The sequence below is a fragment of the Colossoma macropomum genome, unplaced genomic scaffold, assembly GCF_904425465.1.
Source record: "Colossoma macropomum unplaced genomic scaffold, Colossoma_macropomum, whole genome shotgun sequence".
Lineage (NCBI taxonomy): Eukaryota > Metazoa > Chordata > Actinopteri > Characiformes > Serrasalmidae > Colossoma > Colossoma macropomum.
The window spans coordinates 30644065-30788243 of NW_023494801.1; the positions used below are offsets into that span (position 1 = coordinate 30644065).

The window sequence follows — 144179 nt, forward strand, 5'->3', positions numbered from 1 at the left end:
GCCATGCTACATTGGTGCCGAAACCCGGGACAAGGATGCCGACACACAGAGCAAGTCTGCATGCCAGAGGAGGTAGCCATCAAGACCCTCATCCACCTGCACCTGGCCAGCTGGCAGGAGCTACAGGCTGCTTTTCAGGAGGCTGAAAAACAATGAAGTTTGTGAATGCCTCTCGTGGCTGTCATCGGTGTCTTGCCCTCTTGCATGGGTGATGTGCTGTCAATCACGGCTCTTAGCATGTGAGGTTCAGGCATCACCCTCCCACCCTCTCTCGTGGCCATTGTCGGTGGCCATGGGTTGAGGAACTGCCACAATTGCGAATCAAAAGTTTGGAATTACTGTTTCTAATATATTAAAGAGACAAATTTTGCTGCAGATTTATTTACATACTGATCTTAATGTGATGCCGATAATGTCCAGCTTGATAGGTATTATAATAATTGAAAAATCTGTAGAATTCTGAGAATGACATTATAGTGAAAAGAATGTGCAGAATGTGTTGTGCTTGAAAAGTCATGATAAAATTTGTATTATTTCAGTCCACATTGTGTGATTTCTGAGTAAAATAATCAGAATCATTTTGAAAAGTGATTCCAGGCCTGAAGTAGTGTATAAGTAGGCATATGTGTTTCTTTTTTACTGAACATGTTTACATTGCCACAGGAAAGTGTGTATGTGTGTGTTACAGTAGTAGAAGGCCTGCTTATGAGTCCTTGAACCCAGAAAAAGGCATAACATTCTCTCAACTCTGACACTGTGCCTTTAATTCAACCTGTGTGTGTGTGCGTGTGTGTGTGTGTGTGTGTGTGTGTGTGTGTGTGCGTGTGTGTGTGTGTGTGTGTGTGTGTATGTGTTTGAGAGCTGAGCTCAAGTCACTTCCAATCTGAACAATTTGTCACTGCTGAAGTCTTTTGACTTTGTCAGCCTCTGAGCATTTCAGCTGATCCTTTCCCATCTGTTTATGCTCAAAATAAAATTATGAGTTGTCAACAATTTCTATTTTCCAATTCATTTTCTTACTGTTTACAGTACGTTTTCAGGCCACAGCAAAAGAACTGCTATTATCATGTATCAGTGACACAGACACTGATGTTTATTTCTATTCTTGTTTTTTTGTTCCTAACCAATGCCAAACATAGGTATTTGGAGCTGGGATCATATGGAGTAGAGTTGTAAAGTGTTTCAAAAAATGTAGAGAAAGTGGTTATATTTTTGTTAAGGATAATAACAATAACAATAATGATACTATGTTTATATTTTGCTTTCTTAAAGCAAATGTTGCTCTTTCTGTGAATCAAGAACTTGTTTGTCTCCATCAGGGTAACATGGCAGAAACTGAGTACTTGGTTTTGCACAAACAAAACTAGTCTTGGAATGAATAAACACTAATGTCCAATTGGAATGGCAATAATGTACCAGTCAATAATGAGTGAAAACAGGAAATGAGTCTAAAAAAGCTCACATTCCTTTATTTATTTCATTTATTTTGACACTTGTACATAATCAAGGGCTACTTGTTCAGCTAACATCTGCAGCTGATTGTCCCAAGTATTTGAGGAATCTTGATCCTTGTGGTCTGATGCACCCCAAGGCCCCTGGCAGTCAGAGGCCCCTGGGCAGTGGCCCCAGTAGCCGGGCCAGTAACCCGCCACTGACTACATTTGGGTTTAAGTGGAAATTGTGCATATTTTTGGTTGCACTATATAACAATGGACCTGTATCTCTACCTGAGCACTGCTGGAAAATGAAGCACTGATGTAAAAGTGCAGAAGTGTGGACTCAAGTCACATGACTTGAATTTGATGATAAAATCCATTCCACTTGAATTTGAACACCAGTGCCTTGGACTATGACTGGGCATTGAGACTTAAGAGTCAGAACAACTCAAGATTTGAAGTGGAAAAAGCATGAAGAGACATTTGGACTGCAGACAGGACTCTCTGTAGTCGGTTACTTTTTATGGGAATGGATCTGTTTCCTGGCATAGGCATGTCAGAACTGCATCAAATGTAAATTTGATATATAGCAACATTAATCAATGTCGATTACTACACTGTATGTCTGGCTCATTTTATTTTGGAAGACAAGTGAATCACAGGCATTCAAGTTTGCCTCCACAAGCTAGAAACTAGTCAGTAGCATCAATAAGTAATGAAGAAACCAATCAGACAGAAATAGAGCTCTCTCTATTTAAATTATTTTAATGGCTTCTGCCATTAAAACATATGTAACATTCACCACAAAGCTGGCTTCATATATGGATTATCTGTTCCATACATAATGTAAAATTTGAGGGTTTTAGGTATTTAAACGGTTTTAGGTATTTAAACCTCTATGTGCATAATATTACTAAAAGATTCTAAGAAAACCCAGGCCAAAAATACAGCTGAATGGCCAGCATGCCTTTCTGATGGATATCACCACAAAGGCTCGGAAATACTTTGCCAATAAAGACTGTCTGTCACTGCATCCACAAATGCAAGTTAAGACTGTACTATGCACAGTGGAAGCCATATGTCAATAACAACCAGAAACACTGCTGACTTCCCTGGGTCAAAGCTGATCTGAAATGGACTGATGCATGTAAAGATGTATTGTGGTCTGATGAGTCAACCTTTCATTGTTTATGGAAAAAAATGGACATCATGTTCTCCAGGCCAAAGAAGCAAAGGACCATCAAGATTGTTACCAGCATAAAGTTCAAAAGCCTGGGTCGGCAGTGTATGGGGTCTTAGTGGCCAAGGTATGGGTAACTTGCGCATCTTGCACATTTTGGAACAACATATGCTGCCTTTTAGACACCATCTTTTTCAAGGACATCCATGCTTGACAATGCCAAGAAACAATCTGCATGGATTACAACAGCATGGTGTAATTAGAAAGTGCACATGCTAGATTGGGTGGCCTGTTTCCTATTAAAAACGTGATGCATTTTGCAAAATATGATGATGAAATCTCTGTATGGTTGTGGAGCTGAAGACTTGTATAACTAAAGAACAGCAAAAAATATTCGCTTTTAAAACTGGATCAATTGGTGTCTTAAGTCCCCAAATGTTTACTAAGTACTGTTAAAATGAAAGGTGATGAATGAAATGAAAGGTAACCCAGTGGTAAACATGTTCCTGCTTTCTGTTTTTATTGGCATTTCACAGAGTGTACTAACTTTTTTGGAATTGGGTTTGTACTTTGAATATTCAAGTATAGTTGCACTATATTTGCGTATATCGTTATATATCTCTCATGATTATCCATGTACCATTTGTTTTGTGATTTATTTGTAAGGGCAATATATAACCATACACCACTTACATGCAGTCATCAAAAGGCTATATTGCCATTACCATCATTTTAAGTGTTCACTGTTAAAAACATCATTACTGACTTGTTTAGGATGAGACTCAACTTTAAACTTGCCTGTAATGGCTTGAGACTTAAATCAAGACTTGACTGTCTCAATTTGGAACTCGAATGTCAGGGCTTGAGACTTACTTGTTACTTAGTGACTTCTTCCCACCTCTTTGAAGGGTTATGCAAGGAAAAACATTCACCACCCAACTTAACTCCCCAACATGCTGGCTGCACTGTGAGATGAATGAGCTCTGACTGAATCTCCTTCAGATGTGGACGTGCTGAAGTGACTGTAACACTGAAGTGACTGTTTACAGCAAAGCCTCTCTGATCCCTCCTGGCTCGCCACGTCTACTGAAGGGTTACAGAAACACACTTGCAGCCTTTGAACGATCCACATTGATATTAAACACAGAGACACACAAACACACATGATGCCTGGATCTCAAACAAAGCTCTGTCTGTACTCTGAACTCTACTTCACCATTAATCTCTAAAGTCATCTCAGCCTGACCACATCCAACAGAGTCTGGAAACAGAGAGCACTTCTGCAGTGATACAGTCTGGCTCTCTCTCTCCTTCTCTCTCTCTCTCTCTCTCTCTCTCTCTCTTTCTCTTACTTCAGCTAGGCCTGTCACGACCATGAAATTTTAGTTGACAGTTAATTGCCACGTAAATAACTTAACATTTCACTGTCTTTTTTAATTTGTTGAATGTAACTATTAAAGGGCCCATATCCTACATTTGTCTAATTTTTTTCTTTCTCTGAGGTCCATTTATGACATCTGGGGGGTTTTAGGTACCAAAAACAGTCATTATTTATTTTTACATGACCATGTTCCAATCTCACTGTATCCCTTAGAATTAAACAGACTGTTTAAATGACCTGTTTTCTGATTGGCTGCCCTGTATTGTGTCTCATTCAAAAACCAGTTTCCTACAATCTCCTTCATTTGAAAAAATGTGATTTTCCATGATATGAGCCTTTTTAAAGTACCAGTTTGCCTTTTAAATGTTAAAATTGCCTGACTAGCTAGTTTGCTTAGCTCTGGAAACACTGAAAACCCTGAAAAACAGCCCAGGATCATTATTCCCTCTCCACCAATCTTTTCAGTTGGCACTGTGCATGCCTGTAGGTTGTGTTCTTCTGGCATCTGCCAAACCCAGATTTATCCATCAGACTGCAAGATAGTGATGATGTATTATTCCAGGGAAGATGTTTCCACTGCTCTAGTAATTCAACTGCTAACAATAACTGTGACTTCTAAGGGTTAAAGGCAATGTTTGCCATTTACTGAGGCCTTGAAGTTGTTAAGAGTTCAAAATACAGAAAACAAAATAAATAGTATGTTTTTCCTGGAAATGTCTGTGTTACTGTGTAAGATTCCCTTTGGTGTACTTGTAAAAGAAGCAGAACTATATAACAGTCCAATCACAACAAACTATGTTGGGTTTGTGAGATGTTCTTTAAACACAGAGCAGCAGCACTCAGGAAAGCTGGCTTCATTAACCTTACTAATACAAATGTAATGCCAGTATATGTTCATTTTAAAATGTTTGATACAGAATTTACTTTATTAGTACTGCCCAGGTTTTGGTAGCTGTCATAGGGATCTCCAACTAGCTCTTGATGGCATCCTCTCCTGGCTCATAGCTGGCTCTGTCCTGTACTTCATCAGTGGCTGTAATACCATCCATCAGAGAGCTCACCAGTAGTCGTTCTCCAAACAACACAAGTCTCACTTCCAAAAGCCCATAACACATCTATTCAGAAGCATTATTTTCCCATTACGGCATCTTTAGCTGGAACTCTGAGGCCTGACAGTAAACATCCTGTTCTCATTATCACTGTAAGATACTGTTAGAAAGTTTTAGAGCTTCAGAGACCAGATTTATGAAAGCTTTCCAAAGAAAAAATCTTACAAAGTATCTAAAAACAATCATCGAAAAGTTCAAAAGAATGTTTTGTTTATGGAAAACAAAGATCTCTAATTCGTCCAAATATGAATGTCTTAAAACGGTACTCTGTGCAAAATGAAAAATTGAACCATTACTAAATCTGTTGTAAATAAGCCTACTCACCTGGAGTGAGATTTTCTGGTTTAAAGACTAAGAAAACCTCCTTCTGATGATATATCTTGAAGATGGGAGAACTACAGGCACTGTACATGAATGCAGATAGAGGCCAGAGAGCTAACATTACTGCCAAAAGGCCCAATACCACACCTATATTAATTAGCATCAACGACAAGGCTAGCAATCAGCATTTCTTTATCACCATGAATGGAATTTTCAATGGTTGTAAGAGGTATTGTATGACTTATACATTAAAGATTCTGTTCTAATAATGTTATTAGAGTCATCAAACTTTCTGCAATTAACAAATTAAAGAAAAACATATCAAAGCTCCAATAATTTAATTCCTGTACCCCTAAAAAAGACCAGTTCCCCCAAACATAGTGTAGTGAGCAGAAAAATAAACCTTGCTTAACTCAATGTAAGGTCACTAAATAACAAAACACTTCTGATTTGAGATCTTATTAAACAGCATAAGCTTGATTTTATATTTCTGTCAGAAACGTGGCTATGTGAAAATGGCACAACACTACTTAAAGCTGCTTCTGAAAACTACAGATTTAAGCATACAGTAAGTTGGCAGATGAGTGGCATGCATTTATATCTACATCTATGTCATTTGGCAGATGCTCTTATCCAGAGCGACTTACAATTTATAATAGTGAACTGCAAAAATACCACTGTTGGTGAATTCATGTCTTTTGGCTATGTTGCAAGCAACTTTTTTAGTGCTACTTCTATGTTACTAATTGTAATATATAGATCTCCAATGTAAAATAGTATTTTTGGCAGAAATTGTGGAATTAATATCAATTGTATCCACAAGCTTTGATAAAATTCTCTCTGGAAACTTTAACTCACATATCAATAATCTATCAGACAGTAATGCATTAGAATTCATTAGACTTCTAGAGACATTTGATTTGAGGCAGCACATTGACAGCCGTACAACTTAGGTCACATCCTGGATTTGGTGGTCACAAATGTGTCCCTAATCTCTGAGATTTTCATATAAGATCACTATATGAGGAAGAAAGTGTTTTGAACCTTCCTTGTAAGGTAATGCCATAGAAAAAGTTGTTTTCAACCAATTAAATATTTTAATATTAAACAAGTTATATGAGAAGTTTCAATCAGGTTTTTCAGTGAAGTAGCAGTAGTGAAGCATCTGAATACATTGAGATAAATATCTGTTGATACATTACTTACACTAAGAAGATGTATTGATAATATGTTATGTGGAAGTAGACCTTATATGGTACTTCCATTAAGCAAAACCTAACCTTACCCTACCTTACTCAAAACTTGACCCTCACTCTGGCCCTAATCCTAAATCTAACCTTAACCTCAACCTAAAACCTAATCCTAACCCTCACCCTGGCCCTAATCCTAACCCTCACCCTGGTTCTAATCCTAACCTTAACCTCAATCCAAAAACCTAATCTTAACCCTCACCCTGGCCCTAGTCATAATCCGACCCTTAACCGAAACCTAATCTAGTTAAGATCCACTTACAGAATGGTGTCAGCAGCATGTCTATAACGGCCTGTTGAGGATGTTGAGATGGTCTGTATTATACTTTTTTTGTGTTCAGGTTAACATCTACAGATATGAACTTGGACACTAAAAGTGAAAAACAACTGAATTCAGCAGACTATAAACAACTTTTATTATTATACAGTTATATGAAAGTCTCTTGACAACCTATTGAATGTATTCACTGCTGCCACATCACTGATATGTTGTTGATGTTATACTGACAATCTATTGAGTGTTTATTTCATCTGAAAAGGACCGCTCAAAATAGTGTCACCCAAAATCCTTCTATTCTGGTCTTTTTGGATCTTAGTGCAGCTTTTGATCCCATTGCTCATAAGATTCTAATTCTTGAATACTGGCTAGGCCTCTCAGGTACAGTAGAATGGTTTTTAATCATATTTGGTTAACTGACAGTTCATGGTTTCACTGGGTAATCATTCATCAATAAATATTTTTTGTAGTGTCCCACAAGGTTCAGTTTTAGAGCCTTTGCTTTTTTCTTTGTATATTTTTTCTCTAGGTGATGTCATTAGGAAATGCTGACACACAATTATATATTTCCATTCCCTTTGATAATCAAGACGTTATTGATAGGCTTACCAGCTATGTGTCAGGTCCTTCTCAGTGGATGTCTACAAGTAAATCACAAAAGGAAATACTAATCCTTGGTACTAAAACTCAGAGAAAGCTGCTTTATGAAAAGCTTGGTTCTTTAGCTTCATATACCAAACCTGAAGTATAAGACCTGGGTGTAATCATTGTTTCTGTTTTAACCAGCATGTAAAGGCAGTCACTAAAGTAGCTTTTTATTATTTAAGATATATTTATCTTTTTAATTTGATCCTGATTTTAAATTAATACTCACAGTTTCGTCTATTACTGTTAAACTATCACCTGTCTGTAAAGCACTTTGAGCTGCCACCAGCATGGAAAGTGCTATATGAACACATATATACATACATCATCTGAACCGCTTATCCTTCTGGGTCGTGGTGGGGCCTATCCCAGCTGTCATTGGGCGGAAGGCAGGATACACCCTGGACAGGTCACCAGTCCATCGCAGGGCAGACAGACAGACATACACATTCACACCTAGGGGCAGTTTAGCGTGTCCAATTAGCTTAACTGCATGTTTTTGGACTGGTACCCACTGCACCACCGTGTTGCCCTATAAAAACACAGTTGTTTATTATTATTATTATTATCATTAATATTATTATCATCATCATCATCATCATCATCATCCTCGGCTAAAGCATACTGCCACGGCAGATATGAAAGTTATTTATGCCCCTTTACAGTTGTATACAAGTTTGGGCGGCTCTGGTCAAATAAGTTTCTTTGATTTTCTAAGAGAGAATAAATAAACTTCTATAGAGAACCAGAACAAAATTTGAATGTGCAGTAACTGTGTATTTGCTATTTTTTTAATGATTTTTTATTTTATTTGGGAAAAAGGGAAAAGTGTGGCCTGTGTAAAAGTTTTAGCACATTTTTATATTTTATATATTTCTTCAATATCTTAAACCTGGCAAACAGACAAATTGTGCACTGAAATGTGTAGAAAACTGCTGTTTTTTGCAGATCACTTGTACTTATTTTCACTTAGAAAATCAGCAAAACGTGTAATTTGACTGGTGGTGTTCAAACTTGTACATGCAACCATATGATTACCTTTAATGGCTCAATGCATTGAAGAAGATTTTTGCTTTGACTTTTTGGCATAGCCCATTTTAGATTTTGTAGTAAAAGAGCAATGTAAGTACCACATTCAAAGACCAGCGATGATAATGCCACTTTTTAATATTTGTTTTATGCTTTGGAAAATGACATACTCTATCAGAGGGGCCAGATCTCACTTTTATCACTCCCTCAGGTACCTCTCTTTACTGTAGCTTCAAATTCAGACACTGGCATGCTGATAAATAACAAGGCTTGAGGAAATGGAGAACAGAAGCGGCTGTTTAGCAGTGATTGGAGGGCTGAGAAAACAACACGGTTGACTTGACTATAACTCTTATATAGCATTATAATTTTGATTGGCCATAATACAGTGAGAGCACTCACAGAAAGCAAAGCAATTTCATTAGCTTAAAAATGCAGCTTGATAAATATTCTTTCTCTATTTCATTGTAAAGGGAAATTCCCCTTTAATACACTCACTTCTTATGAATCCAGCCAATAGTGCTGATTTCTGGAGCTCAGAGAAAAAGCTGGCAAAAATTGTTTTCCAAAGGCTTGATGTTTTTTTGGAGTCAAAGTACCTGAGCAATGACTTGAGTTAGCAAAAGAGCCAGCACAGCTGTGGAGAGACTGAAGACAGCTGAATGTGTTGTAACTATTTGATTAATGGTGAATAAATGCAGCAGAAGCCACCCTGCAAAACAGTTTGAGAATGATCTAGGCCAGACACGATTCTGCTGACCAGACCAGGTTTTTCCAGCATCATTTAAAAGGCCCATATTGTTGTTCTTTTTATTCAGTTTTGTGTACTTATGCACAATTTTGATAGATTTGTACTTTGGTAGATTTGCCAAATTCCATAATTTTCTGTCTTTGTAAAGTCAAAAGATGTAAACACAACCTCCAAAGTAAAAACAGAAAAAAAGTAAAATAGTAATTGTGGCATTGAATCAACATCAGCATTAAATAAGTAAATTCTGTTGTGTTGTTAGTAACTGGTTTACATAAAATAGACCAAAAACAAATGAAGTCCATTTCAGTGAATGAAAACTGCTCATGTTGATCCAAAGAGAATTCCATGGGAATCAAACTCAAATAAATGACACTAAAATGTTTCAATTTTTTTCCATCAACACTTAAGTATTATGTTGATATAACAAAATGTGTGTATACTGACTCTACTCTGGTTGACTGAATGGCAATGTGTGGAATAATTTAATTAAATTCATATAACAACTTGTTTATTTTGAGTATAAGTCAGTGGTTAGTAACACCACTTTGTCAGATATCACAGCTTGTAAATGCTTTTGTAGCCAGCTAGGAATCTTTCTATTCCTTTTTAGGAAATTTTACCCACTGTTTCTTGCCAAACACTTCTAGATAATCTTGGGCTGTCTTATATTGTCAGCATGTTTAATCTACCCACAGATTTTAAATGATGTTCAACTCTGACCCACATCACCAGTAACTCTGTTACAGACTCTCTGCAGTAACAACACTCCATATCACTTCAATGATGCTCAAGTCAGGGGACTGTAAGGACCATTCCAGAGGCTTTAACTTGTTTTCCTTTTGGTTCATGGTGGATTTGGCTCATTATCCTGATGTAGAAGCCAGCATCTTTTCAGCTTCAGTTTCCTGACTGACTGTGTCAAATTTGTATCTAGAACTTGTTGATATTCTTTGGTTTCTTATACTTTAACTTATCCAGTACTAAAAACAAACAAAAAAAAACTCTAGGACCAATGATCAAGGACTCTAGTACTGAATATCCGCAACAAAATAAATGAAAATGGAAGTATAATACATTGATGATTTTACATTAGTAATGGCTTTCAAAGACCAACAGAGAAGTATCTGCTATCTGTAAGGCTACAAATGGCTGTTAACACTTAACATCATGTATTAACATTCATTAACGTTACTTATTAAGAGACTGACGGTGGTGTTAAAATAGTGGCAGAACCCCTAGGCAAACAAGAGCTCTCACTGACCAAAGAGCTACTACTGGTGGCTAATCATATTTAGTTTGTTTAGTCTATGTTACTAGCTTGAACCTGAATGGGAGGGGCTTAACTGTTACAGGCTGAATGGGTGGTCATATGTAAATCAATCAAGTCACGTTTACAACTTCACAACCATGACGAATTCAAAATGGGCTGTTTTAGCAGCTTCTCTTCCATATATGAATTCTATAAACAAAGGAGTAAATGAAAGATTTTGAAACATACAAAGTATATCAAAGTTTTATTTTAAAAAAGGACAGGAAATTCAGTTTTTTCATAACATAATCCCGTTTATTAATAGAACATTAGCTACATCAGGTATAATATAGATTCATCAGAGGATAGAAGGAATGATATATAGAACTGTTCTGAAAGAAAGATCTCTCTGGTAAACAAACAAAAACAAACAAACTTGAGGTAAACAACACGCACTCCCAGAACAGTCGAGACTGTTGGCATTTCTCTAGAGAGAGTAAAGCGCTGCAGATGATAAGAATACGAATTCATAACTTTCGGCTCCTGAGATAGTGCTGCTTAGGGCTTATGAGAGTGACTACTGAGCAGGTACATGAAACATTATGCAACATAAAATATTATATATGCAGCACACACACACACACACACACACACACACAAGACCAAGGGGGTAATGCACGAACTAGGATAACTTAAGCCCAAAGATGATGACTGTCCAATAGGACAGTACCTCAGCTCTTTTCTCTTTGGACAGGCTTGACTTTGGGCTTAAATTATCTGATTTTAACTGGAAATCCTGCTTTGTGAAATAACCCAACAATACTTCAATTACTGGCAAAAATCTACTAATAGCAATAAACTGACTGAAGGATTTTCATGCAGAGCAAAACCACTGTTATAATCTTTGTTATCCTGCAAAAATTATTTTTCACATAACTCTGATATAAGATTTTTTAGTGGCTGTATTGAGCTGCCAGTGAGCGATGATGGGTGAAGTGGGAGAGATGGGGACACACTGCTATGTACATAATTCACAAAGTCAAACATGCGGAGAAAAAATGGACAGCAAATATTTTTTAGCAATTTGTACATCTGCCACAATTAGCATTTACACACAATAGTAACACTTCTATTAATGCCAACTTGCTTGCTCACCAACAAAACCGAAAATCTAGTCAGTAAGTCATAAATATTTCCATCAAAATGTATTACATCAAAGTTTATGGAAGAGAAAAATGCATTGTTCAATTCAGGAACCTCCTCCAAAACAGTGTATTGTATTAGTGATTATTTGTATTTATTCTTAAGTGTTTTTTTAATCTAGTGTTTTTCTAAGCAAATAACCACCTACTGCCATTTTTGGCTGGCAGTATTCCACGCAATTTAAAATTTATGACTGTATTACAAAATTGCAACAGTGTGAAATTTAAGCTTCCCACATATCTAATAAACTGCAAAGCAAATATAACTCATGTAAACAAAAGGCACAATTGCAATTTATCACTCAATGGGTTTTTATGCCATTAATTTCACAACAATTGCTAATTAGGACAAGAGAATGTAGCTGTTTTTTTGTGCTAGCACTGGCTTAGCTTGAAGGCTAGCAGCACCACACATGACAGTACAGATTTAATTCCAGCTAACTAACGCTAATGCACAAGCTGAGTGGATAAAGACTCAAATCTGAAGAAGTTGAATGATTGGTGTTAGTGAGTTAGGCAGAACAGAACCTGTCAAGTGCTGTGTGTAGCTGTTAGCTTACTAGATAAGCTAGTGCTAGCACCACAACCAGCACCACTCTGTTTGGTATGGAAAATGCTGAAAAGTCGATTCATGCAAGTCTTGCGAGTGTGAGTCTCAAGTCTTCAGTAGAGAGTTTTTTAAATCTTGTTATTAAGTGCAGTAAATGAGGTGTTTAAGGAAAGAGGCAAAACGACTTGAAGCAGCTGCTAGCCTGTAGATAGTAAGTATGCTAACTAGCTAGTGCTAATAACTACCTACTGAAAACCACAGCACAAACAACCTGGACTATGCTGGTTTATGATAGCTACCTATCTTGTCGTCACCCAACATGGTCAGGCTAATTGACTGGCATGACCTGTGCTGTTTTTTCCTAGTAGGGATGTGATTCTATGATGGACCATTTAGCCTACACAGAGCAGTGTGATAAGGAGTAGAACATGCTAACATGCTAGCTGCTGTCCTTACTTTCAAAGATGAATTGACAGAAATTTAAACTTTTTTCCAATGTATAAAATTTTTTTCCTATTTTATAAGCAATATTACTATACTCTAGAGTTTGTCTGCATAGATGGTCATGGCACCCACTGAAGTTCCGATAAAGCCTCAGTATTTGATGATGGTTTGTAGGTATTTATTTCTGCCCAGATAAGCAGCTTTACATATTATTTTCTCAGGCAGCTTAAGACTTTGGCACTGTAGATGAAGTACTGGGTTGAGATCCAGGTGTGTTAAATGGGTTTTGCTTAATGCAATTAAGCCCAATTTAAAGAAATCAGAAGAAGGTGTTTACATGTTACATATGTGGGGTAAAATCAGATTGTTGGTGTGCATGTGAACGCAAAAGCATCTCACTGGTATGTTTGTGGTAAATAATCAGGCATGCAGTAAGCGGGTTGTTTTGGATTTTCAGGGCTCAGTGTGGGACTGGCTGGCATTTAGCACATTTCCTGTGGAAAGTTTCTTTCAGCTGCTGGAATGCAGAAACACACAACAGAGTCTATTCGTGAGAGAACGCACCCCAAACCCAGCTCGGGCACACATACTTCGTCTGGAACAGGCTTTGTGTGTGTGCATGTCAGAGAGAGTGTGTTTAAGAGTGTGTTTGCGTATGTTTTTGGTTAAAAAACAAAAACTCTTTTCTTAGAGTTTGTTTTGCATGTCTGCTTTCACTCTTTTGAGTGTGTGTTTTTGTGTGTTAATTATACTGCATATGATTTTATTTATTTGTGTGAAGGTGTACAAATCCATTTATGTGCATATCATCATATATTTCTGTGAGTGTAAGTGATATCTCAAGCAATGTGGGTAATGCTTTCTTCTACTTTCCCCTACTGTCCCAGGTATTAACAAGGTAAGCGTGTCCAAAGTGCATGGTAATTATTTGTGGTAACATGACAGTTCCAAGACAGTCTAACTATATTACACTGAAATTTCCAACAGGTTTTAGTAATTAAGTGGGGACCTATGGCATAATTGATTTGGCTTAGTCAGGTTTTAAGGTGTTAAAGATATACAAACTAAAAACAAAGAGTTTTACATTGTATGTACTCGTCTATGACCTACAGTAATATGCAAAAGTTTGAACCCTGGCCAAATGACATGTTTTGTTGATTTTCTATGTGCAAATTCATTAACACATCCTTCACAGGGAAGAAAGTCCAATAAGACATTTTCCCGCAAACTGTAATCCCCAATTTCTATTTATTCGCTGATTTTAGCATATTGGAAAATAGAGAACATGAAATAAAATGCCATAACTATTGCACAGGCCATAATTTTATTTTTTCAATATGTTAAATTAAGCAAATAAACAGAAGGTGCATTCAAATGTGATGAGGACCCATGGATTTACTTTCCCTTGGAAAATGTAACTTGACTGGGGTGCCAAAATTTTTGCCTACAACTGCACAAACAAAACTGAATCTGGACTGAATCTATTACTGACTTCTTACCATTTACATAAAAAACTATCCTTATACTTCATGCCTTCACTTTATGCCACATAACTACTTGGTACTCTAAGGTGTTTCCAATTTGCTTTCCTGCTTAAACATGTGACGTTATGGAAAATGACGATGAGAATGTTTATGTTTACCACTTTGTTACTCCAAATAATCTTGAGACATTTTGCTGTGTCCTTTATCAGCTTAATAACTGAAACCTGTTAGTCATTTCAGTGTAATTTATTTATATTGACTTGATATTTACCATCATTTTACCCAAAAGAATTACACAGCACTTTGGAGTTTGTATCGCATTCAGTTTGTATCGGACACTTCAGTGCAATTTAGTTGAACCATCTTGGAACTCACTACCATATTACCCAAAATAATTCACTTGCTGCCTAAAACTCACAGCCTAAGTGACAATTTAAGTGACTGTAAAAGAAAGCATTACTGTGATCCGTTTAGGCATGCATGCGTGCATGTATGTGCATGTCTCAGCTGGTCTCCACGAGTAACTGCAGTCTGTCCTCAGTGTAGCGTGGGCTGCTGTAGCCTGTATCCAGAGCTTCACAGTCATGTGTTATATACACCAGGTCCTACAGACACACCAGAAACACAGCATTACTCACCATCACATGAACACACACAGAAAGACACACTGCCACTACCCCACCACCATACACATGAACACACAGAGAAAAAACATTATTCAAACCACATGGAGTTGTTTAGTCATCTCAAAGAGACTTGCTTATGTGGTTTGTTACACTGTATGACACAATTATATTTAAAAATTGTCCTGTAAGCCAGACTTTTGCCCGTATTGACCGTCTTTACAGATAACAGTGTGTCATGCAGTGTTAAAAAGCACACAAGCAAATTTGAGACTACTTAACATCTCAATGTGATCTGAAGCAACTGTGTGATGATTTAGGGGGGAAGTTTTCACAATGCTACTTGGTGGGTTGTATAAGCTTACTTGTTTGCTAACCTCAGCGTCTAATGCTGTGTTCGACTGAAGCTTGTATCTAGTAATTTCCCACCTCTGACTTGGAAATTTCAAAGAAGACGCCCTCTAGGTTAGTAGTGGGTGGTATGGGCAAAAATATATATCACAGTATAATTAAGATTACTGACGGTTTTGTCATATATCACAGAATAGTGTGTTTAGATTTTTTTTTTCAAATAAAACAATTTTGCATGATTACCTTTTTTGGAGACAATGGTGTATTGTTCTGTATGTTACCCCACTTTTAATAAGAACAATATTTATCATCCATATTAACCATATTTATTATTAAATTAGAAATTAATATTTTATAGACAGATGTTAATATTGCTTTCTAACCCTAATGGGATGATGGCGAGCATATGTAAAGCCCACGGTGCTGAATGCTATTTTACGTCCAAATGTCATTTGTCTCAAATGTGTGTCTCTTACAGTCAAGCTTTAATCTACAATCTACAGTCAGACACTTCTGTAATTTAGTCCATATTAAAAGCTGTTCACACTATCAGTTTTAGCAGAGAAGCTGCAGAGCCTCTTGGCTTGTAGGCCGAGACTGTGGCATAGTCTGAAGCAGCTGGCTGAATGAGGAGCACCACAGGCAGTCCACATGGAAAGCTGTTTATTCTCCATGCTAGGCTAATGGCTAACAGCTAACCCCAAGAGACTGGTTTTCCCTTCCACTCTCTTTCCCTCTGTTAACTCATTAACTCATTACAATCTGCTGTCAATTACAATTTTCTATGACAATAACTTGGACAATAAACCCGACAACTCCCTACATGAGAGGTGAGGGAATCAGAATGTTTTGCACAGTTTGTAGGTTGTGACATCTGCATTTATTTGCACACCAGTATAACAATAATGACAAAACTAATACCTTAAAAAGCATACCTGACGAACTAGTATATTGCTCACTACAACCCTCAGCTGAGAATTCCTACTCAGAAAGTCAGGATGGTGTGCTCAACTCCAAGCTTAGCATATGACATCAAATCAACATGACTGCTCACACGGTCAATGGTAATAACTATACCACTTAAAAATGATACTGTAATCACTAAATGATCACAAATGTTCTATGCTTTTCTCAATTTGTAGCTCAAACGCTCGGATACACCAAAATATGCTCAGATATCACAATTCCAAGCTTTGATATCTAACCTCTGAGCCAAGTCGAACGCAACATAACTTCTGATACCAAACATGTCTTTGCTGGTCGACAACACTTAGGGTAAAGGCCAAATTGTCTAAATTGGATTTTTCGTCAAATTATTGCTTTAAGTTCCCAATGAACACAGACTACACAGAATATACAGTGTGCTGTGCAGAGGTTCTGGTCATATGAAAAAATGTAATTTAAAAAAAAAAAATATCTGGGATGTATATGTGTATTTGCTCAAACATTCTGACCTTCTCTTCATGGCAGCCAAGTATTATTTGTAGAATATCATCCAATAACTGGTTTGGCAAATCAATCCTTCATTAAATGAAATTAAACGTGTTGGTGGTAGAACTTAAAATATCCATTTGATTGCTGGGAGCACTGAGAAGAAGTCTGTAACAAAATCTTGTTCTTTAAACAAGCTCACAAATGATACTACTTTTTGAAAATGAAAACTTTTTATTTTTTATTTTATGCACATTTATTCTAATGATGTTTTGATAAGAATTTCATAAGCAAATACACTTTTTGCAAAAATAAATGGCTTTAAATAATATGCTTAGGTGCCTAAGACTTTTGCACAATACTGTATATACTGTAAAACTGAGTGTCTTATTAAACTTCCAGCAAAGTTTAAATTGAAAAAAAAAATGCACTTTGATAAAACACTGCTTAAAAACCATTAATCAGGCAGCATGAGTGATGAGAAACAAGCTCTGCATATGCAGGTGGTGTTGTAGACTGACTAAAAACGTTATCCAGATTGTACGCCTGTAAGAAGGTAAGGCTCTTATTCACTTTACTACTGGATGTGCATCCAGCAAGTGTACACACATGGAATATCAGAATGGCTGGCTGGACAAACAAACCGAAAAACAGGCAGACAAACAGATGAGAGAGGTTTCTAGTCTCGCAGGGCCAGATGTGATCTGATAACAAAAACATCTGGAGACAACCATGAGAATTCTGGGCTAAATGTGGATGGGAAATTTTAAACCAATCCAGTGGCTTGTCAAGGCAGAGCTCAAAGCAGGGGGTGATGGTGTGCTTGTCAACATTGTCCAACAGACAACAAGTCTGCCATTAGGTTTAAGTTACGTACATCTAAAAAGACCAATAAATAAATAAAATAAAGACTCCAATTAAGCATGTAGATGTGTGTTGCATGTATGGAGAACACAGAACATGTCAAAAACTATGCAAGGGAAAAACAATTCCATTAGATAATGATAGCATTTCACTAACTGTCTTGCTTTGCTTGTGTCTTTGATTTTATTGAAAAGTTCATACATAAGAGGAATTTGGGCGTGGGTTTTACAAGTGGTGTACCCTTGTTAGCATCCGATTTCAATGCAATCTAGCACCAAAAGTTTAATATGTCCTCAGACAAGTCCTCAAAAGTTTAATGTCTTAAGATGTGTATTCTTGTTATGAGATTCCAGTTGTCCTCGTGAGACTGCTAGCGTGCTAGCTCTGTATGCTTGCTTGTTTAGCTTTAAATTGAGATAAGCTCAGTTTAAACCGAAGGGGGAGAATGTTGGAACAATACATATGTCATTATTGGACACTGGAACATTATTCATATGGCATACTTTGTACATGTATTTTGTGCACAAAAGCAAAACTAACAAATAGAAAGCATCACGCATTCCTCCAGTCCTGACTCTCTGATGGACAGATGGACATTAACTAGAATCATTAGGGAGATCACATGAGTGTAACATTAGATCAGCCCATGTATCAGAGATCCACCTCACCTGATTACTGATTTGCCGCACCTGTGTATCATATGATGTGACTAGGCCAGCTGGTATTTTAGCCTGGACTTTAGCTTAGCTCAGTGTGAGGTATTGCTTGTTTCTCTAATCTACTGAGTGTTGATTCCGTGTTTTCTTTCTGCGTATCTGATTGTATTTTTGTATCTTTCGACTTTGCTTTATGCCTGATCCCTGTTTGATATTGCTTGCCTGGACATTCTCTTGTCATGTCTTTCTACTGTTATATCTGGCTTATTTTGGCTCTGACCTCTGCCTGTTTTTTTTGAGCATGATTTTGGATTTTGGATCTTGTCATAGAAAAAAAATATGAATTTACATTCCATGGGGTTTTAAACCCAAAGTGGGAACTGCCCAATAGGAATGTCCCTTTAGCTGTCTTCCTATAAGACAGTCTTGATTATGGACTTAAGTTAACAAGCTAGAGACACCAGACAGCACATGACGTATTATCTGCATTAACACTATAACACATTAGATAGAATCATGTGTGGCTCTGGCAGTGAGGCTCACGCACCCGGTAGCACACGCGGTGTATGATCGCATAGAGGGCGCGGACTCTGCGCTTCAGGTAGATCATGCGTGGACGCTCCCAACAATATTCCAACGGCAGATTTTCAGCCACATACAGGAAGTCTCTCAGCTTGGCCATGATGCAGGAATTCTGGGTAAATTAGTGAACAGAGAGTGAATATTACCACCACAGAAGATGCAGGCCAGTCAACAATAGCCAAATGCTTTGGTTTTCTAAACGACAAGACCACAACAACTGCACAACAAGGTTTGGGGACACCTTGCCTTTTTGTGAAAACTGAATCTTCTCAACATTACTTCTCAATTAACTCTTTCAGGACGCTGTTGACTCTGCCTATGTTTTGTTACTTGGCGTGCTTAGCTCACTAAAACAAGCAGCTTTTGCCAAAATAATGGTATTCTAAATAATTATTATTAGCTACTGAAACTCTTTTAGCCCAAAAAGTGGTTTATCGTTCTGAAAGGTTTGAGTGCTGATGAGTGCTGACATAACAAGAACGTAAAATGTCTGAGCTTTGGTGTTAGTCACAAAGAGTAAAGTGGTACTGCTACAAATATTTACTTGTAAGATATTTATATATTTTTAGATATGATATCATTCCAAAGACCAAATTTTCCCTTATCTTTTGTCATTTTTGCCCACCTCTAGAATGTATTCTGATTTTTGATCACATTACATTTTTCACCTCCTCCTCCAAGCATCACCAAAATATCATCGAGCAAACACTCAGCTAGCTCACTTGGAAATACATGATGGAACATATGGAAGATGCATTTAGATGGATGGATGGATGGATGGATGGACATAGTATGTATAAACATGAACAGCTTTATTTCAAAATTCTGTATATTCTGTATAATGGTTTTGAAGAGAATAACACCTGTTATATATACCTGTTATATAATTTTATTTCTTTGACAAAGGTGGTATCATAATGTAGCATTTCTATTTATTCATACATGTAAAACCTACAATCAACAATGTATACCAAGGACAAAAAGAAAAATCCTGAAATGCATTTTGGTTTATAATGCATTTATGAAGCATTTTGCAACAAAACCCTTCATAGGTATATACATTACATATCGCTGTTGTCGGAACAAAACCTCGTATCTCCATTTTTGTTGTTTTTCAGTTTTTGACATAATTTGAAAATACCTGTTGCCCTTCACACTGTGTGTAAAATTTATGATCAATGAACCAAAAGAGGTGGCCCAAAATTACTTGGAAAAAGTCTGGTCCCATTGACTTTCATTAAAAGTACTTTTTTTTTCCTTCTCCTGTAAAGTTACAATTTTGGAGATATGAGGTTTTGTTCCGACAACAGCGATATATATATATGCGTGTGTATGTATATTCACATATTCACAATTTATTCATTCATGTGTAAATAATGTACAAATTTAAAGTGCGTAAATTCAATGCACTTCTTTATGTGCAGCCAAACTGCAGACTTTTCTTGTTATCCATGATTATGATAGGAAGTGTGTCTTCTTGCCTCAACCTGTAGTTTTAGTAGCAAGTATGCCAAATGGTCAAAAAGATTGTCTGTTTGTCTTTACTTCTTTTAGCAGGAACTGTGTTGATGTAACATGTTTTACTCATTTAGAACTGCCAAATTATCTGAATAACGTAAACTCCAATTGTTTTTTTGTATATGAAACTTACAGTTCAGCTGAGTTCAGAGTAGACAGGCAGAGCTACTGATTTCACACTGATAAAGCTTGCAAACTTTGTTATTCATGACTAAAAGCATGTTTTTGGATGGTGAAAGAGGTTTAAAGGGGAATTCTGCTGTTTGTTATTCCCAAGATTCTGTATAATTCAATCGTTTAGATGTAATCCAACTTCTGAGCTTTTATATGTTACAACGATTATGGCAAAATAATGGTAAATGAAACAATAACTTTTCTTTGGGTACTATTTGGCCTTTCAACGCCCTGCATGTACCTCTCTGCCACGAATGGACTAAAAAAATCTCAGAACTATTGCAAAACAATGTCTCAGACATCAGGCAGCATACTCATAAAGTTATTACATTTCATGTAATAACTTTCTTTGAAGGAGCTTTTAGAGGTTCTTTAGATGTCTGGTTCCTATCACCACCACTCTGAACAATTCTGGCTCTCTGCAGTGCTGCACTTCACATCAAATACAATTATGCAGACTTGATTATGTTCTCAAGAAGGTACCTGTTTGGTAGCACTTTGGTGGATATGAAGGTTAGAGGGGATTCTATGTTCAAGTATGAAACTTCGCTAATTGTTTAGCTGATATCTGAACTTAAACCTAGCTACTTTTTGGACATCAGATGTTATGTCCATCTAAATTAGCTCCCTCATGCAGGAGAGATATCACCAGATGTCTTACTGAGATCTAAGACGGTCTTAGAAATTGAAGTCAATGCTGGTGACCTGATCACCTAGTATTTGATGCGGTGAAGGAAGAGAAAGAGGAAACTGCAACACTTACGTGCACGTCGAGAAACATCTTCGGCAGAAACTGCGCGCACTCTGTCTGTAAGGTAAGGGAGAAAAAGCAGAGGTGTAGAGCAGCAGGACAGTGAAGCACAGCTGACCGCGACACTCAACAGACTCGTCCACTCACCGTGCGCGAGGATTTGTGCACTTTGTCCAGCGTCTCCATGATCTCCTTACTCAATCCCAGCACGCGCGAGTAGCAGGTCGGGGGCGCGCAGTGGGCCAGCACGCCGAAGCTGAGGAAGAGGATGAGTAAACGGACGGGCAGCGCTCTCATCTCGCCTTCTCGGACAGTCTCGGAAACAGAGGCCAGAGAGTGGAGCTTTAGACTGAAGTCCCACCACAAATAGCGCAGCTTTTCAACAAGGGGAGGAGTGGCGTCACAGCCCCGCCCCGTTCCTGCACTGAAAAAAGTAACGCAGTGATTTTACTCGACTGTGTCAACACACTTAAAAAGATGACTCTTTAAGGGTTCTTTAGTAAAAGCAATAACTTTCACGCTTAAATAGTTCTTGGCACACTGAAATGGTTCTTCAGATTGATAGACAATGTGGTATATGTGGTTTTTTATAGAACTTTTTTTGAAAAGGGTCCTATATAGCACGAAAAAGGGTTCTTCTATTGTTACAAGCTTGACATCGTACACATTATGGTTCTTGAAAGGTTCTTTAGTAAAGGTGTAATGGTTCTTCAGATTGATGGTGAATATGTCGTATGGTGACATGTAGAACCTTCTTTAAATGGTTCTATATGGCACCAAAAGAGCTCTGCTACTGTTACAAGCTTGACATCGTACACACTTAAGAAATATAGTTCTTTACAGGTGCTTTAGTAAAGGCAATCGTTCTATTTAGAAGCGTGAGTTTCATGCTAAAATGGTTCTTTGCATGGTGAAATTGTTCTTCACATTGCTGGAGAATGTGTTGTATGTGGTTCTATACGTATATGGAGGATATGTTATACAAGTCTCCAAAAAGGGAACTTTTATTGTTACAAGCTTGACACCATAACAACAGCAGAACCCTTTTGGTGTATATAGAACAATATATAGAACCATATTCAAAAAAGGCTCTGCATAGAACCTTATACAATGCATTCTCCAGCATTCTGAAGAACGATTTCACCATGCAAAGAACCATTTTATTATGAAATGGTTCTATATACAACTCATAGTTTTAAATAGAACCATTGCCTTTTCTAAAGAACTAAGTAAATACATTATAGAACATTTCAAAAGAGAGAAATTGAAAATATATCATTTTCTTTAGAAATGACTATCAGCTATATTTTTATATATGATTTGAAAACCAATGATACATATGCTAGCTAACTAACATAGTAAATACAGAGTTGTGCCCTGATGTGGGTGGGGTTTGTTTGCACGTTGATTATGGGGATGGTTGGCATGTGTCAGCCTGCCCAATTGTAGGACTATTGCCACAAACATATATCATAACCTTTGAGCTTTGTAAGCTTTATAAGAATTTGATGATCAGCGTGCTTAACTTTGAACCTATTTATTCATGTATTAAGTTTGATTTTTTTATTTGCCTGAATTTCATTTCAGTATTAACATTAACAAAAAAAGTGTAATTTACCTAATTAAAAAAATATTGTTTATAATGAATTGTGATGTTCTAATATAAGCTAATGTTGCCTAGTGTTTTTTCTTCTTGAAGTCTTATTCTTGTCCAGTATAAACCAATGCTAAAATAAATGAAACGTGATTCAAAAATATTTTGCCATTGATTGTTTATGTTTAATGTTTATGTACACACACACACATTTTATATATATATATATATATATATATATATATATATATATATATATATATATATATATATATATGTATGTATATATGTACACACACACACATTCATACATCACACACACAAACACACAAATATGTGTACATATATGCACACACACACACACACACACACACACACACAATGCATAAGCCCATTAGCACTTGTCATCTGGGTAAATCTGAGGGTGTTGAGTTGATTAGGGTTCAAAACCCAGCCCAAGAAGTTCAGAGGCAACGATTCCAACTTTTCAAATTAGGCTCCACTCACAGAAGTGTGGAAACATAGAAGATTACATAAGATTTAGCTGCCTCACAAAAGTCGGCTTTAGTCGGCTTATCCTGAATAGCTGTAAATCCTCAACACTTTGATGGATCCTTACTTCACACTCAGGTACGTTGTGGGTCTCTGAGCCAGTGTTCCACTTTTGACTGACTTTCAGGGACTGTTTAATAGATTTTTTCTCTTTTTTTTCTTTAAAATAAAAAGCTGAAGCTCCGAAGTCAGAGATGTGACCAGTCTCCAAGCAACACAGATGCAGTCACCAACAAAGCAGAATAATATTAAGCACAAAAAAGGAATTAGTAACTAAATATTAGTGACAGAAATAAAGTAAAACAGAAACTCCTTCACTTACTTATATACTAGAGCAGAAGTAAAGTGTTAGGATTTAAAAACAGAGTACAAATCCATCAATAATATACTTAAGTACATGAACTTGAGTAAATATAACTACATACTACCCACCTCTGGTATTAATCATAATGCAGCACTGATCTATCTTGTATGTGTGAAGCACACTCCCAACAACTTCTCATTCAGAAAAAAACTCTTGAAAATGGGGTGCTCAATCCTGGTCTTGGAGATTTGCCACCCTGGAGAGTTCAGATCCAACACACCTAGGTCTAATGGTTGAGTTTTCGTTTATTACCTGGATCAGGTCTGTTAAATTAGGTTTGGAGCTAAACTCTGCAGGGTGGTAGACCTTCAGGACCAGGACTGAGCACCCCTGGCCTAGAATGTGTTTAGTATCGAAACTCTTCATGTAGCTCCAGAACTAAAGTCAGGATGTAGAAATGGCCTCTAGTGGTCAGTCAGCGAACTCCACTCTTTAAACGAGCCCAGCAGTGTTCGCCACCCAACGGGGAGCGCTGTATCAGCTTAAAAGCTAATTTGCACATGACTGTGTCTGTTTCGGCTCCAACTGCCCCTTCTTCCCCACTAGAGGGCGCGCAAAGCAGTTTTAACAGCGCGGGGGAATCCAAATCAGTCGATAGTTGGATGGGCGGAGAGAAAAAAATAATTCCCAGAGGAGCATATCTCTCTCTCTCTCTCTCTCTCTCTCTCTCTGTCTCTCTCTCTCTCTCTCTCTCACATATGTAAAGATGCTGTCTCTCTCTCACACATGAAAGGATGCTGTAGCTCGTGTCTGCCTTAGTCATGATGTGAAACTCTCTCGCTCCTCTTCAGTAGCCTAACAGGTGTAGCTTATTTAGCAATGGAACTGCCTTCATGCTCACATTCTCTGGAGTAAGGGCCGTGTGTCCAGGGGAATATGGGCACCCATCAGTCCCACACACCACCCGTGTTTGAGGAGGGGGAAGACGGTAAGCAGATGTGACAGTGTGTGTGTGTGTGTGTGCGCGCAATTTAAACAGGCGTGCATTTGGGACTTTGTTCTGGTGGTGGTATCTTTAGAGCAGCGTGGAGAAGCAGCTGCATAGCTGTTACTACTACAGGCAGAAAGGTTTAGGGTGGGCTGGGCAATATGACAATATTTTACTGTCATCGGGATAAATTATCTGACAGTGTGCTTTTCTGAACATATTGTGGATATTGCATGTATGGGCCACTGTACAATATCACTGACCAGCTACATGTTTCATTGCAAAGAGAGTATAATTAGTTTTGTTTAATTGGATTTAGTTCAGTGCAGTTTGTGACGCACTCAATAAAATCATTGTAGTTGTAGGTTTATTATAATTATTATTACAGTGTTCTTTGTATGTGACTCTACAGGTTCTGTTTTGTCTGTTTCAGTGTATCATAATATAATATTTGTTGCAGTATTGTCCACCCCTAGTCATCGTAATAAATTATGCCACATTGTCACAATATGCTTTTGTAATCAAATTGTTGATATCGTCAGTACTTAGCGAACACCGAAGAACTGCATGTCTCATTGCAAAGAGAGCGTTAATTAGTACTGTTTAGTGCAGTGTTGCATGTGAAACATTATGTAAGTAGTATTTTTTAAATGTGACTTTGCTGTTGCTTTTTTGTTTTGCTCCAGTTTGTGAAATCTCAGAAAAACGAAATATCGTAATTAGCTTGATGTTTTCTAGTTAAAAAAATCATAAGATAATATAATCTTCTTTAGAAAAAATCACACGTTAAATTACAATTTAAAACTCAGTAACCCAACAGCTTCATCAGCTCCTTCTAGTGTAGGTTTATAGTGACTTGCACACTAATGGCACCCCTTGCTGGAGAAACTTCAGACTCCAGGCAATTTCCAAAGCCATTACCAAGTGCTTTAGACATTTAAAATGGGATGTTTTCCATTGTTATAGCAGAGTGACCCTAATCTAAACCAGGGAACAGTTTTTTAAGTAAATCACACTCTGGGAAACCCACAGCAGAGACAGTGGGGAATTGACTGTATAGTAGACTAATGGCTTTTAAAAGCATCATAATAACCCTGTGTTTTAACATTAAAGTGAATAAAACATTATATGCATATATTATTTAATATTATTTGTTACCTTTTTCTGTTCCTGTTTCCCGGCCATAGATGGGGATCAGAGGAGTTTTCTCGGCTTGTTAAAGTTCCATGGCTGGAGCTAACTTAGCTGCTCTAGGGAAATATCCATTTACTTTAGCTTTGTTGTTTTACTGTAGTGAGTCACACCTAAGCAAATGGAAGCAGGTTCCAAAGCATGTCAGCATTTATTTTCGGTTCCATACACCTAAGCTAAACGTAAAATAACATAAAATGTTAAAATAGTTAAATAAGTAGAAGGTGAAGAGCCGTGGATTAGGTAAAATTAGCATTTTTGAATGAGTGAAGGAGTGTTTGAGTGCATGCATTCAAACAACGTTGGATTGATTTAGACATTTCACACACAGGCAGAATCTTAAATGGCTCCCGACTAACTATGTTTCACTCTGTGTAAGTCATAAAATGATTGTTTCCATACCCAAATAGTGTATTATATGTCTAACATTAAGCCATTTAAATTCAGCCAAGCTGTCCAACTCTCTATCTAACATTTAGTGCACTTTTTTGGTGTAGAAAGTATAGTTTCATGACGTATTCTGTGCACTACATAGGCATAAGTGAGCCATTTGAGATTCAGCCTCATTTTGTTACCAGCCTAATAAGTCTGCATTCCAACCCACATTAAACACAAAATTGCTCATGGTTGTCCCCAAACTTTCTCATTACAGGAGCACATCTGACCAGGCCAGACTGGTACAACTACATTTAAAATCCAAACCCGATCTGAACTCGCTCACATGCATTAACATAGATAAATTATTGAAAACACGATTTACTCAGTGTGCTGATGCTCTGTTCACGCACTCTGCTCTTGTTGCTTTTCTTTTTCTTTCATATAGTGAAAGACCCTTACACGGCTTATGCTCCACCTTACTCCATCTTACTGCCTCTTACAAATTTCCTACTTGCCACTTACTTACAGATCCGCTGTCTCTTACCCAACTTTTGTTTCTTCTTACTTACTTTCTACTGCCTGTACTAGCCTTCTGCTTCCCCTCACTCACTTTCTACTACTGTTAATCTCTTTCTTCATCCCTTATTAACCTTCTACAGCCTCTTAGTTACCATGTACTGACCCTTACTTTCATTGTACTGCCCTTTACTCATTGTTACTGGCCCTTACTCACTTTATACTGCCTTTTCTCACCTTTTACTTCTCCTTACTCTTATTCTACTACCCTTTACTCCCTTTGTAATGTCTCTTACTCACCTTCTACAGCCCCTTACTCCTTTTCTAATGTCTCTTACTTACCTTCTACTGCCCCTTACTGACATCCTGCTGCTCCTCACACTCAGTCCACTGGCCCTTACTCCCTTTCTACTGTCTCTCACTCACCGTCTACTGCTCTTTACTCTCTTTCTGCTGCCCCTTACTGACCTTCTGCTGCTCGTTGCCCTCATTCTGCTGCCCCTTATTCACTTTCTACTGGCCTTTACTTACGTTCGGCTGCCCCTTACTAATCTTCTACTGCGTCTTAGTCATTTTCTACTGACCCTTACTCCCATTCTGACCTTTATTGACTTATCTGTTCTTATTTACCTTCTACTGCCCTATTATGACCGTCATTACATGCCATCTACTGCTCCCTTACTGCCCTTTTACTGCTCTGTATGCAATTTTTTACTGCCCCTTACTACGTTTTGATGCCTGTATCTTACCTTCTACTGACTCTTACTTAAATTTTACTCACTTTCTACTGCTCTTTACTCTATTTTCAGTGCCCCTTACTCATCTTTTACTCTTCCTTACTCATCTTCTTCTGCCTCTTATTCACTTTCTACTGGCCATTACCCATTTCTACTGCTAAGTTTCTACGACTTACCATCTACTGCCCATTATTTTGCTAATTACTTGCCATATACTGCCCGTTACTATATTTCTGCTCCTAAAATATCACATTCTCCTGCTCCTTGCTCAGTTTCTGCTGCCTCTTACTCACCTTCTACTGCTTCTCATTCAACTTCTACTTACCCCTACTCACCATTTACTGCCCCCTCTCTCATTCTACTGGCACTTATTCCCATTCTACTGCTCTGTAGTCCCATTCTACTGCCCTTGCTGGCCTTCTACTGCTGGTAAAGGTGGTTCGTCAAGGGTTCTTTAGTAAAGAAAATGGTTCTATATAGAACCATGAACATTCAAAGAACCCTTTACATGATTAAAGGGTTCTTTTCACCATGAACGAGTTCTTCAAATTGATTAAGAGAGTGTTTTCTATGGTTCTAAATAGAACCTTTTTGAAAAGGGTTCAATGTAGTGCCAAAAGTGTTCTTCTATTATTACAGGCTTGACATCATAACAATAGAACACTTTTTGGTGCTATATATAGAATCCTTTTCAAAGCTGTTTTATATAGAACCATCTACAACACATTGCCCATAAATCAGAAAAAAAAACATTTAATGATGCAGAGAACCTTTTAAGGGTTCTTTGAGTGCTCAGGGTTCTTCATAGAACCATTTTCTTTTTTACTATAGAAACTTTGAAGAACCTTCTTTTTTAAGAGTGTACTTACCTTTACTTCTATTCTACTTCCCCTTACTCACCTACTATTCACATTCTACTTACCCTCACTCATCTACTACTGCCTCTTACTTGCTTTCTTCTACCACTGTTCCCATTCTACTGGTCTACACTCACTTTCTACTACCCCAGCTCTGATTCTAGCCCTTATTCATCTTCTACTGCCAATTATTGACTCTCCACTGCACTTTACTCCCTTTCTGCTACCCCTGATCACTTTGTACTGCCTCTTTTGTACTGCACACATTTTGCTGCTTTTTGCTCATCTTCTACTGCCCCCTAATCACCTTGTACTGATTCTTACTCCCTTTCCTCTGCCCCTTACTCTCATTTTGTTGCTCTGTTATGTTGCTTCATGATAGAGTGGCATAAGGCTGGGTGTTGGGGAGGATGAGTGAGGATGGGTGTTGGGAGGATCAGCCTGTGGGGTTTAGGCTGAGCACAGATTATTGGTCAGAACAGAGAAGAGTTTCTTGTGTGTTTGCCATATGCCCCTTCCTTACCACACTGGAGCATTAGAGAAGGATGTCAAGTGGAAACATCGCTCTTCATCATTCATGGTAAAACGAGCAGACTGCACTCTCCTAACTGCTGCAGCACTTTATGGGGCTTAGCTAAATTCTTTAAAGCACTGAGGTGTGTGAGTGTTTGGGTGTGTGAGCGTTTGAGTGTGTGAACTGGGTTTACAGAAGCCCGGTGAAAGATTTACATAATTTCCCCCAAATGTAGCCAAATCATGTTTGGTGCCTTACACCAACACGCCTGTTCCTTACAGCTACAGCACACCTCTGTACCTTATGCTTAATAGTCCTGTAGAACTAGCAATAAACAGAAATGTATCATCTGCTGTGGAAAAGATGAAATACATAGAAAGCTAACAAATTAATTTTGATAATACTGTACTTAAGGGGGAAGAAGTATTAAAACACCTTTGTTTTAGTTATTTAGTATACTTCTAGTGCATATATCCAATTCATATTTATACATATAATCTCTTTAACTTACTTTGTACCTATAAATCCGATCAAAAAAGTATGTATTCATAAACGTAAACAAAGATATGTTAAAAAAAATAAAAGTGTTAGGAAAAATGCTCAGACGCAATATTAAAATTAGATATTTGTAAAGGTTACATACAGATAAATCAAGGCAGTATGATAGCATTGTTATACCCCTACATTTATTTTAAAACTGCTGGGTTGTTTTTGTTTTTTACCAAACTGGTTGGTTCAGTTGGTTGGTTGGGTCATTTTGTTGGGATATTTCCAAATTGCTGGGTTGTTTTTGAGTTTAGCCACTGGGTAAATGCAGGCTCAGATCATCAAGTTGTTAGCCCCTGGGCACAAATGTTAGGTCACAAAAATCTCTGACTACCTTTTTTGGGTGGTCAGTGATTGTAAGAGGCTGTAAAATTCTCTATTAAAGCTTTACTATGTAATCTTAAGTGAAACATAGAAATAATTTTTTATTTTGAGTAAAATCTGTAATATTTTTCTGGTTATCATGTGTGGCATTTGTGACAGAATTAGCGCTATATATCTCACTACAAGATTAACATTTTAGCTAACTCAGATGTTTGTTTCCTTTGTCTCACTAGAGAATTAGTGTTAGCTCACTAGCTAACTACTATTTGGACAGGATTAGTTTTACATGGGAAAGTGGGGTAATGCAAGTTTGCGACAGGACGTCCGTTATGTTTATGACAGATTCACATGGGACAAAAAAATGCTGAAGAAAGGGCTACTCGATTTACACAATAATTTTCTCCAGAAAAAAGCAGACAACACATCAAACATTTAATTTAGGTGTTATTCTGTCACTGCTAACCATCTTTCTCTGAAGTGAATGCAGTGTGCCAATGGCATTGTCATTAGCTTAGGAATTCACAGCTAACACGTTATTTCTGTAATTTTTACGTTTTAATGTCTAGAGAGGAACACTTGAGGTAGGAAAATACATATCGGCTTGATTTTAGCTGCAGAAAAATTAATTAAATGCTTCTTTCAGTGCCACAAAACTTCTTTTTCACAGACTATGATAGCATTTTAACGGCATGTCGATTCATGTGGGATTATTGTAACCTGGGGTTATTTTTACTGCTCATTTTATAGAAACTAAAAAGTGCCGGAATCTTTATCGAAGCGAGAGCACGCACAGCTCCAGGAGAGCTAATTTTGGTTCCCTAAAGAACCTTTCAGTGGACTTTTTTTAAAGAAGCTCACTCAAAAGCCCTCAACTGAAAGGTTCTTTAGGGAACCAAAAGTGTTCTTCTGTGGCATTATTCCAAAGAACTCTTTTTCTCATATTTACTTTCAAAAAGTGTTGAATGTGCTTTGCAGAGAAAAAAAAAACACCCAAAAAGTGTTAACTCTTTTAAAAAATGTGTTTTTGAGAGGAGAGGGTTGCCTTTAAATGTAATCTAGTCAAAAGCATCATCAGTGTCATCATTAGTAGTTGCTGAGGCAGAAATATCAGTCACCATTTCAGAAAAGGGTTTCTGAGGCCGTTTTGATGAATCAAGGTAATTAGGTACTCCAGCAAATATATTGGTCATAAAGTAGGCCAATCTTTAAAAGTGAATTCCACTGAATTGAAAAAATACTGCATAATTCAATTTTTAAGACAAAAACAAAATCATTCAGGGTTTTTTGATGTGGTGGTGCATTGTAGAGACATTTATCAGGTCAGACTTTTCTTGGTGGTGGTGGATGATAGTAGGAGGCCACAATGTCTACAACACAAGACATTTTATTTTCTATCCAAAACGACTGGTGAAACTACAAGTGTCTTCTGAGTTTTTGTATGTAATAATGATAGAAGTAAAATAGTTGTAAATCTGAAAAACTATGTTTTCCTTTGGTACTATTTTGCCATAGAACACTTTGTATGTACCTCATCACCATGAGTGGCTATTAGAAAAATACAATTTAGGCTATTGTAAAACAATGTCTCAGATATTAGGCAACATAACTATTTCATGCAGTAGCTTTATGAGACAGACACTTCAGACGTCTGGTTCCTATCACTACCACTGTGAAAAAATCCGACTCGGTAAGTTTCCAGAGAAAAGCTCATTCCACATCAAACCACTCTAAATGACTTTCTTCATATTTTAACCATTTAATTAGGCAGAAATATTAAGGAAAAAAAAGAAAAAAAAAACAGTGGAAAACTACCTTAACCATGTCACATTCACCAGTGCCTAAATTTAATACAGTTGTATGCAAAAGTTTAGGCACCACTAGCCAAATTACATGTTTCGTTGCTTTTTTGAACTGAAAAGAAGCAAACACAACCTCCACAGCAAACTATTAAAGAATACCATTTTTCTCCAAATAGTCATGCTACTTTATATTTGATCAACTTTAAAAAAATTGCAATTTTAGCATGTACAAGAGAACACTATACTATGTCAGTATTTAGTAACACCCTTTGGCAGATATCATAGCCTGCAAACGCCAGCTTTTAGGAATTTTTACCCACTGTTCCATGGAGAGTGTGTCTAGTTCTGCAGTATTCTTGGGCCACCTGTGTCTACTCACAGATTTGTAGTGTTGTTCAACAGGGAACTGTTTCAGGGGACTGTAAGGACTGTTCTAAAAGCTTAAGCTTGCATTTCTTAAAGCAGTTTATGATAGATTTTGAGGTATGTTTTGAATCATTGTCCTGTTGTATGTTTTCAGCATCAGTTTCTTGACTGACTCAGATTTGCTTCCAGAATTTGCTGATATTTTGTTGAATCCAGTTTTCCATTTAAACATGTGATATCTCCTGTGTCACTGACTGCCACACAACCTCAAAGCATAATAGATCCACCCCCATGTTTGAGAGTTGGCAAGGTAATCTTTTCATTTAATTCTACTCTTTTTTTCATCTGCTTTTTTTTCTCTAAACATACCTTTGGTAATAGTGGCCATATTTACTTCATCCGTCCAAGCATCTTTTTTCAAAATGCCATCAGACAATTCATGATGGAAATTCTTGATCTGCCAAAGTCCTAAGGTGTCAGTTAAGGCCTAATGAGTTGCATTATGTTTTCACTTCAAATACGTAAGTTGGCCAGACATGTCCAAACGTGTATACAGCTGTATATTACAAGGCATGTAGTAATCACAATATGTAACAATATCACAAAACTAGTATTTGTCTATGTTGTGCAGCAATACTGTGCACATCCTTGCAATCTGCCAATGTCTTTATGTGCCTCTGCTGAAGTCTGTGAGTGTGCATGTGTGTGTGTGGCTGCCTGGCGCTAAGGGACAGTCTTAGGTCCAAGTATGCGTGTGCGCGTGTGTGTGTGTGTGACTATGACAGGCTCAGGCTGAAGGTTGATGAACTCTGCTCTGGTTCTGTCAGACTGACTCTCACACTCTGACATTTACCTACTGCACATGACCACACACACACAGCAAGTGCACACACATGCACACAGAAATACACACATATGCATGTGCACACACATGCACACAGAAATACACACATATGCGTGTGCACACACAGTCAGAGGAAACAGATGGCACAATACCACTTTTTCTTTTCTAATAACGATATTGAAACTAGGGATGAGTCCAATTTTTCAAATATTCAAATACTTACAGAAGCTTTAACAAAGCAAGTGGCAAATTAGGATTTTTATATGATCACTGTGCAAAAAGTCTGAGTCTGTGCATGCAGCATCATCAGGAGGGTCAGTGGCATGCAGATGAGGTTTGCGCAGCGTTGTGCCTTAGGAAGAGTCACAGAAAAGCACCTATACACAAGTTCTTTTTATATATATTATATAAAGTTAATTTAAATTGAACTGTAGTGAGTTTATCACATTTGGTATCATGTTTGGTTTCATGTTTGGCAACTTTTTCCTAAACTTGTTTTTTTCCAGATGTGAATTATTATGTGACGAGGCTAGTATAGAGCAAATCAACATTACATCACAACAGCAAAGAACTTGCTACCAGGTGAATGATGCAGGTAGCACTACACTGGTACAACAGGATTTGTAGTAATCCTGAGACATATTAATCAGGATATTGATAAAAACAGAAAACATTTTAAAATTGGTCTTCCTAGGTGAACAACTCCACGATTTCATGTGCTTAATTTTTGTCATTTAGTAAAGAAGCACTGACTTTACAAGGGTGTTTTCCCACTGCATATTTAAACACAAGAACTGACCCAAACTTGAGCCAGTTGAACTTACAGTTCTAGTTCATTTCCTACCTGCTCAAGATACAGCTGGAACTAATTATAATAAAAGGTGATTAACAAATTATTGCCTTTTTGGTTGTTTTATGTCACTTGTCAAGAATCTTATTTGGCTAATTAGCTACCTTAATTACCAGTTAGCATACCTTGTTGGCTGATATGAAACATTGCACTGTTCTGTGCACGTACTTATACAATGTCTTCATTTACCCAGAATCATGTGTAGAAACAAACAAAGACTTTTTTTCTGTTGAGGATAAAAATATGAGCAAAAACATTCATTCTGAGGCCGCTAGCTTAAATGTTAATAGTGTAGTTTGTTAACTAGCTTATGCCACCTTATGTTGAAAAAAAAAACAGCACATCAACACACCATCCTAGTTTACAATCTGGTGGTCTTATTGGCCATGTAATAGTGCTTGGTAACTCTTCATCTTCATCTGGGAGAGTAAATGATTTGCTAAATTTTCGTAAGCTTCAGCTGAAAGTGTTACCAAACACAGGATCCCTCCGTGGGATTAATACTACTTAAAGCAGATCAACCTGATTTTGAACGCTGGAGAATGGGTAAATTGTTAGTACATCCATTACAAAATTACATACAATTAACCTTACAGCTTTAAACTCAACAATATTACTGTTATTACCAATGTTTTGTCAGTTATGCTTTGATTTGTACCATAATATGAGCTGCTTTCATGCTGGATGCACGTTATCATCCCAGAAATATAGCCAACAATTACTTTTACACACACATTAATTTCTTAGTGAAAACTGACAATTGGCATTTGTCTGTCAGCATGAATTGGAAATCATAATACATTTTCCTTCCGTATTGTGACATAAATTTGAGTGAAACACAGTATCAAGGAAGTGAGGGTGTTATTAGTGGGAGATGAAACATTGGTTAATGTTATGTTTCACCTCCCACTGGTGCACAGTGATGTAATCGAAACTCAAAACGATTACAGAAAACAGAGATTTTTTCTTTTAATTAATATGCTATGATGAATCAGAGACATGAACTAACAAAGTAAAAAAAAGGCTTTTTTTGATGTAAATTTTAAGCCATGTCATCTGTTGTGGATTGTTGAAGCGTGGACTTCATATAATACAGTAATAGTATGTTGCAAAGTGTGCAGGAGCTTGTAGTCTTACAGTTTATATATATAGTGCAGTAGGAAAAATGAAATTAAATAAAAATGATTTTCAATCCTTTCTGACCTGTATTCAATTAAAAACAGTGCAAACACAAAGATATTTAACAAGTTAGTTAACATTAAACTAATTAACCTTATTGTTTTTTGTATAGAAATGCTTATTTTAAATTTGATGCCAGCAACATGTTTCAAAAATGTTGGGACAGGGACATGTTTACCACTGTGTAACATCACCTTTCCTTTTAACAATGTTCAGTACTCGGTTGGAACTCAGAACACCCGTTGTTGTAGTTGTGAAAGTGCAATTTTCTCCCATTCGTGCTTGATATAATGTTTTAACAGTTCAACAGTCTGGGAAGGGACACAGGAAACATAGCACTTTAAGCAAATGCTCTTTTATTGAACAGCAGCAATGAAACCTACCACCAGTGCTAGTGAACTGCAGGGATAGCACGCAGGTAATTTCCAATCACACAAATCTACTTGACAATAGAGAGTAAATTCATTCCAACTACCCCACACTCCAGCACAACATAGCCTATGCAGCACATGTACACATCTTTTATGTAACAATAGCAACCTATTAACATATTTTAAGTCTCTCTTACTGCGAATCTGGTACTTTCCACGATGCACCGTGCATGGCCACGCCTCCCACACATCTGCAGCCAGTAGCAGGACGCTACAATATATTGCTTTCGCTTTGTGTAGCAGAGTCTTGACTTGCATTTATAGATGCAGTAATGAACTTACTGACAAGTATTTCTGAGCCTGTGTGGTCATATTTTATTGCACAAGCATGTCGGCTTTTAGTGCAGTGCCATCTGCGCGATCAAAGGTCACAGACATCCAGTATTGGTTTTCAGCCTTCCCCTTAACGCACAGGGATTTCTCCAGATCCTCTGAATCTTTGAACACTGTTACGGACTATAGATGGTAAAGTCCCTAAATTCTGTGCATCACCTGTTTACCTGAAAGTTACAAAACAAGTGTTTCTGATCATTCTGCAAACTTCCCAGTCCTAAATTGGTCCTGTCCCAACTTTTAAAATTTGGCATATATTTGCAAAAATCGATATTATTATTATTATTGTTCTTATTATTGTTATTATTATTATTATTATTATTATAAGAAATATTAAATATTTCTTCTTTGTGCTGTTTTCAGTTAAGTACATATAAAGGACAGTTTGTTTGCGTTTCACCTGCTCTCCCAACTTTTTTTCGGAATTGCTTGGTCAAAAACTTAGCTTAGCAAAATTACAATGTAATAAACAACTTTTTTATTCCAACCTATACATGATTTGTTTGAATTCATAATTAAAAAGAATACTGAGATCAGTATAAAAAAATATGATGTGAAATCTCTATTTCTATCTTTTTCCATCCCTCTTACTCCCTCCTACTGTCTCACTCATCTCCCTTATCTCCCTCCTTTTCTTTCTCTCTCTCCCCATGATTTCTCTGTCTTCTTTTTACCCTTACACTCTCTCACTTGCTCGCTCATCCTTGTCTCTCTCTCTCTTTCTCCATCTCTGCCTCCCTTTCTTTCTCTTTCCCTTACTCTCTCTCTGTCTCTGTCTCTTTCTCCCCTCTCTCTGTCTATCTCTCTTCCTTTTTCTCTCTCCTCTTTCTCTTTCTTCTTTCTCTCCCCCTCTCCTTTTCTCACTCACTTTCTGATGTTTTTTCTTACTTTCTCCCCCTCTTTGTCTCCCTCCCTCTGTCTCTGTCTCTGTCTCTGTCTCTGTCTCTCTCTCTCTCTCTCTCTCTCTCTCTCTCTCTCTCTCTCACCTGCTTTTTGTTGCAATCCTTTCATCCCGTCCCAGCGGGCGGAGCTTTTGTGCTGAAACTGCTCACGGAGCAGATCTAAGCTTAAAACACATCAATTATTCACACACATATACACCCTCACACACTCACACACATACAGGGAGGGGGAGGCTGTTTATCTTTCATAAATGTTAAATTTCCATTTCCATTGACCTTAACTCATCTAAACAAAATTATTTATTTATTTACATTTTTGCATGTATTATGTGTTGGTGACATCCCTACAATGCTGTTCCAAACACGCAGCTCACAGTGTCCAAATGCTCTTCCTGTGGGGTGTGTTCAGCAGGCTTTTATAGACATTGATGGACTAAAGGTGCTCCTGTAAGGTGGGCTGAAGAGACTGGGCCATGAGCCTAAAACAGCTGCAACTAGTCCGATCCCTGGCTACGCCTCCTTTAGGAACTCTCGATGCTCCGCCCACAACTGCGTTCTCTCATAGCTACTGTTGTGAGGTTGAACAGGCTTTCCCACAAAAGAGTGGGAAAAATCCTATCCAAGCTAATGAAATACTGCAGCACACAACTCAGTTCTTATCGCAATACATATTTTATAGTACTTATATTTAGCAAGCTAGCAGCACTAAAAAAGTTCCTACTTAGCATATAAGACCTTCATATCCATTTTTCCCTGAAAATCTGCAAAACTAAAAAATGGCCATACATACTGACCTTAGTGCAAAAATAAACAGAATGAGTATCAGTAAAGTCAAGCTGCTTGGTCACGGTATTCTCTGATGCTAAAATGTGTTAACTGTCAAATATTTATCAGCTAAAATCATCAAAATATCAAGAAAAATAGCATGTTTTTAAAGCTATAGAGGTGTATTGATGTAATAAAAACCAGTGCTACTTTTTTACCTGGTGCAAATAATCCATTCTGTTGGCAATAATTAGTCAAAAATCTCAGGATGATGTGACATAGTCAAAATCTTAAGAAAATAAGCCATTATTTCAACATAACTAGTCAAACTTTTGAGAAAGTAGGCAACTATTTCAATAAAATCTTGAGAGAATAAGCCATTATTTTGATGTGATAGGTCAAAATCTTGAGAGATTAAGTAATTATTTTGACATTATTCAATCCCAATCTTGAGATAATAAACCATTATTTTGAGATAGAAACTGTCAACATAGTGGGTCGCTGGCAGAAACAAAGGGGCGGAAGAAACAAGTATCAGAAATGGGCTTCCAAATGAATATCCTCTGTGCTGTGGCATGCCTTGTTCCTGCTTAAAAGTTGCAGCAACAAGAAAGCCATTTTCACTGATCTGAAGTTTCTTGGGAGGTTATAACTAAACTCATGTTCACACAGTTATTTACACTGAGAGTGTAATTTTTTGTTTGAATAAAAATGGGGGAGCCAAAGTATGTTTGCTTCTTATCTAATAAAACAGGTGATGCATGTGCAACAGTACTGGTTCTATACTGAGTCATTACAGCTCTAAACTGGGTTAATACAGCTATACACTGATTTCTTACAGCTTTATATTGAGTTATTGTAGCTCTATATTAGTACAGCTAGTACAGCTAACTTAGTTTACCAATTCATTTCAGCTTTATATTTACTTATTACAGCTCTGTACTGAGTTAATACAGTTGTATACTGGTTCATTACAGCTTTACACTGTGTTATCACTGCTTTCTACTGATTCACTACTATACAGTGCTGTACTGATTTCTGAGCAGAGTTACTGTATGTCTAATGACAACACTGTGCTTTTATTCTTCTCTTTCAGTTAATTTTGACCACTTTCAGATTCTCAGGGCTATCGGAAAGGGGAGCTTTGGAAAGGTGAGAAAGCACACACACGCAAATGAATGCCAGATGAGATTGCTGTGTGTGTGTGTATGTGCATGAGCGTGAGGCTCTGTTCTGAGAGATAATGCCTTTCTCTCAGATTCTGTCTGACATTTGATGGAAATGTCACCTTTAATTACAGAAAATAACCACCATTCTATTCTTCCTGCGCTCCTTAACCTCGTCCTTCCCTCGCCCCCTTCCTCACTCTCTCTCTTCCTCGTTACTTTGAAACACTCGCTGAAAGCACATAGATGTTATGACTACCTCAGTACATCAGAGCAAGACTGATGACAAACGCACAAATCAATCATAGCAAAGTGCTTGTCATGGAAGTGAGGAACGGCCAGAGAGGGAGAGAGGTGTGACAGTAACTGTATACTGCAGATGCCTGATAAACAGATGTGTTAAAAATAAGGGCTGTCAAATGGTTAAAATAATTATTCATGATTAATTACGCTATTTTGTCTAGTTAATCATTAGTAATTACATTTGTGAAATGGAAAAAAAGGAAAAAAAAGCTGTATGTTTTGTTATAGCTGCAAGCTACAAAATAAGCCTCATCAGAATGTACACTATATGACCAACACCTGACCATGTGATGAACACCTGACCATCACACCTATATAAGCTTGTTGGACATCCCATTCCAAAAGCATAGGTATTAATATGGAGTTGCCCACCCCCCCTTTTGTGGCTATAACAGCCTCCACTCTTCTGGGCAGGCTTTCCACAAGATTTTGTGTGCCTGTGGGAGTTTGGGCATAGTGATCTTAGGCTTGTGTGCTGCTGCTTGGACTTGGAAACCCATTTAATGTAGCTCTTGACATACCGTTGATTTGTTGATGTTGCTTTCAGAGGCAGGTTGGAACTCTGTAGTAAGTGATTATATACAAAGTATATACAATTTTTACGTGCTTCACCGCTCTGTGTGTTTGTGTGGTCTACCGCTCCATGGCTGAGATGATGTTGTTCCTAGATGCTTCCGTTTCACAGCAATAACACTTACAGTTGACCAGGGCAGATCTAGCAGGGCAGAAATTTTGACTAGTGGCAAAGGTGGCATCCTATGACACATTTGTGTCACATTTAAAGTCATTTAGCCCCTTAGTACCACCCATTCTACTGCCAATGTTTGTCTATTGAGATTGCATTTTTGCTTGATTTTTTACACCTGTTAGCAATGAGTGGGGCTGAAACACCTGAACTCCACAAACTTTTGGACGTACATATATGGTTGGACGAGGCAGCATTATTTTTATTTAAGCAACAAATGTGATTAATTGTAGTTAACTACACAAAATAAAATAATTAATTTTGGTCATATATGGAGAAATCCATAATTTCAAACAATCATGCTCTGTATTGTCTACAGTTATATGCAAAAGTTTTGGCACACGGTCAAATGACATGTTTTGTTGATTTTCTTAGAGGAAAATAGTTCACACGTGTTCTACAGAGAACACACTTCCATACATTTTAGTACACAATTAGTAATATTTTCTACATTTAACATATTAAGTGGAAAAAATAACATATAAAATGTGGCATGTACAAAAATTATGGCACCTTTTATATGTTAAGCTTAGCAAAATTAGAAATTGTGTACTAAAATTGCATGTCATGTTTAAGTTTCTTCCTTGTAGAGGATGTGTTAACTTATTTTCACTTTGAAAATCAATCTGACCAGGGTTGTTCAAACTTTTGCATATGACTATATGTCTCTGTCTGTCTGTCTGTCTGTCTGCCTGTGTATCCCCTCCTACTCTCTCCCTCTCTCTGGTGGTCTGCTCTGTCTGAGGAAGCTCTCTGTTCCTGGCTGTGAGCGGATGGGACTGATGCGGAGATGTGTGTGTTATTTTTAGTGTTTTCTGCTGGGGGGTGTTTATGTGGGGGCAGCTTTGTTCCGTCAGCAGGAGAATCAAACCCACTCACGTTTTACAGAGAAAAATCATTCCAAACCCTCTGCTCTCTGCTCAAGCAGTTCTATATCCACTCTCTGTCCCTTAAACTCAAATGCAGTAAAACAAAACAAAACAAAAATGCACAATATATCATTTGTTAATTGAGCCCTCTAACCAATCACAATGGCTGTGTTTGAAATAGCCTACAAGATACTGCTCACATACTGATTGTGCACAAAAGTAGTAAGTATTATACAGTATGTGACCTAAAGTTAGATTACAAAGTTAGATTTTTCATGTAATATAAAGAACATCCTGTAAAACAACCATTATCTCAAAAATATAAGGCTACGTTCAGACAGCAGAGCGTATTCAGGACGAAACGCCATTATTTCCTACAGCGGGATGTGGATTTTATAGGCTTCACTTGTTCCTCGATTGAGCACATTTTTTCGCAGATCAAGTTGAAAAATGTTCAGCTTCAGCAGAAAACCTTCGCTCATCATTTGTCACTGTTTGACAAGATAACCAATCAAAAAAAGGGCAGATAAAATTGAACTGGAGAGTGAACGAGGAGCTTGAACAGAAGGATGGGTGTATGTATTAGTGTATGTACCATCCTGTACATTGTTATTGCTTCGGTTTCCTAAAAAACGCTAAGATGATGAGTTCCCCTCACCACTGTAGCATGGCGAAGAGTCTACTTTAATGTAGAAATACAATGTTGGCACTTATTTGTGGTTCAAGGTAGTTGCTAATGTTGCTAATGTTCACATGGGCTGATAAGGAAGAATGAAACCTGGTGGATATTTTCTTTTTCTTCCAAAAAATTGTTTTTTTAGTCTATCCGGGATGTGTGATGTGATGTTGAACTTTCGACCCATAACGATCCTCTCCGCTTCCTTTCCGCTTTGCAAAAGCTGTAACAGGCTGATTCAGATAGATTTTTTGAGTGAAGCACCATCAGCTTTCACTACTGGTCTTGAGGTGGGTTTGCTTATTTCATCCATTTAATAAAGATAACTTACTACAACTTTCTAAAATCTGAACAGCATCAGCTCTTCACACTCTCGTGTGACATCACACTGCTTATTATTCAGTCAAACTAACTCGTACTACAAACTATGAATGTCATAAAAATGAATTGACTGACCTTTTAGCAAACCTAGGTAAACATCTGGTAACCACATAGGTTTACCATACAGATGAATCCAAAGCTGACTCTATATATATACATATATATATATATATATATATATATATATATATATATATATATATATATATATATAATATATATATAATATTTCACATCAGAGATAGGAAGTTAGAGATAGAAAACCCTGTGTCACACAGGAACATCATTTGACCAAAATATATCCATACACTAAAGAGCTAAAATATGGCTAGCAGTGGTTGCTAAGCAGTGATTGGAGGGCTAAGAAAATGGGACGAGTCTTGACATGGGTCTGGCTCAGTCCATAATGTTGGCAGTCTAGTTGATTTCCTGCCCTGTAGTATGGTGCACAGATTTTGTCTCATACTGGATACTATACTGTATACTACTGGTGAAGAGTAACATGCAGTATACAGAGTATACTGGCACAGTATGTAGTTTACTGTATATATGCTATTTCAAACACAGCCAATGTTTTTTTTTTCACTGTGTGACATGAACAACAGGTCCAGCTGAGTGCTTCTGTGAGTGTTTTCATTAATAAAGGTAGTGCTGGGTAATATATTTTCTTGACTCGTATAGTTTAGTGATACATTTTATAGATAGTGTCCATGATAATGCCCATAAATAGCACTGTAACTGTTTTATTTTCAGCTTTTTAATTTTATTTTGTGCACTTTACTTTTGATATTCAAGACCTAAAGGTTACCTGCAATTCAGATGTAATTGGCTGGGTGCTCTAGATTGGAACAATCATTTAAATACATAAAAATAAAATAAACAGTAAGTTTCCTTTTAGGAAATCTGTTTTTAGCTGGTGAACATTTATAATAATGTGTACGTTTTTCTTTGAAATTTTAATACTAGCAAAATAGAACAAAACAGTCCAAAAAAACATGCATGTAAGACATTCTCTTAGTATAAAGGAAGCTGAGGTTCATTAATTTCTTCAACTCCGAAGAGTTTGTATGTGCACCCATACTTCATTTCCTTACTCTCATAACTGCATAACTTACAGATAAGTTTCATAATAGATACTGAATAATTCATAGTACCTACTGGATAAAAGCTCTTAAGATTAATAACTAAATAATAAGTATAGGGTTCAAAAGGTTAGGTTGTTGATGGTAACTTAAATATTATCTAATACTGCGAAATATTTAAAGAGGTCATGCAATGACGTTGGATGAGGAGGCCTGGCTCGCAATTCACATTCCAGTTCATTCCAAAGGTGTTCAGTGGGTTGAGGTCAGGGCTCTTGTGCAGGCCAAATCAAACTCATCAAACCATGTCACCTCACTTTTTGCACCGGGGCACAGTCATGCTGGAACAGGGAAAGGCCTTCCCCAAGCTGTTGCCACAAAGCTGGAAGCATATAACCCTGAAAAACAGCCCCAGATTATTATCCCACCTCCTCCAAACTTTACTGTTGGCACTGTGCATTCCGGTAGGTAGAGTTCTCCTGACATCTGCCAAAACCATATCTGTCCATTAGATTGCCAGATAGTGAAACAAAATTCATCACTCTAGAGAACACATTTGCACTGCTTCAGAGTCCATTGAGGGCATGCTTTACACCATTCCAGCCGAAGCTTGTATTGCGCATAGTGATCTTAGGCTTGTGTGCAGCTGCTTGGTCATGGAAATCCATTTTATGAAGTTGCTGCTCCTAGATGCTTCCATTTCACAATAATAGCACGTACAGCTGACTATCAAGGCAAATCAAGCAGGACAGAAATTTCACAAAGTGACTTGTAGCAAAGGTGGCTATGACAGTGTCTATGACACTATGACAATGTTACATTAAAAGTCACTGAGCTCTTCCGTGTGGCCCATTCTACTGCCAGTGTTTGTCAGTGGAGATTGTATGGCCATGTGCTTGATTTCACACCTGTCAACAGTGTGTAGCTGAAACTCCTGAACTCAGTATTAGGAGCAGTGCCCACACACTTGGTCATATAGTGTATATTAAAAACCAGCATTGGCAAAAGTATTGTAGCGCCACATACAGAGTGGCCAAACGCACTGGCTCTTGGGAGTTGTAGTTGTAGTTGGGATGTGGCTGTGTTACTGTGTGATATTGTGCTGGGTGGTGGAATTGGTTGGTATGGTTGTGTGGCTACCATGGACTGGAGTTGTTTGGCTATTGATGACCTGCCTTGCTTTCTCAGCCATTCAGTAGCACTTAGCAGCAGTTTTCCCTTTCTGCCTGTTCACTAATAGAGAATTTGCTTAAAGCACTGTGTTTCCCAAGTCTTCTTCTTCATTGATGCCACAGTATAAAAAGAAGTCTAAAGATATTTCTTGAACACATGCAAGAAGAGTCCAAAAGTCTAATTTTCAGGGAAAGAGTGTCCCAGTGTTTGGGAACATACACAGCAAATATACAGTCTCCTTTGGATTTTAATGTTGTTATGAGAACAGCTTAAAGCCCTTTCTAGATGATAAGCATTTTCGCCTTTCTTTAGGGCAACAACAGTTCAGAAGTATACTCAGGGACCTCATTATGCAACTCCTTAGTGAACTCTAGAATTTTTGTCTAAATTCAAAAACTCTCTAGAAGCCAGTGAAGAGAGGCTAACTCTGGATTAATATGTTTACAGTGTTTCATCTTAGTCAGAAGATGAGCTGCAGTGTTTTTTGCAAATTGAAGGTGAGCATTGTCTCTCTGTGTCAGTGAGTAAACACGTGAATGTGTTATAGTTGTCTAGACACGATGACACAAAAGCATGATTGATTTTCTCTGTGTCCAGAAAAGACAGGCCATTTCTGACTTCTGACTTGTTTTGTAAATGGAAAAAGAAAAGCAGGACTGTACAAATTTCTTAAAATTATGATGTCAAAAATAGATTTATTAGAAACATCATCCAGGCTGACAGTAAGGATTTCTGTGTGGTCTTCATTCAACTTAAAAAAAAAAAAAGTAAGATGTCCTTATTCACTGCCAGACATCACCAGCTGTGTGTTATCTATGTAAAAACAACAAGAAATATTAACACATTACATTAAGCAGCCCAGGGGAAACATATAGAGTGAAAATAATATTGGGCCCAAGATGGATCCCTGAGCCACTCCACAGCTAAGAGCAGCAGTAGAAGACATCATGCTATCAGTAAACACTGCGAATCTCCTAAGTGTTAAATAAGAAATAAATTAGAAGACATCATACTATCAGTAAACAAACATAACAGCTCTTTACTAAACATTAGTTAATATTAGTGTGGACATACAACACACAAAATGAAATTCCATTGCAAGCTACTTAAGACTGCACTAAATTACAAGCTTTTAAGCCAGACCTCGTAGGTTTAGAGAACCACAATAGAAAAGGGCCATTTGACTGACATGCAAAACACCTAATCATAGACTGTGCTATGTGTACAAAAAAAACCTGGAGTACATTTATTTGTCAGCAAATGTGAAAGCAAACCAATTTACTTGTTACCCAAAGCTTCTGACACAATTCAGGAATAATGCTTCAAATGGGACATCATGAATGTTTCCTGGTTCAGCAGCGAGGCCTGTAGAACTCACTCTGAATGGCTTACTTTTGAGTAGATGCAGCTGCTTGCTACTAGCATTTAGCTTAATGAACAATCATTTGTTTCTCATCAGACAGTGTGCAGTCCAGAGCCAGTTTAAATTCTCTGTGAGCGATGAGTTTCTGAGAGTTGTGGTGATTTTAGAGTGCAGTTTACATCAGACAGTCTTTACATCAGACTGTGTACTTCTGTGGGCAGAGTGTTTGAGACAGACACTGAAATGCAGCAAAAAATCCAGAGCACTGACAACTAGTGGACTGTTCCAGTGGCTCCCCACCCTGGTCCTAGAGTACCCCCTGCCCTGCACATCTGATCCAACAAGGCAATTAGCTTTTCCTGAGTTAAAGTGGGTGTTTTACAGCAGGAAAACACTAAATATGCAATACAAATGGGAACCTGTGAACTACTCGACTACTTTTTTGAATGACCAGGCAGCCCCATATTTACTTTTGCTTAAAACAATCCCTCTATTAATACTTTTACTTGTACTTCTCCTGGGAATTATCATCACATTATCATTAAAAATGTGATGCATTCAATTGACTTGATTCAAATGTGTTCATCATTTCAGCATAAAATATATGGTAACACTTTATTTGGATGGCCCACTGTAGATGCTCAGTCTGTCTTTAAGTAACATTCAACTAAATATCTATTAAATGTAACTGAACTTCAAGTTCAGTATGAAGGATTTTATTAAATCTATTCCTAACTCTAAACCTAACCCTAACTGTAACCTCAAGGCAAAACCTACACATGCTCCTAACCCTAACCATAACCATACTGTTGTTGATAAGCAACTGAATATCACCAGAAAGTTTGTTAGTGATTTAGGTATCTGTAGAGTATCTATAAGGGAAACATCCAAATAAAGTGTGACCGAATATATCAACGTATTTATTGCCAAAACTAAGACCAAATTGATGATGTATACCTTCTGTGTTTATGTTTTTAATGTTAAACTGCATTTTTAACTGCTCTGGGTGTCTGTTGCAGGTGTGTATTGTGCAGAAGCGAGACACTAAGAAAATGTACGCAATGAAATACATGAATAAGCACAAGTGTATTGAGAGAGACGAAGTCCGAAATGTGTTCCGAGAGCTGCAGATCATGCAGGGGCTTGAGCACCCCTTCCTCGTCAACCTGTGGTGAGTTATAGTGCACGTGCACACACACACACACACACGCACACAAAGGAGCTTTGAGTGTGGCAGTATCTGTCCAATATGGTAGTGCTTGAGGGCATTGTGCTTGTTTTGCAGGAGACTATAAAGCCCATGCGCACACACACACACACACACACACACACCCATGCACACACACACAGTCTCCACTGGACCTGAAAATGGGACAGCATATTAGAGCAAATTCATTATGCCCTCACAACCCTTATATAAGAACAGCCACATCCTAGTGTTCATACAGCAGTGCAGTATGTGTGTGTGTGTTGTAGCTGTTTTGTGTGTTGAGCCCTCCAGGACTAACTGGATCTGTTAATATATTTTCAGACCAAAACAGAATAACAAAATTAAACATAGCGGGAGAGTTTAGAGGGGTGTTGGGTGTGTTTAGTCAGCTTTCTGCATGTGTGGAATTGGATAGAATTGTGTGTGATTGGTAAAATTAAGCAGTGTTGGGTTTGGCTTTTTGTTCAAAGGCCTTCACATGGTCAATGTCATAAATTTGCTTAATTTTGAAAAGTGACCTAGAAATACTGCAGAATCTGCTTCTTTTTCTTCTGTTTCTTCTGTTTACATTCTGAATCTGTTTCTTCATTTTACATAACTTTTCTTTGTTTTAAATTTTTTAAAAATTCTAAAGGTTTTGTTTTTTTTCCAGGAATAAATAGAAAAATTGCTAGATTTTCAATAGTGTCTCGGACTTTTGGACCCACACACACACATCCTTCTGGGTCGCAGGGGGAGCTGGACTTTTGGACCCCATTATATAAATTTGTTTTAAAGGATGTGAAGTCTTGTTTGAAATATATTGGGTTCTTTAAAGGCATGTTAACACACATTAAAGTGTATTCAGGTTTGTTAGTGATAAACCAATGTTAATGTAAATTACTTGATTAATATTTTTACTGTCCAAAAATGTACGTATTTGTTTGTTGTTTGCTATCCATGATAAAATTTGATTTGATTTGGATTTGATTGTTTAATGGATGTCTCACAGAACACAACATTGCTATTTGACATTTTTAAATTGTTCCTTAAGCAACAACTCTTAGCTAGTACTTGAGAAATCCACTGTGGTTAAAACATTAAACAGGATTTAAAGAAAGGAGTTGTGAGGGTCCATGGCTGTCTGAGGGGTGGCTGCAAATGTGATGCTGGTTTTTACGTAGGTTACATGACCACACCAGGCTTTGAGCAAGAACATGATGACTCACTGCATTGACATTCAGATAATCAAGTTTTCTCCATTCAGATAAGGCTGTCTAAAAGTCTGAATTTATCTGAAGCTTCTAAAACGCACAGCAAAAAGCACTTTAAACAGTGTGAGCAATTTTCACGTTTAAATTGGGGAAGTTTTTGTAAAGGCCACACAATAAAAAATGAACTGAAGAATAACAAAGCATGAACGGCCTTTCAGAGATTCCAGATGCATTTATTGCAAGAAGATATACAAGGAATCCTTTTAAAAAGATTTAGAATGTAATTAACAATATACAAAAGTCAAAATGCATAAAGTGCATTGTCCATTAAGCTCTTTGAGTCCATTAGGCTGTCTGTGTCCGTTAGTCTCTGTGTGTCCATTGTGTGTCCCTTAGGCTCTGTAGAATTTAAAATACATATTATTATCACATGAACTGACAACTACGCACTGCAGGCCAATTTTATTTGATAATTTAAAAGTTATCAAGGTTAATTGAGTAATTATGGCAGGTCTAATTTCACAATAGCAATAAAATGGCATTTCTGCCTATTTGGAGGTCCCACAATTTAATTATGCATTTTTGCTCAAACCATTGATGGAATGTATTTTGAAGGTATTTTGAAGTAAACTGGACTGGAGAGTTATTATTATGTTTAAATTCTGTCTTTTACTGTGGCAGTTGTACATAATTGTTCAATATCAAGTGCTGTTCATTTTTTCTTGGTAGGGCCGTCTTTGTGGGGAGTTGTGAATTGTTTTCATAGGAGGGGGTTTCCACCCTTTCACTTTCACCATGAATCGCTCAACCCAGAATTATGGAGAAAAAATGTTTTATTTGATTATATTAATTAAAAATATCCGATTTTTATTCTGGTGTCAGAATGGCCATTAGGTTGCCAGCTGAAAGAGTTAACAGTGGATACTTGCTTTTTGCGTCGTATCTGTTTATTTGCAAACTGTTCTAAAGATGGATGAAATGGAGTTTTCAGAATGAGTTTCCAAGAAGAAAAAGTCCATTTCCTTCTCACCAGAGAGAGAGAGAGACCAGACACACATCCATTACAGCAGTGCAGAGAACCTTCATGTCACTGTAACCTCCAACTGTTTTTTTCTTATCCTAATGCACACACACAGACATACACACACACACACACACACACACACAAACACATTGTGTGTCCATTAAGGAAGCAGACCCTTCATGCTCTCTGGCGGAGTGTTTCGGTCAAGTGTTGCTATGGCAGCGTCCCCAAGGGTCCTGCCAAGAGCATCAGTACAGATGATCCAGCCCGTCTGAACTATGTTATTTAGAGGATGTGGGGATGTGCTGATGAAGGAGTGATAAGATGAGTGGATGAAGTGATGAGAGAATGAGGGTTGAGAGAATGAGATGGTGAAGGAATGAAAGGGAACAAGATGACGGGATGGGATGAGAGGACGAGGATGAAAGGGTGAGAGGACGAAAGGATGAATTGCTGTGAGGATGAGAGGATGAATAGGTGAGAAGATGATGGGTTGAAGGGGTGAGAGGATGATGGGATGAGGGGAAGAGGATGAATGGTGAGTGAATGAAAGGATGAATGGGCGTGAGGATAAAAGGATGAACTTCATGTTTTTTTGTTCTGTAATGCATCCCGTCATCCTCTGAACCTCACATGTTACCACTCCTTCATCCTATCATCCTCTCACCTCTTTATCCTCTTACCCCTTCATCCTTCTGTTTGCTTTATCAAAAGCAGATGTTTATGTAAGTTTTCTGTAGTTTTGTGAGATATTTACACAACAGGAACAGGAAAACATAAAGCCCAAGGGGTTATTCAATAGAAATGTCCCTTAACACGTTTATTGTAGAGGTGTCAGTTTTGGCAAACTGAGGTGTTGAGGTGGGAATAGGATATTGGGTGTGGTACTGTGTTGTGTTGTGTTGTGTTGTTTGGTAGTTGTGCTGATTGTGTTATTGATCAGACTATAGTTTTTCCTGCTCAGTATGAGTGTTTTATTTTGCTGTTGTTTTTTTGTGTTGATTTTATGATCCAGAGCAGACCTCCATCCTCCTCCCCATCCTGAGGGGGATAGCATGCTGCATTAGCGTGTGTGTGTTCCTGGATCCTGTAGTGGAAACTGTAATTCACTTAAGTCTAGCAGATGGAAACACTCACAGCAACGAACAAGACATAAACTATATAGATCCCCCTGTCTGTTTATCCACCCATGCTATAGACTCACAAATAATTAAGTCCATCCATACTACTCACTCTATCCATCCATACTGCACACTTTATCCATCCATACTGCACACTTTATCCATCAATTCTGCTCAATTTATCCATCCATTCTGCTCAGCTAATCTATCTGTACTGCTCAGTTTATCCATCCATACTACTCAATTTATTCATCCATTCTACTGACTTTATCCATCCATTCTGCTCACCAAATCTATCTGTACTGCTCACTTCATCCATTCATACTGCTGATTTTATCCATCCATTCCGCATGCTTTATTTATCCATTCTGCTCAGCTATTTTATCTTTACTGCTCACTTCATCCATCCATTCTGCTCATTTTATCCATCCATTCTGCATGCTTTATTCATACATTCTGCTCAGCTATTCTATCTATACTGCTCACTTCATCCATCCATTCTGCTCATTTTAATCTGTTCTTCTCGCTTTGTCCATGCATACTGCTCACTCTATCCATCCATACTGCAAACTTTATACATCCATACTGCTCACTTTGCCTATTCTTACTGCACACTTTATCCATCTATGCTATACTATTTATCTATAAATACTGCACAGTACTGACGTTAATAATCCAGCCTAAGCGAATACAGTTTTTCTCTAACAGATGGATTATCTAAACATGCACACACACACACACACACACACACATATCACACACACACAGTTCATTAGTGATTAAAAGCAGCGCAGATTCATCAGCTAATTCAAAGTGACACCACAGACTGCAGTGAAGGAGGGACTCCCAGCTTACCAGTGAAAGACTCCAAAATACAAAGTGACAGACAGCCTATGTCCCTGCTTTACTCAGGACTCATTCACCACCACAACAGCAACAAAAACAACAACAGCAATAACAATAATTATAAATGACGCTTTCTTCCTCATAATGATTTTATTTTCAGGCTGTATTTGTGCCAGAACAAGCAGGATCAAGCATCTACCACATTGTAATCAGGCCTGTATTTGTGGATTCTACACCTTATTCATAGTTAAAATATGTATATATATATATATATATATATATATATATATATATATATATATATATATAATTTGTTATTTTTTTGAAAATTGTGTCAACTGGTGCCGCTTTTTACCTGGATTAACAGAGAAAGTTGGTAGCTGCTTTCTTAAATTGAGTTAGCTGGGCCCCCGAGTGGTGCAACCATCTAAGCGTTGACCCTATCGTCAGGAAATCACGACTTCGATCTCTGGTGATGCTACAGCCATCCGTAGCCGGGAGTCCAAGAGAGCACAATTGGCCTCACTCTCTGGGTGGGTAGGATGGCACCTCCTTCTCCCCCCATCACTTAACGCGATGCTAGTCAGCGCAGGCGTCTGTTAGCTGACGTAACAGATCTGGCAGTTAGTGCTTTCCTCCGAGCACGTTCAGCTGTCCAGTGACGTTGCCTGAGCGACAGTTCGAAAAGATGACGCTTCACTGGTCTCGGAGAAAGCCTGTGTTAGCCTTCAACCTCCTAGCGTTGATGGTATGGTGTGATTGGGGGAGTCCTAACTAGCGGGTGGAATTGAAGACGACTAAATTTGGGTAAAAATCCAAAAAAGAAAAAAAAAAAACGAGTTAGCCAATATTCCATTTGTTAGATTTTGACAAAGCTGAACATGCTTTGTGAGATAGGGCCAGAACAAAACAGTCCAATTAAAACAAGCTGTGTCATGTTTGTTTAATATCGAGTAGTAATACTGAGGAAGCATGGGTTTCACTAAATAAAAGCAAACTTAAATATCATCCGATATTGTGATATATTTGGAAAATGTCATGATACTTAATTTTATCAATACTTACCAGCACAAAATGTTACAAAATTGATCATCAAAAAAAATAATAATAATTCACATGTACATCCTGTATCTCCATTGACCAGCCAGATCTGCCATTATTAAGTGTTCCAGAACCTCATAATAACCTCATAATTTACAAATTAGGCACATTCTACAATTCTACAAATTTCTCTTCCCCTCTCTTTGTCTCTTTCCTGCTCTCCATCTTTTTGCAGCCACCTTTTTGTACATTTTGCACAAAAATTTTCCTTTTTGCTGTAATTTTCAATCCTATACTAATTTGTAATTTTTTTAAGCACTATTTTTTTCAACGTTGCTAGGCGAGGTCACTTAGAAGCGCCTGCCGTGCAGAAAGAGCTTCTGGATGACCAGACATCAAAAGACCAAACCGCTGCCATTCAAACCATTCCAACACAAGCTATTACCAGAACCATAGGTTAGCCAGTGTAGAGATGGATTTCTGTCAAGAAAATGGATAGCTGTCAAGACTCATGGGTTACCTCACTGTCATGGGCATTTTTCTGCCTTTGTGAATTCACAGCCATCAATGTTAATCTTCCAGTTTTCACACTTCTGAAACAAAATAAAAACATTTGTTTCATAAAATGCTGGGAGCATCATTGTAGCAACAACTAGTACTGGGCTCAGCCGCACTGCTCAGTGTCATTAATTTAATTTAAAGCACAGTGCCAGGGCGTAACCATTGGTAGGCATGGATAGGCCTGGACCTACCCAGATTGATCACACCTACCTAGTAAACTATGGAAAGAGTATTTATAAAGCTGCATTTTTAAAATAATGAAATTCCATTTGTTTCCTGTGATTGCTGTTATTGTATTTTAGCCAACCAAAATCATTACACCCTCTGCATCATTCCTGAATATGCAAGCTATAGTCCAGTTGCCAGTCCACCAGTGTTTGAATTTAAAACTCCGGCTACAGTCAACATATGTAACTAGGGCAGCTATAAAAGTGAGATTCCATCACTGTTAGAGTGATGTATGTCATTTTCTACATTTAATGTCCAAAGCTGAAATCTCATATAAAAAACATCATCAGTAGACTGCGAATATACTCTTTTACAGCAAAAGCTGAAATGGACTGTGTCAAAATGTCTACTTCAATCACTGAGTCATCAGAGGCAAGACTCAAAAGGTGCATAAACATCTTTCGTGCCCGCTGTGGCAGTATGATTTAGCCTAATATAATTATGTTTAGGTTTTTAAGTTTGCTGTGTTGTTTTCCTTCCCTTTGAACATCTCAGCGGTCTGATTTTAACTCTGTTATATCGTCTTCATTTGGTGTGGGTGGAATAGGTAGACTGATGACTGCGCTGCTGTCAGCAATAAGCTATAGCTTAATGTTATGACATTGGCTACAGAAATTATGTAAAAAAGCATGCAAGGAGGCAGCATGCAGTTGTTAGATGATCAATGAACTGGGGGGCAGAAACAAGTGGGTATATCCATGAAAACCAGAAAACTGGGAAACCAAAAGAAAAACGAAAGACCAAAGCAAACACTCTGTTAGACACAGCTCAGAAACAGTGCCATAGCTACTTGGGGGGCAGGAGAGCAATTGCACTGGGGTCTATGGCACAGGGGGCCCCACAGCAAACAGGACCCCTAGAATTTATAATCGGCCCCCCGTATAGATACTGACAACTGTACACCCTCACAGACATATCCTATTTCTTAACAACATAACTCACCAGTTAATTTACATCAACACTACTCAGATAGTACTGATATCTCCCTCTAATTCATGGGGTGACCAACACAGAGTAACACGTTACAGTAATTTTTAAACATTTTTCGAAGCACCTTTTATAGGCTGATGAGCCATTCATAATTTGAATTAAGCTAATTTGGCTGTGTTGTATTTAACATGTAATTAAGCATTGTTTTGTTTACATGTTTGTTTCACATGCATAATTTTTTAGAATATTCTGGGTACTGACAAGCAACGCGGCTGCAGCATGAAAGAAGGTCAAGTATAGTGGCAATAGAAGTGGCACTGTTAGCTAGCTGGATAACAGGTAGCTAGCTAGATGGTTTGAATGAAAGCAGTTATATACAAGTAAGCATGTTTTCTGCAAGCAGTGGAAGCTATTACATATGAAACTTTTTGGTGTGTTAATGTAGTAATCCCTTCCAAATAGTATCTAAAAAATATGTAGTTGAGTATAGCACTAATAAATACTGTATGTGGCGGATATTTATAGTCATTTTGAAGTATTTTGCATTTCTTTTTATCAAGAAACAGTAAATAATTCTCTCTCTCTTTCTCTCTCACTCTCTCTCTCTCTCACTCTCTTTCTTCAGGTATTCATTTCAGGATGAAGAGGACATGTTTATGGTGGTGGATCTCTTGTTAGGGGGAGACCTTCGCTACCACCTGCATCAGAACGTTCATTTTAAAGAGGAAACAGTGAAGCTGTATATCTGTGAGCTTGCTCTAGCTCTTGATTACTTACAATCATGCCACATCATACACCGGTGAGTTCAACATCATCCACTATAGAGTTACACTGCATTCTGATGTACAGTAGTTCTTCACTGTGTTTAGATGGTTAATACATACTTCAGTCTATTAACACGAAAATACAGTAGTTACTGCTCTCACTCCAACATGATCTAATGAATAGGACGATAAGGACAGTTTTACAACTAAATCAAATTATCCTGCATTTTATCTTTTTTGAAGCACTAAAAAATTATTATTATGAATTACATATAAATAGGAATTACAACTCAAATACTCCCCTTTTCCCCTTACCCCAAATAAAACCAACAGGTACACAATACTGTAAAATCTTAAACAGCCATTGGAATTGTTTAAAATTGTCTGGGCAGAAAATACATTTAGCCAGTAAAAACATTATACAACATTATAAGTCATGCAAGTAAACCTAAATATAGTAAAACATTACATCATGTTTTTAAAAAATGTATTAAAATCTTAGTTTGTGAGTTCGGGCCATACCTTCCATGTATAAGCGTAATATGAGGGGGAATTATTCTAGGCAGCTTCTGCTTGGAGCTAGTAGGCTGGACCATCTTTTGGATGGTGGTTGGACTGAGAGACCAAACTAAGAAACAGGGAGGAGGTGGGGTGGTGGTGAGGATTGCGAAAACTTTATCACGGAAACAGAAAGTAAAGATGGAAATTTATAGTACATTACATTGGAAGGGGGATGGGTTTTAGGCATGGCCCAAACTTCAGTTAAGTCATAACACTTTTGCAACAATAGAGTTGTTTAGTTCTTGACTTCTTGGTGTACTCCAGACATTGCATGTTAAATTCCATCAGTAGGACACCTGATTTAAGGTAATGAAGGACTGATTTGATTAATAAGGTATTGGGTGTTAACTGTAAATACTGGGCTTCCTTAGTGAAAGCTTTGGAAATGATTAAGCTGACACACTCAGTCACAATGTATTGTTCACTTTTATTTATTGTAATCTTAGTGTTTTTTTAATAAATAATAAATTTTTGCCTCTCAGAACCTTTACCTCTCAGAAAATATGGAGGTAAGGGATAAAATGTACCCTAGTTCAGAACACTGGCATAAATTATAAAGATAAAGATTTTATATTTACTCTCTACCAGTGTATACTTTAAAGTAAGTATAAAGTACTACTTTAATGCTGTGATGTCAGACTGAGCAAAAATAGTTAATCCTCTCCATACATGTTCATGTTTAACACTATATGTCATTTTAACTCTGGAAAAAGTGAAGACTCTCTCCTGAGCTCCGTAACATGCTAATCAAATCTGCCGAGTGGAGTTTTAGTCCAGCAGGTGGAGCTGTCTGAAGAAAGGCTGTAACTTAATATATTTTCTTTTAATTTTCAAAGCTGAAGGTAGGACAGAAGGCCATTTTCTGGCCAGTGATCAAGCCATTGGTCACACATTACTCACAGACCCACTGTAGTTTGAACCCAACTTAAAGAAAACAAAGTGAAAAAGTGAAGAATGATGTTATAAGGTAATGCTGCTTTAAAGTCGGATGGGAAATGACTGCTTGTTAGTCATTCTCGATTTGCCCTAGATAGACTGTTCTCTCAACTGAGACACGTACACACAGCAGATTGAATGAGGAAATGACAAAGAAACAGAGACAATGAGGCACACAATTACTCTTACAAAAGCCAATAAACCTGTATACTCCTGAATTATTCATGTAATTAATTGATGAAAAAAAGAGCAGTTCTTTAAGATGTTTTTTGGAAATTGTTTTCATTAACCATTGAAATACACATGAAAACATTTTTATAACGTTTCTTATTGCAGTGGCATAAGCAGTAAAAATCTAAAAATATGTTTGAGGGTACTTTGCATTTTGTTGTCATATGGCAACAGCATATGATAATGGAACTGTAATTGTGTGTACATGGTGGAATAAAGAAATACGCTGCCATTAAACACCACTCACTTTCATGATCCAGCCTTGACAAAGGAAGATGAAACATGAAAAAAAAAACATGAAATTTGAATGTGAAAAGGTTTGAAGATGGAAGTGTATTCATTACCCCCACTGTTTACACTGCAGATTACACTTCTACAGTCGCAAGGTGTTGCCATATGGCCACAATTATATTACTCATTTTATACAAAACCTATAACATCTGAACTGGCTTCATTTGTGAAAAAGAAATTGTAACATCCCACAGATTATTTGATGTGATTTGTGTGTGACAAAAAAGTAAACAGGCTGCAACAGGAAGGCATGCAATCTGAAAAAGTGTATATACTGTTTTATACATGAAGCCTTCAGATTCTCAAAAGAATATAAAATCAGATTTTTTAGATTGTAGTTACGCAGAAAATAAAAAAATAAGTATCGCAAGTTCGATCCCTGGTGATGCTACAGCCATCCGTAGCCGGGAGTCCAAGAGAGCACAATTGGCCTTGCTCTCTCTGGGTGGGTAGGTCTAGGAGGAAGCCTGTGTTAGCCTTCACCCTCCTAGCGTTGGTAGTATCGTGTGACTGGGGGAGTCCTAACTAAATAAGTCCTAAATAAAAATCAGCATTGTCATTGCAACACTATGCAGTAAGGGGTAAAAAAATACCAGCTGGGATAAAGATGTGAAAGATTTCCATAAGGTTCTGGAATTGTTTATTAAAAAAATAAGTTGTATTCCAAAATATTTTGGTAATATATACTTACTATATAGTCATCCAAAAAGTTGTAATTTTCTATATTTGCAGTATCTTTATCGTCCCATAAGTTTCTCACCTGTCATTTATATTCCTATATATTATCTATATCTATATTTCTGTCATTTATCTAAGGTTCTTTACTATTTATTTGCCTTTTACATCTGCTCTGTTCTATAGGTTACACTTTTGAAAATGAAGGTTTAAGTCGCCATTTCAGTTACTGTAATCTGAGGTGGTTGCTAGGGTGTTACTAGGTGATTGCTGTAGTGCAGTGGCACCAAACCTCGTCCTTGAGAACTCCCTACCTGCAGGTTTTACCTCCAGTCCAAATCCAACACTTCATTTAGCTTATCTAGGACTTTGGAAGGCAGTAATTAAATGGATCAGTGGGACTGATTTTGGAGTTAAAGTTTGTAGAAGGGTAGATCTCCAGGAGCAGAGTTGTGACCAGTGCTGTGGTGTTTCAGGTGTTTGCTAAGGTGTTGCTATGTGGTTGCTATGGTACCCAAAGTGGGTACTAAGGTGTTGTTAGGCAGTTGCTATGGTGTCTTAGATAATTGCTAGGGTGTTGCTAGGTGTTTGCAGTGGTATTCCAGGTAGTTGCTATGGCGTTGCAGTGCAGGTGCTGTGGTATTCCAGCTGATTGCTAAGCATTGCTAGATAGTGGTTATGTGTTTGCTAGGTCATTGCTGTGGTATTAATAGGTGACTGTCATGGTATTCTAGGTGGTTGCTAGGGTGTTGCAAAGTGGTTGCCTTCTAGCTATCTAAAGTGGTTGCTAGGGTATGTTTAGGTGGTTTCTATGGTATTTCAGGTGGTTGCTAGGGTAATGCTATATGGTTGCTTTTGTATCTCTGTTGGTTGTATTGTGTATTTAGTGTATTACTTCGTAATTACGGTATAACTGCTGTGTACTCCCCCAATGTCAGGATTGAGAACAACTACACTAGATGCTAGTACATTGTATCTACAGTGATTAGGGTATGTAGTACCTTAGTCACTCCAACTCATCCCAAAGGTGTTCTATAGATCTTAATTACCCCAACTTTTCTCAGATGTGTTCAGTGGTGCTTCATCACTCCAACTCATCCCAAAAGTGTCCAATCAACCTTTATCAATTCAACTAATCCCAAAAGTGTTCATTGGAGCTTCATCACTTCAACTCATCCCAAAGATGTTCAGTGGAGCGTCATCACTCCAACTCATCAGTGTTCAGTAGTGGTCAGTAGAGCTTAAACACTCTACTGCTTCATGGCTGAGTTGTTGTTGTGCCTAGATGTTTCCATTTCACAATAATAGCACTTGCAATTGACCGGAGAAGATCCAGCAGGACAGAAATTTCACAAACTGACTTTGAAAGAAGACTGCATGGCTATGTGCTTGATTTTATACACCTGTTAGCAGTGGGTGTGGCTGAAACAACTGAACTCAGTGAGTAAGTGTGGTGTCCATATACATTCATATGATATACACAGTCATTGGTTGGAACTGGACATCAGTGATAAAAAATTTGAATCTATGTTCACTCTGTGGAAATCACATGATTTTCATAAACAGGTTAATGTACACACTACATTCACACAATGAATGTACAAAATAACAAAATAATGTTCTTGAAATATTTCAAGTAATAAATCTATTCTGATGAAGCTTATTTTGTTTATTCATATAATTAAATCCATCTAGCAAAATCCAGTGACAGCCCTACAGCCAACTACAAAGCTTTAGACTACAACTTAACGTAAAAAAAATTACATCAGCACTACACATCAGCATGCTGAGCACACTACTCACTACATCACTTTTAAAAATAGAGCGCTTTTAGATCAATGTCAAGGGAGAAGCACACACGCATGTGAACACCTGCATAGTGATTACACTCATCACATTTAGATAACAGAGATACTCAACGTCAAATGTGCACAGTGCAGACACATCCCCTCTAATGAGCAATCAGCTTCAATCATTTTTCCTCTGCATGTCTTCTCCATTAAAATCAACTCTCACACACATACACACACATGCACAAATGCACACTCCTGAACCTTAAGAAGAGGCTTTAGCTCCTCTCCCAGAGTGATGTCTCATCAGCTTCCCTTTAATCAGCTGCAGAAGCTAATTAAAGCAGCACACCATTTATATTAAATTCTCTTCTGCTTATTTGTCATGCTTATAAGTTCTATATTCTGTGCTGATACTAAAGGTATGCACTGAATTGAGACAGAAACAATTTTAAGTCAATATGGAATTTATGTTTATAATAGTTAACCCCTTGCTGTGATTGATACAGATACCAATTATATCCATAAATTTGCTTTTTCACATTTTAAAACAAGTTTACAAGTTTGATACATAGATGAAGTACAATACACATAGCCAAGCTAAATCGACTGGAAAATTATTTTAAACATATTAATATCTAGCAGCTACACTTATCTAGAGTGATTTCCATTGGTAAGTAAATGTAGCACAAGAAGTAGATCAGGGACAACATATCTGGGAAGAGTTGGACTGATGAAGCTCCAGTAAACACCTTTTGGATGAGTTGAAGTAAAGAAGCTTTACTGATAAGTTTGGGTGACTTGGAGTGTTATACCCCTGGGATGAGTTGGAGTGAACAAGGTCTATCTTTGGTATAAGTTGGAATGATTAAAGTTTAGGATGAGCTGGAGTGATGAAGCTTGATTAAACACCTTTAGGATGATGCTTGGATTGTTGAAGCTCCATTGAACACTTTTTAGATAAGACAGAGAGTTGAAGCTCTGCTGAACATCTTGGGGATGAGTGATGAAGTTCCAATAAACATCTTTGGGATGAGTTGAAGTGATAAAGCTCCACTGAACACCTTTGGGATGAGTTGGAGTGTTGAAGCTCCACTGTCCACTGTACACTGGACACTGGAAGACTTTGTGATTAAGGTCTATTAAGAATCTTTGGGATGAGTTAGAATGAGTAAGGTTTGGAATGAGTTTGAATAGTGACGCTCCAGTGAACACTCCTGGGATGAGTTGGAATGATTATGGTTTGGGATGAGCTGGAGTGATGGAGCTTGATTGAACACCTTTGGGATGAATTGGATTGTTGAAGCTCTGTTGAACATCTTTGGGGTGAGCTGGAGTGTTCACTGCCAGTTGAAGATCTAAGTGATTATTTTAATGTTGGCTTAGCTGGGTATTATTTGTTGAGGTTCATTGTTTCCAAAATTCTGAAATCCCTTGAGGGCAGATTGGAATGTTTTTATTACTTTGTTTTCATGTAACAATGAAAATGGACATATGTTGTTTGGTTTAAAACATCAAAAGTTCACTTTTGCACCATCATTTGCTTTCAAAAGTTGCAGTGCCAAGTTGGACTAGGACTATAATATACTAATAATTAGTTGTATATTTAGATAATAAATTATATAATGTTATGTTACAATGAATTATAAATGGATTTCATTTTTCCCCTTTCTTCTTTCTATTTTTATATTCTGAAAAAATCTTAATCTGTCTTAACTCACATTTGATGTGTCCAGGTCCAGTCTAGACAGCACCACTAGTACTGACTTTCTTCTCATGCTTCAGCAGACAAAAATGCATGTACATCTAAAGACATCAAGTAACAATCATAAAGTGGCAACAGACTGTCTTATCAAGCTGGTAACAGGATAAAGCTTTGAGTGTAAACATAGCCCTGTGACATTTTAAAGTGTGCTTTGTCCTGATTATGAGAATGTGTTTTAATGGGAATGCTCTGTTCTGTCGTTTCAGAGACATAAAACCAGATAATATCCTGCTGGATGAGCATGGTAAGGCCGTAACGAGATTTTACTTCTACATCTAATCTCAGGTCTTAATACCTAAATTGCACACAAGCAGCTGGACTAAAGAGTGAATAAATAGGCATATGGATGAGTATAAAGTGGATGGGTGGATGGATGGATGGATGGATTGGAGTTACTCAATTTATTTTAAGCAAAATAATACATATATTGATCAATATTATTTATTAATGAGACACACAAATAATAATCTGATATTTTAGTATGTCCTGATTTGATAGGTTAGCCTGATCTGTTAATTTAGTGTAATCTTTTAGGTTAGCCTGATCGCCCTTGGTTTCTCAAAAGCATTTTAGCACAAAATGATTCTTAAATGGCAGAGCGAGTATCACACTGAACACTCTCTCTAGTTAAAGTGATCTTAAAACTAAGATGAACCTGATCTGTAAGGTTGGCCTCATGTGTGAGTTGTAACTCAGCAGATAATTACCCCGTTTAGTCATGTGTTAAGAGCAGAAAAATCACCAAACTGTGCTGGACACCAGACCTCCAAGACTGCCACCCTTGGTCTAAACTTTCCCGTTGGCCACATTTTAGAAATTTAGCCTGAGCGGCAAAAACATGATTATTCTTAGCCTTTATTATGCTCTGTTTATTTAGAGCCATCTATGGGTTTATTAGTCTGGCAGAGCAGAACCATGTTACTCTGTATTCACTGCACTTCCTCTGTGTGTATCACAGGTCATGTCCACATTACAGACTTCAACGTCGCTACAGTACTAAAGGACTCTGAGAAAGCCACATCTATGGCAGGAACTAAACCATACATGGGTAAATATCACAACACTAATATGAATATTTAAAAACAAAGCTAGTTTTCATTGTTTCTCTAAATTCCATTATTATAGCCTGAGTTGCCAGTTTATTAGGTGCATGTCTTGTACCCTACATTCATTGCCCATTTTATGAGGTACTCCTACCATATAGGTGCATGTTGTAGGTTTACAGTTACCAACTGAAGCCCGCCAGTGGCTGCACAATTTATTACCCCTCTCAATTTATTACCCCACTCATCAACAGAAAGGGTCCACCTTAATACCAACACTAGCCAAATATTATTTGAGTGGTAGAGAGTTCTCAGCACAGCAGTAACACCAACACAGTAATTTGTACATAGAAAAAGATGAGCTATAGTCTCTAAATCTTTAATTATTGGTCAGTGTCTGGCCATAAGGCTGCTATTGCCTGAATATTTTTGGTGGACAGACTATGCTCAACCTAGCAGTGACACTGTGTGACAACTTTTAAAACCCCAACAATGCACTGTTCTGCTTCAGCATCCGCGCATGTGCTACTTTGCACAGATTAAATACAGTCAGTATTTGTATAACCACACCGTGCAACTTTATGGTAGGTATACCTGATAAAATGGCCATTAAGCTACAAGGTGGGTGTACCTAATAACAACTAGCAGATCATATGTTAAATATCAACTGTTACACTGAAAATGTTTGTTGTTGTTGTTAAGCATATCAGTTTGTAGTTGATTCTGAGGAAAATCAGTTCATTTGATGGTAAGTGCATGTAATTTGGAGGCAAAAAATAAATTTGAGAAGAGATAGCATAGTGTAACATACAGTGTTTGGTTGTGTAGGAGAGATTTACTGCATTTTGTGCTTTGTGTTTAAACTTTGGACTAAGCTGTATGTTCAGCTCATCCAGTCAGACAGGCTTAACAAGGAAGAGCTGAGTTGACTTGGTGTGTATATAACTTTCTGAGTAATGCTATAAAGAATCCTGTAGAAACTTTGCATGCCAGAAAGAGCCTCCTCTCTTACAGCCCCAGAGATGTTCCAGTCCTTTGTGGATGGTGGTCCGGGTTATTCCTACCCTGTAGATTGGTGGGCCCTGGGCATCACAGCATATGAGATTTTACGAGGATGGGTAGGTTCTCACACAATATATACAGCGTCAAAGGCAAAGGAATGACTGACAGGGATGCCCTATGTCCCCAGTATGTTTTGCATTAAATATTGAACCCTTCCACTCAAGCAGAGGGGCAACAGAGAGAACATTCTGGCTATTAATCTGAGGTTACACTTACTTGGTTACATCTACCAAGTACCTACACTCATTGGCCACCAAGTCCACCTGCCTTATAGGTTTACAGTTTACATGTGGCAGTCTGGCAGTCCTGAAACAACTTTGCCAACACTTTTGAAGCAGATTCATCATTTATGCTCGAATCTCCAAATGATTCAATGACATGCGAAAGTTTCACAAATTAGATGCTGAGTAGTTTGTATGCCATTAAAGGCAGTCTAATCTGCTCAACTTTGATGAATAAGGACCAAAATTAATTGTCCAGAATATTAACTTTACTGAGATAAATGTCTGGAACAAAGCTAGTAATTAAAAAGTAAATGTATAATAAATGATTCTTGATCATCCACTTCAAGTATAGCCATTAACTGAGAGTGGCTGTAGTGATGGTAGTTTAGTTCAAGTTCATTGGATTTTTCCACAAGAAAAAAGGACATCTTTCTAATTCACAAAATTCTTTCTGGTGAAAGGTGAGTGGCACCTTCTCTCATTTATATTTTTACTGATTTAACTAAGAATCAAATTTTCTCAAATTTTCTCTAAAAATTAATAATGTATCTGCGGCATTACCCTCATAGATGTCTTTAAAGAACTGGTAGTTTCTTATATTTGGTTTTCAGCCTAACATATTGTTGCCTGCTAAACAATCTCTGTCATGTTAAAGTTGTTTTTGAGAGATCTACATACAAATATTTCATTTCTAATTAATAGAGACTCAACTTCCTTACTTGACTGTTTTAGATAAATTTGTGCAGGGGATAAAAATTCAGACTGTCTCTTTAAATGGAGAAGTTTAAATGAAAGAACCTCTCCTGTGATTTTGCAGAAGCTCTTTAAACATTGAACATTGTAAGGAGTCATTTGACACCAAAGATTGTAAGTTTGTCTAAAACTTGTTAATTTAGCTACGCAATCTGCTAATGTTGAGCTTTTTACCTGAATATAATGAATATGTGTTTCATACCTGTAGCTACAGATTAAGCAGTCAGATAAAAATTTGGGCTAATGGAGCGATTCGAACGCTCAACCTCTGCCATACATGTTCACATGGGCAGTGCTCTACTGCTGAGCTACATTAGACACTGGCATGACCAGCCAATAAATGGCTTCTCTCTGAGACTCAACAATTATGAAGAAAACAATACAAAGTACTGTCAAAGTACTTAAAGAATCAGACATTTTACAATTGTCTGTGGCTAATGGGTTCAACTGCTTATCATAGATGTATTATTAGTGTTATTTGTAGTTAGTAAATATGCTGTTCATACCTGTAGCTACAGATTGAGCAGTCAGATAAAAAAAAGAGCCAGTGGAGCGAATCGAACGCTCAACCTCTGCCATGCATCATCAACATGGGTGGCACTCTACCGCTGAGCTACATAGGCACTGGTGTGACTTAAACAGAAATAGCTTTTCTTTGAGATGCAAAGATTATGAAAGTAATTGTTATGAAAAATTAGATGTATACATGTACATAGGTGCAACTTCAGTGATCCTGCCTGTTCACCACTGCCAGAACTTCACATAAAAAATGAGTTACAGTAAACTAATTATGATGAACCTGTTGGTTGGGTCTAACAGAGAACAACAAGTGTTTGGTTTCACTTTTACTCATGCTGTTTCCATATTTTCTAAAACAACAGTGCTTCTAATGTACGGAAAATTATATCAGTACTGGTATCATAGACCTAAAATCAGAAATAGAAGGTATTGCAGTGTATTTACCATTGTTGTCTGTCAACATGAACTGCTCGAAGGAGCTGTGAAGCACACCTCCTTCCGACAGTTCAGTGCAGTGACTGTCAAAGTACTTAAAGAATCAAACATTTTACAATTGCCTAATATATATGGGTTCAACTACCTATAATAGTTGTATTATTAATGTTGCTTGTACTTAGTAAATATGTTGTTCATACCTGTAGCTACAGATTAAGCAGTCAGATAAAAAAAGTGCCAATGGAGTGAATCAAACGTGCGACCTCTGCCATGCATCATCAACATAGGCAGCACTCTACTGCTGAGCTACCTAGGCACTGGTGTGACTAACCCATAAATAGCTTTTCCTTGAGATGCAATGATTATGAAAGTAATTGTTATGCCCATTCACCACTGGTTGAACTAAACACAAAAAATTATAATGAACCTGTTGGTTGGGTTTGTCAGAGAACAATGAGTGTTTGGTTTCACTTTTACCTGTACTATTTCCATATTTTTTAACGACAGTGCTTCTGATGTACTGTAAATTCTAGTGTATTAATTACACAAACTACAAACAAAAAATACATAACCAGCTAATTGTGATCAATCAGTTGGTTGGGTTTATCCAAGAATGATTGATTGTATATTATATGTAATGTCTGATTGCACTATCCCTGTACTGTTAGGTTGGTTCCATTCATTTGCATGTGAAAACAATTTATTTCATCCTTGATTTTCCATTTTGGATAATGTATTGCCTTCATTTACTTGGTTCTTTGAGGAAATACTCTCGATTACTACAGGATAGGGAAAAAGGAACAGCAGTGGTAGGCGGTATTGATAACATTTAAAATCGCAATATTTTCCAAATACATCACAGATAATTTTTAAGTTTGCATTAATAATGTTAACTATACCATGCTTTCTGAGTGCTACTATGCTAAAATAACATCTTACAAACCTGGCATATCTTGTTGCTTGTTTTGATTAGACTGTTCTGTTGTTTGTTTGTTTGTTTGTTTTTAAATAGAAATTCCACAGAATTTTCTGAATTCAATTATATAAACAAAGCCATTTAGAAAGGTTAAGCTTCTTTGTAGAGAAGCTTACTGTGTCCTGTCAGTTGTAGGAACCATATGTCTGAAGCATTTAATGCCACTCAAAAGCTGTTAAAAAAAGTTATTGCAAAAAATGATTATTAATACTTTACCTAATGTCTGAGACATCGTTATATATAGTTCTGAGATAAGCTGCCCTATTTTTTTTTATTTTTAAAGTTCTTTAAATCACAAGATGCATAGGGTCATTGGTGTGATAGTAAATGAATTATGTTGTGAAAAGTATGAATAACTTTGTCAACTGTTGAATTAAACAGATAACACAGTCCAACACAGCATTGTAGATATGGACCAGTCACGAACTTGAAATATATGGTAAGACATTAAACAACAGTGTTTAAAAACCAAAACATTCATGCTGGTACAATCATAAACTAACAAACTAACAAAAAAACAAACAAAAAATAAACAAATAAAAATCGATACCAAATCAATGCTGATATTTTTTGTAGCCTTGACCCATGATAGTAGGACTAATATTTCATCTATGAGGACCAAAAATAATGGATGATGTCCACTGACAATGTGTTTCTGAAATGGCCTGGCAATGTTATATCCAACCCCAAAACATTTGGAACAACTCTGAACAGCTGGTGAATGGATCAGTGGACTATTCATTGCAGTTCCTGGAACCACAATGACCTGCAAAAAACTATTTGAGTTTGTTTACACTTCACAGGTTTGGTTTGATTAAAGTGTACCTTGGCACAATTGCTCTGACATTCAAACCCTAGTGTTGAAATGAAATAAGTCAACTGAGACCCCCTGAGGAGGTCGGTCTTGGTCTGCTTTCATAGAAGCTCTGCTTATTTGAAGTATGAATGCAAAACAGACCAAAGAGAAACAAAATGTTGATGGTATCTGGCATCATGTCTGAGATTCTAGAGAATTGCAAGGATTTGTATGTAACACAACATTGTCTGGCATCATGTCTGAGATTCAAGAGAATTGCAAGGATTTACATGTAAGTAAGTCTTAATAATATAGTTTAAAAGTTTACGTATTTCCGAACAAATTTATATTTTACTCAAAGAGTAAAAGTTTTTAAAAGGGAGATTTATAGACTTAACATACAATGAGTTTGTTAATTTACTTAGTAAAAGTGACACAACCAGTTCCCTTAACTTTTTTAAGTAAATTTAAAAGAAGCTCCATGGTGCCTTTATTGTTGGCTGTGCCGCAATAGTTTTTGAGTGACACCAATGAAAACATAATTCATATCACTAAGGACTTATTGTTGATTTGTTTGATCTAACATAAAAAGCAACTAAAAATAATTTTGACGCTAAATAGAATTTTTTGTCTTTATGAGATCATGTTTAAAACATTCACTAGCCCAAATGTTACAACATACTTTTTCGCAATCCAGGCTATTAGCATAAAACTCACTAAGCTGATGCATCGGATAAAGAAAAATAAGAAAAATATCAGCACAGCTGCACACAAGAGAATTCTGAATGCAAGTGTTGTTGCCCAAATTTAAACCACAGTAAATGCCAGCATTCAGTATTTACAATGTTTACCATGCTTCTATAGCAGCAATACAAAACCCCACACTTATAATGAAAAAGAAAATGAGAAACCAGTTTTGAAAGCCAGCATGACAATAAATGTCCACCAACACAGTTTAGTTTGAAGTCTGACACAGGGGCACAGTGATCCCCAATTAAACAATTCGCACTCTCACCTTTGGTGGCTTTTCAGTGAACGAACAGCTCGGCCATAGTTGCCCAAGTTAATGTTCTTGCAGGGTTCCACCACAAAAAAGTTCATCTGTGTTTGTTTTGAGTATCAGTGTGATGCCATTCGTCTCCCCAATCTGAAAATTTCCCTCCTCTTAAGTCCCACTTCTGCCATATTCCAGGTGGGGCAGGACAAAATAAAAGTTTCATTACACCAGTGTGTAGGTCCTGACTTGAGTTAAAAATAAAAGATACCACCAGTAGATAATAACTTTATTCAGAACATTTCATATTCTTTGTCGTTAATCAGGACATGTATAGCTAAGTTTGTTACACCATAAAACTAAATGCAACAACAGAATTGAGAAATTATGTTAGTAATACTGAGCAGTAAATTGAACATCAGAAATAGACCCTTTTTTTAATGTATGTAAATACATATATATGGACATTGTGTTATATTGGTCCCCTGAGCCAAGCTGGATGTTTATGGTGATGCTTTTCTTTTGTGGCAATAACCGCATTTTCCCTCTCTCTCTTTCACGTTCTCAGCGGCCGTATGACATCCACTCCAGCACAGCAGTGGATGATGTCCTCAACATATTCCGTGGTGACCGCGTGCGGTACTCGTCCACCTGGTCCAAGGGCATGGTTGCTCTGCTCCGCAGGGTGAGTGGCATAATGTGAATAGTAAATTATTGATACACGGACTGAAGTTTGCATCTAATTTAGATTTTTGCTAACTGATAAAGCTTTTAACAGGAAATAACATACATTTTACCTTGCATGTTGCAGTTTTACAATGACTTTGTAAATAGTCCTAGCATAGAGCTGCAACTGTTTTCCATTTCTAACAACTGACTGGAACCTGGTTAGGGTATGTGTCATATTCACAATCAGTTGTGTATCAAGGATTTCTGGAAGGCATAGAGTGAGTTGTTCACCTAAAATTGTCTCATTGTAAATCAAAACGTGGTTTTCTAATTCCATTGTCAGTTTCTAAGTATACTGGAGATTAATCTAACATGTAAGGCCTTCTGTCCAGCTCCTGAGGGCATAACCAATGGGAGAGCTCACTTGGCCGTATCGCCTTAGATACCACATGAAAAAGCCTGATTGTAAAATTTTCCTTTGGGTGTTTCCAGATTTTAACCCCTTTGCTTCCAGCCAGTCTTACTACAATACTCACACAGTTTAAATAGAGCAAACATGATGATTTTATTAAATAAAAATTAACTAAGAATTACAGACATACATTGTTTACTCTCCACAAACAGTACGACCTTCTCTCAAGGCCTAAAATGTCCTGAGGGTTCTTCACTGATAAAGTGAAACTGAAACAAATACATTTTTCAAGTCACAACCACACAATTAACTGTTATGTTTTGTTTTGTGTGTGTGTGTGTGTCTGTGTGTAGTTGCTCACTAAAGACCCAGAGAGTCGTCTGTCATCTATTTCGGACACCCAGAATCTTCCATACCTGGCGGATGTGAACTGGGACGCCGTGTTGGAGAAAGCAGTTCCACCAGGTTTCACTCCCAATGTCAGTAACAATTCACAAACCTCTCTCTAAGCTGCACAAGTAACACAACAATGGCCTGAGCTAATCTGCCTTTTATAGTAAAATATAGTTAAATGACATAAACAAATGTACAAAGTGTTATTTGTTTTATACTCCTCACAGTTAGATTTTAAAGAACACAAGGAGCTATAATAACATGAAAAAAGATTAATGTATGTCTCCTTTACTTATGATTCAACATTCAGTAATGTGGGAGGAATTATGATTGTCCCACTGAAATGTTGACAACAGTTTGAGCCAAACTGAATGGAAGGATACAATTTATTTTGGGGAAAAAAGCACAAATTTGTGCCTGTTGTCCACCATGTTTGTTTTGATCTAAGTCACGTTTCAGAAAATCTGCAAAATCCCAGAGAGACAATCCCATTAGTCTGGTTTGTGAGCAGCTGAAAATGAGTGGAATTTTGTTCTGGTTGTGTGGGGCATTGATAACTGAGGAACAACAAAGGACAAAAAATCTGAAAATGTTTTGGGTCTCTCACAATTTCAGCACTGATTAAAATAAAATATAGGTGAGGATTACTAAAGAACTTATTTACTATATTATTTGTCCTTGTGGTATCTGGCACCAAGACGTTAGCAGCAGATCCTTTAAATCCTGCAAGCTGTGAGATGGAGCGCCTCAGATCGGACTTGTTGTTCCAGCGCATCGCACAGGTGCTCAATTGGGTTGAGATCCGGAGAATTTGGATGTTTTATGTTTTTCAAACCATTCCGAAACAGTGTGTGCAGTGTAGCATGATGTATTTTCCTGTTGAAAGAGGCCACTGCAGTCAGAGAATCCCATTGCCATAAAGGGATGTACCTGGTCCACAATGATGTTTAGGTAGGTGGCATGTGTCAAATTGACATTCAGATGAATGCCTGGACACAGAGTTTCCCAGCAGGATATTCCTCAGAGCATCACACTACCTCCACCAGCTTGTCTTCTTCCCATAGTGCATCCTGGTGCCATCATGTCCCCAGGTAAATGGCACACACGTAGCCGACCGTCCATGTGATGTAAAAAAAAAAAACAGGACCAGGTGAACCTTCTTCCAGTGCTCCAAGGTCCAGTTATGAGCAATATATAAAATTGAATTGACGCATGTGGCCACATGTTTATATTTAAATAATAGAACACAAGAGCGGGAATTTGTTATCACAAATAGCACTAGAGCTGTGATTTGGTTGCATATGCTATTCATGATAACGCATGATCTTGTTCTATTGTGTTTGTACAACAATTTTGCAAAATAAATAAAAAGTAAAGCAAATAAACCCTGCACATTGTTGCAAATGTGCTTTAATGTTGTCAATTCCTTCAGTCAAAAAGCTGTAGTGTTTGCAGAGCCGTAAAACCGATGCAATATCAGGTTCAGCTCAGCTTTTTAAATTTTTGCCAGATCAACCTGACTGCCATTTTGTTTTAGCCAGTGTGTAAAGCATTTCCCAGCCTGTCTTGTTTGCTAAATCATATTCAATTTTTCAGGTAAATTCCAGTTTTCCTTAGTTGTTCTGCCATCACAGCTACTGACTGAAAAGCTGACTGAAAAAGCTACAACAGGTTTGGAATTTGATAAACCTGTTGCATTTTTGTTCTTCAGAATCTGACCAAATGGGCAGCAGGTCAAACATTATCTTTTCCTGTACCCTTGTTTTTTTGAGGTTATGGCTGAAATGTCCGGTTAGGGAATGTAAGTGTGGTTTGTTACTGTTTTTAGCATAGATATTGAAAGTGTGCTTTTTTAAGTTGTCATTTTATCGCATTAAATGTCTATGAGGCATACTCTCTCAATGTGGAGTTTGCATCTGTGACTACAGCTGAGTGAAATGTAGTACGTCAAGAACAGCAATGTTATGAGAATGTAACGCACCAAGCTTCAGCACAACATGTGAAAGTGGCTTCATAATGACTCTTTGAAAAAGCCCAGTTGTTAGTTGTAAAAAAAACAATCAGTGCCCATAAAATCCAACAGGATGATGAACTGCCAATGAATACATCCAATAACTGGATATATTCTGTCTGAGTAGCCCGAACAGGTCAGCAGAAAGCTAACAGGTTAACACTCCAATAATAAAATACAGACTTTATGTTCAAGCATTTAATGAAGGAGTTACTTGAAAACTGACACATGAATGTTACTTGCTTGCGTTATGAGCTGTGTCTGTATTGGACCAAGAGCTGACCCTGCTAGCTTGATGGTAACATACCATGGTGAACATACAAGGAGCATTATTGAAACGCTGGTTTAAAGACAGATTTCAACATTAGACTTTGCTATAAAATGGCTTTGTTTTACGGTTTTCCGTCTGTAACAGTGTAACTCTCAGTGTAAATGCAGTGTAAACATAAAAAAAGACAATTTTTTTTTTTGTGTGAGTAACTGGTGTAGGCTATAGAAAGGATCCTCTGATGAAAGAATTCTCTCATGCAGGTTCAGGTTTCTGTTGAAAATTCCATCATGTTAAGATGTTATAAGCATTTCACACATTGTTAGTTTATGCTTCTCCAAACATTCCAGCCATAAGCCACTCCAGAGGCCTATCTAGAACTTTTAGAATGGGGTGTCCAGATGAGACCCAGAGATTTTATTGGGGTGGCACTAGAGCTATTTGAATGCTTAAATGGTTCTTTGCATGGTGAAATGGTTCTTTAGATTCATGGAGAATGTGCTATATATAGCACCAACAAGCAATCTTCTGTTGTTATGATGTCAAGCTTGTTACAATAGAACACAACACATATCTTATTATTTTCCAGTTTTTGAATGTGCTAAAGAAGAATCTAAGTAACAGTTAGCTGTAGCATAAAGTGAGTCATTACTTAGTTACCGGTGCTCAGTGGAATAATACAGTTAAAAAAAAAAAAGTAGAACGCTTCTCAACCAATCAGTGCTGTACTGTTGGAACTTCTACGTTTTTTACCATGTGTTTGAATGTGGCTCAGCCAGTCAGATGCAATTTCAGAACAGAATATTTTTACAGTTTTCTCATCAAGGAGCCAATAGAAGTCTTGATAGGACTGAAAAAGGCCTACTGAGCTAAACGAAGTGGAAACGTGCAGATGTGTGTATGTGTGTGTGTGTGTGTGTGTGTGCAGCGTTGTTATGGAGAACGGACTGCTGCAGAGGGAGAGTTTGGAGTTATTCTGAGGATTATGACCCATATACAACCTTTATTTTGATGCCAGACAGCAGTGGGGAGGCAAAAGGGGGGTTTAATGCTTAAAATACCAACAGGAGGAATTAGCTACATGACAGCAGTGGAGTGTGTGTTTGTGTGTATGTGTGTGTGTCATCAGGATGTATTAGCTACATGACAGAAGACAGGAATGACCTTTACTCATGAAGAACTATACCCCCCCCCCGTCTCTCTATCTATCTATCTATCTATCTATCTATCTATATATCTGTCTCTCTTTATCAGTGCTGCCAAAGCATTATTAAAAAAGTCTTAATTTTTTGCATTTTTATTTTTCTGCATCATTTGATCACAGCAGCTTTCTTTTATATCATATCAGAATTTCATGATGAATGGACTAATAGAAATGATCCAAAATGCCCGGAATGAAATCTCATTACACTGACTTATGTAAAAAGTTAGGAACCTTTTTTCCCGCTCCTGTAAAGTTATCGTTTTGGAGATACTTGTCTTTTTTTCAGTGATTTAACTTCAAATTTAAATAGTATGGCTCAGCAAGAGATCGGCTGACTGAAAACATCAGGGACCTGCAGTGTTATCTTTATCAGCTGGTAACATTGCCGATAATTAGGTCCTTTTTTGTTTACGCCACTGCCTTGATTCAAACTCACAGTGGTGGTACAGGACTTTGGACAGCTGTGCCATTGGGCAGTTCAACAAACCACCATCAGAGTAAATATTACAAAAAAACATATTGTCACTGTCAGAACAAAATCTTGCATCTTCAAAATGAAAGCTTTACAGCAAAAAGAAAAAAACTTGTCTTAACCTGTAATGGAAATTAATGTAACCATTCATTTCTATTGAAACATTCTCCAGTCTACCAATTTTGACACAAATATGCAAAAAAATGAAAATTGACAAAAATGTGAGTTTCTGTTGTTTAAATGGGTTAAGAGGGGAGGCTGAGAAGTGACAATCATATCTGTCAGTAAGAGACTGTTTCACTAAATCTTTTGGAATCTGTTTTATTTTTGAACGTATTAAATATAATAAATAGAGTCAGTTATCATTATTTATTTATTATTATTTTTTTTGGCTAATTAAAATAATCATGGCCATAAAATCTACACTCACTGAGAACTTTATTAGATAACTCTCCATGTTTCTGCACTCGTTGTTCATTTCATCAGCTCCACTTACCATATAGGAACACTTAGTAGTTCTACAATTACAGACGGTAGTCCATCTGCTTTTCTGCAAACTTTGTTAGCCCCCTTTTCACCCTGTTCTTGAAAGGTCAGGACCACCACAGACCAAGTATTATTTAGGTGGTGGATCATTCTCAGCACTGCAGCAATACTGACGTGGTGGTGCTGTGTTAGTGTCTGTTGCGCTGGTTCACTTTGTAGATGTAAAATCAGTAATGATGGCTCATCAGGTGACTGCACAGTTTGTGTTGGCCACCCTCTAGTCCTTCATCAGTGGTCACAGGATGCTGCTCGCAAGACACTGTTGGCTAGATGTTTTTGGTTGGTGGACTATTCTCAGTCCAGCAGTGACACTGAGGTGTTTAAAAAATTCCAGCAATACTGCTGTGTCTGATCCACTCATACCAGCACAACATATTAATACACCACCACCACGTCAGTGTCACTGCAGTGCTGAGAATGATCCACCACCCAAATAATACCTGCTCTGTGGTGGACCTGTAGGGGTCCTGGCCATTGAAGAGTAGAATTACAAAGCACACCTGTATGGTAAGCGGAGCTGATAAATTGGACAGTGAGTGTAGAAACAAGGACATGCTCAGTAAGTGTATGTATTGGTATTGCAAACATGGCAGTACATTTCTTATAGATCTTGTGCGCTGTATTGTCCTGCCAAAGCTCCTTGTTTCTCTTCTCGTAATAGGATAGGCAGCGTGTCAGTATTCTCTATCCCTCTCTCTCTCAGAAAGGACGTCTGAACTGTGACCCCACTTTCGAGCTGGAGGAGATGATTCTAGAGTCGAAACCTCTGCATAAGAAGAAGAAGCGACTGGCCAAGAGTAAATCCAAAGATGCCAACAAAACCTCCAGCCCACTGGTGTGTTTATAACACATGTAAAAAACACTTGTTCATTTTTTATACACATGTAATAAAAACACCAAATATATAAATAGTAAACTCCAAATAGTAATCTGCTATAGCCTGCATGTGCTAAACCTCAGCTCCTTATTTGCATAACTTACATGTTACTTTCATAATAATAATTCATAGACATTCCTGATTCGCATTATTTTGTGTATTTAATTGCAGTTAATTGCATGTGTTTCTTTTGCTGAAGTTTGACCCTAATGAAAGATTTTTCCCATTTAAAAAGCAGCACAATTTGTTATAGCAATATAAGTGGACAAATAATTTTCATCACAGTTTATTACTTTCATCTTTCATTCTGACAGACCACAGTAACAGTGGAGAGAAACTAGAGCTTTCCACTGTTATTGGTTTTGTTAGCTTGCTGCTTGTTGATTTATCCATCTCCCACAAACACTGTCCAGCTTATTCTTATTAAAGGTGCTGAAAGTATTGCTTTAAAAGCCATTTAACAGATGTATTTGTATGAGGTTGCAATACATACAGGTTGCAAGCAGTTGTGCCTCAGCCTGCAGAAAAATACATAAATGACCTAAAGATAATTGTGGAGTTAATAATGTATCAGGTTACTGTGTTACTTTTGACAGACCATTATATTTGGTTATACAGTTTGTTTACACTGTTTATTTATTCTAATTGTTTGTACTGTTTGATATAATGTTTGGTTGAACTGTTCATTTATACAGTTTGTTTGTACTGTTCACTTATACTGTGAGGTTTAGCAGTAAACCCCTGCACGCACACACACACACAGTCAGAGAGCATGAAACATTCTTATTTTCACACTGATCCACCTGCTGTTCTGTGTGTGTGTTTTCAGCCCCCCCACCTGCAGCAGTGTCTAGACACCGTTACACAAGAGTTCATCATTTTCAACAGAGAAAAGTAAGTACTGCCCCTTTGCCCTTTCTCTTGCTCTCTGTACTTTTCCGCTCTTTCAGACTTTTCTCTTTTTCATGTTAATGTAAGAACATCATAAACAGTAGGCTGGTCATGATATCATGACATTTTAGCTGATGATTAATTACCATATAAATAATTGTGATTAACAATTTTGTCTTATTTGCAAGGAAAATAAATTGGGTGATTAGCTGTTTTTTTTCGCAGCTGTCAATACTTGGTTGCTCACAACTGTTGACAGATGCAACCCGAACTCAAATATAGACATTACTCACAGACACCCTTTATAGGTGTTATACCAGTCAGGAGGTATAAATGTTGTTTTCATATGACCTATGACATCTCTCAGCAAATGTGTTTTCTGCTTTCTTTTAAGTTGCTGAAACTCAACTGAAGAAATAGCACCCAGTTCATGTTTGTCGAAAACTCTGGGGCAAAAAATGACAAAATATCATCTACTGACATATTATGCAACTCTAGTACAACTCAAATCTGTGTGCCTAAACTGTTCTGCAGTGTAATAAGATAGAGAGAGCAAGAAATGAAGCTCCATCTGTGTATATGTGTGTGTTTTTGGGGGAGCATTTTTCTGCCCCTTTCCCTCCTGATACCCTTCTTTTTTGTTTGTTTGTTTGTTTGTTTGTTTGTTTCTTATTTATTTAAAAGCTTTGCTCATTGCTTTTACAAGTGAATGTTTTAATTACTTATTGTCAGTGAATTTCCATCTCCACCGCTCCACCCAGAGTGACTTCATTTAGCATGCACATAGCTGCAGTTCTAGAATGTGATATGTGTGCAGTGTCAGCTCCAGGTCTGCTGAATGGTGTGAGGAAACAAGCTACATGTGAACATGAACAAATTACATTTTCTTGTGGTAATTTTTAACATGATTTCAAGTGATTTTATTACACTTCAAGTCTCCCAAGCTAGATTTGGGTAAATCTGCTTTTAGCTATAGTGTAACAGTGAGCTGGAATACAGAACAGGACACTCTAAAGCTAGAATAGCTCGTTTTTAAACTTCCTCTCTCTACTTATTTTTCTCTGTTTGTAATTGTTTTAGTTGATGAAAACAGTCAATGGTTTCTTGATTTTTTATTTAATTCTTAATTAATTTTTCCAGAAATCCTGCTTCATTTTCTCATCCAGTCATTGCTTAGCAGCCGTTGCACTATCCACCATTTGAATGTATTTTGAATTTGAAGCTCCAAATGTTCCAGAAATATGCTTGGATCTGTAATATGCTTGGATCTGTAAAGGCAAGACCTGATACATAGGCAGAGTAGAAGATGGGCAGAGATCTCCAAAGCCAAATATAAAAAGTTTAGCCACCCGAGTTAAAGAAAAAAGTTGCATTGTCCTCATCAGCAGTGATCTGCGAACTGCCTTATTCTGCAAACAAAGTGATCAGAAGCAGGATATAAATAAAAAAAAATCTATGCCCACTGTAGCAGTCTGCTTTATCTCAGAATGCCTCCCAGTTTGGATGTTTTAAATTGGTGCTTTCTTCTGTCTTGATTGTGTACATTTCAGCTGTCCATTTTGTATTTTGTCCATTTTTTTATTCTGTCAATGTTTTGTTTACATCATCTTCATTGGGGTACTTTTATTTTGTCTTCATCTGGGTTTTGCTTGTCAAGAATGGAAGCATGCTTTATAGGAAAATGTTGCATTGGTTGTTGGGTTTATATGAAATTCTCCTACTGTTAATCTGTATGTAATCTTGCTGTAGTTTTGTATTGGTTGGAAAAAAATACTTGCTTATAGTGGTGACATGCCCAGCACCCTGATCAGTATACCAGCATCCTGTTGCTGCATAACTCTCGCTGACCTGCTGTGATATTGTAAAAAAAATCCCTGACTATCCAAAAAAGGTAGCCAGGTAGGGGCAAAAAAGGTAGCCAGATAGAGGCAAAAAAGTTTTTTTGCCCTCCAATTGCTGCTAAAAAACTATTGCTATCCAACATTTCCTCAAGCTTTCAGTCTTTTAGCAGCACACCAGAGTTTGTCATGAATATTTGTTGAATGTAAAGCTCCAGATGTGGTCATTAGGTGCTTGGGAGGACCTCAAAGGATGTTTTCTGCTCCTCTAAGGGTCTCTGTGCAGGCCTTGTATGTGTGTGTGTCTGTGTGTATGCGTGTATGAGTGTCTACAGCTGAGTTATGATTTTATTCTTGTAGAAAATGTGCTCTAATTTGAGTTTTAGAATCAGATTGTTAATGAAGTGGAGTGTGAGGGTTTTAGCCTCTGTGAGTGTGCATGTGTGTTTAACAGCTGAATGAGCAGAGTTTCCCTGCTTTAGTTTTCTCACATTAAGTCACTCTTATCTCATTCGTATGTGTGGGTATGTGTGTCCTAATGCTGCGCACAGTATGCAGACTGAGCTTTAGGCTGTTAGGCTGTGCTGATTATTATTCATGCTCTAATGAATATTCTGCTGCTCAAACAAAAACTTTACATCTATGAATATTAAATATAAGTCTAATCAGTTCACCCAGATCTCTTCATCCACAAACACTTTCAGCCTTTTTAAAGAGAGTTTTATTCATTGATTCATTTCTGCTGCTAGCAACTGAAAGACATAAATACCTCAAACACAGTAGATATGCAGGGATGAGGATGTGCATGCATACTCAAGTACTCAGTTAACCATTTAAGGGGCCACTTTTGAAATACTAAAGAAATGAATTCTAAAGAAAATAGACTGAGTTTTGCCCAGATTTGTGAGTACGTATGTAAAGTATTGTCCAAAAGTCAACCCTTAATTTATTGAATTCTCATTCAAAACAAGCATCAGAAGATGTTTCTGAGGAGATTAGACATAAAACAATCCACTTGCATTAGGAAGGGTGCAAGATCTAGTGAGCCACAAACATGGTCATCATTAGATAAACAGTACCTAAAGCTTTCATCTTTGAGAGAGAGGAGAAAATCAAGCTCCACTCTTGCTTCAGATCTGAAAAAATCCACAGGTATTTCTGTTTATCCTTCCTCTGAGAGAAGACAACGAAGTGCTATGGGTCAGAAAGGATGTGTAGCTGTCAAGAAGCTCTTACTGAGAAAAGGAAATACACTAATAGACATACATACATACATCATCTAAACCGCTTATCCTTCTGGGTCACGGTGGGGTGCTGAAGCCTATCCCAGCTGTCATTGGGCGGAAGGCAGGATACACCCTGGACAGGTCGCCAGTCCATCACAGGGCAGACAGACAGACATACACAGTCACACACACACTCACACCTAGGGGCAATTCAGCATGTCCAATCAGCCTGACTGCATGTCTTTTGGACTGTGGGAGGAAACCGGAGGAAACCCGGAGGAAACCCACACAGACACGGGGAGAACATGCAAACTCCACACAGAAATGACCCTGGTCGACCCGGCCGGGAATTGAACCCAGGCCATTCTTGCTGTGAGGCGACAGCTCTACCCACTGCGCCACCGTGCCACCCTGCACTAATAGACAACATTTGCAAATCAAACAGAGAAGCTGCGGGTGTTTTCAGATCAATGGACTGTCCACCCCAGAGTCCAATGTCACTAAATCTGTTTGTGATTACTTGGATAGTGAGAAATAGAAAATGCAACCAACTTCTAAGACTAAACTTTGCAAAGGTGTGAAATAAAATCCCTGCAGATTTCTTTCTCCTGAAAAGAGCAGAAGCTGTAAAGGTTAAGAGTGTATACACTAAATACAGAAAAAATATATATGTAGTTGGTGAGGCTTCTGTATAATTTATTTTTGTACTTTGCCACTTACATATAATATAAAATATATAATAATATATAATATATATTATTATTCTTTGCTACTACAAAACATGAGTGCATTGTCAAGGACACGTTGTTAAAGAAAGTGACTGATAAAGCAGAGCAAAGCTAACCGTGTAACTACTCTAGCTGGTGTTAGCTAGTTCCAGAAACAATGAAAATAGAAGACTGTTCTGACATTGATAACTGAAGTGTTAATGTTAGGAGCCTAGTTTCTCACAAAGCAGCCTTCTTTAAATCACTATTTCAGTGTTCAGTGTTTTAGGGGTCTTTTTTTTTGTCTAATTTTGAAAAAATTTTATTTTTTTAGACATCTACTGAAAACATCTGACATACAACTGGCGAGCCTTTGAACAACGTCTTGATTTTCAGAAGGAATGTAAATGTATAATTGTGTATAATCGGTATACCTATGAAAATACTACCTATGATCTCCTGTTACCTGATGGCATTACCTAGATATAACATGTACAAAAAGAGAAGCAAAGCCCTAAAATTGAACCTTGTGGGACTCCACAGTTAATGTTAACATTCTTTCTCTTGCTTTCTAATTTCTATCTCTCTCTCTCTCTCTCTCTCTCTCTCTCTCTCTCTCTATTCCTTTTCTTATTCTCTTTCCTACTCTAACTTGTCCTGTTGATTATCTGCATTCCCTCTCATCATTCTCTCTCTCTTTCTCTCTCTCATTTTCTCAGGTTAAAGAAGCAGGGTGACAGTGTGAATAAAACATCTTCACTGTCAGCACCAGACAAACTGCATGACGGACACAACGACAACAACAACAACAACAGCAGGATCTCTCAGAGAAATGGTGTGTGCTACAGCTAATACTGACCAACTACTAAAACTGACCAGCGGCTAATGCTGACCAACAGCTAAAACTAACCAATGATGGTCAAACTACCCTTGCTCTTCTGCCCTCCTGCTTTTCTTTTTTGGAGCTTCATGACTAAATAATGGGTCCAGACACACGCTGAAATGTGGAAAAGTAGGACAGTGTTCTGACCTCCTTCTGACCACAATACTGTCCTCAAGTCCTCAAAACACATACACAAAGCATGGAGTAGACACAGCACAAAACCAACCCCTTTGCCTTACAGTGTGTGTGTGATTAAGTGTGTAAGCAGTTTGTAAAGACTAATTGAGTGACTGAATGCATCACTGTAGCCGTGTAGCCCAGTTAGCGTTTGCATTAGCATTAGCCACCTTTAGCTTCTGTAACCTGCTCTGCTGACTCGTGTAGCATCCATCTGATTATGCAGCTGATATTTCTGTTACTCTGTGAATAAAATATCTGTGTCAAATAAACTTTATGCATAAGCTGTAACAGAGTGATGACTGGTGGATCCGATTAGAACAGCAAACAGTGAGAATTTTTTACTGAGCAGCTTAAGGCTGATGTGCAGTGTTCCTGAATATTGTGATATTTCAGCTGTTATTGTGATATGCAGATTAATATGTGCATTCCTTCAATATCAGACAATAAGAATTTAACAAATGAGAAATTATACTGACGTACCATATATTTCATCTTCACATATCATGTTAAAGTGATGGCAGCCTATCGTCCAGCCTACAAGAAACAATGGTTTGGTGAAGAAACAAATTTACACGATTTTCCCTTGCTGATCTCACTCAGATGCTGCAGGCCTTCATACATAGTGGGAGGGAAGGAGCCATCAGGGACCACCAAAGTTTGAAAGAGAAATTCCACGGAGTAGTTATTTATTATGTATAAATAAATCAATAAAACATAAACAAAGTCATTCAGAGTGGTTTGATGTAAAATACTTCATTCTAGAAAAACGCTGATTCAGAATTGTTCACAGTGGTGGTGATAAGAACCAGACATCCAAAGCATTGAATACCTCTAAAAGTTAAATCACAGAAAGTTTTTACACTAAATAGTTGTGTTTATGCTGCCTGGGACATTGCTTTACGATAGTTTTGGAGAAGGTTTTGGTTTAAAGTGTATTTTTAAAAATGTATTCAAGGTGGAGAGGTACATGCAGGGCATTTTAAGGAAAAAAAAATGTTTATATTCTTTATAGATTTACCATTTACTTTACCAATATTAAAAATGAAAACTGTAATGTACATTCCCTTGCTGTTTTGGATAGTACATAAAACTAGAAAGGGGAAATTTGTAAACAAACTTTAAGTTAGCTTGACAAAGTCTTTGCCAACAGTTGGTAAGATATTTATAGGCCATTGCTATGACATCCCAGGTGGTTGTTAAGATGTCGCTAGACTGTTGATTGGCTATCCAAGGTGGTATCCCAAGGTGTGGCCAGGCCATTGCTATGGTAATCCAGGTTGTTGCTGATGTCTTGCTAGGCGGTTGCCATGTCATCCTAGGCAGGTGCTAAGATGCTGCTAGGCCATTGTTGTGGTATCCCTATTTATTGCATTTAGAATGTTATTTCAGACATCCAGACCTTATCTAGCAAAGTACATAATGTATATACTAAACTAAAGTGCAGTGCTTGGATTGAGACACAAAGTTTGTGTATTTGTCCTGCCATTTCTCTGCACCTGTACTTTTTGTCTTCCTCCCCATCCAGGGGCGCCTAAAATTTAGGTTCCCTGAAAAATGTATGCATGGGCCTCATGCCTCACTTATTTCCCATAGCAGAACCAGTCACAAAATGAAAACGTGCCAAGTCTACTCTACTCTACTCTACTTTACTCTACTCAACTCATCTCTACTTATTTCCCATAGCAGAACCAGTCACAAAATGAAAACGTGCCAACTCTACTCTACTCCCTATTTATAGTCCCATAATTCCAGCTCTCACTCAGCATGCAGCAAGTTGTGAATATAAATCTGAACAAATTATGCCGTTAAATGAAATTTTGTTTGTTGCTTATCAAAAATGTTGCATCTTTACTGTCAAAGCAAGAATCTATAATGAACTGTTTTTTCTAGTATAAGACAGATGCATGCAAATACACACACACATTTACACAAATATTTTTCCAATTACAGATGATATCAGTGTTTGAAAGAACATGACATCTTGACATAAAACAGTGTGTGTAGCACTATCGATTTATGAGGGAAAACTTAAAAACTGTAAATATGCAATGGAATATGAAGTTTTGTTATGGAGTTTTCATTATTTCCATTTGACAACTGCAGTGACTACAGCATAAGCTTCCTTTCCAATAATAGCTAATATATCATGATAATCAGTCTTCACCTCCAAATCTGGGGACATCCGTTATAGGGCAAAAAGTATGTGGACACCTGACCATCATTAATCACTGGCCATTAATATAGAGTTGGTACGCCTTTGTCGCTATTACAGCCTCCACTCTTCTGGGAAGGCTTTCCACAAGGTTTTAGAGTTTGTCTGTGGGACTTTGTGCCCATTCAGTCAAAAGAGTGTGGTCAGGCACTGATGTTGGATGTGAAGGCCTGGCTCCATGATCCAATTTATCCCAAAGGTGTTTAGTGAGGTTGCGGTCAAGGGTCCTCCACACCAAACTCATCAAACCAAGTCTTTATGGATGTCACTCTGTGCACAGGGACACAGTCATGCTGAAACAGTAAAGGGTCTTCCTCAAGTAAAGGTGGAAGCATATAATTGTCTAAAGTGTCTTTATATGTTGTAGCTTTACATTAGCTTTCACTGGAACTAAGAGCCGAGCCCAAACCCTAATTAAGAGCAAACGCACTGTTTTTGTGCTGATGTTGCTTCTAGGGGCAGTTTGGAACTCTATAATGAGTGATGCAACAGAGGAGAAGTGATTTTTATGTGCCTCCCACTTCAGCACTCAGCGCCCCCACTCTGCACGTTTACATGGTCTACCGCTTTGTGGCTGAGCTGTTGTTGGTCTCAGACACTCCCTTTTCACAATAATATCACTTACAGTTCACCAGGGCAGATCTATCAGGATAGAAATTTCATAAACTTACTTGTTGCAAAGGTGACTTCCTAAAGTCACTGAGCTCTTCAGTACGACCCATTCTACTGCCAGTGTTTGTCTATGGAGATTGCATGGCTATGTGCTTGCTTTTGTATACCTGCTAGCAATAGGTGTGGTTATAGCTGAAACATCTGAATTCATTAAATTGGGGGGTTTCCACACACTTTTGACCATATAGTGTGCTATATTCTCTGTTTTTGCTGTTTTGCTTTTTTTTTTTATTTGTCATTTTGGGTGGCAGAGTATGACCGGGCTAAACCACTGACCATTTACTCTGTAGAGGACAGAATGGAAGATGCACTGCCATTAGCACTGTATCTAAAACTAGTCTTCAATTATTATTTAATTAATGGTGGGTTTCAATTAAAATATTTCAGTAACTTAAAAAAAAATCTCAAGCAAAAAAAGTTTCTTTGTTAAAAAGAATCTTTGTTGATCTCTTCAGGACCATTAGAATCGTTCAAATCCCCCACCCTGCTTCCGTCTTCACATGGTGAGAGGCAGAAATGTGTGCTGTATCTTAGCGGTCAGATAGTGCTTGTGGTAAAGGTCACTAAAGTGCTCAGTTTCCTGTCCCAGATAATTGGGCCTTTTAAACTCAAATGAGTCGACATTTTCTGCTCAATTTAGAAAGGGCAGCATCATTTTCCCAAATACACTCTCTCTCTCTCTCTCTCTCTCTCTCTCTCTCACACACACACACACACACACACACACACATTCAGAGATGGGAAGTTTTCCTTTGTTCTTTAATGGTAGCACCTATTACAAATAGCATTAAATATTTAGGGGTTTGCAAGTGTGTGGTTAGCGTAAAAGATGTGTTGAACTGTGTTGAACTCAAAGACTTATGTGCTTTCTGACATTGTAGAATATACTGTTGTCTGTAAACATGAAAAAGGATATCACATAGCTGCAAACAGTAGTAGTCATCATCTTCATTACTGTATTATGCTTTTGTCTATTTTTATAGACATCAGAAGTGGGCAACCCTGAGGAGCTTTTTGACCATCAGAGAAGGCCTAATGATTTCTGGGAACCTATTTTTAAAATATTTTTTATTTAATATTATCATCATGCGTTTAAATTCTGCAAGCACTGTGGTATATTCTAATTTCATTATTTCACAAATGAAAAATTGTGCAATCAGATTTTTTTCCACCATGGTATCTAGGAAGATACAGCCAATCAACCTTACCTATTAGTTAGGCCTTTTTTAAATTAACTACCAATATAATTAGCAACTGACAGTGGAATAAATCAGTCATGTTTTGATTTTCAATGGGACCAATTCCATGGGAGAAACCATCACATACAGTTATATATGTCACTTACTGCAAATATGTCTAAAAAATAGTCTAAACAGTTTTCAGTCAGTTATAGACATGGTAAACAGCGGTGGTAGTTCAGTGCCAGGACTAGTATTGGTAGAATGTGTTGTCTGTTACAAGTTTCAATAAAAATGAGGAAAATCTTTACAAACTTCATATGTCTCTCTTTACTCCAAAACAGGCAAAAAACCTATATGTGCAACAGCATTAGCTTAGAGCAGTGTTTCAGAACCCGGTCCTCAGAGCCCCCTACACGGTCCACATTTTTTCTTCATTCCTATGTGTGGTGAGTTAGGACCGTGTAATGTGGACCTTCTGGGGGGCCTTAAGGACCAAGCAGGGAAACACTGGCTTAGAGCAACATACTATCAGAAATCTCATGAGTGCTAGCAGAAATTAGCATTATCATAGAGGTGGATATCTGACATTTATGCACCAACCTGAAGGTCTAGCTCTAATAGTCACAGCTCACCACTGGATAACAGTATGTTCTACGTTGTCAGAAACCATATAAGCAAAACTACTTAAGATGACTTAACAAATAGAGGAGCAACAATGGTTTGAGAGAAGTGTGTAGTAATATAATTATTTTAATTGATATAAGCAGGATTGGGTGAAATACTTAAATCATTACTGTGGGCTAAATGCACTGTCCTAAATGTATTCAGTAATGTATTCTGTTACAATACATAAAAAAGTAACATATTCAGAATACATTTAGAATGCACTTATAATACATCTCTTGGTAAGGCAGATGGGAAACCTTTTTGACCCAAAAAAATAAACAAAAAAACAGTTACTTAATTCACTGTTCCTCTGTTAATATTTTGCATGAAAAATTACTTATCATTTAAAAACTGATATTATGATTTTCAACTTTTCACTTGCAAACATATCCACTATTAAGGAGATTATTAGTTTGATCATCCCTTTAAGAGTTCAGTAACACTGAGATTAATAAATTATCATTACATTGATTTATCATTATACTCAAGCAGAGCTCAGTAACATTGAGATTAATAACTGACTCATCACACTGATTTATCAGTCTACTCAGGCTTTAGCAGAGCTCAGTAACACTGAGATTAATAACTGATCACTACATTGATTTATCAGTCTACTCAGGCTTTTTAACAGGAACTTCAGTGTTTATAAAGAAGCCATTAACTGAGGACATCTTTAGAATTAATCTAACTAGTAGTTGTGTGTAACTACATGTTGTATACTGATTCTAAAATAGTTTATAAACATGCATTGACGGTATTTGTTTTGAATATTGTATTTGTTTATTTCATGGTTAAGTAATCTAAAAATATTCTTCTAAAAATGTAAAACGTAACTGTATTCTGAATAATGCCTGTACAAAATGGACTGAATAAAGATGCTTTATATTTGTATTCTGAATATGTATTCCCAACACTTGTGTTCCATTACATCCCAACTCTGAATACAAGCTACCATTACATATCTATGTGCCTTAGATGTCTGACTACATTTGGGGCAAAGCGGAAGTTTTAGCTCAAGGTGGATGTTGAGGTATGTTTTGAATCACTGCTTGATTGTAGAACCAGCATCTTTTCCACTTTGGTTTCCTTACTGGCTGTGTCAAATTTGCTTCCAGAATTTGCTGATATTAATGTTCAATCAAGTGGTATGGGAAACTGGAAAATAACAATTTTCCCACCTGTAAATTGCACTTGAACAGCCAACAAAGTTGTTTTTACAGCTGGTAAACTCGGGATACTAGATGATTCACAAGTCTATGAGATCTGATGTATAACACAACCTTCCACTTTTTACAGAAGTGAAAAACGCTAGACTTGCAGGGAATGTGAAAATAGACCTGATTCACTTCTCTTACATGTACAACTCCGTTTCCAAAAAAGTTGTGACGCTGTGCAAATGTAAATAAAAACAGAATGCACTGATGTGCAAATCATTTAAATCCTGTATTTAATTGAAAATAGTACAAAGATAACATATCAAATGTTGAAAGTGAAAAAAATTATTGTATTTAAAAAAAGTATTTGGCCATTTTGAATTTGATGCCAGCAACACATTTCAAAAAAAGTTGGGACAGGTGCATGCCACTGATGTTGCGTCATCTCTTCTGAGGACACCGACTGCTGTAGTTTTGTATGCAGTGGATGCAGTGACAAACTGTGTTTGTAGACAATGGTTTTGTCTGTTTTCAAAGCAATGCCACCCGAAGGACCCATTCCCAAAGATTTCTCTAGATTCTCTGAATCTTTTCATTATTGTTTATACTGTAGATGATGAAATCTTCAAGTTTTTTGCTATTTTATGTTGAGAAACATTATTCTTGAATTGTCGACTATTTGCCTGCACAGTGGTGAACCCCTCGCCATACTTCTGAAAGACTCAGCCTCTCTGTTACTGACCAGTTGGCAATTAATCTAATTAGTTGTGAGATGTTTTTATCAGTTATTTTTAGCACTGCACAACTTTACCTGTTTTTAGTTGCATTAAATTCAAAATGCGCAAATATTTTTCCAAAAACATGCTTTCTCTGTTTCAACATTGGATATATTGTCTTTGTAGTATTTTCAATTAAATCTAGGGTTTAAAGGATTTGCATATCATTGAATTCTGTGTTTATTTACATTTTTTATTTACATAAGGTTGGATGTGCTTTTCAAAACAGCCAAGAAAAAGCAGTATATGTATTCTCCAGACCTCAATGCTGGCTTTTTCTGTGTGCTGGGCATATCTATGAACAAGCACCTGAACATTTTTGTATTATTTGCTAACGAACCATCTGGTATATACAACCTTCCGATGAACAGTAAAGTGCAGCATTAGTGCCATTCTTCTATCTACTCATGCTGTATGTTTCCTGTATGTTTTCCTGGCTGCAACAAAACACCAAAGCATAATGGATCCACCCCTATGTTTAACAGTTGGCAGAGTGTTGATTTCATCAAATGCTACTCCTTTTTTCCCTCAAACATACATTTGACATTTTTGGTTAAAGAGTTCAATTTTTCTTTCATCAGCCCACAGCACTTTTCCAAAGTGCCTCTGGCTTATTTAGATGATGTTTGCATGTTTCTGATGTTGACTTTTGTGATGAGTTTGTGAGAAGTTTCCTTCTAATTAATTTTCCATGCAGAACATGACAGCAACCATGCCTTGGCTAACTTACTACCTGTGGGGCAAGGGGGAAGCTGCGCAAATCAGAAACTGACGCTTTAAGATTTGATTTATGTCAAGCTCAAATGGAAGCACTCCTCAGGGCCTGCAAGTGCGCACACACACCAGTAGCCACAGACCTCATGATGTGTGCTGGCCTACTTGGCATTCGTGAGAATCTGGCAGTCTGAATTAGGCAACATGAAACTGGAATAGCAATAAATAATAATAATGATCTTATAACCAGGATTAAATATGACATAGCAGCTGCATCTTAGTTGGCATGCTAAGAGGCCAAGCACACACATAGCTAGTGGCAGCAAGATCCAAATCCCTGAACAGTTGTGAGAAACTTTAATCCAGCAGAGCAGAAGAGGGGAAAAACTAAAAACCAACTAAAAGTTCAAAATAACTACTATTGTGCTAGGGCTGAACGATATTGGGGGGACATGTTGCACTACGATATTTGCAAAATATTTGAACATCAATAAAAAGTCAAAAGCTCTGATAGTGGAATCCACTCTTGCATCTACCTGTGCAATGTTTCCTGTACCACTGGATGCCACACAACCTCAAAACATAATAGATCCACCCCCGTGCTTAATGGTCAGCAAGGTTTTCTTTTCATCAAGTGCTGCCCTATTTTTTCCCTCCAAACATACCTTGGGTGATTTTGGCTGAAGTGTCTAGTTTTTACTTCATCAGACCACAGCATGTGTTTTCAAAATGCATCTGGCTCATCTAGATGATGTTTTGTTTACTTTTGTGATGAGGTCACAGGTATGTTTTCCTTCTGATGACTCTTCTTTACAGATTATGTATGTGCAAGCAACACTGCACAGTAGAACAGTGCACCTCCAGTCAATTAATTAGCTTCATTTTCAGATCCTTAGCCAGCAGCTTAGATAAACCCATGGTTGTTGAGTACTAGACAACATGTGAAGAGTCAATGAATTTATTACATTATGTAGCTGTCATCGAATGACAGTTCATTTACAACTGGAAGAGTGAAATTTTGCACGTCACATTACTATTTTATTTTACTTTAATTTTTAAGTTAATCAAATATAAAGTAACCGTACATTAACGTTGCAGAAAAAATGTTTTTTTAATAGTTTGCTACTTAGGTTGTGTTTACTTCTTTTCAGTTCAAAAATCAACAAGATGTGTAATTAATGATATATTCTACATTATGATGAACAATCTAATGTAAAAACAATCTAATGTAAGAGCATTTTTAATGTAAAAAAAAAGAGCATTTAATTTTTAACTCACTTGATTTTGCTATACAATCAGTTGAATTTAAATCGATTTGTTTATTGGTACAACTTCTTTCGTTAAACAACATGTTTGTTGCTAGCAACCTGAATTAATTGTAAAATTGTTTTGAAACTACAGTACTGTGCAAACGTCAAAGACCACCCTTCATTTATTTGATTTCCAGTGGCCATTAAATACAAGTTCCTATGTTTTCAGCAGAAAATAAATATTGAATAGAAACTGCACAGAAACCTAAACCGCTAAATATAACATTACATTTTTCACTATTTAGTGTGTCCACACTTTGCCTTTATTACAACGAATCTTCTTTTCAGAAAACTAGTTTTTCAAAGAAATCTCCAGGGATATTTTTCCACACCTCCAATGTTTAGTCTTAGAAGTTGATTTTCCAAGTAATCCTAAACACATTAATGATGTTGAGGTCTGGACTGTGATCAGTCCATTGTTCTGTAAACAGCAGCAGCTTCTTTGGTTTGCAAATTTTCTCAGTAAGAGCTTCGTAACAGCTACACATACCTTTAGACCCACAGTGTTGACTTGTCTTCCCACAGTATAAGGATAGACAGAAACACCTGTGGATTTATTCAGATCTGAAGCAGGAGTAGAGCTTCTCTCTCAAATGTTAATTTTTTTACTGGAAACAAACTATAAATTAAGGGTGGTCTCTGCCTTTTGCACGGTACTGTACTTGTTTAAAACTGTTTGCTTCCGTACTTTTGGCCTGTAATGTACATACAAAGAGAGAAAGTGAGCAAGAGACATGTCAGATGATCAATGACCTCATTATTTGCTCGTTGGGTTCCACATAACCAAAACCAGACTATAGACTTTACCCCCTCTCCACTGGCCAAGCAATGAGTTACAGCACTCCTGAGGATTCCGTCAGTAATGTGGTGTGAATGTGTGTGTGCGTGACACCAGACAGAGCTGGACTGCTGCTTTAAATGAGCTCAGCGATCCTGTGGTGCGTTTTTTGGCCACACTGCTGATAGACTCTCTGGAGGAGAGCAGACTTTTCCACTCAGAGAATCACCAAAGGCCCAAACACTGACCTGGTTTCAACTCCATCTGCTCTCAGACACACATGTACTATCATTCGCATAGCTTTAAAGTGACAGTTCAGCCAGAAATCAAACAAACACAATTTCCCACTTTCCCCAAATGTACTCAAATTAGTCAAGGCAAGTTTTTAGCACTGAGATAACTACGTAAAATGCTTATAAAAAGTATTCATTTCAATAAGGGAAAGTAAAATGTTTGTATTTTAATGTTAATTTTGTAAAATGTGTAGATAATATATTTTCTTCATTTTCTTACCAGATATCAAAATTCTTCAAAGCAAATTCTTGAATATCTTTTATTGATGTGATCCCAGCTGAACTTTACACTTATTTTTCCATCCAGGAACTAATGTTCCTAATGCTCTAAAATACTTGTCAGATATGCAGAGAGGGAAAAAATTGTTTCCCATCAGATAGAATAAACATGGTGCATGGAGGTGTGAACACTTGTACATGTGGATAGCCAGTCACAAGGCAACTGACAAAATCCTGATACATATAACCAACTTCACATGCAGTAGATGTCATACTGTCCATATACACATGGGTGGAGCATCAGAGGCTGAGATTATGTGGTTTCTGACATTGTATTACATATTGTTAGTGACAAAAATGGACATGTAGTATGTTGTATAGGGCTTGGGAGTGTGATGCTGTGTCTATTGGGTGATCCACCATTGTGGCAGGGTTAGTCTGTCTAAGCTGATTATGAATAATTGAATAAATCTTTCTTTCCTGCTTACTTTCTTTAATTTGGCCTGATCTGTAGCCCATGGACTCTACTGGATGGCTACCAGATCACTGATCAGAGCAAAATCAATGAAAGCAGATAGGAAAGGTAGCAGTAGCACATAGGAAACAGCACAGTGCTCTCCCAGTGCTCTGTGGTGATAAACATCAAGCTCAAGCTCATGTTTTAGTGAAAGGTAAAAGGTGAAGTAAGTTATGATATGACTAGGCTAGTGATGTTAGCTGAGGTGCCAGATGACTAGCCTTTGTCTATTTCTCTTAAAGATTTTATACTGACTGCCCCATCAGTGTAAACATCAAGCTATGTGTGATCTAATATTTTTGTGGGGTTTAATGTATAATACAGCACAGTAACAGTATTATTACTTTGTTAACTAGCAAGGCTACCTACAGTGGAATAAGATTGAAATATGCTGAAAACTGTGTGAAATAGGCAAATACCTAAGTGAAATACACCAGTGGCTGAGTGCCATATGCCAGAAACTGAATAGGGAATCACCTTGACTGCAAATAGTAAAAATATCTAAGTGATTCTAAAGATTCAAATAAATCCTAACTCTATAATTCAAATGAACTGAAAAGCTAGATCAGGACCATATAGATGTTTCAGAGATGGTGATGTAGTGGTGCAGAGGGTCATGTGTCAAATATGAAATAACAGGGGCCCGACAGCCTGCAGGTCAAACCCTACTGCTTTTTTAACATGCTGCTGTTGGTGGATAATCTCTGCTTTAGCTTTGCAGCACACTATATATTTTGCGAAAAATGTTCTTCTTGAGGTGTATGGCATCAGATTTTGCATGGTATTATCTTCCCTTACTGGGCAGGCATGCTCATGCAAACGTTTTCGAGTCGATTTTGCATTCTCATGTGGATGTCTAACTTTTTGAAAGCACTGCTCAAATGTCAGAAAAAAGGGAACTGTGCAGGTACACTTTTGTTCATCTAAGTACAAACAATGCTAATGCTAAAGGTTCAACAATGGTCTTAACATTAAACTTTGTACCTTAAATAAATTTTTCCCATGGCAAAGGTACATATTTGTATCTTTTCATAACCTAATTGTTTGAAACAGAACAATAAACTATTCAGAAGCCTGGAGTCAAGGTAATTAGCTAATCTATGGTTTGGCATTCCTCTGGAAATGGTTAAAATACAATCCCTTTTCATTTAATCGACTTTTAGCATGACAAGTCTGAAAAACAGCAATAAAACAGCAATCTCTTTAAGCTTTTGCATGTATGTGAGTATGCGTAGCACATAAACAAAGAACAAACCTTGCCGGTAGGGCAGAACTATGGAGCACAATGTGACGTTGATTCCCAGGTGCTATAGCCAAACAGTAGTAACAGACATCTTGAAGCCTGAATTTTGTCCATACTGTTGTCACACTTGACATACTACATTTGAGGTAAGGGGGAAAGATTTTGTTTTTTGGCCAAACCATCACTTTATCCGCTCTGACTTACACTCTCAATGCATATGATTGATTATGGAATTACTGTGAGGGGGAGAAGAAAACAGTCACGATCTGACCCTAGAGGGCTTCTTCATCGAGAAAAACAAATGTGCACACACACAGAAAGAGTCCAGTGCTGGTCTATGTGCCTGCAGGCTATCTGGACACATCTGGAGACTGATGGTGTAATTTGAAACACAAACCATGATGCCTAAGACAAATGCATCTGATAGACAGCAAAGTGGAAACCAGCAGATAATCACATCAACTCACTCTGCTCTCCAGAGGCTTCACACTGTAAACCTCATAAAGAATATCAAAATTGAATCCCACACCATCTGATCTCAGAGATAGGAGCTGTGCTGTTAGTGCTGAGAGGTGTCAGGCTTTAGAACTGGATGAGTACAATAACATGGAATCTGGGACCAGTACAGCAGAAAAACTGTAATAAATTCCAAAATTTTCCAATGTGAGCATGCAATGGCAAAAAGGCAAGACATATTTGTCTCCAGCTTTTGCTAAAAAGCAGTGTGGTCAGCAGAGATGTTTCTAGGCTGAAAATTGTACTGGGGACACAGAACTAATGCTTACTGTAATGGCACGATTATACATAAACAACCTACTTAACACTAAACACTAAAATATAAAATTGACTAAAAATCTTCTTATTTGTATATATGTTCATTAGCCCCTTTATTAGGTACACCTTGTATCTACATTTAATGTACATTTCATCAGCTTCATGGTCCATATGTGTGCACTTTGTAGTTCTACATTTACAGATTGTATCCATCTGTTTCTCTGTATATTTTTCATAAAACGTAAGGACCTCCACTGGACAACCACAACAAGTATTACTTGGACATCTTCACTTGCTCCTCTGAACCACAGCACATTCTCCTGAGTGTCCTAATGTTTACAAATATGATCTTTTTGCTGATGTCATCAGCCAATGCTCTGGACTGCATTACCCAACAAGCAACATTAGGCTGTCTAATTTTGTGGAGTATGGGTTGATGACTGTGTTGATGGACATTTGAATTACATGGGTTTATATGGAATTACATGATGTTACCCACAAAGATGCTGTTCTAAGCTTATTATATAAATCAGTGTTACATCAAAATAGCAAAGACAACCTCCCCTAGCTAGTAGTTAACCAAATGGCAAAGAGAAAGATTTAAGATGAACATTGATAATTTGGAGACAAATGGACTTATTTGCATTTAGAAGCACTCCAACTGGTTTCGTGATACGTTTAATTTGCAACGAAAAACTGTCAAACACTGAGTCATGAAGTCAGCTTCTCATTCACCAGCTGCTTGCAAAAATCTGGCAGCAGAGCCGCAGAGCCACCATTTCATTTCATTTCATTCAACACATGGTTTTTCTTAGCAAACTTTAGGGTAATCAACATTTCAGTCATTTCATGTGGGTTTCCAATACATTTGCGTTGGGCTAACATTATATTTTAAACTTTAGGCTAAAACAAACTTTGTTTGAACACATATAGAGATTCACAGGGTAAATATTACACAAACCACAGCTGATGTGGCCTGGGTAAACTAAAGGGTTATGTACACATATAGCTCAATCAACTTACCCTTAATACAAGGGCTTTATGTGTACAATTAAATTACATGTGCAGGAATAAAACTTTAAGCAGGCTTAAACTGAACATAATATTAAGCTTTACGCTCAAACAACTTTAGTGATTCTTTTGGTTTCTGATGGTTTTGTAATGTGTTTTGGCTTATGGTTTAACCGGTCACCAGTGGTTGATTCATATATTGGCATCGGTATTCCTTCCTGAATGGTAATATGCATGGCAATATATACAACCAGCACAAATAGTCGCTGTTCATTGTCAGAGATGTTATAAATGAGAAAACCAGCTGCTGGTTGAAATATGAATGAGAACGCCCATAATGCTCAACTTTACATGGCACAATTGCACTGTCCTACTGCACGTGTTCCACTGGCCTGAAACCGCTGGTGTAAACTGCGGCTGTAAATCTGCGGCTCTGCAGTCAGACCCTTCTCGCTTCTTGTTTGAATTTTCCCGTTCCACCTTAAATGGTGCAGCAGTACAGTGTGGTACCTCAGGCACCATTTAGGTGGAATGGGACGATTCGAATAAGAAGCTGGCAAAAGAGAAGCTGACTTCAATAAATAAAAAAAAAAAGAGAAGCTGACTTCAGCCTCGCAAAAAGTTTAATGTAAGTCTGTGTTTTTGTTTATATTATATTTTTATCCTATACTAGTACATTGGCACATACTGAGACATATTTACAGGTATGATGGTAAAACGGGTATAACATGTTGTGGCTCCCAAGGTGGTTTAGTTTTTGTTGAAAGGACAAAATGGTAAGGGGTGATCAGCATGTTTGCTCGAACTGTCCACGGCTCAGTCCGGATTGCACAATTGCCACTAGCCCAGTTAACGACCACCTTCTATGGATAAATTTTGCTTGGACTGCCTGATGCCTATAGTGAAATTGTAGTGAACATTATCACTATAGCTACACAAAAATTTATAGGCGCTACAGCTATTAGCTACATTTCATAAAACTGTAGTGGCTACAGCTATTAGCTACAAAAATTTGTACTTTGCTACAAAAAGTAACATGCTACTTAGCTCTTCCCCCATCCCTGATCGTATACAATGACCAAAAATAATGATTTAATGGTCTTTTTGGTCATTTCATGTCATTTTAAAGCGTCTAATTTGGTTAATTAATTACATTGCTTGTCAGCTTAACTTATTGGCTAATATGAAATGATATGCTGCACATTTCTGTGCACACACTCATACAAATGTTTACAATGTCTTCAATTTTTCTGTCCAGCATGAAAATATGAGCAAAACACTCACTCTGATGCCTTTAAATGCTGATTGTTGTAGCATTTTATAGTTTATGCTGCCTTCTGCCAAGCTCTTTATGAAATAATAATTCTAAAAATAGCACTCAACATACCAACATCCCGTCCTAGTTCACATTCTGGTGCTCTTACTGTTCATGTAATGGTGCTTGGTAACTTCATCTGAAAGGGCAAAGAATCTGTTAACTTGTCAGCTTCAGCTGCTGGCTGCTTTTGAAAGTCAGAAAATGGGAAAAACAATTGTAAAATTCATTACATACTTAGGTATATTTACTACTACAGCCCCAAACATGAGATTTTACTGTTATTGCTAATGTTTCATCAGTTATGTTTGAAATTTTTATAAATTGCACCAAAAACTGAGCTGCTTCCATTTTGACTGGACCCAGGTTATCGACCTGGAAGTTTAGCCAACCGATATGTTTACAAACATTCTGATTTGGTCTATAAACACCCAAAACGTCCATCATTCCTGATTAAACACTCTCAAGGATATGTTAATGTGCTAGTTAATGATTAAGGTTACAAAAAGGAAAGCAGGTGTTATGGCCAGCAAAGACAGCAACAAGCAACTCCAGGATTATCTGGAGAAGAATTTAAGATTGAATTGAATTTGTTCAACCAATCACAAAGTTCATGCTATGACATCACCACATGCAACTGGGTCTTTTTGTATTTATTTATTTTATATTTTAATCGCAACAGAGGGAAGATCCAGTATTTTAAAACTAAACTTTGGATACAGTGAAAATTAGTTCAAATTGTAGGACTCAGCAGAAGACATGAAGCAAACATAGGAAGTCTGTGGGGCTTGGTCAGGGCTTGTATTGAAAACTAATTGACATTAGAAGTTGCAATCGGGTTTTGAACCTAACCTTTACTATGAAATAAAAATATGTTTGATTCAAAATTAAGTGTCATGGTCTCAGTTGTAACGGGTTTTGCAATTTTTAATATTATTACCTGTCTTTCTGACCAAGGCCGGCACAAACTTAGAAATTCAGCTATCCTTTTGTTGCGAACGCAGGAATCTGAATCAACCACGAAATTTGCGGTGCACTCTGGTTTTAAGGAACCCAAGAAACTTCTTGCTTTGTCTGCTTGGTTATCAACATTTATATAATCTGTAAGCAATACTACTTGTTGTATTAATCTTGTTGTTGTGTAGTACCTAAATATTACCTGTATCTTTTTCTACTATTAAGTGCTAGAAATACGTAGAGTATAACTTTGATAACAGACAGACCCAACCATTTAATTGCTATGAGTTTAGACCATTGACCAATATGTATCCTGAATGTGGTTTTCTTTTCTTTTCTTCCTTTGTTCCTTTCCTTTTATTGTCGATTTTATTTTTTTTTTTATGCATTGGGTCATATTCAGATATGATAGGCAAATATTACCTGTGTTCTTTGACATGTGTTGTGTATCAGGTAACAAGGGTTAAACTCTCTCTTAGAAATATGCCTGAATATCTTAGTGTTCATTCCTTGATTTTGAAAGTTAAACCAATTTGATGATATAGGAATGCTTCTTTTTCTTTGTTTAAACTAGCTGAAACAAAGGAGGCAGTGATTCTGGGGAAGGCATTCCTAAAATTATGCACAACCAATCAGAGTTGGAAACAATGAGTAGCTAGTTAACCTGCACTCTGGCTCCACCTCCAAAGGGTAGGGCCTCCAGCCGAGCAAAACCACAAGTCCTTACGGTGATGATGTGGTAATTCGCAGTTTCACCCCTTGGGGGTGCTGTGGGTCCATGCTTGAGATCCCTAGGGAATTTAGAAAGTTGAAATTTTGCCGTATGAGTTCCGTTCTTGGTATGTTTAGTTTAGTTAAAAAGAATTCTAACGAATGGTTGCAGTTTGGAGTGGACATATACCTTAGAAATGTACTTTCTGTTACTTAAAGATAAAGTTGTCCACAGGACTTTGGAGGGCCATGTGGCCAATATTCCAGGGAGGTGTTGCCCCCTGGGTCGAGGGAGAGGGGTGCTGGTTCTTGGTTCAGTCGTAAATTTGACTGAGTTCGGGGGTTGGGAGTGTTAAGTGACAGATTTACACTTTCAATTCCAGACTCGCTGGAGCCAAAAGGCCCTTAACTTTGGGTTGTTGAAACGTTAGAAACACTCAGTCTGGGGGTAAAGTTTCAGCCAGTGTTTGCTACACATTAGACCATGAATGTAGTCCGTTCATGCAATAGAAGGTTTCATTTGTTGTTTGCAGTCGAGCGCCACTTACTGGCCGCTACAGGTTATTCACTTTGTAATATGTGGATTCACGTTCTCTTCCAGTTCTCATCGGGGAAAAGAGAGTCGTAGTTCGTTCGTTGTCCCCTCATGTTCAAGTCACAGTTAGAATCAACATGTAACTTTCTGTTAAAAATAGCTTTTCTTTGCTTCCATAATGGCGGCTAAATTTAATGTGGCTCTAGTTACTGTCGAGCATGTCAGTGATATTCATGTTCTGTAAGAATTTGCGCTTCATTGAGACATGTATGAGCTAAAAAAAAAGGATTTATTTGTATTTCTGCAGTTTCACAATGAAGGAACAGGAGAAAAGAAACTGAAGATCAAGCTCTGCCTCCATGTTCTACATTGAGAGAAAATATTCTCAATATATGTTATCTTCTTAAGGTCTAAACCATTTTCATTGTAGAGAGCAAATGGCAGAAAGGTGAAACTGGTCGCACTCTCCCCTTGCCCGATCACTTCTTCGTTTGTATTTAAATGACCCTTTGTCTCACGACCTTAAGGTGATACCATCAACCCCCCCTTATCTCTACCCGCTACATCTCTATTCATATCCCCCGTCTACAACCCCTCCTTACCCCTCCTCAAAGTCCTTTTGTTCCTCCGTCCCCCTCCTTAGTTTATAAGGTTCTTCTAAAATATTCTTGTTAGACTGGACTGCAGACTGGACTAGACTAGACTGGTGACCAGACCAGACTGGTGACACACTGATGACCAAGCTGTGCCCGTGCATGATTGTCTGCATGCACGTAAATAAGAGAACTGCTGATTGACTGGTGATCGACCACGCTGTACCCATACTCTGTATGTGGAAATAAACCCCAGTCAACGGCAAAGCTCCAGTCTCCTGACTCTTCTTGCCGAATTTCTAACAACATTCATACACTAGCCTCATGTTTAGCTTACTGGATAGCTAAGTAACAGAAATACTTAGTGAGCCCAGTACATTAAGAACTTTAAAATACTCTGCCTCTATTGAGTCCTGATAGAGTGGTGAGATACTGTAAATGGCCAGTCCTGGAAAACAGCCTCGACCAGTGGCTCTATGGAGCTTGGAACCCTTAGGCTTCACTTATCTATGACGCTAAGCAAGGCTTGTCCCAGTTAGTGATTGAATGGGAGACCATGCTGCCATGCCAAAAATTCTAAGCTTTTCAACCAAACCTTTGTTTTGAAACTTAACTGTGGATATAGTGAAGTTCTTACTGAGGGACAATGCAGAAGGCCTAAAACAGCAAATAGGAAGTCAACATGGTTATATATTCTACTGAATTATTTTTCCAGACATGTATAGACTTCCAGCTTCAGCCAGTGTATAGAAATCAATGAGAACCCTTGGTCTGGTATTATGTCAGAAACTAAGCAATGTGGGGCTTGGTCAGGGCTTGTATTGAAAACTAACTGATATTAGAAGTTGCAATCAGGTTAAAAATTTAAACTTTACTTTGAAATAAAAAGATCTTTCATTCAAAATGAAGAAATTTAAAAAAAAAGTCTGCCTCTAATGAGTCCTAATAGAGTAGTAGGATACTTTAAAGGGCCACCACTGGAAGCCAGCCTCAACCATTGGTTCTATGGGGCTGGGAACCCTTAGGCTTCACTTGTCTATGAAGATAAGCAAGGCTAGTCCAGATCAGTGACTGGATGGGAGACCATGCTGCCTTTCCAGAAATTCTAAGCTTTTCAACCAAACCTTTGTTTTGAAACTAAACTATTGATATAGTTAAGTTCATGTTGTGGGACTAAGTAGAAGGCCTAAGACAGCAAAGAGGAATTCTACATGTGCTTGGATGTATATTCTACTGAATTACTTTACCAGACCTGAATAGACTTCCAGCTTCGACCAGTGTATACAAATCAATGAGAACCCTTGGAATGGTCTCATGTCAGAAACTAAGCAATGTGGGGTTTGGTCAGGGCTAGTATTGAAAACTAACTGACAATCAGGTTAGACACCTGACCTTTACTTTGAAATAAAAATATCTTTCATTCAAAATGAAGAACTTAAAAAGAAAAAAGTCTGCCTCTATTGAGTTCTATAGAGTTGTGGGATAGTTTAAAGGGCCACCACTGGAATCTGTTCTCCACCTGTGGCTCTATGGGGCTGGGAAACCTTAGGCTTCACTTGCCTATGAAGCTAGGCAAGGCTGGTCCAGGTCAGTGACTGAATGGGATACCATGCTGCCTTGCCAGGAACTCTAAGCTTTTCAACCAAACTTTTCTTTTGAAACTAAACCATGGATATAGTGAAGTTCATACTGTGGGAAAGAGCAGAAGGCCTCAGACAGCAAATAGGAAGATTACATATGCTTGTTTATATATTCTACTGAATTGCTTTACCAGACCTGTATAGACTTCCAGCTTCAGCCAAAGTATAGAAATCTATGAGAACCCTTGGTCTGGTCTCATGTCAGAAGCTAAGCAATGTGGGGTTGGTCAGGGCTTGTATTGAAAACTAAGTGACATTAGATGTTGCAATCGGTTTAGAAACCTAACCTTTACTTTGAAATAGAAATATCTTTGATTCAAAATGAAGAACTTAAAAAAAAGAATTCTGCCTCTATTGAGTCCTAATAAAGTGGTGGGATGCTTCAAAGGGCCAATACTGGAAACAGTCCTTAAGCAGTGCCACTATGGGACTGGGAACCCTTAGGCTTGACTGGTCTAGGAAGCTAAGCAAGGCTGGTCCAGGTTAGTTGCTGGATGGGATACCATGCTGCCTTGCCAGGAATTCAAAGTTTTGCAACCAAACCTTTCTTTTGAAACTAAACCATGGATATAGTGAAGGTCATACTCTGGGAAAAAGCAGAAGGCCTCAGACAGCAAGTAGGAAGTCTACAGGTGCTTGGTTATATATTCTACTGAATTACTTTACAAGACCTGTATTGGCTTCCAGCTTCAGCCAGTGTATAGAAATCTATGAGAACCCTTGGTCTGGTCTCATGTCAGAAGCTAAGGAATGTGGGGCTTGGTCAGGGCTTGTATTGAAAACTAACTGACATTAGATGTTGCAATCAGGTTAGAAACCTAACCTTTACTTTGAAATAAAAATATCTTTGATTCAAAATGAAGAACTTAAAGAAAAAAATGTCTGCTTGTATTACGTCCTAATAGTGTGGTGGGGTACTTTAAAGGGCCAATACTGGAAGGCATTCTCAACCAGTGGCTCTATGGGGCTTGGGACTCTTAGGTTTCACTTGTCTATAAAGCTAAGCAAGGCTGGTCCAGGTCAGTGATTGAATGGGAGACCATGCTGCCTTGCCAGAAATTCTAAGCTTTTCAACCAAACCTTTGTTTTGAAACTAAACTATGGACACAGTGAAGTGCATACTGTGGGACTAAGCAGAAGGACTCAGACAGCAAATAAGAAATCAACATGTGCTGGGTTATATATCCTACTGAATTACTTTACAAGACCTGTATTGGCTTCCAGCTTCAGCCAAAGTATAGAAATCTATGAGAACCCTTGGAATGGTCTCATGTCAGAGATTAAGGAATGTGGGGCTCGGTCAGGGCTTGTATTGAAAACTAACTGACATTAGAAATTGCAATCAGGTTAGAAACCTGACCTTTACTTTGAAATAAAAATATCTTTGATTCAAAATGAAAAACTTTAAGAATTCTGCCTCTATTGAGTCCTTTTAAAGTAGTGGGATACATTAAAGGGCCAATACTGGAAGCCAGCCTCAACCCAAGGCTCTATGGTGATGGGAACCCTTAGGCTTCACTGATCTATGAAGCTAAGCAGCTTGCCAGGAGTTCAAAGCTTTTTAACCAAACCTTTATTTTGAAACTAAACTATAGATACAGTGAAAAGAAGTTCATACTGTGAGACTAAGCAGAAGGCTTAAGACAGTAAGTAGGAAGTTTGCTTGTACATAAATTTTCATAAATCTACTTTTCTACAACTGCTATTATTTAATGTGCTGCTATCATGTTAACACAATAGAATACAATATCTGGGTTCACACAGCGATTTGATGTCTCCAGGTCAATACTGGATGATGTTCCTCAAGTCAAACAGCCACAGCTCTTATTTTCACTTCCAGTTCCACCTTAAATGATGGAGTTACATTCTGATATCTAGTTTGAAACTGCTACACTATTAAGGTGGAACATAAATTCGGGAAAGAAATTAACATCAGCCTTAAGAGAATGGTGTACCGAATCTGGTATGGACTAATACAGCAGACAGAGTTCTTTTTTTTTTCCATTTCCGATGTAGCAGTTTTCAGATGTGAATCATGGACATCAGAGGCAAAAACTGCAAAATACCAAGATGATTGTGACTGTCACGATTATGTAACATTTAAGATAAAAACTTTTGCTAGTTTTCGTTCTACCACTAGCCACTGCGGTTATCTCAGTGTAGCATATAAACAATAAATTAGAGAAAGAAATGAACAGAAAAATGCACAGATTTTAGAAGAAGTTATTTTAGACGAAGGTAATGCTGTGTATGTGTGTTTGTGTGTAAGTAGCAGCAGAAATACAGTTACAGTTTGGGGTGGGTTGATTTGCATCATGTAACTCCGGTTTGAAAACAAGTCTCAATCCAGCTCTGTTTTCATATATATACCTCAATTGTTACCTCAATTGAATGTCTAATATAACATCAAGAAATAGTAAAATCCCCGGTCAACATAATGTTCCCTGATTAAGACTGGATGATGTTCCCTGGACTGTAAATTTGCTGGCTAACTTAATGTGGCACTAAAGCTAATAGATCAAAAACGGAACTTTGGTTCTGCTCTTATTATTAAATGTACTGCTGGAAACATTGGGCATGACTTTCCTCGAACTGTAAAGGTCTAATCCTGCCTTCAACCCAATGACAGCTGGGATAGGCTACCCCTGTGACCGAGTTTAGAATATGTGTGTGTGTGTGTGTGTTTAAAGGGTCTAAGTGTGCTAGTTAGGAAGGCAGCTGCAAATAAGCCAAAGCTCCAGTTCCATAACTTTGTTACTTTAAATGTATGAAAAAAAATGTTGCAAGAAATTGTTCCAAGCCAAATTTTGACAGTGAAAAAAGGGCATTAAATGAATACTCAGGCTTACCATTAGGCTAGCCAGATAGCTTAACTACCCAGCAACCTTCCCTTCTGACCCAGGGCCACGTCTCACTCTGCAATAGCAGGATGACTGGTGTGCAGGTAAATGTCTCCACACTGACCTTTCTACAGAAGTTGTGGCTCATCATGGAGAACAAGATCTATAGGTTGATCAGATGGGACCAGCAAGGAACCTGCATCATCACTGACAACAAGCTTTTCATGAGTGAAATTCTTAGCAGACAGGGAGAGTCAAACATCTTCAACACCATAGTTATGAAGAGTATCATATGCCAGCTTAACTTCTACGGGTTTCAGAAGGTCTGCTACTTAAAGCTGGAAGTCACCAAACTGTGCTGGACTCTGGACATCCAGGACCAAAACTGATGATCTCTGGCAGCTGAATACCTATCAAGCATGCAAAAGGGCCTTTGTCTTCTTACTTTTCCAGTAAGAAGTGTTCCAGAACATCTGCTTCTGCCGAGGGCACTTAAGCTCCTGATCCACTTAAGTCATATTTTGCAGATCAAGGCTAAAAGGAGCTCTGCTTCCAAGCCCAGAACTAATTCAGCCTTGACATCGCAAAGCCAGGCCCCTCAGCCAGGCACCGCAGGCCTGAGTGAGGGGGCGATTCCTGAAACTACTGACACTCCTCTGGATCTCAGCCTCAATGATGAGCCTCAAAATGACAGATCATCCTCCCCACCATCCTCCAGCTTGGACTGTACCCTGGTCTGAATGCTTTCTCTCTTGGCCGAAATAGCTTGACCCAGGTCACCTCTTCCGATATTTCCAGCATTTCCACAACTGATGGCCACCCTAGCCATCTGAATCTCGGCCTGCATCCCTTGGATGTCATCATCTTTGCTGGCTGGCACAAACAACATAGTGTCCAAAGCACTGGCTCAGCCTTGCCCCAAATGGGGCCACAACCCTCTGTCTGCTGAAAGCTCTCAGAGGACCAGAAAAGCCATAAAAAGTAGATCTGTCATAGATTGTCCATTCCCCAGAAATGGTGGGCCCAAAGCTTTATTACACATTTCAATAACCTAAGAATGGCTTGCATTAAAGTCAGTTTCAACACATAAGAAGGGCAACAGTGATCTTTTGCTTGCCAAATAATGAGCCCACATTCATCCACACTCCTAAACCTCTGATTTTACTGGCTACTTATCTTCTTCTTCATGAGTCTTTTAAGTATAAGTAACTCATTACTACATTTTACAATAAAGCTCCTTTTTGGTGGTTATAAGTGTTAGTAACTCATTAACAAATGCCAGTTTGTTTTACACTTTATAATAAGACTTATTTGGTGGTTATACATGTTAGAAACACATTACCACACGCCATGTCATTTGAGAAATATCAAACCACTCAGAAAAACCTCAAATCTGTGATTCAGCAGGTGCAAAATAGAAATCCATATGATGGTCTGGGAGCAGAGTAATAACATTTAGAACAGATATCAAGGATGGTTCAGGCAGAGCACAGATGTCTGAGAATAAGTGAGCAATAAAACAGCAAAGGAAGGGTACCATTAATGCCTCCACTGGAATGCTGTCCTAAAGAAGATGCCACCCAGCCCCAAGGACCACAGTAACACCACCTACATTTGCAGTGTACATTACCACCTGGCAGAATTATATCAATATTTGTCACAATCATGAGGATGATGGCAGATAGCATGCAGAGAATGTGAAGGTAAACAATATTACTAAAACCTTAAGGATGTGAATTTAGTCATTTCATATGTTAAATGTAGGCCAAATTATCATGATCTGATGAATAAACAACCTGTTGTTGGTTGAATGGGCGTAACTTAATAACAAATATCTGATGAATCTGACCGGTTTAATGCAGACTGATGGAGAAGACAAAGTAAGACAAGTAACCAGCAAGATCTGAGGTTTAACAGTATGATCAGAGGTCACTAATAGGCGGACTGCGGTCCAAGTCTGGACCCAGACGCTGTCCTATGCGGACCTGGACCTATAATTGATAACTATGGAGAATTATTTAATTTCTCACAGACCAATCGCATGAATTATAAATATCACACGTGACGCTACTCAGCCAATCAGACCTGTGCTTTACGATGAGACTGAGACTCGAGTGACTGACGCACACACAGGGGAGGGACGAGGTGAGAAACAGCAGTCGGCGAAGAAAGTGAGTCAGAAGGATGTTATTTCACAAGGCGTGCTCTAAAATAGAAAACTGACAATAAATGTTGTTGAAATATTACTAGATTGTACTTTATTTGATCTGACATTTAGTTGTTGACTACCTAAGATGTTGATATACCTACTAGGCTACTTCAGTATACAGTATATGGCACTGAATCATGATGTAAGTTAGACATTATGATGTTCCGGACCTTTGCTTGAGGATATTTTCTTGAACTGGACCTTATTGAATTTTAATTAAAGACCCCTGGTATAGATGAATGTGAGCTCATTATTTGACAAGCATGGGTCACTGTTCCTCTTTTTGTTGACTGCTTATTAACAAATTCTTTATAGAGGTAGCCATATTGTAAAGTAGTGTTTGTACTTTTATTTACTGTGTGACTGCAGTATGAACTAATTCGGTAGGATGTTCCAAATAGAAATATACAGACTGATTTTATTAAAGGTCTTTGTTGAAGCTTAAAACAACTTTTTTCATACAATTATGGGACACCTTCACTACATATTCATCATCATCAGTGATCATTTAGTGATTTTTAAAATTGCTGAAAGATGTAGTCATTTTTCTACATTACAAGATGATGGACTGCAGTGGCAAAAGCAGAAAAAAAAGTTGGCCAGAATAATACAAACACAAGAAGTCAAATTTATTCCAAGCAGGTGGGCGGTTTGAAATGCTGACAGGAACTTGGCTAGTGTTACTTGCAGTACTGTTGTGCCGCATTCTAAAATCACTAGCTGAATATCTCATTATAATTGAATAAAAGTAAGCAATGAAAACAACAAAATGACCAGATTTCAGAAAAAAAAAAAAAACTGTTGACCCAATGTCCTAATTTGAACATAACTACTACTTTTCTGCATTGTATATAATTTAAAAGACAAAATTCTTTAATAAAATTTGATGAATTCAATGAATTTACTCCCTGCTACCTCAGGGAGCCCCCAATAACGTTTTACTTGGAAATACGTCAATTCACACTGACTTTCACGGGTTAAATAAGCACCAGAAAGAACTAATGATAAACTTCTAGTTTTTCTTCACACTCATGAAGGGCCTAATATTTAGCTGGGTGTTGAATTGTGGTGGTAACTGCCTTTCACACATGAGCAACTGCACAAACAAAAGTAAAAAAGTGTTAGTATCTGATCATGAAATGGCACTATAAACTATTTACATACAGTGGAGGAAATAAGTATTTGATCCCCCACTGACTTTAAAAGTTTTAATACAAAAAAATAAATGAAACGTCTCATAATTTTATGCCAGCTTTATTTTAACAGTGACACATAGAATATCAAAAGAAAAACTGAGAAAATTACATGAAATGAGAAATAAAAATTACTTTGAATTTCATTGAAGGAAATAAGTATTTGACCCCCTAGTAAAACATCATTTAATACTTGGTGGCAAAACCCTTGTTGGCAAGCACAGCAGTCAGACGTTTCTTGTAGTTTTTTATAAGGTTTGCACACACTATTATTTTTAGTACGTGTCCTGTGTGTTTGAAACCGTTTTCCTTTCAGTCTTTTCTTTAGATTCCAGCTTAATTAAAGAGGTCATGGGTGAATTAGGTCTTATGGGATCTCATTAAAATCTCAGGCCCAAATGACAGCACCTAATACAAAGGAAGTTTTCTCCAAATTTATTTATAGATCGCCAGCCTCCTACTTTGTCCTCCCTACAAAATTTCAGATATCTGAAACAACCTCCAACCTCCAAACCTCAAAAATCATGACTAGAATTAATTGCATTTATATTTTTATTTATTTAGACAGTTGTTTGCACTACAGTCAAGGTGCCAGAAGAGGTCCTTTGAGTGATGCTTTTGAGTCTTCCAGTGGATGGTACTTTAGAACCATTTTGTAAATGAGATGTGTGAATGTGAAGAATCTTTTAAAGTTTCCAGAATGTTTACAGAACCTTTATAATGCATGAAGCCTTTAACAGATTCTTCACACTTTCAAATCTCTTTTTTAAACATGGTTCTTTAGGGAACGTAAGTCGGTCCGTCTATGGCATCACTCAAAGAACCTTTGTGGCACCTTTGTTTTATTAAAACAGTATGTAAATCCACAAGTCTACGGACACCTGCTCATTCAACGTTTCTTCTGAAATCAAGAGTATTAATAAGGAGTTTGTCCCTCTTTGCTGCAGTAACAGCCTCCATTCCTCTGGGAAGTCTTTACACTAGATGTTGGAACACTGCCTGAAGGATTTGACTGCATTCAGCCAAAAGAGCATTAGTGAGCTCAGGTACTGATGTTGGAAGATTTGTTCTAGATCACAAGCAACTGTCCATACACACCTTAGCTGCCTTGCAAATTTCTGATTATGTGTGCATCTAAAATTCTAAAAATTCTAAAGAACATATTTCTGAGGAAATTCCAAAACTTTATTTAAGATTGAAAAAACACCCACCATCAACAGTACTGTGGAAAAGAGACAAGCCTTATTTTACTTCCAGTCAAAACAGCCATTAAGTACAAGTTAATCATTTTCAGGAGATATGGGACTCCTAACAACCACCTGAAAGACCTGGTAGACCACCAACACTGTCAGCATCCAATAAACAGTACTTAAAGCTTTTATCTTTGAGAGAGAGGAGAAAATCAAGCTCCACTCTTGCTTCAGATCTGAAAAAAAAAACATAGGTTTTGTCCATCCTTCCACTGGCAAAAGGTAGACACATTAAATACTGAAAAAAAATATTCATTTTGTTGTTGAGGCTTCTGCTTTGTCCTGATATTTAAACTTTAATAGCTTGCACTTAATGGCAGTTTTGATTTGAAATTAAATAAACAAAGGGTGGCCTTCAAAGCAATTTCTTAAAAAGGATATGGTTTGTGTCATGAGACTATCTAAGGACTAAACTTCATATACTCTCAAAAGGTGGGGAAAAAAATTGGGATTAAATAGATCAAATATTTAAGATGTTTTTTGCAAGCAGCTACAGGACTTTTGGTTCACTTAAAAAAACTTGGTCAGAGAGAGCCATCGCAAGGATGAAGTCTTGCCTCTGGTCTTGCTTATAATAATACATTTGCTGTATTGAATCTGTCATTCATATTCATATCACATCACAAATCAGTCTCTTTCCCTGTGTCCTTCATGTTTGCTCTTGAGGAGCCACTGTTCCCTTTTTAAAGTTGAGGAAGCTTCTTTTCTTCCTGCGGCCGTGGGCTGAAGTGTGTGAGGTGGGCTCTTGGTTTGCTGGTGGAGGGCTACGGAAAATAAACAGTCTCTCTCCAGACACCAGACTCTCGATGGCCACACCTGCCTCATCACCACAGGTGGAGTCCGTTGGCCACACTCCGTCCTTTCTGGTCCCTCCCATCCCTGGCCTTGGACCAATGGCAGATTCCTTATCTACATTAACAGATGTGAAGACTGGCTGGCTGGTTGCTGGCTGCTGTGCTGTAGAGATTTTTGGTTGATGTTCGCTCTCTTGCTCTGAAACCTTCAGTTTGCCTTTAGAAGGTCCTGCAGGAGAGCTGGAGAACAGCTTTTCAAGAAGGTTCTGCTTCTTCTTCAGAAGTCTGAGGGGCAAAATGCAATATGAAAAATAGCACTTTACTGAAGGACAGCATTAATTAGGCTATACAACACCTACGTAAGCCATTCCTGACAACTGACATAAACCTATACAGGTTTTTGCTACAAGTGCGACAATTTAAGATTTTATAGTTTGCCTACTGAAAAAAAAAAAGCAATCCTAATTGCATCTTTGGATTTGAAAGCTGGGGCCCCCTGTTGTTGCTACCATTTTTGCTATCTTTTTTAATAATAAATTAATTACATAAAAAATATTAAATAAAACTAAGCATTATCATTAGGTTATAAACTATTTAGTTTCCTGTTTTACATGTATGACATTAATGCTGATGTGGGTTTCCTCACACTTAAGAGCCCTATTTGAGCTGGATTAGTTTTACATGGGGAGGTGCTGTAATTTGAGTGATTTCTGGCAAGATATGTGATTTTAATCCAGTACAAACCTGCAACATCTGTAGTTTTTACAAGTCTACTAAGTAATAATTCCAGAGTGTATTACCTTCTATAATTCTCCAGTCTTGAAGCTCCCCCAGTAATAGTAGTACTGTTTGCTGTATTTATGTATTTGTAATAACAGTCAAAAGTACATTGCTTAGCTAAAACCAGTAGAAAACTATCTTGAAACCTGCATTTTGATTATTTTTATAGGTATTAGTGTGAGATGATTTAGTAATGCAGTTTGCATAATCTGCAATGTACCAGCTTCAGTTACATATTAGCTACATTTGCACTAACACTAACTTATTAGCCTAGTTAGTGTTAGTGCAAAAATAAAAATAAACAAGCACATTTCAAACCAAACACATATCAGCTGACTGAGCACACTTGAAATATTTTTTTTTTATCAAAGTATACCTTTATGGTTTTAAGCAAAGTTATTATTTATTTATTTCTTTTACTTTTTATTATTTTCCACTTCCATCCAAGTAGTATTTATGTTTTTATAAGAAAATGGCTGTAGCTAAGTTACTGTTGGTAAAGAAGGTGCTACTATTTATTACAGAAACACATGGAAGTTACCAGGTAGTATATATAAGTATTACTGTGTGTTTGTATGTTTTGTTAGGGTTGGGCAGTAATGGAATACACATGATGGTGTGACATGATCAGGATACAAAAGTCAGGATATTCTGGTATAGTTACAGTAAAAAATACAGTAATCAGACTGCAGGTACATCATAAAAATGAGGTGATTACTAGCACGATGGTATTTAAATCATGTAGATGCAAACATTCACCTTTCACTGAAATTCACCATTCTGAACGATAAATATGTCACATAAGTTGTGTGGATTTGATTTTATTCTTATAAAATTCGACAATTCGACTAACTATAAATAATATTATTGCTCACTTGCTGAAGAGAGCTAACAGACGCCTGCGCTGACTAGCATCGCGTTGAGTGAGTGATGGGGGGAGAAAGGCAGCCATCCACCCACCCAGAGAGCGCGAGGCCAATTGTGCTCTCTTGGACTCCTGGCTATGGATGGCTGTAGCATCACCAGGGATCAAACTCGCGATGTCCTGATGATAGGGCCAACGCTTAGACGGTTGCGCCACTTGGGAGCCCCGGAATACATGTTTAAAGTAACCTCCCAACCCTTTGTCTTGTAGAAGATGGAGGGTTGCCACTTCATCATTAAAGTTTCACAAGATTGGACCGTTATTGAATTGTTATTCTGTTTCATGACCATCTCAAACTTGTCTCTCTGATTTGCTGGACTGACCTGTCCCTTTCTCTGTCTGTGAGCAGGTTGCAGGTTGACAGGTTTTTGCTGATTATGTCATTCCTCAGTCTGTCCACCAGTTCTCTGCAGGGTCCGGGTGTTTTCCTGCATCACACAATTCAGCTCAAATCACTTTTATTATAAAACACTTTCTACAATTGACACCATTCCAAAGCAGTATTCCAGAAGTGCAGGTTAAGCCCTCTAAGAAGTGCAGCCAAAAGCAAGTCACATAAAAAAACAGCATTTTTTACCAGCAGTAGACACAGATTAGAATAACTTTCTCTACAGGTTAGAGCAAACTTATCTGCTCTTCAGTGACATCCAGTCATTTTAGTTTTGTTTTCTAAGTTCTAAAGCACATCAGTCTTTTTTTGATTCAATTCATGTACAGCAAATGTGGCCTATGCAAAAGTTATGGCACCAATTTGTACTTTATGTTTTTTTTATTTTCCGAATAGCAAAAAAAATATAAATTTTGCACTAAAACTTTGTTCCCTTTAGAGGATGCATTAACTTATTTTCACTTAGAAGACCAACACAACATGTAATCTGACTCAAGGTGTTGCATACAACTGTGAGTAAGTTACAGTATAAGTGTCTGCTTCAGAGTGTGCACATAGGTGTGTGGACATTACCCTGCTTTAGGACTAAGTGCGTCTGTAAGTGACTGTAGTTCTCCTTCAGGTAGTGAAGGCAGCAGAAGGCGCAGAAGCTCCTGGAGACACATGACCGATACACCACTGAGCTTCACCAGCGCCGCAGATAACACCAAATCCTACAGACACACACATACATACACACAAACACAAACCACTAAACTTCACCCATCCTGCAGAACCAGACCTTATGTGAGCACACAGAAACACACGCACACGATGGTGGGGTCACCTGGTCACAGAGTGTGTAAAGCCGTTTCAACTCCAGCTGATCCCTCAGATCCTCCATCACCTGCCGCCTCCTCCCCGCCTCCCTCAACCTGCACACACACACCATTACAGAGATACAAGTGTGTGTCTGTGTGTTTGCGCAAGTGGAAATTTTAGCTGTCCAGTAGAACAGCAACAAATCGTAAAGTCGATTAGTCACTGATGATGTCAATTACGGAAAAAAACATTATGGCCAAGAAAATACGAAAAATAGCATAGAAGCGTCCCTAAACCTCAATAATGTTTAAAAACATGAAGAGCTTTGAATACGCAGGTTGTGCAAATCACAAATACTCCTTTGCCACCCTGTTTCTAAACCCCTCCCCTTCCACATACATTTGAAAAGATGAGACAGAGCAGAAACAAAGTTCCCACTATAGCTTTAATAATCAGAAATATTTTGTCTTTCTGTCATTCTGGCACCAGTCACTGGATTTAACTTGCTCACAGTCTTTATTCTCTAAACTTGTGTCAGTGAGCCTAAATGCTGGTGGTTTAGCCTTCTGGCTAAGCTAATGTTAGCCACTGGTGTTAATTAGGACATGAATTAGAAGTAGCTTAAGCTGACATCTTCACACACAAGAACACAGGTTTATCTGCTCGGATTTGAGTCTTCAGTCTCTAAACTTGCTTCACTAATGTGGTAATCTCCACATACAAGAATACAGGTTTATATGTTCAGATTTTAGTCTTTACTCTTTAAACTTGCGTCAGCGAAGCTTCAGTGAGCAACAATGAACCTGCATGGTTGTATATAAAGCTTTTTAGGCCTTCTCACAAAGCTAATGCTAGCTTCTAGTGCTAATAAGGATTTTGACGCAAACATAGCTTAAGCTAACAGCTCCAAAACAAATGTTTACTCACTCAGATTTGAGTGTTTTTCCTTAGAACTTGCATCAGTGATGCTTCAACAAGCTAGATCAAACACACGTGGTAGTGTGTAAAGCTCTTTAGGCCTTCTTGCTAAGCTAATGCTAGCTTCTGGTGCTAACAAGTATATTGAAATGTATCTTAAACCAACAGCTTCATTCAAACAAGCACAGGTTTATCTGCTCTGAGCCAGAATGAACCTGCATGGCTGTATGTAAAGCTGTTTACGCCTTCTTGCTAAGCTAACCCTAGCTTTTAGTGCTAAAAATCATATCGAAGCAAAGGTATCTTAACCTAACAACTCCACACACAAAAAATGTTTGGTAAAGTTGCAGCTATGGGAACAGCTCTACACGCCATATTTGACAGTTTATTAGATGTGGAATGTAAATTTGATAGCGTCATAACTTTAAATTTCGACATCATTTATCTACCTAAGATAATAGCTGCATAGTCTAAACATCAACAATAAATTATGTTAGTGCGGGTATGTTCTGTAGCTGTAAGCATGTTTCCTGACACCATGTCGTAATCCTCTCATTAGCATGCTACAGCATATTGAACCCTGATAGGTTTAAGCTCATAACTTCACATGATATACAAGACTGAGCTTCTACATACAACCCAGGAATTCATGAGAAAAAAAAAGAGAACTATTCATTATAGTAATCAAATATTTCAAATACAGTACTAATGGTGAGTTGACTCCAAGAGAGACGATTCTTCAACTTCCATGTGTCCGGAAGTCAAAGTTGACTCTTGGCTAACAACTCTAAGAGTTGAAATGCTTGGAATTGACTCTTTTACTCTGTTGACTCCACATTATTTTAGACATAACGCTGTTTGTTACTCGGGATGCTTGTGTTTGTGTAGGACTTCTTTGTTTAATTTTCAGGCTTGGCGCTCATACCAGTGTGCTAACATTATCCTGCTACCCTCTTGCAATTCCTCTGTGTATTTCATGCCAACAAGTAGAATTTATAGTTTTACATTCTTTCCATATTGAATGCATCAGCATACTACCCTCTAATCCTTTACCAAAAAAAATTAATATTGGTTTCACTTTATTTACACACAAGATAAAGGGTGAGTCAGGCTGTGGCACACAGGGTAACTCATTGCTTTGTGATAGTGTCATGCTGGCCTGGTGGCATTAAGAATTTTTTGTGCATGACTGTAGTTTAAAAGTTAGTGAGGTCTTTTCACACCAAGGTGATTTTTACGGGTTTAATGTATTGAAACCTTCATCAAGTCTGATGTGCTTTTTGTTATATAACACAGAGAATGCAAGAAGAAGACAAAGTGGAAAAAGAAATGGATTCACTGAGTAGTAACTGTAACAAAAAAAAAAAACAGTCACTCAAAGACACAGACAGTGGATAACAGCCCACTGCAGGATTAAGAATGATCTCTGTGTGTGTGTGTGTGTGTGTGTGTGTGTGTGTGTGTGTGCGCGCATGTGTGAGATCTGACCTTTCAGTGAGAATGTGTGTGAGCTCCTGTCTCCTGCAGAGTGCCTCCTGCAGGTTTGCAGCCATTCTGTAGTCTTTATCCATACTGAATATCTCTTCATCAAGCTCATCATCAGCAGCATCAGCCAGCACTTTATCAGAGCCATGTCCAAACGCTAACTCCTCCCACTCTGACTCCTCCTTCTGTAGCTGAAGCTCTGCCTCCTCTAAAGCCTAGATAGAGAGAAACTGCAGTGTGTTGAAAACGCAAGGAATTCTGGATATTGATTAGTCATTCCTAGTTATGAATTAAGAACTTTAACATGATACATGTACACTCAGCAACCACCAGAGATACTGGTTAAACTGTTTAACAACACCCTATCAACCACCTGGAATACCACTGAAAGCACATAGCAACACCCTTATAACCACCTAAAACACTACAGTAACTGCCTGGAATCACCCTTGTGACCACCTGAGCATTGCTTAAGCTGTGCAGTCACTCTGCAATGTCTTCAGGAAATGCACTTTTCCAGTTTTTCTTAGTGTAATTTATCTATCGACCTATCTGGAATGGAGGTTTATGCTGCTGGACGCACACATCAACATCGAGTGTAAGTGCCTGTGTGTGTGTATGCACTCATTTGGCTGTATGTATGTGGTGTTTATGCACTCACATGTATGTATGTGTGTATTCATGTGAACTCACCAGGCTGTGTGTGTGTATGGCGTGTGAAAGCTCTTGTGTTGTGGGTGTGTGTCGGAGGTGCTGTAGTAGGAGTGTCTGTAGGGACAGCAGTGCAGAATGGGTTTCCAGCACCCTGCTTATCCTCTCTGTTCTCTCCCACTGCAGAGCCGCAAGCTCCCCCGCCACACTCTGTTCACACATAAATACCTGCTGCTCCACATCCTCACACACAAACCCCTAAAGGACAGAAAGAGACATCACGTCACTTCACATCACGTCACATCACATCATATCAAGATGCAAATTCAACATTTGCCCATTTCATGTTTTTGTTACATTACAGCAACTGTACACTTAGCTTTGAACAGGTCCCAGCATCTCTGGTCTCTTGCACATGAAGCAGAATTTTAATCTTCAAATCTATTTTACTAGTGTAAAAACGAAAGCAAACAGAACAGAAACTTTCTGTATTACCAGCTGTGCTGTGTTGCAACGCCTATAAAGTTGAGCTATTTGATGCTAGATGTTCAGAGAATTGAAATAAATAAATCATAAAACACAAACCATTTTCTTCTGATGCTACATCACACTATTCGCTTGAGCTACAAGGCCTACCAAGCTGATCAGGACGTTCCCCCTACAGCTAAGGATTCTTTTGGGGCTATGAGGCTTCCCAGGCCGGCAGCTTCAGCTGCCATACACCGCAACTATGAAGCTGTCTGGGCTAGCCCCTGGAGATACGCTACACTGCAGCTAAGAGGCCTCCCACGCTGACTGGGACCTTCCCCTGTAGCTAAGAATTCTTTTTGGGCTATGGGGCTTCTTGGGCTATATTGCAGTAAAGAAGCTGCCTGGGCTGGCTATGTATTACACTACACCATAACTATGAGGCCTCCAGACCTGAGAGAGACCTTTTTTATTATTATAACGTTTTAGCATATTTTTGCTCCTGACTTAGTAATTCTTTCATTTTTACAAAAAAAAAAAATCATAAGTTTTTCACCACTAAATCCATTCAACCATCCATCCGCTCCACTGTTAGAATGCAGAAAAGGCACAGTTGCTAATAGACATAATGGATATGTGTGGGTGAGGGTTTCCTTTTGCTAGTATCTGAAGCAGAACCTATGCTTTTCTCTGCCTGAGGATACATATAGAGAGAGCTGTGTGTGATTGTGTGCTTTATAAGAAAAACCTCCAGTCACAGAAGCCTCAGCTTAGTCTGCATTCCAAAGCTTTTAAGTGTCGACAGACGTGCCGCTGCGAGTGTGCATCTGTGCATGTGTGCTGTGATTGTGCCGTTGTGTGTTGGTCTGAATGCAGCACTTAGCATGTGTTTTGTGTGTTTGTGCAAGCATTTATATACAGCAGTATGCAAATTTGAGCACCCCCAGCCAAATGTTTTGTTGAGTTAGCACATTCACTACAGGGAACAAGCTTTAGTGCACAATACTGTTTACTTTGAGCTTAATATATAGGAAAAAATACAAACTTTTGTTTTTGCTGTACACTGAAGACATTTGGGTTTGAGATTAAAAGGTGAATATGAGATGATAGATCAGAATTTCAGCTTTTAGTTCGACATATTGTTAGTTTGGCATTTTGTTAGAACTCACCCACTTTTAAAATAAGCAAAAATATGGAACATGTGACTGAAATGTATTTTTTGTTTCCCAGGTGTGTCCGGTTAGATTAACTGTTTAAACAATGAATATCTCTAAATGTCTACTCTTGGTTTGAGCCCTGGGGTTCTGCATTTGTTAAAAAAGATAAAGCAAGAACAGAGAGCTGTCTTTGAAGAAAAGGAAGTCAAAGAAGTAACAACCAGACATCTATCAGGTTGGCCAAACACAACAACAGCAGTTGATGAAAGAAACATCGTGAAGAAAAACCCAAAAACAGTCAGTGACCAACAACATCCACAGGGCAAAGGTGAAGTTATCACAATCCACCATTCAAACATGACTTTGAAAGCAGAAATATAGAGGCCACTCGACCACAAGATGCAAAACACTAATCAGCAGTAAGAATCAGAAGGCTAAAATGGAATTCTCAAAGAAAGACACAAGTGAGCCACCAAAGTTCTGGACATTTTATGGACTGATGGGACGAAGACTGACCTCTACCAAAGTGATGGAAAGGCCAAAGTGTGGAGAAAGAAAGGATCTGCTCATGTTTCAAAACACACAAGCTCATCAGTCAAGCACAGTGGAGGTAGTGTCATGGCTTGCATGGGTTCTTTTGAACAACAAAAACAAAAAGAGTGTCCATGTCATTCCAGTACTTTTAGAGGAGACTGTATGATGCTGACTGATGGAGAAACCAGCAAGATCTAAGGTTTTACAGTATAAAAGAATATGGGGTCGCTTTTTGGCAAGCAACATGTCACTAGTGCCCTTTTTATGTGTTGTAAGTGCTTATTAATGATTTAAAGTGTTTATGACCTTATTAACTAGGTGTTTAATTGGGTGATTTAGCAAAAATATAAAACAATACTTAAAAATATTTTAATGATATATGTATCACTATATTTTGACACCGAGACACAATGCCCTTATAGTGCCACAGCAGAAACTGCATCAAAAACTCTACATACAAGAGATTTTCATTCAACATTTCACATACTGCCAATATTGTCATATTGCCCATTTGGGTCTCTAAGGAAAAATGGATTTGTCAGTGGGAAGATCTAAATGTTTGAAGAACATTCACATAATGTATAACAACATTTACATTACACAGACATTCTTCACAATCATACATAATCATTTGCAAAAATGGTTCTCTAAAGAACAATCTACTGTTTTAGGAAACCAAAAGTGGTTCTTCTACGGAACTATACAAAACACCTTTTTAAGCACCTTTATTTTCTAAGAATGTTATTTTAAACATCCTTAAGTGGTTAATAATGTTACTATTTAATTTTGGTAAATTTTCACAGAATAGATCAGTGAGGAAAATAGACACTTTTCGTTATTTTCTTTCCTGCTCCAGTGTTTCGCATTGGTAACCAGTTCATAAAAACCCTCAGATACACCACACGTGTCCATGAGCATTAACAATAAAAGCAAATCACTTACTGTTGCATTTTTTTCAAATTTACTTGAAATGTTATTAACCCGTTAAGCGCTCTGGACACTAAAAGTAGCTTTGTTCCTGTTGTTAAGAAAAATATTGTGTGTTTCCTTCCTTGTTAACCTCCACTCACCTCCTCTTCTGCACTGCTCTCCCTCTCTCTCTCCTGCTGGAGGAAGTGAATCCTCTCTTCCATTCTCCTCCTGAAGCTCTGCAAACTTCCTGTATCTCCAGCACAGACTCCTCGTTCCAGAGAGCGCTCTTTAGAGCTCAGGCCCTTCTGCTGAAAGGCAAACAAACAACATTTAGCAACATTTTTGCCAGGAAAGAGAAGCTGCAGTATACTTACAAATATGCACCTATATGTATGCTGCATATGTTTGTGTGTATATTTGTATATTTTTTTTTAACAGTTACAATTACAGCCCCCTTTTACCCCATTCTTCAATTGCCAGGAAGGGCCACCACCACTGCCGTGACACTGACATGGTGGTGGCGTGTTAGTGTGCATCGGGTCAGTATGAGTGGATCAGACACAGCAGTGCTGCTGGAGATAGGTGTACTTTATGAAGTGGCTGGTCAGTGTGGATATAAAGGCCATTCATTGATGCTTACCAGGTTTTATTTGTGACTGAGAACACTGCTTTTACTAAAATAACTGTAGAAATATTAGGATTTATGGGCACCTATTGAGTACCTGGATTAAATAGAATTAGCATTGGTATCAGTGCATGCCTAGAAAATTGTATCGAATTAATAATCTTCTCTATCATACAAGTTGAAATTTTGAATTTTGTGAATTGCTACACCTCTAGCAGGAATGACTGAATAAGATTTATTGTTTTTAAAAATTCACATAAAAGCACCAAAAAACAAATCCTCGTTGAACATTAGCAAGGAAAGTGACAAAGTGAAGCTGTATAGTGGTTGTTCCACATTGAATAGCCGGCCCAATTTAACCCCTGTAACTACTACACTACTACTACGTCTCTTGTTCCCATTTTTCATGTGCACATGAATAAAAAGAAATGTTTTTAAACTGAAAAGAAAGAGGGAGAGAAATTGTCACCTTTGTGTCTAGAAGAGAGGGTTCATGGGGTTCAGCACTGGGGTCAGGCTGAGCATGTTGGCCAATGGTATGGGTCAGTGTGGTGCACAGTCTGGCCCGTGAGAGAGCGCACGGCAGCACCAGACAGCGATCAAGACGACACACACACTTTACACACTCTAACCTCACACGCAGCAGATCCGTCTCCGACAGAGCCCACCGAGATGCACACACACTTCTGCACGAGAAAGGATGTGGTCAAACATATGCACAACAAAAAATAAATCCATAACAAATTACAATAATTGGATTATTTCATTGATTACTTCCTGCAAAAAAGTAATCTCTTTACTCATTGCTTTACTTCTAAAGCCCTATTTGATCTGGAATTAGGCAAAAATATTGAAAAATAAGTGGAATTCCCTGATTAAATTACTCTCTAAAACCCACACAAATATTTACATATGCATTTTACCTCCTGTCTCAACTTTTTTGGAAGTGGGTTAGTAAAATGATATGATGGATCATGCTTAACATGATCAGGGACATACACAACACACATACACACAGAAGATAGCACGGTGGTGCAGGAACGCACCGGCAGTACTGTGCCAGTCTCTCTCTCAGTTGTCTCTGCTGCTGCAGCTCTTGCAGTCTGCGCTGTTGGATGGAGCTCCGCGCTACTCGCAGGGTCGCAGCCGCTTCTTTATCCCGCACACGCAGTCTCTCCTGGGCTTCAGCCACGGCCTCGTCCCCCACCCCCCTTTGCAGCAGCCAGCGTGGGACACCCAAAGCCTGCAGAGACTGAGACACTGCATTGCCCACTGCCTTCAGCTCCACTATAGCCTCCTGCAGAACACGGAGCAGCACCTGCAGGACACAGCATGGGTCAGCCAGAGGATGTTCACAACACAGAGGACACTTCTGTCAGGGTCAAATAATTTGAGCAAATGAGTGCCAAACTATATATATATATATATATATATATATATATATATATATATATATATATATACACACACACACACAAACAAATACATGTATGTCTATGTGTGTGCATATATGTATAGTCATAAATGCTGACTGGAACAGCACTTGATATAATTTCATAGTCATAGTCAAAAATGAAAAAGACTTCAACATTTTAAACACAAACAAGTCTTAAGTATGCACACTTCATGATATGTAATGTCATTTTTGCATCACAACACAATACGTTTGATTTAACTTTCATGTCGTCTTTATTTGGGACTGCCCGCTGTGGCAGTAACCGGTGTTTTTGGCTTCAATAATTATCAGTTTTAAAGTTCTTGTACTTCTTTAACTTTGTAGGTTTAACATTGTACATCCCAGCTGTCTGATTTTAACTTAGTTTTGTCATCTTCTCTGTGTAGAAGTTGTGTCTATGGTGAGCAGAAGGTGCTGCGGTGTTGGCTGTTTGTGTAAATCCAGCTTTCTGTTTGTTTGCTATTATTTTGTGTCAGCGCTAATGAAATGCGCCGCCAAGCCTCAAAAAAGCAGTAAAACACGCCAAAAATCTTCTGTTTATGAATGAGCAAATGTGTTACCACCACGCTGTTTGCTCTTTAGGTCATGGCTACCTTGCGTATTTCCGCCACTGCCTCCTGGTCCAGGTGTGTGATGAGTTCTGAGAACTGTGTGCTGTGAGCAGAGAGGAGCGTCTGCCACCGCAACAAATACTGATCCACTGGCCCCTCACAAACACCTCCAAGTTCCTGCTGCTCATGCTTCTGCTCACACAGCTACACATACACAAATAAACACAACCTTAGTAATAAACAGTAGAACAATCTCTCTATAGAAAACACCCATTTATTAGTACATAATTAACAACCAAATACATATAGTGGCCTTAATGTATCTGGACACATTAACCATTTCTTAACTTCAAAGAAATTATTTAGGTTACTCCAAAAATATGTGAAGACTGCTGCATTAAAAAAAATCTTTAACTCTTTTTTTCGATGGCTTATTATGATTATATAGAATGCTGTTTGCATCAAATGTGTTAACATACTTTGAAAAGTACATCCAGAAAAAGTGGTTTGTGGGGTGCTACATAGCAGCTCAGTTTTCCAAAGAGAAGGTTAGGACAGTATGTGAAATGCAACTAAAAACAGAAAGCGGTGATTTGTAAATCTACTTTGACCTGAATTTAAATAAAAGCACTACAAAGAGAACATATTTCATGTTTTATTATACCAGCTTCATTGTTTTGGGTAGATACGCACTCATTCTGAAATGATGCCTGCAACACGTTCCAAAAAAGTTGGGAAAGAAGCTGTTTAAGACAAGGAGTGTTGTGAAATGTACAAAAAGCTGATGTAATCATACATAGATCTGAAAAGAGCATCCCGGAAAAGGCCTAGTCCTTTATGAGCATGGATGAGCCGAGGCTCGCCACAATAAGCGTTTGCAGGGATATTAGGTATTTTACCTTCTATGGGGCATAATATTATCAAAGGATTCAGAGAATCCAAAGGAATCTCTGTGCGTAAAGGCCAAAACCAAAAATGCTTCTGTGACGGATATCACTGCATGGGCTTGGGAATACTTTGACAAACTGTTATTTATTAAACACTGTTCGCTGCTGCATAACAAATGCAAGTTAGGGCAGCAATGTGTACAGCAGAAGCCATACATCAACAACGTCCAGCAACGATTTGACTTCTGGGCTCGAGCTCACCTGAAATGGACTGATACACAGAGGAAAGGTGTTTTGTGGTCTGATGAGTCAGGCTTTCAGATTGTTTATGGAAAAAAAGGATGCCGCGATCTCTTGGCCAACATCCAGATTGTTACCAGCGTAAAGTTCAAAAGCCAGGGTCTGTCATGGTATGGGGGGGTACATCTGTGAAAGCACCATTAATACTGTGAGATATATCCATATTTTGGAGCATCAGATGCTGATTTTTAGATGTCGTTTTTCTCAGAATCAGAACGACAGAATCTTTCTGATGATTAAAGTTACAGCAGGTGTTTCTCCTCTTGTTTGTATACAGGGTAGTGGGATAAAGGTGCAGCGTTTAGAAAATGAGTCATGCTCATATGGTCATTCTTCTCATACTGACCCAACTTTTTTGGTATTGACATTTGTATGATTTAAGCTGACTTGCCATTTAACATACAAGAAGGACAGGAACTGTTTTGTGAGTCTCATGTTACAGGAGTTTTGTTTCTGCTCTTCCTCACTTGTAGGATACTAGGAGGAAAGGGTAGGGTTTAGGAATGGGCAGTCAAAGTGGTGTTTATAGTTTGCATAATCTTGCATATTCATAAATCTCTGCATTGTTAATGAGTGTCGAGATTTAGGGATGCTCCTATGCTATTTTAGTAGTTTCTTGGACACATAACAATTTAACAATATTTAACAATTTATCATTCTTTTGTATTTTAAATGATGACTGTAGAAGTACTTTAACAAAATTAGAGGTGGAAAAGTCTGGGGCTGTGTGTGTGTGTGTGTGTGTGTTAATTGACCCATGAGTTTAGATTAACTAAAGTAATGGACTCAAGAAGATAAATAAGATCCTGTGTGAGAAACACTCACCATCTCGGATATCCGGGTTCTTCTTCTTTTGATGAGGTCACAGTGCATGGCTCTGCGCTCGCGGCTCAGTGTTTCCTCTAAAGTCTGTTTAACGCGCAGCAGCTCCAACTGAGCGATCTCCAACTGCTCCGCACACTGCTGATCAGAGAGACCACCCTCCCTACAAACACATAAACTATAAGTTTACCATTATAACACAATATGAAGCATGTCTATTTATAGCAAAATATCTATGTTATTACAATTATTGTTCTCTTTAACTTATTGGTTCTTCTGGGATTTTGTAATAACTGCATGCTTATCTGTAAAGCACTTAGTATTACAAAGGTGCTATATAATAAGCAATAAGAAAAATCACCAAATCAGGGCAAATTTATCAGTAAATATTGTAATTTTCATTAATTAAAACCATCAGTGTTTTACAGCAAATTTCTGTATATCTAAGACAGTTTCCATTTACAGCAGGTGGGGGGGTTCAAGTAAAAAAAAAAAAAAACATACACAGTAACACCTATACTATATTGCAGATGAGAGGTCATGGTTGCTCATGGTTTGTCCACTCCTTTTAATGCTTATAGGTTTACATCTTAGAGTCTGATCTGTGAGTCTGTGTTTTTGTTTAGCAGAATGGGCTGTGATCCAGTGTCTGCACCGCACTGGCTAGAAGAAAACTAATAACTTTGTCACCGTTACTACACAATAAACACATTTCTTCTTCCTCTGCATCTTCTTCCTATTCGCATTTCATAAAAAATCTGAGCAAAAGTTTCAGTGCATTAAAATCGCATCTGCTTTTCATCCATGAAAATCAACTTGTGTCAAAAGAACATTAAACCAACATTAATAATGAAAAATACTGATTCCTGGTGGCATTTTTCCCATAGCAAAACAGCATGCCAGGGTGAGTCACTCACAGGACGACTCACTGCTGCATGCACAAATGAAGTAAAACCAGGACGAGAGCCGAATAGTCATGCTTACAAAATGGAAAACAATGTCTTTGTATACTGCAGCATTAACATTACCTTTCACTGGAATGAAGGGGCTGAGCCCAAACCCTGAAAAACTGAATCACCTAAACTCAGTAACATACTTTTGGTCATATAGTATCCAGCATATGTGTGCCTGATGCAGAAATTGGTTTGTGATGCAGCTGTTTAACTCGATCCAAACCCAACAAGCAACCCAACTGCCTTGTTGCCATGGTAATCTTTCATAGATAGACCACCAATCTGCCTTATTAAAATTGTGTTTGATTAACATCAATCAGACATTAATCAGATGGCAATTGGATAGAGATGAAAGCATCACTCACAGGGAATTTTTGAAGAAACACTTATGACACATCATGATATTTCACCTAAGTTTCTGACTGTTGACCCTGGAGTAACATCTCTGCTGCAAATGTTCAGTTTTCTCAAACAAACAAACAAAGAAGCAAACAAACAAACAAACAAATAAAATTTGTGGGCCATTCTCTGTGATTTAGTCATGAACCTTAATAATTTCCTGTTTCTTTAAAAGTTGCAGTAATTAAGTCATGTATTAAATCGTTCAGAATCAGAGTTGTGCTGCATGACGAATCAAATGAAAATGAGAGAATAAATTTGTCTCTGCAAAGCATTAAGCTTGATCCTTAAAAATCTAGACTTGTCTAGTTCTGATATCATTGTGTTATTACACATTTGACAGAGGAACTCATCTCCCTCTTTAGAGAGGTGAAAGGGAGAGCGTGTGATGGTGCATGGCTGCAGGGTGTAATTCTCCTCTTTGTAGACAGACTGAGATGGGAGAAGCTGATAGGAAATGTCTGCACTTTCGGAATATGAGGAAAAGTTTATTCTGGGAACATTTGGGAAACTGGAACTATCTACACATTGATCATATTAGAAACCATAAAAAAGCATTAAGCTTGATCCTTAAAAATGAAGACTTTTCTAGTTCTGGTATTGTTGTATTAGTACACATTTGACTTGCATTACAAACATTGAATCACTGTATTGATTGTCAAATATAGAGCTTTGTTTGGCTCATTGCAGTGCTTCCACTGTCATTCTCTCCCATTATCTCTACAATATCAAAGAGAGGCAATGCAATTTCATCAGAAAGAGAAAAAAACTAAGGACTAAATAGGTCTACAATGAAGTGTAAAAATCTGACATTTTAATAATGTGAGTGGTACTGAACATAAGAAACATGGTCAGCACAGACAGGCAGCAGATCAACAGTGAAACACAAACATGGGCTGCTGCAACTATGTTCTACATGGTCTTTAGCTTACATGCGTTTTAGAAATATGGAAATAGTCTCTTGGTATTAAACCTTTTTGCTTGTCGCTCTGAGAGATGTGGCTGGGAGTCCAAGAGAGCACAACTTTCTCTCATCACTTTGCATGATGCTAGCCAACATAAGTTGACATAACAGAACTGGCTATCAGGATACTTCTCCAAGTGCACTGAACTGTCTAGTAATGTTGTGTTTGCTGGAGATCAAAAAGATGCACTGGCTTCACATGCCTCGGGGGAAGCATGTGTTAGCCTTTAATCTCTCAGCTTCGTGGCATCATGTAATAGGGGGGACCTAGCTGGGAGGTGGAATTGGCAATAACTAAACTATGGGGGAAAAAAAAAAATGTAAAAATTGCCCACTCGCCCCTTAAAAAAATAGAAGATCAAATTATATAAACTATGGGTTTCTGTTTTCGGCCAAATCTGTCCTGAATTTCGGTTTTGGTCAAAGGTATGCATCACCACGACATCATGCTATCCAAGAAAAAAACAGTAACTGGTGGGTGAGTTTATAAGTGAAAACATGGAGTTAAATAAAAAAAGTCTCAAACTGGCACGGTTGAACAGCAGCACATTTAGCCAAGCACCATTCATATATGGAGCACTGGCCTTTCAAAGCCTGATAAAATGTAATCAACCAAGAACTGTTGTTTGATTTATGATCAGCAGTGTCTTTGCAGTGTTTTTTAAATCTCCTCCTTCATCATCTGCGTGCATGGTTAGCTTGTGAATGGTGTCTGAGACACTTATGCAGTTTGAGAACACTTTCTCATGTATTATTTGTCCAGGTTTTACACATACTTGTTAAATCAACTTTGTTTAGTTAATAAATCACAATTCATTTGATTTGTAGCAGTCTAAAATCAATTTTTGATGTAAACGATTCTGTACTTTTTTTTTTTACAACTGATGCAGTTGTCTTGGAAGGAATTATAATTGATGCACCAAGAAAATCAATGAACTGTAACACCACTGGTTAAAACAGTGAAAGAGTGACTACTAATCAAAAAACCCTGAGGTGCAGCTTTCATCTTCATACTCATTAACAAACAACTCCATCCCTTTCAGAAAGTGGAGGGCAGGGGGCTGATAACAAAAGAGCAAAAATCTGATGCGTTTATACACATGCGGATGGAGACGCTTCGCCTCCAGATGGAGGAACTCATCCCCCTCTTTAGAGAGATAAAAGAGAGAGCGTGTGACGGTGCATGGCTGCAGGGTGTAATTCTCCTCTTTGTAGAGAGACTGAGATGGGAGAAGCTGATAGGAAAATGTTTGCACTTTCAGAATCTGAGGAAAAGTACATTCTGCGAACAGCTGTATTTATCTAAAGAACATATGTTGGTTGCTTAACTTTGATGATTCCATCAAAAGGTTCAGTGTTTCTGCTAAATATATTTAAGAAATGTCATTACGTTGCAATTACAAACTCTGCAGAGGACTTTTTTAATTTGAAATGATGGATACAAGAAGTAGACAAACCAAAGCCGACTTGAGCTGAAGTGCCAAGTAAAACAGTCGTCAGTGGACTGTACTATTCGGAGGGTTTTAGCAAGCTCTAGTTAGTGAACTGGCTAACTTAGCACACTGTGAGGAGGTTTGGTTGACCTTATTTTGCTATTATTTTGTTATTAAGCTCAGTTTTAGTTGTGTGGGGCAGGGATTTGGCCTACCACTGCTAATGAAAAAAATCGTAGAGGAAACACTGAGCCATTTGCGTGTTTTAATTAGAACTTTCAAAAGATTAAAGTAATTCATCACAATTAATAGCATTTTGTGCAGTTAATCAGGATTAATCTCATTTGTGTCAAATTTCAACCTAAAGAAAGAAGTTTAAAAAGAGTGCATTTTGTTTTTTAAGCTCTGCTTAACAGTTTATTAACTATCACCAAGCAATTAAGAAAAAAACATAGTAAATAGAAACACATCATTTGTATGCAAGCTTTGAAATGTGGTATAAATGTATTTATATGATGCATTAATAAGATCTTCTCTAAATTATTTTATTTTATTATAGTTATTAACTATTTGTTGACTATGAGTTAATATTCATTTACAGTAACATTTCCATTGCATGCTTGAACGCTGTAATTGTACAGTAACTTACAAAACAATTTATAATAACAAATGTATTTGATAATTAATGTGTGCATTGCATTTTAGTTTTGGTCTTGCAAATTCATTAATAAAGATCTTTTGATTGATCATTTGCACATTTATTTTTAATTAACATTTGTAAGCTCCTCATTAAACCATCATCAACTAAAATGTGACCATTTACTAGCATTCACTACCATGTTTGGTCATCATGTATTGAGATTTATTGAACTATTACCTATTCATGTTTTTTGATTAACACATTACACACATTACACTACTACAAGATATTTCAAGTATGTCTGCAACTGAAAGGTTAGGATAAATGAACATTTAACTTATCAATCATCAAACAGTTAATATATAAGAAGAATTATTAATGCATCATATAAGCACATTTATAGAACATTGCTAAGCTCACTTACAAATGATGTGGCTGTATTTGCAAGGGCATTATTAATTGCTTGCTAATGATTTAGTAATTTTTAAAAAGCAGACCTTAAAATAAAATGTCACCAATAAATGAAACCCCAGGTTGCCACAAATGCAACAGAGTGCAACAAATGTTTATGTTTAAAATTTGCCAACAAGCCTCTTTCGATGTTAGTCGACAGCTTAAGAAGACTTAATGAGAAACAGACCTTGAACAGAAACTTGAAATAAAAGATTCTTGTTGCTGTGTTAATAATGAAACTTCTGAGCTTGTTCCACATTTCGCAAATCCAACATTCTGTGTGATGCTGATGTGTCTGAGTCTTTCAGAGACATGGAGAGAAATCAGATCTAACTTTACCACATTAATGCTCCATTTAAATTCCCCCAGCAGCAGGACTGGGCTTTGAGCACTTCTCTCCAAATAAGCCCACTCATTTCAATTCTATTTGAATTCAACACCATCCCCAGTCCTGCTTAGAAACTTCACTCAGCCACTGCCACAAACCATTTGCATGGGGAAGATAAAGAGATCTAGAAAGAAAGAGACAAAATGAGAGAGAGAGAGAGTGTGAGAGAGAGAGCAAGAGAGAGATGGAAACAGAGACAGAGAGTAGGGGCATCTCGACCTAGTCTGAAAGATTGGTATCAGAGCTGATTAACGATTATGTTAATATAGCGGTTATTTAATTGGCCAAAGTCTGACGCTTGGCAATTTTCCCACGTAAGCTCTCTTTACACAACTGTTTTAGAGGTGACAAGCAGTAGTGGGGTTAAGAGAAGGCTTAATAATTTCTGGCAACTAGTTTCAGTGTTATTTAATAGAATCATCCTGCTTGTATTTACACTCTGCATGTATTACAGTAATACAATAAGATAGGAATAAAATTGTCACTGATTTTAAACAAAAGAGTTAAAATCTTAAGCTTGGCAACAGTAGATGATCGTATCAGGATTATTTCCCCTGCTGTAGTATCAGGGCCGATATAGCCGAGCAAGCTCTCTGACTGGTTAGGACTTCAAGAACTGGACTGAAGCCCTTTAACGTTAGGTTATCTACCAACTTAATAAGCAATGGTTGGTGGAATCAACCAATTATAACCAAATTTACAGTGAGTGGGACAAATTTCGTGAGAAAAACGACACTCTAGGCCTTCCAGGAGTCCTAATATGACACTAATTGTGAATATGAGCCATAGTCTTATTAGGTTTCAGTTAGTTGTTGTGAAATAAAAAACAGTTGTATGTCAACAGCTCTATGCCAAGAGTATTTACTGAAAAAGTATCTGTAAATATTAAATACAAGATAAAATGTCTGAACATATTAACGACTTCAAATAAGAACACGGAATGTCTTTACCAGCTTCAACGTCCAAAAAATGTTCATGTGCACCAGCTATTATGTGGCTTTGTTTTGTATTTTTAAAGTAGAAAATATTATTAGAAGATTGAGAGTTTGGTCCCTGGTGATGCCAGAGCCATCCACAGGGCTGAAAGATTAATTGTTTTTATATCGAAAATTACAATTTAAAAGAGTGCAATTTTCAAATCACAAGAGCTGTGTGTCGGTGAGTTAGGTGAATCAGAAGCAGCCAAAAACATATATGCAGTGACATCACAATCACAACTAACTGGCAGTGTTCAAGCCTAAACCAGAAAAAGTGGATGTTCTAGTTTTCTTAGCCAAAATAACAGGCCTGGATTTCAGTTTACAGAAAGTAATCGCAATCGCAGTTGCAATACAGATCACAATCGCACATCGCAATTAGATATTTTTCCCCAAAATGTTCAACCTTAGCCGTCCGTTGCCAGGAAACCCAGACATCATGATTGGCCTTGCTCTCTTAGGGTGGGTAGGATAGCCCACCTTCTCCCCTTTCACTCAGCACCAAGTTAACCAAAGCGGGCATCTATCACGTGATAGACTGTGGTTTGATTCCCCATCTGAGCAAATGCCCCTCCATACTTTGGTAGGGCTCCTAATTTAACTAGTGTGATTAAATGCTCGGTTAAACAAGAGAATCTCCCAAATGCTGTAAATGTAATATAAAAGGTTAGCTGGCATAACAGAACTGGCAGTTAGTGTTCTCCTCCAAGCTTGTTGAGTTGTTGGCCTCAACTAAACTGGGGAGAAAACAGAGTAAGTAAATAAGTAAGTAAGTATGTAAGTAAATAAATAAATAAAGTGAAAATTAAAATAAACCAGAGGACACTTGTAATATCTACACTGCCTGTACTTTTACAGTGATTAAGCTGGCCAAACCACAGTTAAACTACAGATAAAGTAACAGCAGGCTAATAACACGTTCAAAGCCACTAGAAAGGAGTAGGCTATGTAGTGGTGTGATTTTATTAGCAGTGTAAAAATACGTAAAATTTCATGATACAATATGATGCGTCTTGCGTTTATTTATTTATTGTTGGTATTTTTTCCCAAAAAGACAACAGAGCTTGCTGAAGGCATAACTGGTACTAAGTAATTTCTGTAGAATACATAAAATAAATAAAACAGTATTAACACATGCATATTAAGTATGTTACATGTTGCATATGTGTGTTTGGCAAACGTGTTATTAAGTCTCTGAACGTTACTAGTTCATTTACAATCTAATCTTGTATGTGTACATAAACATGAGTCTAAGGGGCTTTTCTAACATGGCTCACTCACTCCTGGCAAACTCCAGAATACAGCACTCTCTACAACCATCTAGAGGTGCAAATCAGAAGTTATAAGCTTCCCTGAGGAGTTATTGGTTTTGCCCTCACCCTGGAAACTACACTTTTTGGTGATGTCTTCAGCAGATTTGAGGTATTTGCGTGGGTATTGGACTTGCCTTGAGCAATACTGGTACACTGTCACCACTATCATTTTTAGGAATATCATGGATTGTGTTATATAGAACTACAGAAATCATTCAAGGCATCATGTATTTCATAGCATGAAATCTAACCATATTTGATCCACACCGTATATCATCTTGCAAGAAATTAATAGCATACATATCTTAACACCCCTAGATTTTATGATAGCATTTTTAAGTAACTGCATTTTTAAGTAATTGTATTTCAAATGAGTTGCAGCCTAGCATGTCTTAGTTTTATTCAACTAGCAGCATTGGTTTGATTATTTATATTGGTTTTATTTACAGAGTGCACAGTGTGTATAAGATCAGCATGGGCTGATATTTAATATTAAAGGGGGAGAAAAGAAATGTACAAATACACAAACAGAAAGAAAACAAAGGACAAAAATAAAGATGAGGATGATTTTTGTACCTGCGAATCTCAGCAAACCAGCTGTCGATGTGCTGGGAGGAAGTGCTGAGTACGTCACACAGTGCGCCCTGCAGGCCATGTAGCCTCTGCAACAGGAAACGTCTCTGCGCCTGACGCTCACTTAGCGCTGCCCTCTGATTAGCCACGAACAAATCAAGCACCTCCTCCAGCTGGTCCTACAGGCAGAACAAGGGAATTGGTCACACACACTGGGCAGTTTTGTCCTGGGGAAACTGACCACACTACTTTAAAAGGCTCATGTTTTATGCTTTTCTTGTATTTTATTTTTTGCCCTGAAGTCCATTTATAATTTTTAGGTGGTTTTATGTGCTTTTTAATTCATTTTAAATGACCAAACAGGCTGTTTTTGTTACTGTGTTACTGCCTTTAGGACTGATGTATGTAAATGATTTCTGTTCAGACTGATCCTGTATTGTGTCTCGTTCAAAAAGCAATCCAGGGTAAAATGTTGTTAACAGTTAACTTTGGACTGAAATCCTCTGAAAAATAGAAAAAAAATATACTTTAGTCATGGTTTTCTGATGTGTCTATACTTTGGAAAGCTGCGGTGATACATTTTCTTCCTGACAGCCAAGAATAGCACAACATTTAATGATTTTCCTCACATCTTTCACTTCCACTCCAATAACTCTGATGCAGACTCTTCTGCAGTAACAACTACATCACTTCTGAGTGAACAGGCAGGCTGATCTGCTGGCAGCAGAATGGCCAGTCACATGTAAATGTGTCTATGGTTGTCACGATAACTGCTCCTTCACGGGCCAAACTGGAACTTTACATGCTAAATGAAGAGTCAGTTGCCTGTTCAAATAACAAATAAATAAATAATAAATGAATCCAATAATGTGAAACACTGAAAGTATCGCAACTGGCTAAATAGCACAGTGAGTCAGATATAATTATGCTGTGACATTTTGGTACAGGTGTAGCAGCAGCATTCAAATACAGTGATGTGCTTGATTTTATACATGTGTAAGCGATGGGTGTGGCTGAAACACCTGAATTCAATAATTAGGAGGAATGTCTACATACTTTTGCCCATATAGTGTACACTAGATCAATGTGAAACCTTTTATTCTGTAAAAGGGTTACTTAATAAAATAGGTGAAAAAAACTAAACAAAATAGTTTAGACTAACTAAACATGAAGTGCTTCGTTGGTAGCTATTTAAAGTTACTAGAAGTGTAGCATATCTTACCAAATTTGTTTTTAATTGACATGTGCTCTGTGTCGCTGTATTATCTACAAAAAATAGTAATATTAGGACAGATACTCAATATCGGGATCATGCGTCAAAAACATGGGTAGGGTTATTTTCTTGCTGTATGTGTCAAGTGTAGAGGCATTGGTTAGCTCACTTGGCAGGTGCAGTAGAGGTGCAGCAGCTTGCTGGCCGTGTCCTTGTCCAGCTCGCCCGTCCTGGCCGCCTCTTCCAGCTCCTCACTGAAGATGGTGTGCAGCTCAACTCTCCTGCGCAAGGCTGTGTGTCTCTGTGCTTGTGCAGATGCCTGCTCATGCCTCGCCAGCAGCCCTCGCTGCAGCCGCTCCTGCTCCAACTTCTGCAGCTTCTCCAGCAACACCGTGCACTCCAGCACCTCCTGCGCAACACACAACTGTCCAGCATTTTTACCTTACAATACATGTACACTACTGTGCAAAAGTCTTACATAAAACACAAATTATTTGTTTGCACTAGGAATGTCAATAGGACATAAATGGGAAAAAAAAAAAAATATATCAACAAAACGCAAGATTTTTGGCCATATTGTCCACTCTTACTGTGTGTGTGTGAGTGTGCGTGTTACCTGTTGCTCTGCATGCTGGAACAGTCTCTCAGCTTGAGTTTTCTCAGTGGCATGTGCGTGATGCTGAATCTCCATTTCCTGCTGTGTTTCCATGGTGCACTGGGCAGCCAGCGTGGCCAGTCGGGCCCCCTGCTCCTCCTGCAATTTGCCCTCCATGCCTGTCACCTGGCCCAAAAGCACAGTCACCACGCGTCGCCCAGCTGCCCCCAAACTGCCCAGCAGCACCCCAAACACACCCTTCACAACTTGTACCCTTACACGCTCCACCGCTAAAGCCCCTCGCAGGAGAGTGGACATCTCCAGACTGGGGTCAAGATAGAGAAATGAGGGAAAGAACAAAACAGAAAAACAGACTATTAACTTTAAACTGTGATTTATTTTATTTATTCTCACAAAAGGTTTTTATTGCCATGTTATCACCAAGGCAATGTTTACATGGCGCGTACTGTTCACAGCAATTCTGCATTGCCAATATGTATATGCAGCTATAGAGATTAGTGATTAGGGTTTCGAAACAAGGGGTCAGGGATGGGTGGTTAGGAATTAGAGGTTAGTTAGGAGTTAAGGCTTGAATAGGGATCAAACCTTAGGTCAGGAATTAGGGGTTAAGAGTAAGAAATCAGATGTTTGGATTAGAGATCAGAGGTTAAGGGTTAAGAATTTGTTGTAAGGGATTAGAGATTAGGGGTTACGGATTAAGGGTTAGGAGTAAGAGATTAGGTGTTGGGATCAAATTTAGGCATCAAAGGTTAAGCGTTAGGGATTGGGTGTTAGGGGTTACAGACTGGGGTTATAGATTAGGGTTTAAGGCTCATTTAGGGTCAACTTTAAATATGGATACAGATGGAGCCTTCAGTCTGTACTCTGCGTTCACTTCTCCGTATTTGTGCGCATTCTTTGAATTCTCCGTCCACGTCATAAAGCATTTAATGATCTCACTGACCACCATAGTCTACACTGGTACCTCTTTCATGGTTGATACATTATTACAGCCTCTCTGCCTCCACCCTGTTTGTTGTTGTCTTTTTTACTTTGGACTGCCCTCTAGTGAGTGTATTGCTTACCATCCATGCCAACGTAAAGGACACATGGAAGTATGAGGGCAGTGACGGTTACATCATTTGAAACAGACATGTTCTTTTTCATGCGTAAAGGGAGTATAGATGAGCCTTTAGTGGTTAGAGATCAGGGGTTAAGGATTAGAGATTAAGGGGGTTAGGGATTAGGAGTGAGGAATTAGGAGTTAGAGATCAGGTGTTGTGATTTGGGTAGGATCATGGATTAGGGGTTAGGAATTAGGGATCAGACATCCAAGGTAAAACTGGGGACAAAGTGTTAAAAATGAAAGGTAGAGATTGGGGATATGGATTAGAGGTTAAAGATTAGGGGTTAGTGGTCAGAGATTGGTGAAAAGGGTTAGAGATTAGATACTACACACACACACACACACACACACATCATCCAAACCGCTTATCCTTCTGGGTCGCGGAGGGGTGCTGGAGCCCATCCCAGCTGTCATTGGGCGGAAGGCGGGAAACACCCGGGACAGGTAGATTAGATACTAAGGTTTTTTTAAATTTGGAGTTAGGGGTTACAGAGTTCGGTTTGATCCTCACTTTTCCAGTGCTTGGAACACATTCTGTGGGTCCTCCAGTGCCATAATGTCAATGATTTTATTTTCAAACGTTGCCTCTTCATTCGCTGACTCACTGATGTTGCAGACAGCCTCCTCTGCTTCTGCCCCTCCACTGAAGCCCCTCTTCCTCTACAAGGACAATAATGTTATAAAAACCATCAGCACCACTCTGTACTTAGAGAACAATGAGTGAATAACTGAGGACATGTGAGAGAGACAAACCCTGTTATGAGGGGAGTGTGCATGGCACTTGTTGTAGAGGCAGCTGGCAGAGAGCAGCGTGAGAGAGAACAGCAGCGTAGAGACCAGAAACGCTCCGCAGAATCCAGCAAAGTGCAGCGCATGGTTCACAGAGACCTGAGAGGGAACACACGCAGACCTGCTTAATGAGGAATACATTCCAATGGTAATGGTTCATGATGGTCACTCAGATTTCTCACTCTACTTTAGTTCAGAGCAAACAGCAGTTCTGCCATGGAGAAAGATTTACAGTAGCAAGATATTCTGGCAGACGATCATTAAACCAACAAAAAATAGTATCACAAATAATTATAAATGTACTTATGCATTATCGAAATCTAGTGGTAAAAGCAGCGGGCAGGAGGAACTGGTATACTTCTGTTTATGAGTGCTGCATTGTTAGTGCATGCTGTCCTGTGCTAGTGCATGCTGCCCCCTGCTGCAAAGATTTACAACTGCAGCCAACAGGAAACTATTGAGTATATGTAAGTGAGTGCTCACCTTTTCAGTAGTGTTTAGTCTCAGAGTGAAGTTCGCTACTACTGGGCCAAACAAATTTATGTCATTCTAGAAAAACAGAAACAGAAGACAATCAGTCACATCATTACATTCACAAATTAAATAGAAATATTATGCAGTCTGGGGTTGATTCACCAGCAATATAAGTGTATACACTTTCATGTACTTAGTCTCCAGTCAAAACAACCCTTAAGAACACCTTATTTATTTCTTATTAAAAGAAATAAAGGCAAAAGAAAGCCTCAACAACTAAATACAAGTGTTTCAGTTGTAGGTGTGTCCACCCTTTACCTATCACAGCTTTCATTCTTTTCAGACGATTGGTTGCACTTTCTGTTTCTCCCAATCCAAGTAATCATTGTTCTGAGAACAACAGCAGCTTCTTTTCTTCTTTTTTCAGTGAGGGCTTCCTGACAGCTATTCATCCCTTGAGAAACATAGTGTTGTCTTCTCACAGTGGAAGGGTGGACAGAAACACTTGTGGATTCTTTCAGATCTGAAGCAGTGGAGCTTGATTTTGTCCTCTCTCTCAAAGATGAAAGCTTTAAGTGCTGTTTATCTTATGTTGACAGTTCTGGTGGTCTACCAGGTCTTATATGGTTGTTAGCAGTTCCATTTTCTCTGTATTTTTTAACCCTTATGTTGCGTTTGGGGTCCCTGAGACCCCAGAGCATCTTCAACAGCTCATAAAATATCCTTGGCCTTTTTGTAATCAGCTTGATACTTAATTTTATGAAAACTGCAAATAAACAATATTTTTACACTGATACTGAGTTACAAACACCCCCTAGAGTGATTTATACACAACTTCTGTTTAGAACACATGATTAAAAAGCAAAAGATTTCATAGATTTTCATATATATGTAGTTTCTATCTGGTATTAGGCGTACGGCTGACTCTCTCTTTCTCTCTCTCTCTCTCTCTCTCTCTCTCACACTCTCACACTCTCACACACACACACACACACACACACACATCTCAGTAAATATGGGGTTTCTGTGATGCAAAATCTAACTATGCTTAAAAAAATACATATTTATACAGGAAAAACTCCAGGCAGCGCTCTGGAGAAGAACCAGGGCATGATGGTCATCCTGGATTTGACAGACAAACAATATAAATTTTCCTAATCTGTTAATGAGGTTTACGAAGGAAAAGAAATTCAAATATATATTTTGAAATGTGAGAAATCATTAGATATACCCCTGTTTGCCCTAATAATAATTCAATATGGTCATTTACATATTTATTTACCTGCCTGAAATTTGTTTGTTGTTAAAAAAGAGGGTTAAAATACACTTGTGCTTAATGGCTGTTTTGACTAGAAATTAAAATAAAAGAGTCATCTCTGACTTTTGACATCAAGTTTTTCATACTGTTTATATATATATGTATTAACAGTATTAAATATTGTTAATATTTTATTAATACTTTTAAAATGTTTTAATATGAAATGTCCTTTTTGTAACCGTACACATATGACAGGTGAGTGGTCAGTGTGAGGAAAATTTACCTGGGAAGCGTTGGAGAACGTCAGGAACGCTGGTAAAAACAGAACCTCATTCTTGCTGCCTTTTACACTTGCCATGTATGTAACTACATAATTGGAGCCAGCTACACAGACAAACACATACACATATACCATTATCTGTTACTACTGTCAGGACCTAACCCTGAACCTAACTGCAACAGTTCTAAATCAAAAATTCAAAAGTTAAAAAAATCTACCCCTCATTTTTGGCTGTTGTTTTTTTTTTGGAAATAATATAGTACTTCTATATATAAACACATATGAACTTAACAGTACACAAGTACATTACCAGTCGAAAATTTAGAAACTCCTGCCAAGGATGTTAACAAGTTGATTCACATGAGTTGAGACTTAAGTCTCTGAGGTGTGAGTTTAAATCGAGCCTTGAGTCTTCAGTAGGTAAAGTTCAGTCATGTTATCAGCTCGATGCGCTACACTGTACAAAAGTAACCCCTACTAAAAAGGCATGTTTAAAGGAAAGCGCAAAACAACTTGAAAGGGATAGTTAGTCAGTACTTTATATAGCATATGGTAGCCAGCTAATGCAAGTTTTAGCAAGTTTTAAAGGAAGTAATTCTTTTTAACTCAACTCAAAATCAAAATGGACATTTTTTACCTTGTTAGTTCCTGTCCTTGGTCACTTTAAGCACAATGCATTGTGTTATATCATTGTGTTATATCATTCAAAAAAATTCTTGTTTCTCTGTAATCTTTGATTGAAGTTAATGACTTATGCCGCCTCTAAATGCCGTATGATGCTTGGTTGTGTCAACGTGTTCAAGCAGCAGGGAAATATTGCCAAATTGAGTGGATTTTCGTTAGATTTGGCAGGACAAAAAGTGCTTTGGCGATTCTTAAAAGCATATAATGTTAATAAACTGAACTACTTAAAAGTGCAGCTGAAATTTGTATATGCCTAACTTCTCCCCACATCCAATCATTTCTCAAAACTTTTTCTCAAATCAGTTGTCAAAGATAGAGCTCAGATAATATCCGCCATACATTTTAGCCACTCCTCTTGAGAGGAGGCCTGTTGCCCTGCCCATCTGTGTCGTCCTTTGGCCTAACAAAGTATACTGAAAACACATAATAATTAAAAAAAAAAATACTTTAAAAAATCCTTTTGATAAATAATGAAAATATAGAAAAAGCACAACCAAAATACTGTAGTGCTTCGTTTTTTGACAGAATCTGTTTTTACTTTTTCCTGTGGGTTTTCTGCGAACCATCAGAGTCAGAGTTACTTCCGCACTGTTTCATTCGAAAATACATCACGTTATAGAAGGGGCAGGGGTGGATCTAGCAAGGCAAACATTTCACAAACTGACTTGTGGCAAAGGTGGCATCCTATAGCAGTGCCACGTTTAAAGCCACTGAGCTCATCAGTACGACCCATTCTACTGCCAATGCTTGCCTATGGAGATTGCACGGCTATGTGCTTGATTTAATACACCTGTTAGTACTGGGTGTAGCTAAAACATCTGAGCTCAATAATAAAGAGGGGTGTCCACATACTTTTAGCCATATAGGTCATTTCTACTAATGTGATTTTTTCTATTTCTCTCTTAAAAATATTTCTGTAATGTGCTCACTAAAGGAGAATACAAAAAATATTCCCCACTTGAACAGATACTTATGTTTTTCTACTGACCCAGAAATTAACAGTTTCACCAACCCCGTTATCCCCTGCACCCACACATACAGTACAGGCTAAAAAGTTTAAAGTCAAAGGGACCAATACTGATGTAGGCTGTGTGAGGGTGTAGGTGTTTAAATGTTCTCTGGTCACTTTCAGCTCATGTTCATTAGGCCTGAGTACACTGTACAGGGAAATTCCACCAAATATTTTTTTTTATTTCTGCATAATTCAATCCTTGAGGTGTAAACAAACTTCTTCAGAGTGATTTGATGTGAAATGGTGTATTGTAGAGAAACTTTCTGATTTGGATTTTCATCAGTCCACTCTTAATGAATTTGTTTACATCTTAACACATTTTTTATGCAAATATTATATAGAAAGTTTGAAACACTGGTGGAATTACCCTTTAAGGCTCTGTTGAGTGTCTGTTTGTGTGATTACAGAGCAGCCAGTCTATGGAAAATTTGTGTTTTTGTATTTAGCCAGTTGTCATCATCAACTGTATTCATAATAAAAGGAAAACATGAAAATGATCAAGATCTGAGGACATTTGGCTGGAAAACAGCTCTTCTTCATCATCTTCTAAGATTAGGTTTAGGGTTAGGTAAAGGCATAAGTATTACTGTACTCTACTGTAATAAATTAATACATTAATATATTACACTTACATCTTATTACTGTATTTACATTGCCACAATAATCACCAGAGTGAACAGAAGTCTTTACAAATGTACTTATACAGTCATGTGTGTTTACCAGGCAGTGAGTCTGTGGTGAAAGTCTGGTATCCTCTCTCTTGCACGTTGCCGCTAGTCTGCAGACGCGTGATGTCTGAGATGGCGTCACGGATGCCGAGCTGTGATAGGTTAGTTCCCTCAGGCGGATTTGAAATGACCAGGTATAAAGTCACCTGGGGAAACTCACTTCCTGTTTCAATCTGAGACACAAACACACATAAGAGAAAAAACAAACACACCGAATGTAAATAACTGCCTCAAGTTCTGCTATAACAGTACCTGGAAAATCAACCTCCTGCATTCATTTTTAAAATAATGTGAAGATATTAGATCAGTAATGCAATACAGCATGCAATATTGTCAGAATGCTGCCATTTTTTAAATATATTTATGTTCAAGATAAATTCAAGATTTCTACACAGTTCAATCATTAAGATGTAAACAAAGTCATTCAGAGTGTTTTGATGTAGAATGTGACAATCTAGAGAAACTTTCCAAGTCACAGTTTTTCACAACAATAGTGACTGGTCGTAGACATTCAAAGCAGAAAAGGATTCCATTAAATGGTTATGAATATGGTGCCTGATGGCTGAGACGTTGTTTAACAATAAATCTGAGAAAGCTTTTGGCCTAAAATGTGTTTTTTCAAACACATATATGGTAGAGAGGTACATACAGGGTGTTGTAAGGCAAAATATTCCCCACAGAAAACTTTTTTTCCTTTCAGATCTACCAATATATTACCCTTATCAACATTACATATAAAACACATTTAGCTCCACTGGATTTCTTGGTCAGTGAATAATATGGCTATGTTTGCGACCCCCGGGGCCATATTACAGAAACTTCCTATCTTTTTGACTTAAGATCTGACAGGTCAAGATAAGATTTTTCAAAAAACTCTTATTACAGAAGCAAATCTTATATTAATTTAGGAATCGTATCTTATCTTACAGCATCTTATCTCAAGCTAGGTAGTTAATCTAACCGGCTTGATCGAAGTTGACTATCAACTGTCATGTCTATTGCCTAGCAACCGACCAAACACGCACAGCTGAAACGTAAACACATAATCAGTATAATTAAGTTAGTTAGCCAGACAGCTAACATTAGCTATCGTTACTGAGGTGAAAAAGGTCAAACAAAACTAATGCGCAATAAACTTGAAGTTAAGAATATTGTGTCAGCGCTACGTGCTGTTTATCAGTGTCGTCGCTCTCCAGTTTCAGTTTCCCAAACGCTTTAGCCGACTGCACTAACGTTATTCCTACCAATAAACAGCCACGCGTTCAGCTCTGTCTCCTCATTATTCGCCGACATTGCTGTTTTATCTGACGAGTTTTCATCAACAATAACACTCGAAGCTAATAAGAGGGGCCAGCAGAGATTGTGTCAGCAGTGTCTGGGGTTTTAAAACGCTGCTAGAAAAAATAACCTCATAAGTTAAAGCAGCGTTTCTGATGTAGATAAATGTAACGTCATTATGCTAGGAATAGTGAACTATGATGTCTGTCACTCCATAAAACGATATAAACAGACTGTTAAAACAGACGTTACTATGCTTCTGGGGTTGTCTTAAAGTTAGGCCAGAATTTAGGATGTCTTAAAGTTAGGCCTGAAGTTAGGATATGATTATGAACTTAAGAACTGTTGTTCTGTAACAGCTTTTGTCCTCTGAACTTTACTTATGTTTCAATGATTGAACTATGCAGACATTTTGAGAAATCAGTTGAATTACCATTTAAGACAGCATGCAATAGAAACTGACCTATCTGCGCTCAGTCATTAAGGGTAAAAATCTGATTGATAGGCTACACAGCTTCAGATTTTTGAACGTTGCTAGCTAATCCCCTATTCATTTCTCACTCTGTCACTTAGTAGCTTGGCTTATTGATATACATAAAGGCAACATATTGTCACGAAGCTGTTGAACTTTCTACTTAGTCTATCCCTAAAAAATTATGAGACAAAAAAACTACACCTGATTTATCCTTACATCCTTACATATTTGAAATGGACAATGCATTCTAAGCTTCTGTATTTTAGGGGACAAAAATTACATATTAGGTTGCATGAGATTTTGCAAATGTTTTCTGAACAGTAACCACAAACAGTAAACAACAGTAACTACAAAAGAATGTATTTGTGGGCAGAACATAGACAGACTTCAAATAAAGCAATGAATAGATGAGGAACTCCAGTACCTGAGCACACTTCTGGAACTTAAGACCAAACGTTGATGGCTTTACTGTAGTCTGGATCTGCAGATTTAGAAATAGATTTCAGCATTTCTGGTTCTCTGGATCTTTACTTCTAAATTCATCATTTTAAAAGGCCACTAGAAATAAAACAGTTTGATGCAGTAGGCAAACACTGTTAAGGTTCCAAACACATTGTTCTCCCCAGACCATACAGTACAAAGAGGCAGAATGAGCTAGTTTCTGAATTACTGTTTTGTGATTAAACATATTTACATTCAGCTTTTCAGCCTACAGCAGTTTAGCCCCACCCACTCATGGTGAATAAGGAGTGTTTCAGCTTGAACTGCTATAAACCACTGAAGTTGTGCCGTCATTCTGTAGTTGGCCATATTAGAAACTCTGAAGTAAAGAAAATAGTTGACACTGTCAAAAGTTGATGTAAGATTCTCACAGGGTCAGCTTCTCACAAGTAGGACTGTAATGTTAAAAGTGCAAACATTTATAATCGTGCCCCCATGCTTAGCCTAGCAACTTGGATTTTAAGTCAATTACACATCATTCTCATATCTATGGAGCGGGAGAGGGTAAGACTGTGCAAGAGAGACAGAGAGAGAGGGAGAAAGGGAGACAGTGTGTGAGGAAGGGAGAGAAAAAGCAAGGGAGAGAGAACAGGAGAGAGTGAGAAAAAGTGAGAGAGATAGGGAGAGAATGTGCAAGAGAGAGAGAAAGGGAGAGACAGAGACAGAGCGAGAGTGCACAAGAGAGAAAACGAGAAAGAAAGAAAGAAAGAGAAAGAGTGCATACGAAAGGGAGAGAGAGATAGGGAGAGAGTGTGCAAGAGAGAGAGAAAGGGAGAGTGCACAAGAGAAAAAAGGGAGAGAGAAAGAATGGAAGAGAGTGTGTGTGTGAGAGAGAGAGAGAGAGAGAGAGAGAGAGAGAGAGAGAAATAGATAGGAAGAGAGTGTGCAAGAAAGTAGGCGAGAGTTATAGGGAGAAAGTGTGCAAGAGAGAGAGGGAAAGAGAGAGAGAAAGAAAAGGAGAGAGTGCGCAAGAGAGAAAGCAGGAAAGAAAGAAAGAAAGAGGGTGAGAGTGCATAAGAAAAGGAGAGTGTGTGCAAGAGAGAGAGAAAGTGTGAGAGAGAGAGAGAGAGAGGGAGAGAGAAAGGGAGAGAGAGAAAGATGGAGACAGTGTGTAAGAGAGGAAGAGAAAGAGCAAGAGTGTGCAAGAGAGAAAGGGAGAGAGTGTGCAAGAATGAGAGAAAAGCAAAAGCACGCAAGAAAGAAAGAAAAAGGGAGAGGGAGGAGAGAGAGATAGAAAAAAGGGAGAGAGAAAAAGAAGGAGACAGCATGTAAGAGAGGGAGAGAGAGAGAAAGAGAAAGAGAGAGAGTGTGCAAAAGAGAAAGAGAAAGGGAGAGAGACAGAGAGGGAGAGAGAGTGTAAGAGAGTGAGAAAGGGAGAGTGAGAGAGAGACCCAAAAAAGACCCTCATACCCTAAACAAACCAGCAGGCTTTGTGAAGTGTGGTAATTAAGTTGCTTTGGCAGTAGCAGAGCACATTAGGAGTAGCTGGTGTTATTATATAACAGTGTTTAAGTTTAGTAGTAGACTTCAGTAGACAATCACAGTTCCAGATGTGTGTTTTGACGCTGTTTTGATCAAGGTAAAAATGTAATTCTACAAAAGGAAATTATTTTGGTAAAAAAATAAATCAGGCATTTAACAGTGTCTTCAACAGTGCCACATTATTGATTAGGGGTGCGGGAAAAAGTCGATTCTTAGATGCATCGCGATGCAGACGTGGACGATTCTGAATCGATTCATCAATGTCAAAAATCGATTTTCTAAATATTTAATTTATAACGTAATGTTGACGGAACGCAAAGGGCGGAACCTGGAAGTCGGTAAGTGCAGCGCCCGGTCAGTCTGTGGCGGCACATAACAAAAACACAACTGGATGAGCGAGAAATCCGACCGGCTGCCTCTGCATTAAAGCCAGGTTAGGTCAGGAGTCACAACACAAATGTTAAGAAGAGCGATTTTGTCCTTTCAACAAAAATCAAACCACCTTGGGAGCCACAACATTTAATGTCCAGTATGTGTCAGTATGTGATGATGTCCTAGTTTAGGCTAAAAAATATAAACGAAAACGCAGACTTACTTTGCTCTGCTTTAAGCTTTAGCTCAGCTACAGCCGCTTTTCCTCCATCTCTGCCAGAAAACTTTTCCTCAAAAGTTGATTAGTTTCTTGTAAAATGTCTCTCAGCATTCCGCTGTTCTACGAGGCTGAAGTCGCTTTTCATTCGCCAGCTTCTTGCTGAACTTCTCTTTCTAATTTTCCCGTTCCACCAGCGGCACCATTTAAGGTGGAACGGGAAAATTAGAAAGAGAAGCGACCTCATCTTCGCAACTGTTTAGTGTTCGACAGTCTCTCGTTGCAGATTTAACGTACCAGGAAACCAAGTGCGCTGCTTATAAATGCGAATAAGTCCATTCATCTCCAAATATTCATCTGTCCTTCTCTTTTCCTTTTTTGTTCGCTACTCGCTCGGCGAAACCTCGTTGCCCCCGCCCCCCCCATCATGAGACCAAAACCGAAGTTATGAAATCACTAAAAATATATAACATGCTGCGTGGACATCCATCACCACTGGATCTTATTTCACCGTAACAGCGCATTTTATCATAGATGAGTGGCAGCAGCGTCTCCAAACAAGAGCAGTGAATGAGAGCCTTCTAGTTCACTTGCCACGTCACTTCCTTTTGTTTTATTAATAAAAGATATTGGAAGTAAATTCATTATGGATCATTACAAATACTTTGTTGTAAAACTACCAAGTGCTCACACAGTAAGAAAATAGAAATCATGTATAGAAAAAAAAGATGCATCAAGACACATCGATAATCGTTTTATAATCGCATCGCAGCCCTCTGAATCGTAATTGGATCGAATCGTGAGGTGCCTAGAGATTCCCACCCCTATTATTGATTCACTAATGCATTTGCAATCTATTGAAAGGAGTAACACATTCACAATATGTAGCAATATAATCACATCACTAGTATTTGGTTAACTCTGTTACTATCAATTATATTAGCAATCAAGCACTTTGCTGACTAATCAGATATTTTTGTTGTTTAAAGATTTCCACATTACTACAATCATAATAATGCATATATGATCATTTCAGTTTTAAGTTAGCACCAAGCTAATGGTGGTGAATGTTCACTCCCTACTTAAACACTGACACTTGAAGCCTATAACAGACATTCAAGTGGCACATTCTTCACTTTGATGTTGCAGTTTTATGTACGTTGCAATCCTTCAATAAAGGATGTTATATGTCTGTTGAGCCCAGACATGGTTCACATACACACAATTTGTAACTGCAAATATTAAATTTTACTTCATATACATGTAATTTGTAACTTCAAACATTTTCATATGATCCTGCTGATGTGGGTTTCCTTCTTTTCAATTATGCAGAGAAAAGAGACTCGAGTGCTAGTAGCTCTACCTTATGGAGAATCTGTAGCCTTTTTTTATATATATATATATATATATATATATATATAGAGTAATCATGCAGCCCTATTTTTGTCCATACTGAGCAGCCTACTACATGATGGACCTATGTAGTAAACCTATAAGTGGACCTATAAAGTGGCAGGTCACTTGAAGTACAAGATAAGTGTTTCTAATAAAGTGGACAGACAGTGTACTCAAGAGTGTAACAAGACTTCCATGTGCTGCTTTACCTGTTTTTCCACACCTATCCCAATGGTGCTGCTCTCCGTGAGTGCCACAATGAGGAAGGTGGCGAAGAAACGCATTTAACATCAGAGATGGAGAACCATGACTTCATGTTAACAATTCAAGCATGGTTCAGTATAGGGTGAGCTCAGGTAAAGTGTGACACCTTTTGGCAAACAGAACCAGAACAGTTTAGCAGAACTACTCACTCACAAACAAAGTGTTAGTTTCATTTAACTTTTCTGCATTTCTGTGCTTAAATATGTTGATATTTGTGCTGCATCTCCTTAAAGAGCACCTTACCTCTCTTGCCCTGTTTTGCATACTTCAAATAGAGGTAAAGTAAAAAGCCATATAGAAATCTGACATACAGACATACATGCACATATATCATAAAGGGCCATGCATATATGTATACATACATGTTGTACACACAATGTATTCTGTCAAATATATATGTTTGTATGGGACACATAAAAATTAGATATAATGGAAACCCATATGTGCTAATATATGTCATACATTTGAAATTGAGAAAAGCTGCTTCCACATTTAAAATGCATTACAAAAAAGAAAATCTGATAAAAGCAGACAAATTGGTAAAGTTCTAAATCACTGCTCAATCTAAAACATAATAAAGGATAATTACCAAATAACAGCTTTAGAATAGGAATTGTTATGGCATCGTACTTTTATGAGTTTTATGGATGCATTTGATTCTAAATTACAGGCAAACCCCACATTACATCAATGATGAACGTTTATTTATATTAAGTACCATGCTGTCACTGTCAAAAGCAAGAAAGTATAGTTCCATTAAGCAACGTGTCCCATTTTAACTAATGTTCACTTTACCTGACCTCATCTGTTATTCGATCATCTCAGTAAAACAGGAAAGGTAGATATCAGAAGGATCCGAAGGTAACGGAACAGAACGGAAGGACTACACGGTTCTCCACGAGATGCACTCAGTCCAATGTTTGGAGAAACAAAAATCAAAACTCGAAATTCCAGTTTGATCAGCCGGTGGTCAAAACATTCCCAAAAAAATAATCTCAAACTAAATCTGCACTCCCGTTCAGGTCGACTCCGCCATGTTGTCCAAAGTGTGTATTTCACTTTGGGAAAGGGGGCGGAGCCTGGCGAAACTTTCCCAAAACTGAAAACTTTAAACATTTGAGAGGACCTCTTGCTCAAACGCTATTGGTCTGTGATTCAGCGCGTCAGCCGTAATGCGTGTGTGATTGGTTAAAA

At 37.9% G+C, this 144179-nt stretch overlaps 3 protein-coding genes across 6 annotated transcripts; 1 reads left to right on the plus strand and 2 right to left on the minus strand.

Annotated features, from left to right (window-relative positions):
* Positions 1–13924: 13924 nt before the first annotated feature.
* LOC118821718 (cytokine-like protein 1) lies at positions 13925–21704 on the minus strand. The gene is made up of 4 exons (XM_036590452.1): positions 21406–21704; positions 21271–21315; positions 18781–18927; positions 13925–14913 (listed from the first exon to the last, which is right to left on the minus strand). The coding sequence occupies exons 1-4, from the start codon at positions 21553–21555 to the stop codon at positions 14812–14814; spliced, it is 444 nt and encodes a 147-aa protein (XP_036446345.1). The 5' UTR covers positions 21556–21704; the 3' UTR covers positions 13925–14811.
* A 2722-nt stretch (positions 21705–24426) lies between these two features.
* LOC118821736 (serine/threonine-protein kinase 32B-like) lies at positions 24427–79573 on the plus strand. Its single transcript, XM_036590464.1, has 12 exons — positions 24427–24696; positions 38325–38380; positions 46006–46157; positions 53766–53939; positions 60360–60397; positions 61112–61201; positions 62211–62314; positions 67524–67640; positions 68390–68515; positions 73634–73765; positions 74637–74701; positions 79189–79573. The coding sequence occupies exons 1-12, from the start codon at positions 24645–24647 to the stop codon at positions 79319–79321; spliced, it is 1239 nt and encodes a 412-aa protein (XP_036446357.1). The 5' UTR covers positions 24427–24644; the 3' UTR covers positions 79322–79573.
* A 25568-nt stretch (positions 79574–105141) lies between these two features.
* Positions 105142–144042, minus strand: LOC118821069 (limbin). Of its 4 annotated transcripts, none has more exons than XM_036589487.1 (22): positions 143786–144042; positions 142931–143091; positions 139179–139235; positions 136994–137174; positions 134581–134681; positions 133049–133114; positions 132530–132664; positions 132288–132436; positions 130672–130975; positions 130225–130479; positions 128846–129021; positions 120753–120912; positions 118783–118944; positions 117780–118051; positions 117203–117419; positions 116267–116416; positions 113080–113295; positions 112390–112601; positions 110009–110096; positions 109756–109895; positions 109118–109222; positions 105142–107374 (listed from the first exon to the last, which is right to left on the minus strand). In XM_036589487.1, exons 2-22 carry the CDS (start codon positions 143003–143005, stop codon positions 106945–106947), a joined length of 3651 nt encoding a protein of 1216 aa, XP_036445380.1. In that variant the 5' UTR covers positions 143006–143091; positions 143786–144042; the 3' UTR covers positions 105142–106944. The 4 variants fall into 4 exon arrangements, with proteins under 4 accessions (XP_036445380.1, XP_036445382.1, XP_036445381.1 ...); XM_036589489.1 differs by having other exon boundaries at positions 130225–130464; positions 143781–144042; XM_036589488.1 differs by having other exon boundaries at positions 116267–116413; positions 143781–144042.
* Positions 144043–144179: the final 137 nt, after the last annotated feature.

What these genes read in the sequence shown, in the direction of transcription:
- LOC118821069 (XM_036589487.1), bottom strand. Translation starts at nt 143,005, where the DNA reads ATGCGTTTCTTCGCCACCTTCCTCATTGTGGCACTCACGGAGAGCAGC. An exon ending in CAGTGGCGGAAATACGCAAG is followed by an intron (nt 118,052 to 118,782) that starts GTAGCCATGACC and finishes TGTGTCCTGCAG; the next exon opens with GTGCTGCTCCGTGTTCTGCA. An exon ending in ACAGACAGAGAAAGGGACAG is followed by an intron (nt 107,375 to 109,117) that starts GTCAGTCCAGCA and finishes TTTGCCCCTCAG; the next exon opens with ACTTCTGAAGAAGAAGCAGA.
- LOC118821718 (XM_036590452.1), bottom strand. Translation starts at nt 21,555, where the DNA reads ATGAGAGCGCTGCCCGTCCGTTTACTCATCCTCTTCCTCAGCTTCGGC. An exon ending in TGCACAAATCCTCGCGCACG is followed by an intron (nt 21,316 to 21,405) that starts GTGAGTGGACGA and finishes CTTACCTTACAG; the next exon opens with ACAGAGTGCGCGCAGTTTCT. An exon ending in TACACCGCGTGTGCTACCGG is followed by an intron (nt 14,914 to 18,780) that starts GTGCGTGAGCCT and finishes GTGTGTCTGTAG; the next exon opens with GACCTGGTGTATATAACACA.
- LOC118821736 (XM_036590464.1), top strand. Translation starts at nt 24,645, where the DNA reads ATGGGCACCCATCAGTCCCACACACCACCCGTGTTTGAGGAGGGGGAA. An exon ending in GAAAGGGGAGCTTTGGAAAG is followed by an intron (nt 38,381 to 46,005) that starts GTGAGAAAGCAC and finishes TGTCTGTTGCAG; the next exon opens with GTGTGTATTGTGCAGAAGCG. An exon ending in AGGAACTAAACCATACATGG is followed by an intron (nt 61,202 to 62,210) that starts GTAAATATCACA and finishes CCTCTCTTACAG; the next exon opens with CCCCAGAGATGTTCCAGTCC.